At 43.7% G+C, this 144,179-nt stretch overlaps 3 protein-coding genes across 3 annotated transcripts; 1 reads left to right on the plus strand and 2 right to left on the minus strand.

The window, feature by feature from the left end:
* Positions 1-11,462: 11,462 nt before the first annotated feature.
* On the minus strand, positions 11,463-24,944 carry CDO1 (cysteine dioxygenase type 1). The gene is made up of 5 exons (XM_090038413.1): positions 24,630-24,944; positions 20,978-21,055; positions 18,432-18,589; positions 15,265-15,434; positions 11,463-12,236 (listed from the first exon to the last, which is right to left on the minus strand). The coding sequence occupies exons 1-5, from the start codon at positions 24,797-24,799 to the stop codon at positions 12,207-12,209; spliced, it is 606 nt and encodes a 201-aa protein (XP_089894539.1). The 5' UTR covers positions 24,800-24,944; the 3' UTR covers positions 11,463-12,206.
* Positions 24,945-50,842: 25,898 nt separating this feature from the next.
* Positions 50,843-58,049, minus strand: ATG12 (autophagy related 12). The gene is made up of 4 exons (XM_090038416.1): positions 57,788-58,049; positions 57,111-57,247; positions 53,846-53,908; positions 50,843-53,495 (listed from the first exon to the last, which is right to left on the minus strand). Exons 1-4 carry the CDS (start codon positions 58,041-58,043, stop codon positions 53,436-53,438), a joined length of 516 nt encoding a protein of 171 aa, XP_089894542.1. The 5' UTR covers positions 58,044-58,049; the 3' UTR covers positions 50,843-53,435.
* A 181-nt stretch (positions 58,050-58,230) lies between these two features.
* On the plus strand, positions 58,231-103,440 carry AP3S1 (adaptor related protein complex 3 subunit sigma 1). Its single transcript, XM_090038414.1, has 6 exons — positions 58,231-58,367; positions 61,283-61,374; positions 65,236-65,347; positions 80,076-80,147; positions 90,087-90,194; positions 102,837-103,440. The coding sequence occupies exons 1-6, from the start codon at positions 58,299-58,301 to the stop codon at positions 102,963-102,965; spliced, it is 582 nt and encodes a 193-aa protein (XP_089894540.1). The 5' UTR covers positions 58,231-58,298; the 3' UTR covers positions 102,966-103,440.
* The last annotated feature ends 40,739 nt before the right edge of the window (positions 103,441-144,179 follow it).

A 144,179-nucleotide genomic window follows, 5' to 3' on the forward strand; every position in this document is an offset into this window, starting at 1 on the left:
ATGTGCTATAATTACATTAACCAAGACTTGTGATTAATCAAGTCTGCTGGAGTGTGCTAATCAGTGCCATAGCAAGGAAGTTTAGCACCCAGGGCAAAGCCTGCAGTGGCAGTCCACCCTTGCCCTGTGCACAGATTTGGGGGCACACGCCCATCCCATGCGTGCCTGGGAGTGCATGCAGCATTGGGAGCCACCCTCCCCCCATACAAGCTACTCGTAGCTCCATCCTGTGCCCTACCCTGGCTGGGCAGCACCTGTTGGCACCCCTTTGCTTTGGCGCCCGGGGTGGTCTCCCTGCTTTCCCCCGCTTGCTATGGCACTGGTGCCAATTAGTGCACTTCAGCCAGCCTCCCTGTCTCATGTGTCAGCATCCCTGTACTGCAAAATTGCAGTGAGGCACTTTAATTGAAGCTTGTTGAATGAGCCTTAGTTAAAACACGCCTGGCCCCATTTTGAAGCTCAGGGATACTGATACTCTTGATGCTGCAGGTGCTTTAATTAAAGCAGCTCTGGTGCCACTCTAATTAAAGTGTTCCCACCTCCACAGCTCACGTAAAAACACTCTTGATCTGCAAAGCAACTTCTGTAAGCCACCCAAACAAGTGTACTGCCACTGCCTTGGCCGTCTAGTTCTGGTTCTTCTTTTATGAAGAAAGTGCATGCTACTTTTTTCCTATTACATGACTTAAAGGCACCAAGCCCCAAGCATTCACAGGGCTGTTTTGCAATTCAGTTAAGGGCAAAGCCATGCACTTGGCTGCAGTGAGAGAGAGTTGCAGAAACACATTCCCTCAGCATATTTTTTGGATAGAGCGCTGACTGCAAATTGGTTGTTTTGTGCCAGGGGAACATGTTTCCAGTACGGGAGAGGTGGGGAAAAAAAAGGAGAGGATTTAATTTTATGGCTTCTGCTGTCAAGTCTTCCTGGAGCAACCAGGATTTGCAAACCAAGCCAAGAACTTGGCATGCAAAGGCAGAATTAAAAAAATTATTTTTCAGGAGCTTAACCAGAAAAAAAACAAACACGGGCAGGACAGCAAGATGCAACTTGTTTTCATGGTAAAGGAAACTCTCCTTCCCACCCAGGGAACATAACATTCTCCTGGTAATTTCATGCTTCTTGCTAAAACTAAGAGAATGACAGCAAGAAAATAAACAAGCAATGATAAAAAAGCCCTTACAATTTCTAGGGCGCCATTTCTTAGGGTCAGAAGAATCATAATGCTGTAATACTCCCTGCATGTTGGAAAATTGTTCTATCTAGATTTGGGGGGAAATGTTTCCTTCTAGAGGTTGCATTGACTTAATTTCAAATTAGCACAAGGGCTAATCGGCCAGCCAGTTTTCAACTTCTTGTGAAGCTGGAAGGGACCCTGAAAATCCACTGATCATATTTGAGGAGTTGCGAGGAGACTGAGATAGGGAATAGCTGCTGATTATTTTGCTTTGGTTTGTATTTCTCATGCTGCCTAAGAGAAAGGATGTTTTTTTAGATACCCTTCTGCAAAGTATGGGCATCTTTTTTCTTCATCTGTCATGTGTCCCTGGGGAGATAAACTGTAATGTAAAACATTGTGCCTTGAAGAGTCAGGAAAGGGTCTTAAGGGCACAGACAGAAGTTACATTTTTTGAGCGATCTGACCCCTGAAAGCACTCTAAAGCTGTCATAACACATGTGCATGGCTGCAAAGTGCTTTTAAAGAGGCGATTGTAAGAATAATTAACCCTGATTAAATAAGGTGCTCAAAATGTAAGTGCCTTAGGTAAATGGTGTTCCCTCCAGGGTTAATTTTTCATATGGGGTCAGGGCTGGGCTGGTGCCTAGCCCCACTGCCATGAGAAAGGAAACAAAGCTCCCAGCTGCTGAATGGCCAGAGCTGTGGAAGGTGAGGGGGAAAGGGGGCAGGGAACAGGGCCCCCTCACCTTGTAATCCTCTCCCCAGCTGCCCTGGCTGGGGTACTGGGGGGAGATGGGTCAAAGTGCCTGAGGTGAAGCAACTCCATTCCCCCGCTCCCTCTCAGTTCTGGCTATTTAGCAGCCAGGGAGCAGCCAGCATGGGAGCACTGGACTTCTGAATGGCCTAGGGGGGTTGGAGAAGACCTCCTTCACCATGAGTTAGAGTGGGACGCTAACATCTGTCTGTGCCCTGAATATTTTGGGGAATCAGACTTACTCTGGCATGCCTAGACCATTGAATGACTGGTGCCTCCCAAGACTGGGAGGGTACAATTTGTGGGCGGCACTGTCGGTGGTGGGGTAGCAAGCAACAACTGTCCCCAAAAGCTGTTGATGGTGGTGGTGGTGGTGGTGAGTGGTGAGCAGCGATCACCGGTAGAAGCTGGTGGCAGCTAATGTCCTCCCCCCCATGCCCCTCCTATGAGTTGCCTATGCGTGAACGACCAGACAGTGTAATTCCACTTCTGGAAAGAGTACTAGGCAGAGTCTGTACCCAGGGAATATGCCAGAGATGCTGAAGCTAGAGTCAATGAACTGAGCTGACTCACAGACCAAGGAGAGTTGGAAAGTGCATGGGCTCAGCATGTACATCCAAACATGGCAACTTAAGTGTTAAACCAGAGGGGGAGCTTGGCCAGGGGTGTGATAAGAGGTTCTCCACCTTCACCCTGTGTCTTTCATGTGGACAGGTTAATTTAATGCAAGATTTATTGGGCTGGCTGGCTGACAGGGATTGCAGAGGTTGCACAAGCAAAAAGGAAGCAGTAGAATCTCATAACTCTCCCCTTCCCCTCTGCCCGCACTGATAGACCACCACCACCACATGCAGTCTGATAAAGACAAGCCAAATAATTAAAAAGAAAGAAAAGAATTCTTTAAAACAATGAATGTTCCAAACTGACTGAAAGCAAGTTACCCAATTTAACCTCAGAAGGCTACACCCTGCAGTACAAACAACTTTTTCCCAGGCATGGGAGGGGGCATGAAAAAAATAATTTAAGAATAAGCCAGTGAATAGATTGTAAATCTTGTATCCTTGGCATTCAAAAACAGGAACATTTTATTATTATTAAAAAAGTGTCTATTGCAGTCCTGTTCTTCCTCTATTTCTACATGAAGAGATGAGGGGGAGGGAGGAATTGAGCTCTGGCCCATGGAGGGCAGTTTCAATTTTATCCTGCACATGCTTCTATTTAGAAATTGAAAATGGGTAGCAGAAAAGCAAACAATTAGGACAGTGATTACAGCAGCATAGAGATTACTGAAACAACTGGTGGAAAGTTACAGTGTTGCCCTTTCTGCTCACATGAAGGCTGATAGCTATTGGACCAGCAGGCGTAAACATGCACAATGGGCTCCCCCCCCACACACACAATTTTATGTGATTAACTGTTTGAGCTTCAGAAAATACAAGTGTGAAGGTACAATGCCACTGAGAAGAAGCAAAAACAGGTGGTGGCAGCTTTTGGGTGGAAAGGGCTATCTTAGTACATTTATAGTGCTTTACAAACTGAGCAGCGTTAACTCACATCTTACAGGTAAAAATTGTGGCTCAAGAGCAGGGACAGGCAATTATTTTGGATGGAGGGCTGCTTACTGAGTTTTGGCAAGCCATCAGGGGCCGCAGGATAGCCAGCCAGGGGCAGATTATTATTAATTTTCAAAATTTTGTACAGGCCCTGCGGGCCGGATAGAATGGCCTGGTGGGCCGCATCCAGCCCCCGGGCCACATTTTGCCCACACCTGCTCAGGTGTAAGTCACTTGCTTAGGTCACACAAGTCAGTGGCAGAGTTCTAGTCTCCTAATTCTTAGGCCAGTTTCCTAGGCCATGGCCATTATAGCTTCACTTATGGCCAAAGAAGTTGCATCATCATAACTAAATTATCCTTAGCAACATAAATCTGTTTAAAACCTGCTTAAGCTGGTCTTACCTTCACCATCCATCGTAAAGCTGGCAAGTCAGTCAGCAACACAGAAGCCCTTGACTTCAGGAAAGCCAACTTTGACAAGCTCAGGAGGCTTGTCAGTCAGGCCTTAAGGGACTACGACCCCAGGGAGAGGGGAGTTCAGGAAGAGTGGTCGCTCCTCAAGGGAGCGATCCTCAATGCACAAGCTAAGTCTACTCCATCTCGGAGGAAAGGCAGCAAGAGGACACAGCAGCCCCCCTGGCTCTCCAGGGATCTAGCAGACCTCCTGAGGCTAAAAAGAAAAGCCTACAAAGGATGGAGGATGGGATTCATCTCTAAGGAGGATTATTTTGCACTGGTCCAGTCCTGTAGGGAGCAAACCAGGAAAGCCAAGGCTACATCTGAACTCCAACTAGCTTCGAGCATCAAGGACAATAAAAAGTCCTTTTTCAGGTATGTGGGGAGCCAGAGGAAAAGCAAGGGCAACGTTGGACTCCTGCTAAACCAGATGGGGCAACTGACGACTGACGCCCAGGAAAAAGCCAACCTATTAAATAGGTACTTTGCATCAGTCTTTCATCAGTCCCATGGGACACCCATGCCCACTATGGGACAGGGAGGTCCGGGTAAGGGAGATCCCCTGCCCTCCATCAATGCTGACCTCATGAAGGAACACCTAGTGAGGCTGGATACCTTCAAGTCAGCCGGCCCTGACAATCTACACCCCAGGGTATTCAAGGAGCTGGCTAGCATTATAGCTCAGCATCTGGCATGGATATTTGAAAACTCCTGGCACTCTGGTGTAGTGCCCAAAGACTGGAAGAAGGCCAATTTGGTGCCTATCTTCAAGAAAGGGAGGAAAGTGGAACCAGGTAACTATCAGCCCATCAGCCTGACTTCTATCCTGGGAAAGATCTTAGAAAAGTTTATTAAAGAGGCCATTCTTAATGGACTGGCCGACACCAACATCCTGAGGGACAGCCAGCATGGGTTTGTTGCGGGTAGGTCTTGCTTGACCAATCTCATTACCTCCTATGACAGGTGACCTATCACCTGGACAAGGGAGAAGAGATTGATGTCATATATCTTGACTTCAGAAAAACCTTCAATCTGGTATCCCATGATCACCTCTTGGCAAAACTGGCCAACTGTGGCCTTGGGTCCACCATCATCCGCTGGCTGGGATATTGGCTCCATGGTCAGACCCAGAGGGTTGTAATTGATGGCAGTCAATCATCATGGTGTCCTGTGACCAGTGGGGTCCCCCAAGGCTCTGTCCTTGGACCCATACTGTTCAACATCTTCATTAATGATGTGGACACTGGAGTCAGAAATGGACTGGCCAAGTTCGCCATTGACACCAAACTTTGGGGCAAAGCATCCACACAAGAAGACAGGAGGGCGATCCAGGCTGACCTGGACAGGCTCAGCAAATGAGTGGATGAGAACCTGATGGTGTTCAACACTGAAAAATGCAAGGTTCTCCACCTCGGCAGGAAAAACCTGCAGAATCCTTATAGGCTCAGCAGTGCTACGCTGGCTAGCACTACAGAAGAAAGAGATTTGGGGGTCATTATTGACCACAAGATGAACATGAGCCTGCAATGTGATGCTGTGGCTAGTAAAGTGACCAAAACGCTGGCTTGCATCCATAGATGCTTCTCAAGCAAATCCTGAGACGTCATTCTCCCCTTGTACTTGGCTTTGGTGAGGCCGCAGCTGGAGTACTGCATCCAGTTTTGGGCTCCACTATTCAAAAAGGATGTGGAGAAGCTTGAGAGTCCAGAGAAGTGCCACGTGCATGATCAGAGGTCAGGAAAACAGATCTTACGATGACAGGCTCTTTAGCCTGGAAAAGCGCAGGCTCAGGGGTGATCTGATGGCCACCTACAAGTTTATCGTGGTGACCACCAGTATCTGGGGGAACATTTGTTCACCAGAGCACCCCAAGGGATGAGGAGGTCGAATAGTCATAAACTACTACAAGACTGTTTCAGGCTGGACATAAGGAAGAATTTCTTTACTGTCCAATCCCCCAAGGTCTGGAATAGCCTGCCATCGGATGTGGTTCAGGCACCTACACTGAACACCTTCAAGAGTAAATTGGATGCTTATCTTGCTGGGATCCTATGACCCCAGCTGACTTCCTGCCCTTTGGGCGGGGGGCTGGACTCAATCTTCTGTGGTCCCTTCCAGCCCTAATGTCTATGAAATCTATGAAATTATTTGGATCAGTAATTTACCAAGTTAAGATAAAGCAATTGAAGACGCGCTTAAATTGGCTTAAGTGCAGTTGCACAGTAGGAGTGCTTTGGTTCAGTATCACTCTTCTCAGAACAGTTCAACTATTCCTGTATAGACAAGGTGTGAGGAAGAGAGGAAGATAACACAAGAAAGGGATGGGGTGGAGCAGAGCCACAGGCAACTGGTAAGGCGGGGGGCACATGGCCCCCTGACAGGGCCATCCCCACTGCTGACACTGCCAGTGGCTTCTGCAGATGTTCACCAGCTTTGTCCCCACCGCTGGCAGCTTCTGCGGATGCCCCCACAGACTCAAGAGGCACCAGTCACCCATGGAGAGAGCAGCCATAAATTGGCAAAGAAATTGATCTTTTTTAGAGCACAGATTGGATTTGCACAAGACTAGCCCTGCAGGGCAGAGAAAAGGGATTTTTGATTCTCAGCCACTTGGAAAAACACAAACAGATCGTGCCTGTACCTGCTGCTACAGCTTCTGAGCGGCATCAGGTTCCCTGGCTCCTATACCCCACCTCTCCTGAGAGGCAAGATAGCCCCTGGCTCCTCACTAATAATGAGCCCATTCCACAGACTTTTTAAGTGTTTACTGAGGAAGTAATTATACAGCACCTGTGGAGGCTACAAGATGATTACCAGCCCTTCACTACCAATACAAGAAAAGCAGCAGCTAATCTTCCACAAAACAGATTATGTATAAAACCAAGGCTCTTTAACAACTAGCATGTCCTTGTAGTGAAATTGCAATTATTTCCCCCCAAAAGAGGCAATTTGTTAGCCACGTGAAAACTTGTTTAAGCTTTTCCTTCATGTTTTCTTCTTTGCCTAGCTCAGATTCCAAGATTCTTAACCTCCACATTCTTAGAGCTCACTGATTAGGACATTTTTATTGCCTTTTCCTAATACAGGGTCTATGGGAAAACCCATGTAGGTTTAATAAAAGCAAACATTCCCCAAGAGTGCTTTTCCAAGTTAAGGGTGAGAATATGTTAGAAACACTCACTGCTTCTATTTTGAAAGACAGTATAACTCTGCATAAAGCCTGATCCACCAAAAGGATCTGAGACACCAAACACCTATTTCCAGGCCAGTGAGAACTAGTGATTTGTCCACAGGGCAGCACTGCTACATCATTAGCAGGCCAGTTAGGCTTAATCTGAAACTCATGCTGCCTCACATGCCAGAGGATTTAGTAAATTAACCAGTTGCTCAGCAACAGTTAATATACAAGTCCTATTTTATTATTGTTGCTTTCTGTATTTTAAGCTAATTCAAGTTTTTTGGAACAATAGAGAGTCTATCTAAGAGTGTGATGATAGAAGTTTATCACTCTGCACCTAGGTATTTTTAGACACTGATGCTCTGGACAGCTACTGTCTTCAAATGTGTGATGTGACCAACACCATAACAGTGTTTAATAAGTTGCATAAAATAAGCCACAATAGTAGCCCTAAAGAATTCTAGACTGGATTTATACCCATAGTTGGTCTGAAGGTTTCTGGTGTTAGCACCTCTGTTCACTGCCATTTCTTGTCTGATTTGTTGAACATGCCTCTCCAGTGCTGTCTGGTGACAGATGCACAAGCACTGCAGTACAGTCATATTCAGTGAATGACTGAATGAATGATTCAGTAAAGATTAAACAAAATCCTTGGGCCAAGACTGACAGATGCCTTCTGTCTCTGGAGTTGAGATTTCCTCTTTCTTACCCCTTTGCCACTCCAGAAGTCTCTTGGTACCATGTGCCAGCAAAGTCTGCAGATAGTTGGATTCCCATCATCTCCACCAAATGAAATACCTATACCAGCGCATCTCAGTGTAGTCTTTCAGCCGGCTGTTGTCACATTGCTTCCCTTCCTCAGTTGCTATTTTTTTAAGTTTTTGAACTCCTCAGTTACTGACCATCTATAGATGCCATATTTCTTGATTTTACAAGAAGAGCAAAAGAAGATGGAGTGAAAATGAACCCAAGTCATTTCTTCTGAAGAGCACTAGTGGGCTGCAACTATAGCAGTACCTCCAAGCTGGAAAACTCAGGACAAAGATTCAGGTTGCACAGGATTTTAATCATATATCAGATCAGGACAGACCATGGCACACTTGAATAAATTAGAGTCCACGGCATGCATCATTAGGCCACATTATATATTCATAGATTCATAGATGTTAGGGTTGGAAGGGACCTCAATAGATCATCGAGTCCTACCCCCTGCATAGACAGGTTCAGATGACCCCAGCCAGATGCCCATCCAACCTCCTCTTGAAGACCCCCAGGGTAGGGGAGAGCACCACCTCCCTTGGGAGCCCATTCCAGACCTTGGCCACTCTAACTATGAGGAAGTTCCTCCTAATGTCCAGTCTAAATCTGCTCTCTGCTAGCTTATAGCCATTATTTCTTGTGACCTCCATGGGCGCCTTGGTAAACAGAGCCTCACCTATTCCCTTCTGCACCCCCGTGATGAATGTATAGGTAAACACAAGGTCGCCTCTCAGCCTTCTCTTGTGGAGGCTGAAGAGGTCCAGGTGCCCTAGTCTCTCCTTGTAGGGCTTGGCCTGCAAGCCCTGAACCATATGAGTGACCCTTCTCTGGATCCTCTCCAGGTTATCCACATCCCTCTTGAAGTGCAGCGCCCAAAACTGGATGCAGTACTCCAACTGCAGTCTGACCAGCACCCGATAGAGGGGAAGTATCACCTCCTTGGTTCTGTTTGTCATGCATCTGCGGATGCACGATAAAGTGCAGTTAGCTTTTCTGATGACTTCGTCACACTGATGACTCATGTTCATCTTGGAGTCCACTAGGACTCCAAGATCTCTTTCCTCTTCCATGTTACCAAGCAGGTCATTTCCTAGGCAGTAGGTGTGCTGGACATTTTTCCTCCCTAGGTGCAGCACCTTGCATTTCTCCTTGTTAAATCACATCTATTGTTTTCTGCCCATTTGTCCAACCTGTCCAGGTCTGCCTGTAGTTGTTCCCTGCCTCCGGTGTGTCCACTTCTCCCCACAGTTTTGTACCATCTGCAGACTTGGACAGAGTACACTTCACTCCCTCATCCAAGTCACTGATGAAGACATTGAAGAGTATCGGTCCAAGGACCGAGCGCTGTGGGGCCCCACTACCCACTCCCTTACAGGTCGATACCGACCCATCCACCACCACTCTCTGGGTATGCCTATAGCCAATTTGCCACCCACCGGACTGTGTAATCATCCAAGTCACAGCCTCTTAACTTGTTTACCAGTATGGGGTGGGATACCATATCGAAGGCCTTCCTGAAGTCTAAGTAAACGATATCAACCCCTACTCCTGTGTTGAGGTGCTTTGTAACCTGGTCATAAAAAGAGACTAGATTAGTCAGGCATGATCTACCTGCTACTAACCTGTGCTGGTTTCCCCTCAGCATAATTTTTCCTGCTGGGCTCTCACATATATGAGCCTTAATAATCTTTTCAAAGACTTTGCCAAGGACGGAGGTGAGACTGACTGGCCTGTAGTTGCCTGGATCCTCCTCCGTCCCCTTCTTGAAAATAGGGACCACATTGGCCTTTTTCCAGTCCTCCAGGACCTGTCCCATGCGCCACAAGTGCTCAAATATTTTTGCCAGTGGCTGTGCAATGATATTGGCCAGTGCCTTCAGTACCCTCAGATGGAGCTCATCCGGGCCTGCCGACTTAAACACATCCAGTCCTTCCAAGTGACTCTGCAACATCTCAGGGTCAATGCTTGGTAGTCTGGTGCCCTGCTGTTGCCTCTCTACAATCCCATTGTGAGACTTGTCTTGCCACTCGTTTAGGAAGACAGGCAAAGAACTCATTGAGGAGTTCAGCCTTGTCCCCACTGTCTGTCACCATTTGCTTTTGCCTATTCAGTAGTGGTCCTATTCCACCCTGGGCCTTCCTTTTACTCCCTATGTATCTGAAATACAATTTTTAGTTATCTTTAACTTGGGATGCCATCCTCAGCTCCATGGTAGCTTTGGCCTTTCTAACTGCCTCCCTACAACTGTGAGCTGAGGAGGCATACTTCTCTTTAGTAATCTCTCCCTGTTTACTTGTATATGTAAAAGAGTTACCCTTTGCTTCCAGGTTCTGCTGCTCATTTCCCTTCCCACTTTGGACCAAACATGTTCATGTAACCCATAGATTCTCTCAAAGGAAAGTTTCCAAAGTAGACATTCTTCATAAACTTCTAATATCCTTCTATTTAAGTTTAGTAAGGGGCAACCTGATGCATCTTCCTTCCCACTCTCAGGAGAAGAATTATTGTAGTGTCAGATTGACCCATTGTAAAATTTTGCTGAGAGTTTCCGAAGTGCCCAAAGTAACTGACCGTCCAAGTCCCACTGACTTCCAAAAGTTGCCTAGCTCTTAAGAGCTTTCGAAAATTTCCTATAGTTTAATTTTAAATGGACCGTTTTTTCCAAAAATTTGAAAAATATCCCAACACTTAAGCAGTGTGTAAATATATTACAAGATATAATGTAAGTGGTTATTACTGAGGTCAAAAATTTCTGTAGTGCTATAGCTAAGGATGAGAGGATCTGCAACTCATTAGAAAGAAAGCACTATTCAGACTTTCTGTTGCTGCTTGGTGTAGGTAGCAGTCATGTAAGAAGAGTGTGAAATATTCAGCAGGTTCTATAGGCAGTCTCATTTTCTATTTTCAACCTGTGCATCTAACTTTCTTACATTTAGACAAATGGATGTGGTGCCTTATGGGAACTAAAAGAAAATTAACCTCATTAGTTCTTGGTAAATTTCTGTTTGAATTATAATTGAGATTCACAAATAAATCTGTTGATTATAGCCAGGGGCAATGCATGGTAGGTGCATGTGCACGCCCTACAAAAAGGCACCACCGACACTGTTGGTGGCACCTACAGGCAGTTGCCACTTGCCACCCTGCCACCGTCGTCTGTGGTTTGTCCGTGATTGCGACTACCAACACTGCCAGTGGCACCTGCGGGTGGTCACCAATCCGTGGTCAGCACTCGCCACCCTCCCCCCACACCGACAGCACCGGTGGCATCTGCAGGAGCTCTGCACTTCCGCCATCGCCAGCGCAGCCGGGCCTACCCAGCCGCCAGGGGCATGTGTCGTTCATCATTGTGGCTGCATCTTACAAATAAAACCTTGATTTCAGTGAAATCAATGACTAAATCCATATCACCTTAACTAAGGTTAGGATTTCATTGTACATTTCAAATGCCTTGGCCTTTTGAAATTACCTTGTAGAGCATGGTAAGATTTGAGATGTTTATGAGAGAAGATGGCAGTAATCAGTGAAACTTATCGCACCTATATTTTAGTTACCATGAAAGAGAGGCTACACATTTTGAAATTTGTGCTCAACTCCAATTTTATTCAGGCTACCTGGAAGGAATTCAGCAACTGTAAAGAGTTCTCTGAAAACTGGCAGTTGGCCATGTTAAACATAATTAGTCCTGTTAAAAACCCAGACCTTTGCCCAAATCAGTTCACTTTTCAAACTCCATTGTCCCTGAAGCATATAATTGCTCCTATTTAAAAAGAAATCCCACAAATGCGATTGTAAAAAAAAAAACAAAAAAAAACTGCACACAACTATCAAAATATTCTAGAGTGTTCGACCCTAAAAGGTTTAATAAAATAAAACCCTGCTTCTAACAGCACTGAGTACACTATCAATGGATACAAGTGTATAGTGACTGGAAGGTATAAGTTTACATCATTACTAATTACATTGAGAGCATACGTACAGGTAGGCCTATTAGGTACAGTCAAATGGCATTTCAAAACCCTATTACTGATATTCCAGTACAGTATCAAAAAAGTAGAATTTTAAGGAGGCTTGAATAAACTATTCAATTCTGACTTTTCAATAGTCTAAGAAAAGGCCTCTGACCTCTGAAGTAGTTTATAGCACTAGGCAACTTCATGTCCCATAATCATCATTCATCCAAGATAACTACACGTTGTCTAGAAGCTGCCCTATGTTCTATGTACATATTATTCAAATATAGCTGGCTATGGGCATCAGCTATACAATTCTTCTGTCCTTGACTGAACATTCAGCAGGTCTTGCACAAATGCTTCCTGGCACTTCTCAGTTGTTTTCTTGAGACACTGCTGTTGCCTAAAAGAAAGAGGAGAAATTCATTTTTTTAAAAACAGACTTCGCAGTAAACTCTTACTCTATCTCTGCTTAAGGCCCTTATGTTGTCCCCATTAAGATACAGCCCCTCAGTCTCTAATGTATTTCTCTTCACAAAATTCTTTGCATGGTAGGAAAGTATTTTCATTTTACAAGTAGAGAACAGAGAGACTAAGTCCTCATTGTTTAGATGTCTAACTCACACTGAAATCAAAGAAAATATGGACACAAGAGACTTCCTGTGCAACTCTGGGCAAATCCTTGGCAGGACAGGAAACTGGTCTCAAGTTCTCCAAAGTCCCAGGCCAGAGCCCTATGGCACCTCTCCTTTCATACATATTGAGCCGAGTTTGATTCTGTCAGCAAAACTAGTAGCTCAATTTGCTAACAGGGAAGGAGAGGAATCATTTAAATATATTGCATAGGAACTCCTAGAAGCAAAACCTTATGATATGTGACACATCTCAGAAGGATCTGATCAAATTAATTCTATTTTTCTTTGTGTGCAAGTTTTCCATAACATCATGCCAGACTGGTGCTCACATGGTGCCACCTATATCCATATAGCATACTTTAGCTAAGCACGTAAGAGACTTTTCTGAACCAAGTCACCAGTAAGTTAACAATAGACATGGTAATCCTGTTGTTCAATATTAGATAAGTAAAACCGGACACATGTACAATGCCTGCATAAGCAGTCAGTTAGTTAAAATAAATTTCTACCATGATCAGATGCCAGGTTCCTCAACTAAACCATAAATATATATTTAATGAAAAAGTATTTTTTAAATAAAAAAGGGGCACACCAAAAGTTTACTAGCACATATTAGCACAGATTTAGTTTCTCTTAAAATAAAATCCAAAAGAAAGTATATAGTTTTCATATTTAGTGTGCTATATAGACTTTCCTCCCTGTATTCTTTTAGGATGTGGTAAACAGCAGAAGGCAGCTTCAGTTCCAGTGAGCTTTCCAGAAACCATCACTGAAACCACTTTTTTTTTTTTTTTTAACCTTTTGGACATTTCAGATAGTTGAATGGTCAAAGCCACATCCAGCCTTCATCTGTTACCTAGCCGCAGTTATAGAAGTTTAGTGTAGAGCCCCCACCGATACAGATCTTGCCCATTCCTAAATCATGCTGAACTTCCCACCTAAGTAAAAGTGCCACCAGTTGTTCATGCAGCAAGAGGGGGTAAATATCCTAGATTAGTGTAACTATTTTCCAAGCAATTCACTTGTTATCTTACTTACACACACAGGCACCTATTCACATCAGGTAAAGCTATTTAAAACAAAAGAAAACTCAAGCATCAAAAGTCTTGAATTCTCATTTTCATACCACCACGGAGGTCACCATTATTTTCTTCACTAGACTTTAATTTTTCTGTAAGACACAAACTCAGATTTGAGGGACGTTTGGGAGGCCCCCACAATTTAACAAAGTTGCTACTGCTTTTATGTGAGAAAAGTACAGAAAAACAGTTTACATTGTGTCTGCTGCTCTAGATGAGTCTGCCTATTATTTAAGGCCTTAGCCTCACTGAGGGCTTGATTCTGCAAGGCATTAAGCAATCAATTCCCACAGGTTCTGATGGGAAGTGAGGAGTTTCTGCACTCCTAAACTGAGCCCATGGCTGACCCAAACGAGTGCCAAACAATGGCCAACTTTTCTAAGCCAGACATACTAGAGCACTCCAAAGGGAACTCTGTTAACTCCATTTGCAGTCCTGACACAAACTTTTCCAAGCAGAGTTAAACTTTGACTTAACACTGTGCTGATAAACTGGTACAATGCCTCAGGGTTTGTTTGCCACCCTGGTTTGTTACATTCCAGTCCCACTGTCCAAGTTATGTCTTAACGTGAACAATGGGCAGCTGGCTTACTGCTTCTCTGAGGAGAAAGCACTTCTGTTTTCAAAGATCCTGTTTCAAGAAGTCAGAGAACTTTACTGGATTTTGGTGCCAATAAATTATATGGAGGAAAACAACTTTCACTTGAAATGCAAAACTACTCAGCCAAAGTGCTGAGGCAGAGAAATTACTTTTAAAAGTTGGCTAAGAAGTAATCTAATTATGTGACATTTTCCATAAGAGAGATAGTTTTCTTCATCTGTTTACTGCCTGAAGATGCTTTACCAACACCAAGGTTCTGATTAATTGTTCCCTCTGCATGAAAGCAGTGTGTATCCCAATAAACTGCAGAGCAGCCTTGACCCTTTTTGTTATCAAAAAAAAGGCTTTACAGCACTTTGTAGGATTGGACCCATGTGAAGGGAGGGAAAAAGAAAAGATGGGTGAAAAGAGCCTGGTGCAGCCAAAATCCAGTCTCACCTCTAATGAAGTGCAGTCTCTCTGCATTAGTTTCCTTATCTGTAAACTAGAGATAATGCTTGCCTCTTCCCTAGGGATGCTGAATGAGATATTTGTATAATACTTTGAAGGAGAAAAGAAAGGGTGGAAATGTAACTACAGTAGGATTTTAAAAGTCAGCATATGGGGAATGGGGGACAAGCTTTTTGGCAGGCATGCCGCAAGTTAGCTCCACACCCTCCCTGAGTGCCACTCCAAGACCCCCTCCCCCATCTGATTGACTGCTCTGCTTTCTGATCCCTACCCTGTTCTCCCTGTCCAGTCTACTGCTCTGTTTTCTGATCCCTGCCCTATCTGTCACTGTGCTGCCTGTCCCCTTCTCAGTCTGCTGTGTGCCACACCGTGACTGCCCATGCCATTCGTAGCACATGTGCCACAGGTTGGCCAACACTGATATGGGAGATGTTGACTTTACATTGCCCAATACTGAGCTCCCTTTTAAAATGGTTCAACCTTAATCTAAAGATAACCAGATGCTCTATAAACAGGGACTGTTTGACTGCTGGAATTCCAGCTTGTGCTGAACTGCTCACCAGAGCCAAGGTTTGGTATACAATACTGGGCTCTTCTGCTTCCTCTGGGAACAGAGAAGGAGTTGAACACAAAGTTAAGGCAGGGTGTGAGTTTTGCTTTACTTACACAGGGAGTCCTTTCTCCAAACTGGCTATAGAATGTCATTTTGACTTTGTGCTTATGCCCAGTTCTCTGATCAAAGGTGTTGCAGCAGTCAAAGGGTGGGCTGTACAAATGCAAACTAACAGCAGATTCTGTGTGGCTTGTGTTTTCCACACGGTGCAGGCCAATGGAGTCTAGACAAGCAAAGACATGAAAGAAAGGGTTACATTAGCATGCGGATCTAATAAAAATCTTATCACTATTTGGAGAAGTGCCATTAGTACTGAAAGTGATGAATAAAATACACCTGCGCTTAAGGGCCAAATTTGTAACAGTGGAGGGAATTTGTTTTTTATTCTCTACAACAGATTACTAACTCTTGGGATTTCAGAGGGCTTTGCTTCCTTTGACTTTTCACATGACTCATTTGTTACCTACTACAGAACACAGGCCAACAGCAATCTATGATCGCTTAAGGAAGAACACACTGTCAGTAAGTTATTGGCTGCTGTCCCCAGATAAATTCAAGGTTATTTTCTTTCCTAGGAGACACTGGTACTTTGAAGAAGCTGAAAGGCTTGTTTTTCCAAAGAATCAAAAACAAGACATTTCAGAAGGGGAGAGGATTTTGTAGCAATAGTTTTCACCCTGATAACAAGGACATCAGTCACACTAAGACTGGGCTACTTGTATTTTGAGCGTAGACTCATGGGCAAGGAGACAGTTGTTTTCTTCTGCAGTCATCTATCTTCAAAATGCTGTTTCCAATATAGAATAGAACAGTCTCTTCATTTGTCTGGCCTTTTGATTAAAGTGACAAATTACCAGTGTGTGGCATGCATTCAAACTTAGTTCAAATAGCAAATATAATTGAACAGATAATAAAACAAGGCACCGTCTGTTGAGTGGCTATTAACGAGATAATGGGACCACATTCTGGGGCTAAGGGGGCAGAAAACTGAGGTGTTACAAGGTACACAATGTATGAAAATTAAACCTACAAAATTCCCCTCATTTTGATTCAATATGAAGGTAAAGGTTGTAAATAGTCCATGATTTTAAGTTAATGGTTCCCACAGCAAATGCATAGCAAGTACATGTGTGACAGTCAGGCTTTAATTGTGTCATGCAGTCAAGTCTCAGTTACTAGGGAAAACACGGGAGCTTTCCCAGCTTTGGTACCTTTCAAATACTGACTGTAGCATCAATGCAATTTATTATATTTACATAAGAAAAAAAATCCCTAAATTCACATTCATATCAAACAGACTTACTCATGTGGGTTTATAACACCATAATAGCAAAGTGAAGAAACAGCCAAGTCACTTCTCTGTGCCAGTACTGCTTAAATTATAGTATGCAAATATTCAAATAGAAACAAAGATGTGATGGCCTTGTTAAAGAGCAATATAATACATTATGAATTCATAATATTATGCTTTCTTTAACTTACAACTTTTAAAGCAACCCCCCTGCCAAAACAAACAAACAAAAAAATCAGAAAAAATGCAGGTGCATGTCAGAGAACTGTAAGTCATGTCTGAAGCAATTTGGTTGTTTAAAAAAAGAAAGATAAGCAGTTGGCATTCAAGATCATACACCCATAAAAAAGTGTGATTGTTTCTGACAAAAACTTCCTGTTGTCGAGAAAAAGGAACCTAAACAATTGACCAGATTGCTATTCCCATCATTCTCTTTTGTGGCCCAGGTCCTCAAAGGCATTTATGAAAATAACCCCCACCTGATTTCAAGGGAGTTAGGCATCTAAGGGTCAAGTCCACAAAAGGACTCAGGTATATCAAGACTGAGTCTTGGCAACACTTATGCATAATTGCCGTGTGTCCAGCTCCCGAGGGGAAATTTGCAAACCTGAGTTAGATGCTGAAATTCCTTTTTGTATATATGGCCCACACATCCACCTCTCTCATTTCATAAAACCACCAGACTAAGGACCAGGTGAGGGTGGGGAAACTCTCCACCGCTCCTGTCAGATCTGTGACACTTTTCAGCCAAGAATTCAAGATTCCTGGGGCCAGATAATGAACAAGAGGAACATGACTGTTGACCATGACTGGTAATTTGCCTGAAAAGGAGAAGTCTTGGGTTATCGTCTGTGCCCTAGAGATTACTCACTATTTTCCAGTGAAGATGCACAAAACAGAGGCCAGAACCCAGGACTCTTTGGCACAGGCTTTCCTCATTGGCCTACAGAGTCATGCTTCCCCTTAGTTTCTCTTTGGCTTTGTGAACTTTGAATCCTTTGCATTGCATCAACAGGAGAGAAGAACACCCCATTCTAGCCAAGGCCCTATTGTGGTGGTTTAGACACTCTCCAGGGAGGTGGGAAATGATGGTTGGAAACCCCCTAGGCTGAAGAGGGCACTGAACCTGGGTCATTATACAGTAAGCCTGGCACCCCCTCTTTTCGAATGGAAGTCACAGCTGCTATGTTCGGTGCCAAACTCAGTCCTGTCTATGTGCATGTTCTAAACATTTTTGGTTGCTCAAGGTACTTAGCTGGAGGGATGCCTTCTCTGTGATTTCCAGTCTCAGGTATAAGCTGGGTGCTAAGATACACAGTTCAGCCCAAGAGGATGGTGCCTCTTAGCATGTGCAGTTACAGAATTTTAGGGGTTGCAGGAACTTCACTGGGAAACATGCAAGTACACAGCAAGTACTTCAGCACTTAAATTCTGCCCAAGTTGCTCTTGGCTGGTAGACTTAGTAAGTGATTAAGCTTCCTACTGTAGAACAAAGCCAAAGACTATTCATAAATGCAACTAAGTATTTCTATATGAACTTAGTGTTCTCTTGCTTTCACTGATTGATTTACCTGTACTTTTATTTTATGTTGTGTGCTTACATGCATTTCCTAACACTTATTTGTGGCTGATTCCTAAAAAGTATTAAAGAATTGTTCAAGAGCTTAAAGGATCAGGCCTTTCCTCCAGTCTCCTTAAATGAATTGAAATGAATGAAGGGTCTTTTAGATTAAGTATTAACACAGGTATGAGGGGACTTTAAATAACTATTTCCCAAGCAGGATGTACAGACGCTGATATGTGAGAGAGTTAAATGTGATATAGCAACCTAGTTAGGCAGATTTCAAAAGGAATTAACTCTTTTGTTGAGTTAGAATCACTGATTTGTAGCAAGAGAACTGTAGTATGTAAAGCACTCAACTATCTTACCGTTGATGTAGGCACACTGATTTTCCCTCAGAACTCGTTCCGATTTCTTAGTCATCTCGCCAGTCCCTTTTTTCCCAGGCCATTCAAATAAAGTCTCCTTTAGATTCCCCTGAAGGATCTTCATAAAGCAGTGTGAATCAGTGTGATCATGGATACTGCTATATATACAGAGAATAATGGTGCTCAGTGTAATGTACATGTTTAATTTCACATGCTAGAAATACAGCAAATACCCTGTTAAACTGCAGATTATAACCGAATTTCCCAACTGGTGTGCCATGGCCCACTGGTGTGCTGTCAGGCATGTCCAGGTATGCTGCGGCATTTTGAGCTGAAGCCATGCCTCCTGCCTGGCTGGAGTCATGCCCCCCACCTGCTGCTGCTGTGGATGCAGACAGACAGGGAAAGTGGCTCCAGCCAGGCAGGGGGAAGGGCTCCAGCCCAAAATGCCATCCAGCTGGCTGCGCAGCACTCCTCCCAGTTGGTGTCTAGCTGGCTGTGCACCACGCACCCCCTCTGCCCCCCCAGTCCGGTGTGCTGTAGTGCTTTTTTATTAGGTAAGTATGCTGTGGGGTGAAAAACGTTGGGAAATGCTGGATTATAATATTATGGACAAGAGATCTTGGTTTTGCACACTTCTCACATTATCAAAACCCCCACAAATCTTAAAGAACGATTTACTGTGAATCAGCTAAGGCTAATATATTAGTTATTTCAATAATCTAGCAATTCACAGCAGGCCCAGAAGTACTTAGCAGATAACTATCAGTGAAAGCATACTTAAGAAGAGGTAAAGTCTAGGGAAGAAAGCCTGCCTATGGGGAAATAAGAGGGTGCTGAGGGTTCTAGCAGACATAGCTAGTTGCAGGCTAGCAGGAATCTAATGAATGTGCAGATCCATACCTCTCCCTAGGAGAAGGAGCTTCCTAGCTCTTCTCCATCTCCATGACCTCTTAGCTGGTGTCACAGGCATGAGGTACACAGATGAAAGGAAGTTTCACTGTTTCCCAGTGGTTCTAACAGCATCAGTAAAACTGACCAGACCAAGCTCTTAATTTCACTCACTTAGGAGAACCTGGGCATCAGCAGGGGTGCTGGGACTGTTTACCTCTTTACTCAGAAATACTTCTGGAATACCATATTTGTAGCCAAAAGGGTAATAAAGGTGATTTAATTAAAGAAATCAAAGCTTCCTTGCTGTAAAAACAAATGGCTTTAGGACCCAGGCTTCCCAAGAGAAAGCTTCCTACTCATCCCAACAAATGGATGGGTTTTGAACCCTGATATACAATGTTTAATGCAGAGGCATTCAGTACTTATATATAACAAGCGCTGTCCGGTAAGAACAGACATTGTACTGCTTTTGATTTGCAGGAAGCCCAGGGCAGGGCTTGTTTTTTGGCATAGGAAAACTCATGAATGCCACGTAGTCACTCCCTCAGCAATCTCCTCTACTAAATCCTGGTAACAATTTGATCCTACTTATTTAGACAGTGAAAACAAACTATGGTATCATTCCAGTCTCCAGCAAATGCTTCTCCAAGCCACAAACATAGTTTGATTTAAATTACAGTCTCTACCTAAGAAAACCCCTGTAACCATAGTTGGTGGGCTGCAGGTCTAGACAGTACTTTTACATCCATTTGGGGAAGTCTGCATGGCATCTTCCCAACTGGTATCTAGCAATATTAGTTCATTTGCACATTTACAACAAATGGATAATTTTCTCCTTATGTGCAGAACCAATGACCAGCAGCCAAACCCTTGCCCCCACAAAAACCTCCTTCCCCCTCAAGCCCCTCTCCCCCCACAGGCTCTTAAAGCCATTTTTTAAGCCAGCAGTGCTGGGAAAGAAGGAGAGAGGGACTGATCCTACTACCACAGGCTTGTACAGGTCATATCGCCATCAAGGTTTGCTCTACAAAAGGAGGAATAATGTGTGGAATAGATGGAGGAAGGTCCTGTGTCTCAGGGCTCTGGAGGGGCTTCAGTGACTAAGGTAAGGGCTATGACTGCAGATCCACTAGGCAATTTCCCCAGACTGGTCACAGCAGCTGCAAAAGCAGATATCACAAAATGGCTGTGAAAGCAGCAAACAGCACAGCTGGAAAAGGATTCCACCCCTCTCCAAACTCTAAGCCTCCTTATCCCTAGTCTATTTTCTTAATCTAGCCTAACAGACTAAATTACATGGAGCAATGAAAAACTACATGAGATTTATTCTGCAGTACAGACTTGATCCTCCAGGGCATATTCAGGCAGAATTCCCCTTAAAGACAAGAGGGGTTTACTACAGGATCCTGTACATTTAAAAAATAATAATCTAAAAGATAGAAACTTCAAAAATGCCCTAAAATCATAATATTCTCATTATCTTTTTGACACAGCAATCCATTATCACTATTAATGTTTGTGATGATCAGGATTTTGCCCTCTACCTGTTTTTTTATGATACAACAATGGCACAATCTTACAATGGACCGACTGAAAACTACTGTGCCTTTCTTTTTTTTCCTCTCTTTAAATTGAGATCTTTGGATACAAACCTGCCATGCCCTTCAGCCCAGCATAAGACCATCAAGTTGAACTTTCCATTTCCTTTATCTACAAGATTTCTTGTGTACCTGGAGTAGGGAAAAAAATTGTATATTTTTAAAATACACATAACATATAAAACCATACATTATGTATTTGCATACAAAATGTAAAGACTACAAGTATGGTACATCACAGTATATAGGGTCTGTTTCCCTTGGAAGAAAAGCTGTATTCAGAGAAAGTGAAACTAAATGTTAATTGGTTCTGCCCATGTATTTTTTCTGATTGGAAAAAATGAGACAAAATTCACATATTTTAGCGCCCACCCAGCTTTTGGTTTACATCCATCGGTGGGATTTGGATCTGAGATTGAAGAAAGGATAATATCAAAATAGTTGCTGAATGAAGTCACTCCAGCAGCAAGCTTATAATTAGAAACAGATTACTGCCATGAAGAAATGAAAATAAAGAGTGACATTCCTCTACAGCTCATTTTCAGAGATTCCTGGCTTTCCTTTCTGTTGAATAGAGCTCCTTTGCATGAGGACAAAAAATAATTAAATGTAGGGATTGCCATAAACGGTAAAGGTTACTATTTTGTGGAAAGTTCTGTTTGTACTTATAACATTTTTGTACTGATAAAATACCTACATAGTTATGTCTGTCAAACATTTGCTCCCAAAACAAAGTCCTGTATGGTGGAATATGCTAAAAATGTTTCCCATAATAAGATAAAATAAAAAGGCATAAAGAAGTTTAGCGTTTAAAAACATTAACTAATAGGTTATTCTAGGGTATTTGCCAGTCTCAGGACCTCTTGTACCCAGAGTTACACAGTTGACTGTTTCCTTGTGCTCTGGTGTTGATCTATACATATCAAATGGTTGACTATTGCCCTGCGTGTATTATCTTCCTTTCTAAGGCAAGGACTGTCTTTTTGTTCTGTGTTTGTACAGCACAATGGGATCCTGGGCTGCTGGAAGCTATGGCAGTACAAATAATAAAGCTCTTCACCCTCTTTGCAACTGAAGGCCCAATCCTGCAAGTGCACACAAGTATCTTTGGTCACACAGCTAATCTCACTGACACTACATAGCATCAATGCAAAGCAAATGCTTATGTCCTTGTGGAACTGTAACCAAGTAGTATGAGAGTCAAAGTGACACACCATTTTCTCAGTCACTGATAGATTGTGGGAGATTTTCACTGGCATACAGGAGGAGGAGTTTTTTTATTTATGTTAACTAGCTCTTTGTTTTACATATCTTCCCCATGAGATGGCTAGGTTTATTTTTCCAAGGAAAGACGGTGTAACAAATTATTTTAATTTGATCACATTTTCTTTTACCTTCATTGCACTAAAGTTAGTTCCTGTACTTTCTCTCATTGCACTTTTACCTTCTGTTGTATAGATACAACTTACCCTTGTATGATGTTGATATTGGACCAAATGTTTCATAATCTGTTATTTGTGTGCTGCATGAGTGACTGGTCAAGAGGGAGGTCATCATACAGATTTCTTATGTTACGAGTGTTGTAACAGAACACAAGACTGAACTGTAGAAATGAAGACTTTTGAACGAAAAAAAGTCAAAGTGAAAAAAAATAAAACTGATCCAAGATAATGTTTTCTTGATAAAGGGAAAAATAGAAAGGAACAAAATATAAAAGTGCTGAAACAAAATAGTCAGCTGTAATAATGGATTACAAGATACCAGAGGCAAGAAAGAAAAAAAGATAAATAAAGAGCAACTTAAATTCTTAACTAATATTATACTTCCTACCCTTAAGTAAGAGTATAACAAAAAAACACTACTCCAACAACATCTACAGAGACTAAGAGGAAAGAATTAAAGGAATTAAAAAAAAGAAAGGGCAGGATGCTACTTATCACAGCCAGGCAACAAGACACTACATCCAGTTACCAAGTAAACAAAAAATCAAGGGTCCAATAAAACCTTTGTGTTTTCCCTAATCTACGGTAGACACGGGTATATTTATGTACACATACCTCGTTGGTCACCAAATATATGAAAGTGCCTGTATCTGTGTGAATACAAGAACTTGTATTAAAGGGCTGAAACAACCTGAGAGTCAGTGTATTACTGGGTAGGGTGGCTTTGAGCTTAAAGCATGTGACTGACATTCAGAACATCTACATGGTAGTGTAAGAGTAATGTTGCCATGATGTGGGAATTTTGCAAGATGTAAAGATTTCTTAGGGTGATAACTACATAGTTGGTTCAATAAAAGGTAAGATAGTCAGATATTCTAAAATAAAATAAAATAAAATAGCTGTTTTTAGATTGCACGTTAGGTGCATTTCTAGATACAATTCCTGATTCCGACAGAACTAGCCTGTGTGAAATCGCATAGGGTGCCTCTATGCTGGGAACTTTCAGCCCACCTCTCCCAAGAATGCAGATCTGCCTCAGTCACACTCTCCCCTGTGGGCAGGCAGGGTGCAGTCAGCAGAGGAAGCGCTGCCTGGAGGTAGAACTCCTGCACCTTGCAACGGAGCTGCACTGATTCTGGGCTGAGTGCCAGGCCACATCTCTGTGCCTCAGTCCTTGGTCTCCAACACGTGGCTCTCCTCCCATGCAGCGATATCAGACACTGCTGAGAACCATGGCGAATCCGGTGCAACAGCATAGGTCAGAGGTGCCAAACTCATTTGGTCACAGGGGCTGGATGAGTGGTGTGGGACTGGTCCAAGGGTCAGCCCCACAGGCCACCCTGGACCACCGATACACACTCCAAACCCTGAATGCCAAATCTAGTGCTTGCTCTGGGACCCACAGCGTCCCAGACGGGCCGCAGCAGGGTGCTGAAAGCAGCTTGCGTCCTGGACTGGCCATATCACTATGGTACTGGACCTGGGTCAGGACTCCTAAACTGGCCGGGTGCACATGGCTCCATGTGGGCATGAGGTGGGTCCGACACGCACTGCGTGGGGCTCATCTTGAGACCCAGGGCCAGGGGTTGGGGGCTGTATCTTTGACAGCCCGGGGGGAGGTGCCTTCCCGTGCACTGGGGAACGGCAGGAGAGGAGCGGAGGGAGCAGGGACCTAGCCCTAGCCCGGGCACTGGGTTCCTCCACCTCCCTCCTGTAAGGAGCGTCATGTGCCCAGTTTATTGGGGCTACAAGGGTCCAGATAAAAATAATCGATGGACTTTTGGCCCGTGGGGGGGCGGGGGGGAAGGGGGAGGCAGCCGGTACCACTGCAGGCACGTGACACCCGCCTCGGGCTCTGCCGCAGCCCCCAAGCAAGCGACGGGAGGGCGGGCCCGGCTGTCACCCAAACTGGGCGCTAGGCTCGGATTGGGCGAGCGGACAGGGGTGTAGCTCGGGGAGCGCCCTGATTGGCTGCCGGAGCCCCTCCTTCTCTCTGCCTCTGCACAGCCGGCGGTGGGGCAGCCTGGAGCCCCCGAGGCGGGGGGGGAAGGGAAGGGAGGGGGGGAGCGGCGGAGCGCTGGAGCAGCAGCGCCCCCCGGGGAGGCACGGGGAAAGCTGCCGCCGCCGCCGCCCTGCAACAGCCCCCGGCTGCGCTTTGTCTGCAGGACACCGGCACCGGGCGGGTCAGCCCCACAGGCGATGGAGAGCGGGCGGAGCAGGGGCAGACAGTCGCACTCCGCCCGGGCGCGGACGGGCCCCCTCACCTGAACTGGTCGAACTGGGCGAAGCTGGCCCAGTCGGCGGGGTCGCTCTCGTAGGACTCCATCAGCGCCTGCACCTCCTCCACGTTCACCTCGTCGCCGGCGAAGAGGCGGTGCAGGATCTGGACCAGCTCGTCCAGGCTCCGCGCCTTCCACACCTGCGTCTGCTCCATCGCCGCCACCCGCCGCCGCCGCCGCCGCCGCTGCCGCCGCCGCCGCCGCCGCTGCTCCCCACGCGCCGCGCGCCGCCTGCTGCTCCCAGGCTGCGCTCGGCGGCCGCCGCCCCTATTTATGCTCGGGGAGCTCCGGCGGGAACGTACCAAGTGCCCGAGGAGGTGGGGACTGACACGCGGGGGAGTTGCCCGCAGCGGATCCAGTGGCTGGCCCGGCCCAAGAGCGGGAGCCCCCTCCCACCCTCTCCAGGCGGCGGCCCCCATCATCGGCTGACCTCTCCCTGGGCCACATCCCATTCCCACCCGGTCCTTCATAGCAGGGGAGCCGTTTAGGTGTGCGCTCACACTCTCTCTCTCTCGCTTAATATTAACACGCACACACTTTATTAATATTAACCCTCTCTTTGGTACGGTATTAATCATCTTCCTCGCTGTCCCTGCATAAAGCATCACTTCTGGATGTTGCACAGGGGTGACACAAGTGTCCCATTTTCTCTCCTCAAAGAAAGGGAGGCGGAGGTGCCACATCTTGGGGCGTGCCAGGCCCTTTGGGTTAATCGGGGATCTTTTATTAGGCCAACTCACATAGTTGGCAAACTTCTTAGCCAGCTTTCGGGTTTAGATGCCCTTCATCAGGCTGAGGAAGCATCTGCATAAAATAAGAAGTTTGCCAACTATGTGAGTTGGTCAAATAAAAAGATTTCCGATTTAAGCTGGTCTGCCTATGTCCTTAGACAAACACCGCTACGTCCTACACCCCTGTCACATACTGGCTCAAGGGCAGTCAGAGGGCTGGGGGAGAGAACGGAGAAAATGAAGGTTAGAAGGGACCTGAGGAGTCGTCTAATCCAACCTCCTGCTTGAAGCAGGACTGTCCTCAGCTGTATCCTCCCAGCTCAAGTTTTGTCTCTCCAAGTCTTAAAAACCTCTAAGGATGGAGCTTTCACCACCTCTCCGGGCAGCCTGTTACAGTGCTTTAATACCCTCCTCAAGAAAGTTTTTCCTGATAGCTAACCTCAGCGTCCCTTGCTGCACCTTGAGACCGTTGCTCCTTGTTCTGTCATCTGCCACCACTGAGTCCAGCTCCGTCCTCTTTGGAACCACCCTTCAGGTAGTTGAAGGCTGCCATTTCACAGTCCTCTTCTCCAGACTAAATAAGCCCAGTTCCCTCAGCCCCTCCTCAGAAGGCATGTGCCCCAGCCCTCTAACCCTTTTTGCTGCCCTCCGCTGCACTGTCTCCAATTTGTCCACATCCCTTCTATAGTGGGTGGCCCAAAACTGAACACAGTACTCCAGATGTTGCTGCTCCAGTGCCAAACAGAGGGGAATAATCATTTCCCTCAGTCTGCTGGCAACACTCCTACGAATGCATCCCAGTATGCCATTAGCCTTCTTTACAACAATGACACACTGTTGGCCCATATTCAGCTTATTGTCCACTGTAACCCCCAGGTGGCTGTTACTGACAGAAGGGGGCATCACCATCAGCATCGCCCTCCTGCTCTTGGATGGCCTCTCCGTGGGCACCTTCTTCCTCTGAGGCCGAATGAAGGGTGTACAAGCAAAACAGGAATGCAAATGAATGACATTGACAGATGCTTTAGGTACTTCAGAACAAAGAAGGTGAAGCTTCAAAAAACCTTCTGAGCAAAAATAAATTAAAGCTGCCCCCCGGGGTTAACTTGAAATAAAGCTTTAAAAAAAAAAAATCTCAGATTGGATTTTTTTCCTAGAAAATGTAAGTGGAATAAGGATATCTAATGCATGCAGAAATGTCCTGGACCAGACTACATTAACAGAGGTTACTTATGTTCTTGAATCTTTAAAACCACAAATACAGTCTGATTCAGTTCAGTGGAATGGCTTGTGTCCATTAGTACCATTAGTATCTATAAAGTGGCTGGCATTCTATAAATAGGATGCACGTTTGCCATGATTTTTGCCAGAATTTCACCTTTAGAAAAATAAAAGTACTGTATAGATCAGATCTTTAGGCGTGACAGATAGGACTGATGATTGTTGTATTGCTCATTAGCTGTTGCATGGGGTACTGGCGCTGCACTAATGTAGCCTCTCCACTGTGGAGTCAACAAAACATATCCTTTTTTGTGATGAGGAAGCATCTTTCCAGGGTGATGATCATTTCTCTAGTTTATCCAGGTCTTTCTGACTCCTAACCCTACTCTCCACAGGGTCTACAGCAGAGGTGGACAAAGTCCAGCCCATGGGCTGGATCCAGCCAGCTGTGGATTCCATTTCCCAGCAGCCCCTGCCCACAAGGCTGGGGCCAGTCTCTATGCAGACGCCAGATGTAGCTGCCTTCTGATAGCACAAGGCTGGGATTGCCATGGAGGTTGGCCCTAGCCCTGCTGGCAGGGCAGGGCAGGGCAGGGCAGGGCAGGGCAAGGCAGGGGGCTGCTCCGGAGCTGCTGGGATCAGGGCAGCTGCAGTCAGAGCAGCTTGGTCAGGGCCAGGACAGAGCTGCGATCTGCAACCTGCGCACCCCTGCCCTGGCCTCGACTATCTAGTTCTGACTATGCGTGAACACATATGTACAGCATTCATAAGGTAGAAACAATTCTACTACAAAGCAGGCAGAAAATAAACCTCAGCCTTGCTATCACAACACAGCTGCAGCCAGGGTCTCCATGGAGACCAGCCCCATCCATGTGGGTAGGGGCTTCTGGGAAATGGAGTCCAGCTGCTGGCCAGATTCTCCATTTTGCCCATCCCTGGTCTACAAATTCTACCCAACTTGGTACTGTCTGCAGATGTATTAAATGTTCACTCAATTTCAGCCTTCAAATAATTAATTAAGATATTAAACAACAGCAAACCCAGGCCAGACCCCTGGGAATTCCACTTGATACCTGCTCCCAGTAGACATCAAGCCATTGATGACTACCAGGGGCGATGCGTAGGGGGTGCATGTGGGTGCACATGCACCCCCTGAGTGTGGCGGTGCACCCCCTACAAAAAGGTGTGGGTGGTCCGTGATCCCCACTGGGTGGTTGCTGACCCTTGGCTGGTGCTCACCACCCCACTCCCCACTGCCCCCATGACATCTGTGGGAGCTCCCAGCTCGCCGCTGCTGTGCTTCCACTGCTCCCAGCACCGCCGTGCCCCTCCCCAGCCACCAGGGGGCACATGCCATTCATGATGACTACTCATTTAGCGCAATGATCAAGCTAGTTATGTATTTATCTTACAGTACTTTCTTCTAGTATGTATTTCCTTAGCTTGCTAATGAAGTGTCATTGGAGACATTGCTCATCATATCGTTGTTGAGGTGTCATTCATCATCCCAAGTTCTTTATCAAAAGCTTTGAAATGTCTCCCTAGCATTTCTTGAAGGCCTTGAGGTGGCTTCCTGTTCTGACCTGATCTTGTTCCAATTCATTCTTAGCCTAGCCAAGATCCACCAGACAATGGTGGGTAATTCTTTGAATCACATATAAGACTAAATTGACCAGGGCTTGATCCAGAGGGGACACGTTGATGTGGTTGCATTCCCTTTTCCACATTGTATATTGGCAACTCCCATTCCTTGCTACCCCAAACATCTGGATCCCTTGTAGAGTTTGGCCCACACCATGCAGCAGCAGGGACATTAAGTCCCTAAAGCAAGTAAGAACCTGCCTGACATCTGATTAATCATGTACCTGCGAGACTTGACCTTTTACACTTTTCTTCTGCAGTTTCCCCCCACCGCCTTATTTGCCCTTTGTCTTCCTAATTTCCAGCCATTTACTTTTTCACAGCCAGCTTCTTTTCTACCTTGAATTCCACCACTGTAGAGTCTCCCTTACTCAGCTTTGGCTTTTTTCCCTCTGTTCCCTCCCCACTTTCCTGCTTTACCTTTTCCCCCCTAATTTCTACTTATTTACATTCTCTCTGACATCCTGTCACACTTTTAGTTTCTCTCATTCCTTGGAGTCTCAGAACAGCAGAGACTTCCTGTGTCTGACTGTGCCCGAAAGCTTGCTAAGTAATTTTTCCAACTACTCAGTTGGTCTAATAAAAGATGTCACATCTACTCAAAGAACCTCACCTGCCTATGTCCTTAGACTAATGGCCCCAACCAAAAACCCAGCAACATGGATCAGCCTATAAAATTCATGGACTCCTAACTGAGTTGAACCATCACCTGAAATACTCCCTTTGGGGCACAGACAGTGGAAGGGGGATGGGGTGGCTAACGGGACTCAGGCCTCCCAAATGCCAAGACAGCTCAGCTGCAGACTGCTGCAGCAGAGGGGAGGGATGCGCTGGGATCACAGTCAGTGCAACACAGCATGCCAGTAAGTTTCTTTTGACTGCCTGGGCTTGGGGGGGAGGCAGATCGAGACCCCCACTGTGCAGGAGGGAGCAGAGTAAGGGCAGAGGCGAATCATTCACCTGCACTGTGGGGATTGCTCCATGACCCAACCGGACCTGGCCAGGGACTGGGGCCCACCTGGACCAGGTCATGGGGCAATGGGAGCCTGGTGGCCCATCCAGGGGCATGGGTGGGTGGCTCCCACCACTTCGCACACCGCGGGGGAGCCAGAGAAGGGGGCACGTTCTCCTCCCCCTGGCTCCCCTGCACTGCATCCCTACATGAACTGCTGGGCTCTGATTGCCCCACAACTAGCCCAGCTAGGGCTCCGTTTATGGTGAATGGGGTCCCAGCTGGGTTGTGGGACAGTCGGAGCCTGGCGGCTCCTCCAGAGCTGTGGCATGGGGTAGCCAAGGTAGGGAGGCCAGCCGTGGCCCCCAATCGTTGCACAGGGCAAGGGCAGGCTGCAGCTGTGCTCTGTCTGCTCCCTCTCTCTGCACTGTTCTGCAGCCTTTGAAAGTGGCATCGTGTGCCTCGCTGCCCGGTTTGCTCACCAGCGGGACGCACATGGTACTGAGCCTCTTTCAAAGGCTACAGCAAGGCACAGAGGTGGGGAGCAGGCAGAGCGCAGCTGTAGCCCGCCCTTACCCTGTGCAAAGATTGGCTCCCCAGTGCTGTGGTTCTGGAGGAGCCATCAGCTCTTCCCAGGGTGGGGTGGGTGCGGGTGTCCCAGGGGCTGGTGGTGCAGCGGAGGCTGACCCTGATCAAGGCCTGGGTCCTGCCCTCCCGGGCGGTGCAGGACTATAGCCGGGCTGAGGCTGGGGCCGGGGCTGGTGCACAGAGGCAGCCAGGGAGGGAGCAGGACTGGGAGGTGGTGGAAACCAGCACCAGACAATGACCTCTGGTGTGGAGGAAGGCGCAGCCACATGGGTGCTGCGGGCCTCAGCCCCTGCCCAGTCCCAGCCCCAGCTTCACTGTCTCCCCCTTCCGCTCCTCCCCTCGCAGACCTTGGGGAGGAGTGCATGCGTGCTCAGTCCCCCCCAATTCTTTTTTTCATTCACCTGTGCTTTGGGGGCACCTTTTCTCCAGTGCAAAGCTTCAAAAGCTTGGATGTTTTTTCCAAAGGTACCTGTGATAAGGTCTGATTATACATAGATGCAGGTGTTAGGTGAACAGAACTCCAGTATTTAGATCCATTCTTACAGGGACTCTTTCAATTAACTATGGAACCTGAGTGCCATCTCTTATCACCACTTCTGATAGCATAGTACAACTTAGCTTAGTGTCACTAAAGTTTTCATCATCCCCACATTACATATTCCAGACTTAGGTCCTTTTTTAGGCTCCACACTGATGGATGCCTTCTTGGTTGGATGGCTACAAGCTGTTACTAGTTCTTACACTGTCCATGAGACCACAGAAGCATGTCCTTTTTTTTGTTCAGGTTATCTGATAGGCCCAGCAATCTTTTTCTGTGTGAGCCACTTACCTAAAACCATCACACAGGAAGTTCCTCAGTTTATGTTGCTCAGTCTTATGACTTCAGTGATACAGATTCCAGATGACGCAAACTTCCAGGGAATCCTTCTTAGCATGGGAACCGCTATTTCCACAGCCTCTTTCAATGTATGAATTGACTTGACTTGGTCAATAAGTTCTTCCAAATGTGATCATGATGCAACCATGAAACAAGCTCTTCTCAAGGGACATTGCTTCTCACCTATTCAAACTGATAGTGCTTTGACAATACCTTTAAAACAACCACAAAGTGTGTTACTGAATCCTCCCTCTCCCAAGTTCATTAGTGGAATCTGTATCATTATGTAATTATTGATGAAGTATGGGGAAAATGTTCTGGATTATTTAGGCTGTGGCTCCTGGCACTGACACAAATGCAAATTTCATTCTCATCACAAAAAAGTTTATGACTCCACAGTGGAGAGGCTAGACTAGCTGAGGGACAGTACAGTACCCCATGCAACAACTAAAGAGCAATACAACAACCTGATCAGCCCCATCTAGCATGCCTAAAAATCTGATCTATACAGTACTTTTATTTTTTTAAAGATGAAATTCTGGCAAAAATCACAGCAAACATGCACCCTATTTATAGAATGCCAGCCACTTTATAGAAGGGTACTAAAGGACACAAACCATTCCAGTGCATCCGAAAGGGACCAGGGGTGACAACTGACCAGAGGATGGATATGAGGCTCTGGGGTGATGAAGTCACCAAAAGAGCAAATACAGCTCTGGCGTGCATCAGCAGATGTATCGCCAATAGATCCAGAGGGTGCTTGTCCCCATCTATTCGGCATTAGTGAAACCACAGCTGGAGTACTGTGTCCAGTTCTGGGCACCACACTTCTAGAAGGATGTGGACAAGCTTGAAAGGGTACAGAGAAGGGCCACCTGCATGATCAAGGGCCTGGGGGTTAGGTCTTGTAAGGAGAAACTTTGGGACCTAGGTTTATTCAGTCTGAATCAAAGAAGGCTAAGGGGTGACTTGATAGCTGCCTACAAATATGTCAAGTGAGAACACCAGAATCTCGGAGAGCAACTTTTGAGAAAAGTACCGCCTGAGAGGACAAGGACCAATGGGCACAGGCTAGATGAGGAAAAGTTTAGGCTGGGCATATGGAAAAACTACTTCTCCATTTGGGTAACCAAAATCTGGCACCCTGCGGCCATGCATTGCAGCCCTGGGCCCCAAGCCCCATGCACCCTGCAGCTGGGCAGCAGCCCCAGCCCCAGTCCTGCCCAACCCCATCCCTTGGGGGCCTTAATGCCCTCCTCCTGCCTCTTACCTGTGGAGTTGCTCTCCAGGCTGCCTGGCAGCCTGGCATTCATATGCGTATACATGCACATGGTGTTCTTTGTCTGACTGCCACACTCTCGCCCCCTCCCAGCCCCGTGCAGGCTGGAACTTTGCCAGCCTGTAAAGGATTTGTTGCAAAACTGCAAAATCTGAGGGGTTCTCTGTTAAAATGAGAAATCTGCGATTTCCTCTGGTAAAGTGGAAAATCCGCATTTTACTCTATTTTTCTGTGGGAAATGGAAAACCCAGATCCCTGCTAATCACCATCACTGTTAATGTTTGTGCTTTATTTTTCATTGGACTGTAACTCAATCCAGTTTCCAGCCAATAGTTATTTTGCTTTTTTGCACTAGGCTAAAGAGATCTTGAGTATCTACTATATTCTTTTTGGCTGTGGACAGACAGCACCTTTGAAATGTTTTAAAGAAGTAAGCAAACAGACATACACACCCAATAAAATATTCCCAAAGTGGTTGAAATGTAACAAAAACATACCTAGAGGATGCAGGTACTATTTTGCACCATTTTATTTTGGAATATTTTGTTACTTGTGCATTGTAGGTCTGTCTTCCAGGATGCACCCTGGCTGCTGCCTCTTTGTTGGCTCCCTGCAGCAGTTGGCTGCTGCTAGTGTCAGAGCTACCCACCCAGAGTATCAGAAGATGCACTGCCCACAGTGCCCAGATTGCCAGGAGTCATAGTGCCTGCAGTAGCAAGGATGTGAGGACCCTGGTGAGGCAGGAGCAGTGGCTAATGTGTGGGGAGTGCTCACCGACTCTGCTCTGTGCTCCCCTTGTCCCCTCTTGCTGGCAGTGGGGAGCCACAGGATCAAGCCAGTCCCTATTGTACTCTCCCAGTGGAGAGCACTGATGCTGCAGGCTATTTTGAAATGCTTTAGTTGTGGGGGCTGCATGTATGTGTGTGCCTGGAAAACTGCAGTTTAAAATATTCCAAATGTTACTTGTCTGCACTGTCTGTGAAAGTACTTACACCAGCTAGTCAAGTTGCCTTAAAATGGTCTTTGTTTAAAAACAAAATCTTGCAAAAGTCTCTTTGAAAAAAAAAAATCTCATTGAGACCAGCCCCAAGAAAGGGAACAGATATGCAAGGAACGTGGGAAAGCTTTGCTCCCCTGAGATAACATCAAACATAGGGATTAGGTGACCTTCTGCAAACATTAAAATAAAACTTGGAAATCAAAATCAGGTATGGTAGTGCAACAGCAGCAAGTATGCAAACAGAAGTTCATTCTGGCTGGCTATGCCATTACTTTTCATTAGTTCCAAACATACTCAGCACATCATCCACCTCCCCTCCCACACCTTGAGGTTCTACTCTCTTCCTCTTAAGCTAGATAAATACCTAATAATGCAAGCAAAACAAGGAACACGAGTAAAAACCTCTCAATACCACAATTTTTTGCTTCCACAAAAAATGAACATTTGTATGGTCTTCCTTACATTTTCAATGTAAAAGGAAGGATCATAATAATTGTAGTAATAGAAATAAACAATTCACACAGGTATAAAAGATCTTATATTGGAGAGTTTTTGTTGGCATCATAATAACTACAAGAGCAAAGCTTAAATGGATTGCGGTATGACTCCTAAACGATCCCTTCAGCCATAACCCCTTTTCATCTTAAAACTCAAAACCACCATCAAATCATTTTCATGTGAATTACAAGAAAAACTACAGAACTTGATCACCAACCCAGGGACTTTTTACATGCTCCTTAACTTAACAGGGAACTCTTCAGTGAACTAAAACACAAAAAAGAAGCTTACAAGTGGAAACTTGGACAAACAACTAGGGAAGAGTATCAGAGTCTCTCTTGAGCATGCAGGGATGAAATCAGGAAGGCCAAAGTACAACTGGAGTTGCAGCTAGCAAGGGATGTGAAGAGTAACAAGAAAGTTTGCTGACATACTTGTAGAAAGAAGAGTAAGATCATGGAAAAAAGCATGGGTCCCTTATGAAATGGGGGAGGCAGCCTAGTAATAGATGAGGAAAAGGTTGAAATAACTCAATGCCTTTTTCACCTCAAATCTTTACAGGCAAGATCAGCTCCCCCACTGCTGCTCTTGACAGCACAATTTGGGGAGGAGGTAAACAGTGGGTAGTGGCAAAGAACAGAGTAGAGACTATTTAGTAAAGCTGGAAATGTATAATTCCATGGGGCCAGACACGATGCACCCAGGGGTGCTGAGGAAGTTGGTCAATGTGACAACAGAAGCACTGACCATTACCTCTGAAACTTGTGGTGATTGAGAAAGCTCCTATATGACTGGAAAAGGGCAAATATAGTGCCCGTCTTTAAGAAGGGAAAGAAGGATCTGTGGGAACTACAGACCAGTCAGCCTCAACTCAGTCCCTTGAAAAATCATAAAGCAGATCTTCAAGGAACCCATTTCTAAGCACATGGAAGAGAAGGTGATCAGGAACAGTCAGCATGGATTCACTAAGGGCAAGTCATGCCTGACCAACTTGATTGCTTTCTATGATGAGATGACTAGCTCTATGGATGCAGGAAGAGCAGTGGATGTGGTGTACATTGACTTTAGCAAGGCTTCTGATATGGTCTCCCACACCATTCTTGCCAGTAAGCTGAGGAAGTATGGGTTGGATGAATGGACTGTAAGTTGGACAGAAAACTGGCTGGATCATGGGCTCAGATCAATGGCTTAATGTCTACTTGGCAGCCAGTATCAAGTGGAGTGCCCCAGGGGTCAGTTTTGTTCAATAGCTTATCAACAACCTGAAAGAAGGTATGGAGTGAACCCTCAGCAAGTTTGCACATGACACCGAGTGGAGGGAAGGGAAATAGTAGATAGACTAGAACTGCAGCTCCCAAACTATGGATCGCAACCCCAAATGGGGTCACAACATCAGTGGATGGGGTCACAATAAAAGTGCCCCCTGAGATTTCTGTGCTCACAGTGGGTTGCAGGGCTGCAGCCAGGCTGGACCAGCTCCAAGCAGGAGCTGTCTCTGTGGCCCAGTGGGTGGGGCCCACTGTAGGAGGGAGTGCCACACCACCATGGCTGCAAAGGTGAGGCATGGCAGGGTTGGTGGCATGGAGTTGTGCCCACACTGCTGCCAGGTGAGCAGGAGGTGCCTCAGCTTGGCAGCCAGGGTGGTGTAGTGCAGTGATCCCCCCTTTCCATGCCAGTTGCTGCAGGCAGCCTACATCATCCCCCCACCCCTCCATGGGCTCGGCTCCATCAGGGCTCCCTGTGGGGCTGGGGGCAGGCAGAGACAACCAGAGCAGGGTGCGGGGACCTGCCACTGGATGCAAGGAAGCCGGTGGCGGATTCAGTGGCGGTGGCAGGGGGGTGCCGTGCAGGTGTGAAGCACTGCTCTGCCCATGTCCACGGGGCCCCCCAAACAATGGGGACTGGGGCGGTTGCCCCGCTTCACCCCCTCTAGGGATGGCCCTGGGGGCAAGGGGCAATGGAGTAGAGTGGGGAGGGGGGCGTTGCTAGACTCTGCACTATGCTCTGGTTGCAGCAGCTGCCATGTCCTGCAGGTGGTAGTCAGGGCTCGGGTGCTACTGGGGGGAGCCAGGGGGCTGTGGGCCCTGGTTCTGGGGCACTGGCAGGGCCAGGGGGCTGTGGGTTGGGAGTGAGGGGCCATGCTGAGGAAATGGTGTCATAACTGGGGTCACACTGAAAAAAAAAGTTTGGGAAGCACTGGACTACAGAGTAGGGCTAGGATTCAGTGAGAACTTGACAAATTGGAGGATTGGATTAAAAGAAATATCAGGAGAAGTGCAGAGTCCTGCACTTAGGACAGAACAATCCGTGTACCTATACAGGCTGGGAACTAACATAGCTAATCAGCAGCTCTGCAGAAAAGGACCTGAGGGTTACAACAGACAAGCTGAATTGAACAAACAGCGTGCCCTTCTTGCCAAGAAGGTTAATGGCATACTGGGCTGCATTAGTATAAGATCGAGGGAAGTGATTCTTCCCCTCTATTCAGCAGTGGTGAGGCCACATCTGGAGTGCTGTGTTTAGTTTTGGGCACCCCACTACGGAAAGGGCGTGGACAAATTGGAGATCGTCTACTGGAGGGCAACAAAAATGGTGAGAGGCTGGGGCACATGATTTATGAGGAGAAGCTGATGGAACTGGACTTTCTTAGTCTAGAGAAGAGAAGACAGAGGCTATTTAATAGTAGCCTTCAACTACCTGAATGGTGGTTTGAAAAAGGATGGAGCTGGACTATTCTCAGTGGTGGCAGATGACAGAAGGAGCTGTTGCAAAAAATTGCGGTCTGTTTCTTGGAGGCCACTAAAATCACAGACACACACTCATTTAGCAGCACAAAAGGTGTATTTGCAAATAGGGTCAGAGCAGAGTCAAAGACTCAGATTACTCTGAATCCACCAAGGAATTTTTGCAGGCTGTATTTATCTTTTTCCTCCTGGGCATGTGTGCAGAAACAGGAACTCTTACAGCTCATTTCCGTTTCATACAAACGTATATGTGGTTACATCACTACATTCATCGCATGTACATTATAATTAACTACTTAAGTATGCATGGCGGAGAAGTAAATATGCATTAGCTAACTGCGCATGCTCAGAAAGTTCTTTAGGTCACCAAGAGTTTAAACCCCCCCCTTTCAAGGACACAGTCAGTTGAATTCCAGCTTCTGTAATCTGCATGAGAAAAGCTAGGGAGAGGCTGGGGGAGAGTCTGTGATTTAATATAAGAAGAGCTGTGGCAAGGCTGGGCAAAGAGAAAAGTCCTTGGCAGTGTTTTTTCTTATCAAGTGCGAGATGCAAACTGTGCATTTCTAACCATACTCCATTTCTAACAATATTCCCCGCTCAAGATGCTTTCTGCTCCCCATTTTCATTTAGGCAGATCAAGATAATTACGAGGAATTTTTCTGAGTATCATGACTTTTGCTACAGTCTGCGCGTTGAGGGGGACTGCTGCAACTTGCATCCCTTCAACTGTGGTGGTTATCAATCTTTTTGAAGCAGGTCTTTTCATCATACGGGGATGATTGTGGAGTGGATGGGTTACATTTCATCCACGTGGAGTTTGGGAGCTTAACAGCAGTAGAATTCCATTGACCTGCATACTTGCTGCAATTAAGGGCATAACAGGTAGTGCATGTTCGGACCCATTTCAATGTCCATGTACACTGGCTATGTCCCAAACTCCTCCCTGTACCATTATTGCTAATACAGTACTCTCCTAATGCCACTTGGGAAAGATCCCAGCTGTGGTTCTCATCCCATTCTTGACCAGTACTCTTAACATCTGCCTTATCACTTACCAACCATTTTGGGGCCAAAGGAAAAACCCTCCAAGGCCACTGTTCTCCGGCCTCTCGGAGTCCCCCACAGGCCCAGCAGTTGGTAAGATTGAAGGTATCTGCAATTCTTTCCATCATGTCAACATACAAATTTGTCCCTGGGGGAGCAATTGGGGAAAGCGGAGATATAGGCTGGCGGCTAGGGCTGCTCAATCCTGCTTCTCTTACTACATAGATAACAACAAGTCATATTAAGATTCCCACCATATTCTCCCTTTCTTGAGATCAAACACAGCCTAAACTTTTTCTTTTTACTTTCTTGTCTAATTTTCTGAACTTTGATTAAGCTGTCTCAGGCGCACTTGGAGATCACCAGTAGGTTCACAGCTCCACTTGCTGGCTTCTTGTTCCGAAGACGACTCAGCTTCCAGAGTGAGTTCGTCTTGGGAGTTGGTGTCCTCTGACGCTCGTGGATGTCGTTTCACATGGGTATGGTGTATCCAACGGTCATGGCCAGCAATCTTTACAGCGGTGTGGGTTGTTAGAAGTACCTGGAAAGGGCCACTCCACCTCTCAGTCAAAGGTTTCTTTTTCCACCACTGCACCAAGACCCAGTCTCCCAGGCAGAAGTCATGTACCGGTACGTCTAAAGGCAGACGCTGAAAGAAGGCTGCATACCTGTGAAGAGAAGACAAGACAGACTGCAAAGCAATAACGTACATATGAAGCTCGCTATTACCTAATTCAAAAGTTACATTTTCTCGCATCCCAGGGGGTAAGACTCGAGGGGGCTTGCCAAACATAATTTCATACGGGGTTAATTTAATGCCCCGTCGGGGAGTGTTTCGAATGCAAGTAAGAGCTAGCGGCAATGCTTGAGGCCACTTAAGGCGTTCTTCAATACAGATTTTGGTGAGTAGAGTCTTCAAGGTCCTATTCATGCGTTCCACTTGTCCTGAACTCTGTGGTCTCCATGGTGTGTGTAGTTTCCAAGTGATCTTGAGAGCTTATGCGACTTCTTGAACTACCTTTCCCACAAAGTGTTGTCCTTGATCCGACTCGATGGATTCAGGCAGAGAATACCGGGGAATGATCTCCTGCAACAAATACTTCATTACTGTAGCCGCAGTGGCAGTCCTGGTGGGCCATGCCTCGACCCAACCAGAGAGCTGGTCTACCATGACAAGTAAAAACCCATGATGTCCGGACCGTGGGAGCTTGGCAAAATCAATCTGCCATGCTTGTCCAGGGTACGCTGCCCAGGGTCTACCTCCCATTGGCACAGGGGGTTTCCTTCGAGGGTTTACTTTCTGGCATGTGATGCACCTGGTAGCACTACGCTGAGCTTCTACATATAGCCCTGGGGCTACTGCTTGGCGGATCACTAGATCACCCATGGCCAAGCCTCCCATATGGGTTCTTGCATGGAGCTGTTGCAGCACCTCCTGAAGCAATGGCCTGGGTATCATGACCTTTCCTCCCGGTACTATCCACCACCCCTGGGAGTTCTTTTTTGCACAAGCTTTCTGTGCAAACTTATCTTCTTCAGGGGAGTACTGCGGGACTAAATCCCGGACGTATGGCCATATGGCATGGGACAAGGCCTGCCTGGATACTTCCTCCGCTTCTCCACCAATAAATGTGGCTTCCTTTGCTGCCGCATCAGCCTTTGCATTTCCAAGCTTATGCTTTTCCTCAGCAGCCTTCCCATGGGCCCGCACATGAATGACTGCTACCTCTTTAGGCTGGTGGAGTGCCTCTAGTAGCTTGATAATCTGAGGGCCATTAGCAATTTTATTCCCAGAAGCCGTAATGAAACCCCTTTCTTTCCACAATAGTCCGTGCGCATGGACTGTAGAAAAAGCATAGTGAGAATCAGTGTATACATTAACCCGCTGGCCTGTCCCCAGCTGTAATGCTCGGGTGAGCGCAGTGAGTTCCGCGGCTTGTGCCGACCATGAGCTCGGCAATGACTCCCTCCATACTACCTTATCCAAGGTTACCACTGCACATCCTGTTCGTCTTTTTCCATCGATGACAGAGCTGGAGCCGTCTACAAAGTAGTCAGCATCTGGGTCTTCAATTGGGTCCTCAGCAAGATCAGGCCGCACCTGTGTGGTTTGATTCAGGACCTCAAGACAGCCATGCGTTGGTTTCCCTGGCTCCGGCAGCAAGGTTGCAGGGTTCAAGGCTGTAGTATGTTTGAAAGTAAGTCCTGCATTAAAAAGCAAAAATATTTCATACCGTGATTGTCTGGAGGGGTTGAGAAACTTTCCTCCCTCAGTCCCTAGAATCTGGGGAACTCCATGTGGGGTGTGTATTTCCATATCCGCACCCATGACTATCTTCTGGGCTTCTTCAACAATCACTGCTGTGGCTGCCACAGCCCGAAGACAGGCTGGCCACCCGAGTGCAACTGGATCTAGAACCTTTGAGTAATATCCCACAGGTCTCCAGGTTGGGCCTGATGGCTGTGTCAGCACCCCTGATGCGACCCCTCGATTCTCATGAACATACAGTCGATATGGCTTTTTACTATTTGGGATGGCCAGGGCAGGGGGCTGGATTAATGCTGCCTTAAGCAGATCAAAGGCATGCTGCATTTCTTTATTCCATTTCCATTTAGTGAGACTCTCCTTAGTCAGTGAGTCATACAGTGGTCTAGCCTTCCTACCATAATCTGGTATCCATAGTCGACAGAACCCAGTTAGCCCTAGGAATGCCCGCAGCTCCTTGGGTGACTTAGGTGGGGTTAGACCTTGGATTGCCTGTATGCATTCTGCACTCAGGGCTCTGACTCCTTTTGAGAGCTTATATCCCAAAAATGTAACTTGAGGCTGACATATTTGGGCTTTTTCTCTAGAGACTTTATATCCTTTTCCCCCTAGAGTGTTTAGCAGTGACCTGGTGGCTTTCTCGCAGAGTTGTAAGTTTGGGCTTGCAACTAGCAGGTCATCCACATACTGGAGGAGAGTCACTGCGGGGTGTGATCCCTTCCACTCCTCCAAGTCCTTCTGAAGGGCAAGTCCGAAAATATGGGGGGCTGCTATGAATCCTTGTGGGAGAACTGTCCACGTGAGTTGGGCTTTATGGAAAGTATCTGGATCCTCCCATTCAAAAGCAAACAATTTTTGACTCTTTCAGTGAAGGGGAATGGAGAAGAAAGCATCTTTCAAATCTAGCACTGAAAATATTTCAGCTTCCCCCGGTACTTGTGTCAAAATCGTGTGTGGGTTCGGGACTACAGGGTGGTCTGAAAGGACCTTCTTATTTACTGCTCACAGGTCTTGGACCAGTCTGTATGAGACTCCATCTGCCTTCGGCACTCCAAGAATGGGGGTATTATATGGTGAGGACCCTTCCACTAGCCATCTGCACCTCTTGTATTTCTCTATTAATGGCTTGAGTCCAGCTCTGGCCGCTCGGCTGAGTGGATACTGCTTTACCCGAATGGGCCCCTCCCCATCCTTGAGTATGATCCTTACCGGGGAGACCGACTTAGCTCGTGCAGGGGTTCTATCAGCCCATACCGAAGGGTCTACTCCAGTCATGTGATCTTCAGAACTTACTACAGGGCGTCGGTCCTCCAGGAGAGCCATCTGATAGTTCGAGCTCTGCTTGACAGGTAGCTGGACCACCATCTGGTCGTCTCTGAAAAATATCTCAGCTTGCAATTTTGTGAGTAGGTCCCGCCCAAGTAGGGCAACCGGGCAACTTGGAGAATATACAAAGGAGTGCTCAAGCAAATGGTCCCCCACTTTGGTGAGGAGTGGTTTACAAACAGGGAGTCAGGATTGCGTTCCCTCAATCCCTTCCACAAGTACATGCTGTTCACTAGTTCCTGCACAGGGGGGTTTTTCCGGAATCATTGAAAATGTAGCCCCAGTATCCACCAAGGCTTCGAAGTTTTTGCCACCAACCCTAGTGGTTATCATGGGATCTTCTCGGGCTCCAACCCGAAGGGTAGTGGTCTTAGATCCCCGTCCCCTTCATTCTGTGTCCTCACCCTTTTCCTCTGCCCACATGAGGTGACCTCTTGGTTCACCCTCTCTCTTCTCCTTCAACTTTGGGCATTCCCCCTCTTCCAGTGTCCTTTCTCCCTGCAGTAAGCACAAACGTCTGCTCCCACTCTTTCTCCTTTCCCTTTCTGCATCCCAGCCTTTCCAGGGTTACCTCCAGTTATAGCAGCTGCCAGCGCTGCCATCTGTCGCTGAGCCTTTTTATCCTCCTTGCGCTCCTGCATATGCTCACGATTCCCATATACCTTATATGCAATTTCCACCAGCTCTGAAATCGGTTTCCCAGCACCTCCCTCAGTTTTCTGTAACTTCTTACGAATATCAGCAGCGGATTGACCAATAAACATAAGATTTACCATGCGTTGATTATCTGGGGCTTCTGGATCTAGGTCCGAAAACCTACGGAACGCCTCATACAGCCTCCTGAGGAAAGCTGAGGGATCCTCTTCTCTTCCCTGTCTCACTTCATACAATTTAGACAGATTAGTAACCCGAGGCACTGCCTTCCCCATTGCTTCCACTATAATCCCCAGTTACCGTGCACTCAGCTCTCTTCCTTCTGCAGTATGATTATCCCATCTCGGTTCCTCAACAGGGCAGGTATCATGCAAGGTACGACCAGCAGCTTCCTCCGCTTCTACTGGCTGCTGCAATGCGCTCTGCTGTCCCCAACACTAATCTCCTCTCCTCCGGGGTCAGGAGGGTTTGGAGCATCATCTGGACATCAGCCCAAGTGGGTCGATGGGTTTGCCCAATAGATCGAAACAGGTCCCTCATCTTTTCAGGGTCTTCACGAAAAGAGGGGCTCTGATTCTTCCAGTTAAATAAATCTAAAGTACTAAATGGGGTGTAGACAAAAGTTGCCTTGCCCCCCTCTCCGATAACCTGTCGCATTGGGCAGTTCAGCACCGGCTGTGATTCTACAGTCTTGCGCAAATAATAGCCCTTATTCCCTGATTCAGATGGGGCACTTGGCTGAGGCTCACGCTCTGAATCATTAGGTATGCTTTGATACGCCAGTGGTGGTTTCCCTGAGCGGTGGTGCAGAGGGACTGGATCCCGAGGAGGTGTCTGATTCATCCTCGCTACCTGACAGGGTGACCGGAGACTGGGTCCAATACTCAGTCAATTCAGAATTCCCCCCCTCATTAGACTCAGGGAGTACAGGTGGTCCTCCTCGAGTCTTTCCTTTAACAACCATCACATGAGACTTTACTAAGCATTTCTTAATCCAAGGTGGCTGATTTTGAACCACCCACAACCAACAATCGATATAAGGAAATTGATTCCTATATCCATTCTGCATAACTATTTCATGGATAGCTATCACTTCTTTTACTACAAAGGATCCTTTTGGGGTCCAGTGGACCCGAAATGTTGGCCACTCGAGTTGACAAAACTTAATTAAATCACCCTTTTTCATCTTCACTCCATAATCTGCCTGCTTTGTAAATTTATTGAAATTCCATAAAATACATCCTAAAGGCGTATCTGGGCTCTCTACACGGGAGCGACCCATACCCATATGCTCACAAGAGTGCGCTCAATGCACACCAAATACCAAAAGGTCCTCACAACAGGCGGTTTACAACGAAAACCCGGCCAAAATTTCCCGGTAATCATACACGTCTTTTGTTTCTGGACCCAGACCAAATTGGGCAAGGGAATTTGTATACTCACTCAGATACCCCAGAGATCTCGATCAGAATGCCGGAATGTGTGTCTGGCGTCCTCAGAAACCAAAAATTTGCACAGGAGCCTTTAACTTCCCGGATATCCTGACTCACGTCTTAAGCCCCCTGGGCGAGCCCCAAAAGGTGGCTCGGTGCGCACTCCCCGTGGTGGCAGAGACGATCTTGTCACTGAATTCCGGGGTAGTCCAAGAATCTCCTGGCTGGCTCATGAGATTTCTTGCAAAAAATTGCGGTCCGTTTCTTGGAGGCCACTAAAATCACAGACACACACTCATTTAGCAGCACAAAAGGTGCATTTGCAAATAGGGTCAGAGCAGAGTCAAAGACTCAGATTACTCTGAATCCACCAAGGAATTTTTGCAGGCTGTATTTATCTTTTTCCTCCTGGGCATGTGTGCAGAAACAGGAACTCTTACAGCTCATTTCCGTTTCATACAAACGTATATGTGGTTACATCACTACATTCATCGCATGTACATTATAATTAACTACTTAAGTATGCATGGCGGAGAAGTAAATATGCATTAGCTAACTGCGCATGCTCAGAAAGTTCTTTAGGTCACCACGAGTTTAAACCCCCCCCCTTTCAAGGACACAGTCAGTTGAATTCCAGCTTCTGTAATCTGCATGAGAAAAGCTAGGGAGAGGCTGGGGGAGAGTCTGTGATTTAGTATAAGAAGAGCTGTGGCAAGGCTGGGCAAGGAGAAAAGTCCTTGGCAGTGTTTTTTCTTATCAAGTGCGAGATGCAAACTGTGCATTTCTAACAATACTCCATTTCTAACAGAGCAATGGTCTCAGATTGCAGCAAGGGAAGTTTAGGTTAGATATTAGGAAGAACTTTCTCACTAGGAAGGTAGTAACACACTGGAACAGGTTACTCAGAGAGGTTGCAGACTCTCCATCCTTGGAGGTTTTTAAGACCCAGCTAGACAAAGCTTTGGGGCTGGTCCTGCTTCAAGCAGGGGGTTGGACTTGACCTCCTGAGGTCCCTTCCAACCCTAATTTTCTTTGATGTCACCATCTAAAGCATGTCATGAGACATGTATGCTATGTAATACGCGTATCACATGGTGAAATGTCTGTAATATATGCTAAATCACCTACTTCACAGACAGACCACTGAATAACATACACCCTATGTTGAAAATTAATACAACACTTAACTCCACACACTTAGGTTAAGATCACTTGAGTGAAAAATTAGGCTGCTTATGTATGGGTTGTAAAGTTAAGGGTTTTTTTCTATATACGTTGTATGAGGACAACAGTTTTAAATTGTACATTCCCCTCTCTATGTGCAATATTTAAGTAAGTAAAATAAAACCTTGCCATACCTTTTCACTGCCTTTTTTTCTAACTGGAACTCTTCTGCATTTCACAATTGTGCTGTTTTAGGACTGGAGATCCCTTTGTGCATTTCTCTTTCCAAGAGCTCTGATGCCAAGGTGGGAATCAAGTGACTTTGGCCTTTATAACTCTACATATTGGTGTTTGCATTTGGAATACAGGAGTTGTAACTTGGGTCTACTCTTTGGATATGTTTTTGTGCTGAGGCCCACCATGCTTGCTGTTTGATGCATATAAGTAACATGAAATGTTGATAAGTCTTACCAAATTCAATGACTGTACATTAATGGATTACAAAAAGTTGTTCCTAGAGAGCACTGACCCTAGCCTTGTTTGTGGACCTAGAAAATTAACCTTGATCATCTGTCTCAGATATTACACAGATATTACCAGAGCTCTGTGCTGTTGAGTGGAAAGCAGCTCTGTAAATGATATTTCTTTGCTTTCTACATTTTACTGTCTTAAAAATATCTAAGACATCTGTCTGCAAACAGGCAGCCATCTGGTACTGAGCGAGGGAAGGCACAAACAACCACACAATGCTCTTTGATAGAAAATTTATTGCCCTCCCCTCCCCACCCCCAGGGATTACATAATGTGAAAACCACTCAGACTGAAAGTATTTTTGCTCCTGTATATGGAAAAATACAAAGGTGAAAGCTAACACCCAATCCATGCACGTTTTCTGCAAGGTTGTAGATGAAGAAGTCATCACAATCCAAGATTCTTGGATTGTATGCGTTTATTTTTTTTCTTTCTTGCATTATCCCCAAATATGAAGCTGCTACAGTTTAAGTTATATTCTCAGCAACATGTGTACCACCCTCATTTCAGAGTAACAAGCTTTAGCGAGGTTGCTGAGAACACATACTGAAGAAAATTACTTGAATAGTTGTCAACACAAGACAGGATTTGGTTTACAGGATGCTTACACTTGGAATAACAAGGCATGAAAAGCAGCTACCTTGATTCATAGCTTAGGCTGAGCTCATATAACTGCCAGGTAAGATGAGCTTTGCTTTATTGTAAGCTAAGCATATTTGAGGTGGTGTTACGGAGATGAAAAATACAGAACTCTTTCTCCACTCCTATTCTGGCAGCCATTCTTCAGAAGTAGAAAGCTGCTTTTAAAAAGGGTTGACAGTCTTTGTTCAAGTAGGCCATCAGCTGACATTAATACATTTATTAGTCACCACCGTGCTTCTAAATTTCCCCTATTAGCTGATTCTAAATTACCCTACTTGGCAAACTTTTAGGTTTGTTTAAGTATCTCAGCTTCATTTACTAATTTATATCTGAAAAGGCCTACACAATCAAATCCCTCAAGGACGTAGGCAGAAAAATGCCTACTTTCTGGATGCCAGTTGACTCAGGATAGAAATACCAGACTGGTTTCGGGGTTGACTTGCTGTACCTAATCTTGCAGAGATGGAGATAGGACTAGCTTCCCGGATTAAGGACAATAAGAAGTCCTTCTTCAAATACATAGGGGGTAAAAAGAGGGTCCCGGGTAATGTGGGGCCCCTGCAGGACACGATGGGCAACTTAGTCATCACGCCAGATGACAAAGCTAACATATTTAACGATTTCTTTGCCTCTGTCTTCCTAAGTAGGGACCAGTTCAGCCACCTCCCTGCTGGGCCCCCCTCGGGCCCCGGGAGAGACACGCCTGGGCCAGGGGTTAGCGAGGAGTTAGTTAGGGTACTTCTGGAGAGGCTGGACGTGTTCAAGTCCGCTGGTCCAGACGATCTTCACCCTAGGGTTCTACAGGAACTGGCCGAGGTCATTGCGGGACCCCTGGCGCGGCTCTATGAGCACTCGTGGTGCTCTGGCGAGGTGCCGGAGGACTGGAAGAGGGCCAATGTGGTCCCTATCTTCAAAAAGGGAAAAAAAGAGGACCCGGGAAATTACAGGCCAGTTAGTCTTACCTCAATCCCGGGTAAGCTCTTTGAAAAAATTATCCTGGCACACATCCAGGAGGGCCTTGCGGGGGAATGCATGCTCAGGGGCAACCAACATGGGTTCATCAGTGGCAGGTCTTGTCAGACCAACCTGGTGGCCTTTTACGATCAGGTCACCAAATCATTAGACGCAGGGGTTGCTGTGGATGTAGTCTTTCTGGACTTCCGGAAGGCTTTCGACACTGTCTCTCACCCTGTCCTCATCAAAAAGCTGGGAGACTGTAGTGTCGATGCCCACACGGTCAAATGGGTCGCCAACTGGTTGGAGGGCCGCACCCAGAGGGTGGTAGTGGATGGGTTCTTCTCGACCTGGAAGGACGTGGGCAGTGGGGTTCCGCAGGGCTCGGTCCTCGGGCCCGCACTGTTCAACATCTTCATCAGTGACTTGGATGAGGGGGTAGAAAGCACCCTGTTCAAGTTTGCTGATGACACTAAGATGTGGGGGGATGTGGGTGCACTAGAAGGGTGCAATAGGCTACAAGCTGACCTTGACAGGTTGCAACGGTGGGCGGATGAGAATAGGATGGGGTTTAACACTGATAAGTGCAAGGTGTTGCACATGGGGAGGAAGAACCGGCACCACACTTACAGGTTGGGGAACTCCCCTCTTGCCAGCACGGAGACGGAAAAGGATCTTGGAGTCGTCATTGACTCCACGATGAACATGGGCCGGCAGTGTGGGGAGGCAGTCAAGAAGGCCAACCGTACCCTGTCATGCATCCACAGATGCATCTCGAGCAGGTCCAAGGAGGTGATCCTCCCCCTCTATGCGGCACTGGTCAGGCCGCAGCTGGAGTACTGCGTCCAGTTCTGGGCGCCACACTTCAAGAGGGACGTGGACGATATGGAAAGAGTCCAGAGGAGGGCCACTCGTATGATCAGGGGTCAGCAGGGCAGGCCTGATGAGGAGAGGCTACGGGACCTGAACCTGTTTAGCCTCCACAAGAGAAGGTTAAGGGGGGACCTTGTGGCCTGCTACAAACTGGTCAGGGGGGATCAGCAGGTATTGGGGGAGTCCCTGTTCCCCCGTGCGCTGCCAGGAGTGACCAGGAATAACGGTCACAAGCTGGCGGAGGGTAAGTTTAGATTAGATATTAGGAGGCGCTACTTCACAGTCAGGGCGGCTAGGGCCTGGAACCGGCTTCCAGGGGAAGTGGTGCAGGCTCCTAGCCTGGGGATTTTTAAAAGGAAGTTAGATGAGCACCTTGCCGGGGTCATCTGACCCCGGTGCTCTTTCCTGCCAAGGCAGGGGGTCGGACTAGATGATCTACCTAGGTCCCTTCCGACTCTAGCTACTATGAAACTATGAAACTATGAATCTGTAGACAACTCAATCCTTTATTGCAGAGGTTCCCAAACTTTTTCTTATTGCATACTCCCTTCCAGATTTACCAGCTGCCCATGTACCCCTACCAGCATGTTTTATATTTAAACACCTTAAATGCCAATTATTATAATGAAAATTAAATCCCACACAACTGCTAAAAGATGCCTTGCATACCCCTAGGTGTATGCATACCAGTATGGGAACCCCCAGCTTTATTGGATCTAGTCCTACTTTCCACTTGAGGAACTTACATCTTTTATTGGACCTGTACTTTTGAGTCACTTCATTCCAAACTGCACTTCCCTATCAAGCGAAACAGTTTCTTCATTCCCAGATGCCTGACCAAGCATTTGACTGTATTAAGTCATGCGTTCAAGGTTCACTTCAGCATAGCTTATCAAGCAATCCAATTACACTGTAACACTGGGCTGTCATAGCACAAATTTGGAGTGGTAAGCAATCTGCACATTTTCATATTACCAATGGTATGAAATAGTATTAGACAAAGACAAGATGCCTGCAAGCACCAATACTGAACAATGCTTCTCTATTTACTTTCTTATATCAGAGAGCGAGTTTTTAATCTATTACAATGCATGCATTTTCTATTGTGTTTTTTCCATGGTGTTAATGCCGTCAGGTATTAAGTTAAATTCCTTACGGAAATCTATGTCTACTAGACAGTCATTGTCAAAAGTAATGACTGATGGAGTAACTACATTATGAGCCAAAGGTCTAATCTCAAAACAACTAATAAAGTTTATTTGATGTGACGCACTGTTCATAGAACTGTATTGATTAGCAGTAATTATGCTACCAGTTTTTACTTTATTACTGATTATATCCATATCAACCTTCCTACAATTTTGCTGCCAACTGATGTGAAGCAAACTGACCTATAGTAAATGTTTAACCTTTCTTTCCAATACTGGCACAACAGTTACCCACCAGCTCTGTAAAGATTTCCAAGATTTCTTAAAAATGTTAACGAGTGACAGCTCCTCAACTGATTCTTTTATTTCATGGTGCAGGTTATCTTTAACTCAAAACCTTAAAAGAGTTAAGGTTGTATTACTTTCCAAAATGATTTATCCAAGTTTTCAGAAATGTTTAGCAAGCTTACAGAAGTAATTTCCACATACAGCCAAGAAAAAATGTTATTCATATACATCAAGACAGCATGGTAATGTCATTATAACCATAAACTGCACTTACCTGGTTTCTTAGCATATACTCGCTGAGCTTGGATTCCAAGAGGCTGTATTGTCAGATGCAATTGCTAATTAGTGCAGCTTTACAATGGAATATATTTTAAAAGTATGCATCATCCCTGTTATTTGTGTTTCTTTTGCACTCACCCTATAACCTGAATGGATTTTACATTTTTATAATATTTTACTAATTTTCTTAAACAAGTCCCAATCTTACCACTGTTCCTTACAACTGGTCACAACTAGCTCAAGAATGTCAATGCACAACCTCCATTTCCTCTATTGTAATAACTAATACAATGTCCTATAAATTATATCCCACATACATAGTAGGATATTATTTCTGTCTAATCCATATTACAGTTCACATTTTGCTTATCAAAATGACCCCACTTCCCTGCATTTCTTCACTGCTTCATTCACTTTAAGCTCACCTACAAGTTGGGATGGGACATAATATTATAGCTTTGACTAAATCAAATGTGAAAATATTGGCTCTACCTAGTGTCACAGAAGGTTCTGCAGGACTATAGGTACTAACACTAGTAGGAGAGGAATGTCCAGATGAGAAGAGAACAATCCATTATTTTGACATACTCCAAGACAGTATATCCAAGGGGGTAGGGAGAGAGAGAGAGAAGGGAAGAGGTCCAAGTGACCAAGCAATTTTGCATCATATCTTGCAAAACTCCAAATCAGAATGGGGGCCAGGAAGTGGGGGAGAGAGGGGGGCACAGGTGGCTGGAAAGGAGTAACCCCCCCCCCCCATAATATCCATCCATCTGCCCCCAGACTTGCCCACGCTATCTGCCTGTTTATCTATCCCTCCCAAATTCACCCTCCGTCTGTCTGTCTGTCCATCTATCTCGTGCTCATTTCTACAGCTGTCCCTAGTGAAACTATGTTGGAAAGCAAGGGGCGATCCTGATGCTGACCCACACTGGGTGGGCTGGGGTCCTGGGCAGGGGAACCTTGGGTTCTTCCCCTTCCTGAGTCGTCTTGGGGATTGATCCCTACACCCAGGGGAGTAAAGGACCGTGACCTCTGGCCACCTGCTTGGGGGTGGTGGGGGGATGTAGTTATGCCTGCATTGCTGTGCACTTCTCCAGATTCCAAGAGAAGTGGTGCTGGCTCCTACCCTGGGGGGTTTTAAGAGGAGGTTGGATGAACATCTTGCTGGGGTCGTTTGACCCCAGTATTATTTCCTGCCATGGCAGGGGGTCAGACTAGATGATCTGCTCAGGTCCCTTCCGACCCTAGAAACTATGAAAACATAGGAAAAGGACATTTAGTGAAGAACACAATTAGGTTACCGCCCCATCCAAAAGAAGCAATGCAATTTTAGGTAGGTGTAAATGACTATTACTTCCAAATATGAGAGGGAAAGATTGTTTGGGGTATCTTTTATTGGGCCAATTAGACAATTTTCAAATGCAGCTCATTCTTCTTACAGCTACATCAGCTCCAAAACATTTAAGTTTTTTCTAAATTTGACTTTTCCTAGTAAGTTTTTGGGATGAAGGTTCCAAATAAAATCCCTAATCACAGCTTTAAGTATATCCAATACTAATACACAACTAGCCTTGTGCTGGGAATATGCTTGCAGTAAGGGAAGCAGTGTGCAACAGCTCACGTAAAGTGACAGATAAACCAAATTATGCAAGTATTCTTTTAATAAAAGATCCTGGTACAGCATATGTGAAGCATGGCATGAAAAAGGGATTGAAAAAATTATATTCCCTCTCAAAACCAGAAGCAACGAACAAAAAAAATTAATTAATGGGTTGGGAACTTAAAATGATTAAGATCTCTCCCTCTAGATCCTTGTAGTTATTGAGTTGAAAGCATGAAGTATGTAGTTTTGCTGAAAAAGTAAATGAAGGGGGAGGAAAAGAGCAATCCTCTTCAAAAACAACAAGAGGAAAAAAGTAAGGATAAACTGGAATGAAGTTAGCGTCAGTCACAAGACACTTAGCCTGGAGGAAAAAAGTACCTTTTATATATCCATTTGAATAAAGAGGCAGGCTAATATATATATGCTCATATGTTGGGTGTAAGGAGTTTTATTAGACTATAAAATAGTCTCTGAGGAGACTAAAAGAACCACAATTTCCTGCTTCCCTTACAATGAAACAAAAAACAAAGCAAAAAAGCCACAGAAAGGAATTGTATGTAGCAAGTTGTTCATTCACGTCTTTATTTCCTTGGGCAAACTTGCCACACAAGGACCCAACACAAACCCTCAAATCACTGAACAAACAATACATAAGCAATAAAGGGTTAACCAATACCCTGCAGTATTTTCCCAGACCTAAGAGAGCTCCCTGAATCAATGCTGCCACTTCTATCTTCACTATCAGAGGTTCCCAACCACCAGGCCGCAGTGGGTTGGCTGCTGGGTTGCGGTATGAAATCCCTGCTCAGACCCCCGTCTGTCTGCCCAAGCAAGCAACTTCTGGGGTCACAGCCAAGGTTCCAGGATTAAAGCCAGATAGTTGGGGAGCCCCAAAAGGGAGGTAGCCAGCTCTGTGTACCCCATCCTACTCCCACCAAGCCACAGCAAAAAAAAAAACAAATAAAAAAAGGTTGGGAAGCACTGCACACCACCTTCACTCTCTCCTAGCTCCCTTCTTTGGGAGCCTTTAATTTCCTTTGGGTCAGCCAATGACCCACATCAGCTGGCCCAGTTCTCTTAGGCAGGCCTGCAAACAAATTCTTACAGCCTGCAGCTGGGTTACAGCCTGGGATATGCAGCCTGCTACAGGAATAAATGACAGTGACTGAAAGTGAATGCTATTATCTAATAAGTTTCTTCCCTCACAAAATTACTCCTGTTTTTCTACTCCCTGTATCACTAAATGTTCAGATGCACCCAATAAGTGAGTTTAGTAAGACCATGTAAAAATTAAACACCACAATCTAATACCCTTTAATAAGGGACAATTTTCTCTTGCCAAACATATTACCATGTAGAAGTCATAACCTTGGGAGCAGCATAATCATAATGGAAAGAAACTTGGACAAATACAGCGACTTTAAATTAAAGCCAAATAGGTGGATATTTTTGTCCTTGAACTCCCCCTAGTGGCTATAAAAAGTCACAATGGCCTTGAATTAGCCCAAAAGGCCAAGGTTGGCTTTGAAAGTCTAATAGGTATTTATTTTTCTAGTTTTGCACCTCAAACTGGCATTTAAAATTTGTTTTTATAATTGTATGTATAGGAAACATCCCTTCCTAAATACTCAAATTATGACTTGCCATTTTTCTACAATGTTGGAAATAAAATCTACTTGTGATTACTGTAAGAAATCTAGTTCACAGTTTTTACAACCCTTCAGCACACATCTTCAAAATACTGTACTCCCACTAATTTACACAAAACATGAGTTAGTTGCAACATTGATCTTTCTGGCACAAAAAATATGATACGAGTTTATTAAAATATTCCAGTAGAATCAATAATGTACAATGCAGTCAGAAGATGTAGCTATAGTATTGGACAGTACATATTAGCATGCAGCCCATTTCCAATCCATATATTAACGGACTAGCAGGCAAAGTGTTTTTTTAAATCATTTCTTCATGTTAACAGTAAAGGAAGAGACTGAATGGATGAACTTGCTGCCTAGACAGAAAACAGCTGTTTTTCCAGTCTCCTTTCCCATATAGTGTAGAGGTCAATGTAGAGATTGGATGGAAACCAGGTAACCATTTTCTGTTAACTGTTATTCCATTGCTACTTTATGACTTGTTACAGAACACTTCTGTACCTATTTCTTTGGTTGGAATGGCAGCTATTCATCATTTATGTCCTTGGAAACTGAAAGACCAATGGATTTCTCTCTAGCCTGTTGATAATGATTGAAAATTGCCATGGAAATTTCTTAGAGCATGCTCTGAAGAGCAGGGACTTAGGAAAATACTAAAACAGTAAAGGAAAAAAGGGAAGCATGTGTTCACATACTGTTAAAGGATTAAAGACAGTCTGTATAACTTGGGTTTCTTGAATTCGTTCTGTCAAGTACTTAACCTGATCAAGATGACTGAAGGTACAAAGGGTACTAGTATAAACAGCATGGCTACACACCTTGCCTCATGCACAATTTATATATAACACTTGAGACAAGCTCTAGAAAATGCTTGCTTGAAGTGAGGGGCAAATGAGACATCACACACTCAAAATAAAGACTTCAAATAAATAAAGAATAAAATGCATGTAATAAAGGAGATGAACATTCTATGTTAGGATGAAAATGAGTCCCAGTGTACACAGAAATATACTTTCTCCAAAGGGAAACTGAATATTTAGTTCAGCATTTACAGTGATACAGTCCACAAGTAATGAAACAACGTCCTTTCAAATACGGTAAACAAGGAGCTCATCAGTGGGAAAAGTACTTCTACTCTAGCAATGACACGTGAAGAACCATTTGTATGCCATGGCTGACACAAGAAAGAAAAGTATATGACTGAGCAGGCTTGCTGGTGTTTCTTGCATGCAAGCCATTTCCATGAGTTTGCAGACAAATGCAGAGAATGAAGTAAATTCATAGGCAGTAATGTACAATCCTTTTCTTCAGTATGTCCATGGGCAGCAAGGCTTCTGAAGATGAGAGCCCTTTTCTTTTCTGAATGTCACCCCTAAACAACAGCAGCTGCTCACCAATCATCCCCATGCCTGAGACTTGCAGTAATGGAGTACAAGTTTGCCATCACTTCCAAAACACTGCAGGAAAGAAGGAGAGAGAGTGAAAACAGAAAACATGCGACAGGGGGTTAGTTTATCAAAACAGCACTTTATTCATAAATATACCATTATTATCAGACCAGTGTGTCACGAACCACTGTCACATAATAAATCCTTAATCTAAGAAACAACGTGTTACACACAAGATGTCAACACTATATCAGAATTTTTACAAATGCATTTGTGTGATAACGTGCTTGTGATGAACACATTCAAGAGGCCACCAACATGGACAGGCAGATGGTGGATTTAAAAAGGCAAATTAGTTTACCACCCAGTTTCTGCTAAACGGAAATTAAGAAAGGGACAACACTTAAAACTATAGTTACCTCATAGAGAGTCCCAACTTCCTGGTCTGGAGGAGGAGCAAAGGATTGATTCACATATATAAACTGCAAGGGAAGAAAACAGAACATAAAAATCTACCTGGCAAATTATCCTCCTGTCTAAATTCTATCCCATAGCTTTGACATGGATGGGATAAACATTTTACTCTGCTTCCCATGCAGCCCCGGTTCTGCATCCTGAAAGACTGCATCACAGCCCCTTTCCTTTTGGCAGGGAGGGACTGCATGGTACCCCACAGTTTTGTTCCCTGATCAGTCACTCTGCAACACAGAGTACAGCCATCAGTTCTGGGCCTTGCTCTTTTGCTTTCATCACCTGGCACTCCCACTTTGCTGCAGAACCTCCTGTACAGAGCAGTGTTCATGGAAGCATTTTTGTCTCTTTATTTTTCAAACACTATTCCTTGCGCTCCATAAAGTCCATTAGTAAACAGTGCCATTCATTAGTAAGAATAGAAAACTTCAAAATATGTGATATCAGAGTGTTCTTCCCTGGGATGCAAAACATCTAGATCACATTTTAGAGCAATTCTAGGAGTTTTACAATGGGAATCTGCTTCTAAGTCAATCTGAAGCTGGAAACCACATGAGAAGAATATGGGGCTATTATAAGATATTGAAGTGGTTTTGACAGTGAAGAGAAGGATGATCTGAATAGACTATTCCATGGAAGAAAAGTTCAGCTATTCTATTTTTTGAAATATAGTGTGTTGAAAAATTACAGGTTTTACTAAAAAATCCCACCAGGATTTTTTTTTTTTTTACATCTCATGCTTTTTCTTTTTTCCCCCCAAGTGAACAGAAGTCTTGAAGAGACTATTGGCAAAAGTGTGTACATACGTGTATGAGTGCGTGCATGAAGAAGTAGTAATATGTTATTGTTCGTGGAAGTATTTTTCCTCCATGCAATGCAAATAGGTTTTATATCCTGCTTTATTGTACATGCAGCTCAATCCCTGAAACAAACCCAAGTTCCTTGTAATTCATTTAACATAGAAAGAATTTCTAGTTAGAGAGAGTTATCCCAGAAAATATAGCAACTCAGTTGTTAGAAAACTCAGCCAGGATGTAGGGGAACTTAGGTTCTCAATTTGCCAGAGAAATGACTTGAACCCACATCTCTCACAGATCATACAACAGCACTAACCACTGGGTTACTGGCATTCTGAGGTAGCTCATGTCATTCCCTAAAAAGAAAGGTTCATATGATCTCTATTTCATGCCATAAAACAAACAAACAAAAACATTTGGCATCTTAAAAATAGGTGGGACAGAAGAACCACTTCTGACCTGGTTCTAATGCACAGATGTGCTCATATGACTTGAAAGAAACAAGGAAAGTGGGTTTCTTCTCATTATAACCAGAGAACAGCAATCAAGAAGGAAAGGAATAATTCTACATTTACAATTAGAAAATTCCAACCAGGCAAGGATACAACAAACAGGCTTAACTTGAGGTAACTGCATCTACTCACAGTTCATAAAGTTAAATATGTGCATAGGTCTTTACAAGAGCAGAGTCCCAAAGATTATAACCTCGAACACTCCACCGTATGCAATAAAACAAGGATAACATACAGGGATATTCACTACAAGCATTCATTATAACAGCAACGCAACAAATTCCCTTGCTGTCATCAGTATTTGGATTTGTAAGATTTCACGCACGACACCTTATCGCCAGTGAAACAAATGTTAGAAAAATCTCCCTATGTAAGCACTATTCACTCAGAGCCTTACTTTTCATTTTCCTTCTACAGACTGTGCACTTCCTAAGACCTTCACAAGAACAGATGACTAAGGGAAGATGAAAAGGCTATTATCATTGGATTACTACAATGATTTTTCTAGAAACATGTTTGCTTCCATTGCCTGTGAACTTTAAACTCATCATAGAAAGGCATCTTTGATTCTGAACTCCTCTTGCAAAGGTGTGATCAAATAAATGACTAATTACATGAGTAAGGGTTTCCAAGAGCAGATATACATATGAGAGAACCAAAGAAGGAAAGATTGGAGGATTGCACCACTAAAAGAAAGGAGTCAAGTATTTAACTGCATTGACTATATATCTATATTTTTGGATGTTTCAATTTTACTTGTGCTTGTTTTTAACTGTTTTTTTTAGCTCTCGCTTTTTCTTTTTTCCCCTAGCTACAATATCTATGCAAAAATTTTGCCACATTAAACAAAAAGTACCCCTGTTCATTGGCAGGTCTCACAGGATTATCCACTATATAGGATAATGCTCATTTAACTTCACCCTTTGCATCACTTTCTCTCTGTGTTTTTACATTTTGAATGTGATAAACATTCTGAGTCAATACAGAGCAATAACTGCACCAGTGCTTAGGCACTCGATCCTGTGTGACTTAATGCTTCCAGGAACTTCTCAAGTGTCTCATTTTTGAGGCTTCAGCCCACATTTAGCCCTATACAGACTGTGATGTGTGTATACAAGTTATCCTGTAGCCCTACAATCCTACCAGACTAACTGAAATGGAGAGGCACAGGGAGACACTGGGGATATGGTGGCAGCAGCCTGGAGTTGCATTCCTTTGGGGAATTACAGTCTGAGTTCTCAGTATGTTATGCCTGATTAGATTCTTAAAAGAACACTTGAATACTGTTTCTGTATTCAGTTTGCTTCTAAATTTCATGGCCTCGGTTCTAATAGCCTTGGAGCAGGCCAAGCTTTGAACTGGTCAGCAAGTGCAAACTTTGGTGGTTCGTTCACTCCTCTAGCAAGGCCAGCTGGGTCACATACACCACCAGCCCCACAGCTTGAGCAGCCAGGGGTGTGATGCTGAAGGTTTCCAAGCCAGCCTGACTAGCTACAGGGGAACTCCTAAAAGGGGCAGCCCTTTCTTATGGTTTAAGTGTAATGGTGCTGAATTTCTGGCCTGTGCAATCATGTCATCCAGCCTGAGGGAGTCTCCCCACCTGTCTCAAAATCTAGCAGTGAGGGAGCAACAGAGCTTTACTTTGCTCCCAGAGCCACAGGAACTAATGCTGCTGCTACTTCTCTGCCACCAGATTTCCAAACCCAGGAGGATCCCTGGGGCATGGAAACAGCTTATGCAACTGTGCTGGGTTTTGGTCCGCAGCTGGATCAGGCCATGGCCTGACCCTGCGAGAGGGATCTGCCTGTGGCCCAGCCTCAGGCAGCTCCTCCAGCCCCTGGGCTAAAGAGGATGAGCACCACCACTCCAGAGCCCTACAGGGGGAGGCACTGGGTGGTCCCTACCAGTTGCTCTGAGGCCATCAGCTTGAGGAACTTCTTGATGAAGTCAATGAGGCCCTGGATGGTGCGGGTCCGCTCCACTGTCCACTTCTTGGTCTTCATGATGGGGGTGTCACCCACAGCCTTCAGCAGGACGTCAACTGGGAGCAGACAGGGAGGTTACCGGGGTGGGCTCCTGCTGCCACCAGGCAGCCCCTGACAGAAACTGGTACGCTCCACCTTCTCAAGATTGGTGTAGCAGCTCTTTTCTTTACCCCGCAATTGGCCCATACACCAGCCTATCAGAGCTTTTAGCTCTCATGCCCTCCCGCTTCCCCAATACCCAATGGTAGGCTCTGCCCTCTCACCTAGGTCTGTTCTTTGCCACCCCTATTGGCCCACAGCCTATGAAGCCCTTAACTCTTGTGCCCACCTGGCCCTCTCCCCATACCCAATGATATGCTCTGCCCCCTCAAGATTGGTGGAGGTAGGTCCGTTTTCGGTTCCCCCCTCTGCCATTGACCCACAGAGTGGTTAGCTCTCGAACCCACCCCCTCCCCTACACCGAATGGTACGCTCCGCTCGCTCATGACTGGCACTGCTACGTCCACTCTTTGCCTCTGATTGGCCTACACGCCTGGACATCAGAGCGGTCAGCTCTCGCCCCACCCCCAAGGTCGTATAGCTGCCGCTTGCATTACTTTTCTTTTTGGCGTCGCCCGCCGGTTCCTCGGTGCCAGGGGAGCCTGCCGCGGGGGCGGGCGGCTCGACACCTCCCTCCGAAGACCCCGCTTCCGGGACATCCTCCCCGCCCTCGCCTTGGCCGCCATCCTGAGGAGAGAGAGGAGGAGGAGGCGATGGCAGCTCCTGCTCCTGCTCCTGCTCCTCCACTTCCTCCATGCTGCTCCCTGGACAAGAAGGGCGGAAGTGACGCCCACTGTATACCGGGCGCGCCATGTTAATTCCTGGCAAAGGGTAGCGGGAGGGCGGGTCCCGGTCTCGACGGACACGTTGCTATGGGGTTGCGCGCTTGCCGGATTTTGGCCCTCGCGCGACGTGGTCGCTCGCTCACGTGACTCGGCTCCAGTCGCTGGCCGGAGTAGGGAGCGGCTCCGAGCCGCGTAGGGGCAGGGCTGATCGCAGCCGCCCGACTCTACCCTACCCCACCCCACCCCACCCCCGCCCGGCCCCGCCGCCTGCCGCCGCCTCGCCATGATCAAGGCCATCCTCATCTTCAACAACCACGGCAAACCGCGCCTCTCCAAGTTCTACCAGCGCTATGTACGGGGCGCGGCGCGGGGGAGCGGGCTGGGCCTCGGGTGTCCCGGCCGCGCTCTGGGGTCTCCCCTCGAGCCCCGGGTCGGTGGGAGCGCGGGCCTGGAGCGGTGTTTCTCATCCTCTTTTGCACCGGGACCCACTTCTCAATAACAGTGGGCTGTCCCGGCCCCAGTGTGTGGGTAAGGGGGCCCCAAGCAGCTGTCGTGTCTCCCCCCCTCCCCACCCCCGGGCAAGCTGGAGCTCTGCTAGCCAGCAAGGGGAAAGGCAGCTTCCCACGTTTTTCTCCTTGAAAGGAGAATCCAGTTTAAAGTTTATTCGTGACTGTCATATATTCTTGCAACCCCCTTTTGGGTCATTGAGAAACGTGGCTGTAATGCACCCCCTTGCCTGAGGCAGGATCAGGCCTATCTGTTGCCAGAATCTGGAATGGGCATCCAAGGGAGGTGATGCTGTCCTATACCTTGGGGGTCTTTAAGAGGGGGCACCTGGCTGGGGTCATCAAACCCTAGCGCTCTCTCCTGCCCAGGGCAGGGGTTGGACTTGATCTACTGAGGTCCCTTCCAACCCTTGTATCTATGAAACCCTTCCGTACAAACAATCATCTAAGCTTATCCTCCACCCTGGCACCCCACAGACCTAATGCCTTAACATGCCACAGGTCAAGCGGTGCAACCAGTGCAGTCAGCGTCCTACTTCTACGAAATGTTGGCAATATATGCTCTCCAAACAGGTTTCTTCCCTTTTCTTTCTATCCCAGGGTTTCTTGTGTCTTTCTCTATGTGCTGTTGTTGTCAGTATATGCAGGAGCTGTAGCAGCCCTGGAAGAAGTAAAGATGTTGTTTCGTAGATAACTGGACTTACCTTTTTCTGAGTTGTGTATGTTTAGTTGACCAGACAACTGAGGAGTAGTAGAGTAGCTAGCAGTTGGCATACACTGTAGCTAGCCCATCCTGTTGAGTAGAGTTATTCTGCCAGGGAGAAGCGAGGTTGTGGGAATGTGTAAAAACTCCCCAGTTCCCCTAAACTTGTAGCAAATGTAGAGCATAAAACTTTATTTTGAGTCCTAGCGTAGTGATAATAGTTGCAAGTTACTGTTGCGTTGAATAATGTGTATGTGGTCACATGTTTGCTCATAGTTTATTTCTACACATCTACAACTTGCTCACCAAGCCATATGCATTATGATAAATCAGTCTTTTTTTTTTTTTTCCCCAAATACTTTGGAGACACCTTGCTAGCTTAGGAACAGAATGCGGACTCCTAGCACTTGGGATCTGCTGTGATGCTGGGCACCAACATATAGGGTACTAATGTTGAAATAGGGAGAGATGTATACGGTTTGCACTAGTGCAGCTTTATTTGTGAAATTGAGGTAACTTGCACTGGTGCAAATCCAGTTTTTGTGTCTACACTGGGGCTTTTCACTGTTTCAGCAGCACCAATATGAAATTAGCAGAGAAATGCCTAGTGCAGATAACAAATTCTCTTTGTGTGGAAAGGGAAAGTTTTACTAACTTGCAAAAAATGAAAATGTTATCCAGTTCTGAAAATAGTCCTTTACAGGCCTTGCAAACCAGACATTCTGTACTGTGCTACTTTACAAGAACTCCCCTTCTCTGAAGACCCGTGAAGTATACAATTATAATATCATTGTTCTTTTTTTTTTAATAAGATTGCACTATCTATGTGCTCTTGTCAGTTATCTGTTTGCAGAGTTGTATGTAAGTAAACCCCAAACTCTGATTCTGGAGACAAATTTGTGCTCTTTCCCAGCAGGAACTGTGTAATTCGGGAGGTGGTTTTTTTTAAAGTAAGGAGGTTTACATGTCATAGCTTCAGCCTGTAGGCACACAGTTGCAATTTGCACATGTGAAATGCTCCTGAACAAATTTTCAACAGTTTGTTTTATTTTTATTTGAAGAAGTATACATCCCTGGGTGACTGCTAGAAATTGATTTGAAATAATATGTTGTCTTAAATGGAGTTGGTATAAGCCAAGTTAATGTGCATTTCTAATACTAGTTCAAGAGCAGATAGACCTGAGTCTGTAAATTTTTTTTTAACTAAAATAATTTTAAGACACAGATTTGATTAATCTTTTGCAAGCGTCTTTGTGGCGGTCTTCTCTTGTGGCCAGGGAATCAAAAGACATTAAAATAAACATTGCAGAAGTTCAGGAAAACTTGTTTGAATCTTGTATTTGCTCAGGTACACTAATCTGTTTGAGTAATGCACTGATTTTAGTAATAGAGTGAGTCTCAGAACTGTGTATGTGTTCAGAGGATCCCAATAGATACTGATGCTCGCATACAGGGAAGGGGAGAAGGAATGATTAACTTGAATTGGGATGAAGTATTTAGTGAGCAGGAGGTCATGGTATTCAGGACCAAGAAGTGAGTTATCTGCCCAGTAAGAGTAGCAGAGAGAGGGTTTCTAGTTTGAGAGGAGACAAGGCTTTGGATATTACGGCATTTCTGGCTTGACAAGTAAGTGCATGTTAGTTGTTTCATTTTTCAAGCCTTGGGGCTAAAGCACTTGCTGTCAGTAATTGGAAACTGGTTTCCAATGCATGTCTATAGAAGTTCAGTCTATAATTTAGTTATTGCAGGGTCTTTGCACTTACAACAATCTTTAGAATAAGCTATTTTATCAATTTAAATTTCCAAAAATGTGTGAAACACTGGGGTAATATTAATGTGTTTTTTATGTTTGTTTTATTTAATTAAAAAAAATCCTCATGTAACTTAAAGGCAGACCATGGTGGCACTAAAATAGGTAAACATCAGTGTATAACTTCTCAGCTGACTGATCATAAGACATCACAACCAATTGACTGAAATGGAGTACAAAACTGTATGAGTTTGAACTTCAAGATGCTCTTAATTCACTTTAATAGTAAAATACATTTTCTTTTACAGAGCGAAGATATACAACAACAAATTATCAGAGAAACTTTCCATTTAGTATCCAAACGTGATGAAAATGTTTGTAATTTCTTAGAAGGAGGCTTGTAAGTATACATTTTAGAGTAAAAGTCTAATACTGTTTCAGTAGTAAGGACAGAGCTCTGGCAACCTTTTCTGATGACAAGCAGGAGTGACTCACCCCAGGTTGGAGGTGGGAGGTGCTAGGATGAGTGGTAGGGGGAGAGTGCTTGCAGCTAAAGCCCCACATTGCTGAATACCTCTGAAGCCCCACGTCTGCAGGCTGGATCAAATGGTTCCATAGGCTGACCCCTGGCTAAAGCATATCATTATAACCTTCAAGAGTATGATCTTGTATAGTAGGAATTTAAGTGTCTGTTTGGATATTTCTGGTGCACTCCTGTTGATAGCCTCTTGACAACATCTTTCCCTTTTTAAAGTGCTACAATTGAGATATATCTTTCACAGAGTATCTTTTCTAAGGTCTGCTTTAGAGAGAGAACTGCCTGAGGGATCATGATGGTATCAGTTCTACTGGATAGAAAGAGAAAAAAATAGATCCAGGTGGCACCTAACTACCTTCATCTAACACAGATAACACTTTTAGGGCAATCTGAGAGACCTTTTCATCCCCTCTGTGCCCCTGCAAGATCTAGCATTTCTACTAGGTTCCTGCATTGGGCTAAATGAGTGGTTCTCAACATTTTTAGATGCAAGACATCCCCTGGAAAATGTCCACTCCTTAGTTTTCATTTGTTTTTTCATTATGAAAAAAGACTAGAGCAATTCAGTTGCAAAGATCTCAGAAAGACGTCAGTGGGTCAGAATGTCTTTGGAGCCATGGATTCCTATTTGAAACCTCATACAAAAAACTAGAACTCGTGGTTCCAAAATAATACATTTTATTAGACCAACTGGAAAATGGCAAGAAAATTGTCCTTTTTTGCAAGCTTTCGGGATTAAAGTCCCTTCGTCAGGCTCTGGGAAAAGTATAGATGGTATAAGATGGTAAAAGGTCCCCATAGGTAGGAAATAAACTTCATTTTTGCACAGGGGGAGCTGAAGATGGAAGTCTGTCCCTCTGGGTCCATGAGAGTGTCTTTGTGAGCTGTGTTGAGTAGCTCTTGGATGTGTTGATCAGGTAGAATTCCTTCCCTGGAGGTGTCAGATGGCAGGCAGGGAGACAAAAAAACCAAACAAACCTGTGGGTTTATCTTGTATAAACATCTACTTGTGATTCACACTTACCAGTGCTAATATTGTGTGACATTCCCTGGCACTTACGAACCCTGGTTGAGAACTGCAGTCCTAAAGTTTGTATGCTGAGTTGGGTTGGTGGAGAGTCTCTCGCAGTAGGTTTCCCCAGGGTTTTTACCAGAGTCCAACTTTAGTGTCATGTTGGGCAAGTTTAAAAGAGCAAAAACAGTTGCTTTTTAAAATGAGTGGACTGACTTGGTTGTGAGCAGGACTTTGCTTCTAGTTTAGTGAGAATAAATTGCATTTAACAGTATTTGCTGTTTGGAGTTAATGCTTGACCCCCTCCCCCCCATCTCACCTTTTGTGTCCTGCCTAGGTGCAAAGCTTTTAGATATGCCCTTGGGCTGGTGCTTAAATAAAGCTTTTGTTTTATTTGTCATAAACAGTGGTTCTGAACCTTTTTGGACTTGAGGTATTCCTCCATGACTTTTGTGAATTGAATGGCACCCAGTTTCAAAAACATATTTATATATTACAGTGCTTACCTGCTTACACAGGGGCTTAGCAGTAAGGGTTGGGAGATCATCCAGGCAGGGACAAGCTTGAGCCTGGCTTATTTGCTTGGTTTATCTGCTTATTTCCTCTCAACTTGTTTATCTCCTCAAACCTCTTGGCACCCTTCAGAGGATCTGGCGGCACCTGAGGGTACTGTTACACTTGCTCTAAAACTATAACATGTTTTCCACCTGGTATCCCAGTCATCCCAGTATACAAAAGATATTTTATGAGTGTCGACATACTCACTGATTGAGTATTCTCATTTCAAAGGTGACCTTTACAAGATTTTATTTTACTCTAGACTTAGCCAAATGTTAAATTTAGCTTTTCCATCATAACTCCACCCTGTGTATTTTGAGTTCTTCCTGAACTGGATAACAGACTTCCAAAAATAAGACGTCTTTAATTAGTTAATTAGGCATTAAAACACTTCTGTGGAAAGAGGTCACAGTTTTTTAATAACTAATGTGATTTTGATCTTGGTCTAGACTAACATATGGCACTTAACATACATTAATAGCTCTGATTTATCTATGGTGAGACTCAAGATTTGATCAAAAGCCGTTTACGATAGGTGCAAAGTTATGGTTTGAAGTTGTGGTAGTTGGTACAATATCAACCATGACTGTCCCATTTTTATGCACACAAACATGCACTCAAGGCAGTGGGTCTAATGTTTTGACTAAAAGTTTTATTCTTCTTAACTATTCTGCTTTCACTCTCTTGACTCTTGGAAATGCCATTACAGTTGTTATCCAGGCACCATACAGTAGTCTTCTGAGATAAAAAGGAGATACATTAATAAGGTATAAAACAATTGAGACAAAAATCTTTTAGGTGTTCTTTATACATCATAGATGAGGAGGGGAAAAAGGTGGGAACAGGAAATCACAAGCCAAACTTTTTTCCTTTCTGCAGGTTCCCTTTCCATAAAAATCTTGGGGGCAGAGACTGTCTTCTTATATGTATGTGGAACATCTTGCATGTTCGGCCATTGTTGTAATATAAATAACCAAAAGCCTTAGTAAAGAGTGTTTTATTAACCTCACCAGCTCTGCAGCATCTTGGCTAATGGGTGAAATTAAGGACACAGTATGAGCCTTCACTTAAAAAGCATTTCTTTGCTTTTAAGACTTTACCTGCAAGTAATGTAATGCAAAAAGTTCTGCATGCAATTTTTGGGAGCAGGTCCATGATACTTTTCTGTTCATTAATATAAAATAAAAAAATTAAAGAAAGTTTTGTTTTGGTTGGTTTGGTTTTAAATAGACTTGTAGCCACCCCTCAAACCAGCAGTTTTTCTTTAGGTCCAGAATAGGCAGAATGATAATGTTTTTCAGTGTGGGGATTGATCAGCTTAATCCCTATAAAGCTATGTACCACAAAGTAATTTTCATTTTATATTTAAGCCACGTTTCTATAAAGGTTAGATTTTTACAGAGTAATGGAGGAAAGCTCCACACCTTGTGAAAAAGCTATTTCCTGGGAACAAGTTATAGAGGATGGGCAAAGACTATCACTGGTTCTTTTTAATATAGCTCATTTCCTTGAATTCATTAATTTATTGGTAAATGAGCAATATAAGGAATTATGTTTTGTCTGCAGTGCACTTTAGCTTCATATGACATCCAATATAATGTAATACAGCTATGTAATGTGTTCCAGTTTCTCAGAGTGTGAATTTGGTTTAAGTAAGTATCAATGTAATCCAAATGTTCCAACCTCAAATTTATGCCAGTGTCCTTAAAGTTTTAAATTGATTTCATTGGCTTCTGTGAAGGATTGTGAAAGGCGCTTAGGCAGTCTGCTTAGGACTCCATAATCTTTGCAGAGTGCCTGCTAGTCTGTCATGTAGTTACACTTTTTGGGGAACATTGGCCTTTTTGAACTATTTGTAATGACTCTCATGTGTTATGCGCATGCTTCGCTGTGATTAGTATTCTTATAGATTGTAATTACTGATTATGCAATAATTACAATTTAAAGTGTCTTCATTTATATTGTGTATGGGGGGGTGTTCAGCAGTAACACTGGATTTTGATTACATCATGAAACATGTTGGAAGTGCTTCTGCATTTAAGAGGTTGCCAATAATAATCTATTAATTTAAACTACATACTAAACTATTTTCACTTGCTGGTTTTGCTTAGCTTGTCTTGATGTATTGACCATACTTTGCTGTCTTCATTTAGATTAATCGGTGGATCTGACAACAAACTAATTTACCGACACTATGCCACATTGTACTTTGTCTTCTGCGTGGATTCTTCAGAAAGTGAACTTGGTATTTTAGACCTAATTCAAGTAAGTTTGGATCATAATCAAAATTCTGTATTTTTAAAAGGAACTTGGTGTATCAACACTTGGGTTGTTTTAAACTTGAAAATGAAGGTAACTTCCGTTATGGCTGAAAGTACCATACATGTTTCTTTTAAACTTTGTATGGTTTTCTGCCATTGTTAGAAAGAGGTCTTTCCCGAGTTAAATGTTTAGATAAGAAAATAGTTTGTTGGAGGACTACTGAACCTAAGTTATCTATTAGTTATATTTTGGTGCAGCTCTGTAGAAAATTGGAATCTGGTTGCATTCATTCAGTTCCTCTTGCTGTACTTCAAATGATCAGCAAAGTAAGTCTGGATTCATTAAGCACCAAAGATGATTCTCTTGCACATGTGTACATAATTGTAAAATTAGCCTACAAAACTGGTGCCGTGGCTCATAGAAGGATGAGTGCTTTGGATAACACTTTTTCAAAAGCATCCAAGTAACTTAAGAGCTTAAGATAAGATCTGCACTAAAAAAAGTGGCTGGTATAGGAAATCCATCTTGTGTTTTCGTGCTGAAGTGATTCTGTTGTAAAACTTATCATGATTCAGCGCATGAAATAGTCTGTATCAGCAAAAAACTCAAGTACATCTGCATTAGTGCTTTTTATGTTTAAATTTATTGCAAAACACAACAAACCCTAATGACATGATTATACTGGCAATATTTTCATGTGTAGACCTAGCCTAAATACCATTTGCAAGAATGACTTGGATACCTAAGATCATTGTGGAAATGGAACTTTGGCTTCGATGTTACTTATGCTTTTTGAAAATTATACTCAATAATTCCAACAAACAGGTTTGTAATAAAACTTAATTGTATTTTACTTGACTGAGACTTGCTTGCTTTTGAGTACTAAAATTAAAAAACGAACACTGAGCAAATACTGAATGTTAAAATGATAATATTGTGATGCTTCCAAAACATGCCTCTGAAGAAGCAACAGTTGCTTCGTTTTAGCCAGCAGTATGAGGAACAAAGACTTGTTAGTTCCCTCTAGATCTCTGATTGAACTGAATGGCTTCCTATAGTCATGTTAATTTCCCTGCTGCTTGTTAGTGTTCAGTACTGTTTTTGACGGTTAAAAATATTAGTTGCTTTTTCAAGTGGAGGGGAAATGTTTTGTTTTTTTTCTTACGCTGGTATTCTGGAGCACACTGTATCCTGCAATTAATCATTTTTTCATAACTGTTTGCTGTGCAGAGAAACCTTGTTTTGTACCATATCTTCTTACTCGAGGTGTTAAAATATTTACAAAGTGAGAAGAGCAGTTCTTTAATATTTAATGTAACTTTTTAGATATTTATAAATGCACCACCTCTACAAAGCATTTATCTTCATGTTCAGTTGGAGACTGTAGGGTCAAAAAATGATACTTGACTTATCTAGTCTGATGTGCATTGTGTAGGGACATCCATTCTTGTAATGCCAATTGATAGCTGATTCAGTTGTATACTGTGTAACGGTTGAGTAATCACTTGGGTATTTGCCTACCCAATTACACTGTCTAACTTTCAATTTCTTACCTTCAGGCACATTACTTAATGCCCACTGTCTTGTGCATATCTCTTAAGTATGTATGCAAACATCTTCAAAATGCCAAAGTTAGGCAGTTGTCCTTAATTCATTATTTAGGTTACTCATAGCAAAGGTTCTTTTGTAGGCATGGTTTACTCTTTATCTCCCAATCCCTATTTCACAACTTCTCTGGAGCTATAATTCTTGGCTATGTGGCTCTATAGATTGATACAAAACAGTAGGGTTGTGTGAAATGGCTGTGTCTCGATTTGGTTTCGGAGGACAGTGATTCGTTTCCGTGTTTCAGATCACTGTCCTGTTTCATTTCAGCTGAACTCCTCTAAACCTGTTTTGAATGGGCTGAAAGGAAGCTTCACCCAGCCCTACCCAGCCAGGTGGGGCTTGGGGCCCCAGCAGGGAGGAGGATGGGGCTGGGGGAGGGGGAGGGCCGCTGCCCTCCATGCAGTTGAGGAGACGCCAGTGTGGATCTCTGATCCCTGCTGGGTCATGGGGCAGGGAAGAAGCGCAGAGCGGTGAGCAACTTTGCTGGTCCCTACCGCACAACTCAGGTCCACAGGGAACAGAGATCTGCTCTGGGGGTTTCCTCGCCACTGCTGCCTGCCCTGCGCTGCCCTGGGTGATGTGGGGTGGGCAATGGCAGTGAGGAGCCCCTCAGTGGATCTCTGCTCCCTGCAGAGCCAGGTCACATGGCAGGGACCAGCACTACCCTGCCACACTACCTACCTCCGCAGGGAGGAGAGATCCACACCGGGGTTTCCTCCCCGCTGCTACCCGCCCCATGCAGCCCTGGATCTCTGCCCCATGTAGAGCCAAGTTGTATGACAGGGACCAGCACTGCCCTGCTGCATGACCTTACTCTGCAGGGAGCAGAGATCCACACTGGGGTCTCCTTACCACCACTGTTCACCCCGTGCAGCTCCGCATTACAGGAGCAGCATGGGGCAGGCAGTGGCCGTGAGGAGACCCCCAGCATGGATCTCTGCTTACTGCTGAGCTGAGTCGTGTGGCAGGCCAGCAGTGTACAGCTGCTTCCCTGCAAGCTCGGCTCCAAACTTTTCCAAAACATTTCCAAAATGCTTCAGCTGCCTCGCTTCATTTCGGAGGTGTTTCTGAGCCTTCTGTTTTGATTCAGATTTGATGTTTCAGGTGCTGAAATGGCCCGAAGCACCTCCAAAACAAAACAGCTGCAAAAATGTTGTACATCCATACAAAACAAACGCACTGGAAAGCTATGTCCTTTAGATACAATCACTGGCCACCTAGTTGCATCCCTCTTTGTTTCTGGTAGTGCTGCTGATTTCTTCAAACCACAGGATTTTGTTTATAAAGATTCTCTCTCACTTATGTGTTTTCAGCCTCCTCATTCCAGTCTCTAAATCACTTTCATCTGTGCTACAAGTTCTCAACTTGCTGCCCCTGCTGGGTGGTGGTGGTCTGTAGTTCAGGTCTGTAGGCAAGGTCAGTTTGTGGGCTGATCCAGCACAGGGTCATCACATGGAATTAGTCCATGGGTGCGATCTGGCACACTGGCATGGCTCCACATGCCAGATCTGGTTGCTCAGTGACCCAGCACACCAACCTTACCTCATGCTCCAGATCTGGCTGCACAGTGACACAGCATGCGGATCCAACTTCACGCTCTGGATTCGGCCACAGCCTGACCCTGCATACTGCTTGGCTGCATGCTGGATCCAACCTTGGAGTGACCTGGTGTCTGTGTCATTTGGCCTGCAGGGCTCCCCATGTGGCTCAAAATTTGGTGATTGGGTAGTGGCAGTGTAAATTGTTGCTGCCACTGCTCCCCTGCCACCAAATTTTCAGAGCTGTGGGGAGTCCCATAGATTGGAAGCTGAGCACCATTGATCTACACTGTGTGCATGGTGTTCACCTGATTTATATATTGTGAATAATTTGATTGTAGTTGAAAGTACACGTGGGTTCTAGGCATTGCTGTACTAGATCATACCGTGGTCTGTTTAACTGTGTCACCAATAGGGGCAGAACTATTTTTTTTTTTTTTTGTAAATTGTTATACCAGAGGAGTGCCATCCAAGGAGTTAGGTTATTGGATTCCGACTGCTTTGCAGAATCCAAACAAATACTGCCTACACATATGAATTTTTGTAAGGAGGCCTGTTTTTTACTGTGTATCAAGGATTATGCCATTTTTACTGCAACTGCTTACAGCTTGGTTTACTTTAAATTTCGGAGTCAACACATCTGAGTTTTAGCCAGCTGGGTTATGTTGGGGCTCACAAATCAACTGACTTGTTAAATATATTTGTATTTCTATAGTCAAATTCTGGCTTCATCTAAGCATGCTCAGTATTTTTTAAACCAGAAGTAGATTTCTTTTTACCAGTGCCTGTACCAGAATATTAACTTTCACATTCTGGGTTGAATTTTCTAGGTCAGCAGTTAAAGGAAATCTGTTTACTTTCAAATTTTATACATTTAATCTAGAATTAGTGAGACTAAATATGGAAATTTCCTGTATGTTTTAGAGTAACTTTTTTACAGAACTGCAGCATTTTAAAAATACATTTATGAAAGTTTTCTAGGTCCCCTTTAGCAGGTCATAGTATCCCATGGGTGCAGGTCTTTGATTACCGTTAGTGGATCTACTGTGCATGTTTGCCACAGATTCCTGTCCTCTTCTCAAAGGCATTTTATATTGCAGCAAGCTAGTGGAACGTCAGCTTAGCTCAGTGCCATGTGTGGTTTGGCATTCATTCCTAGATTGTGGAGTCAGAAGGGACCACAAAGGATCATCGTGTCTGACCCCCATCAATGCTGACCTTGTGAAGGAACACCTTGAGAAGCTGGATACCTTCAAGTCAGCTGGCCCTGACAACCTGCACCCCAGGGTACTCAAGGAGCTGGCGAGCGTCATAGCCCAGCCCCTGGCACGGATCTTTGAAAACTCCTGGCGCTCTGGTGTAGTGCCCGAAGACTGGAAGAAGGCCAATGTGGTGCCGATCTTCAAGAAAGGGAGGAGAGTGGATCTGGCTAACTACAGGCCCATTAGCCTGACTTCTATCTTGGGGAAGATCTTAGAAAAGTTTATTAAGGAGGCCATCCTTGAGGGACTGGCCCAGGCTAACATCCTAAGGGATAGCCAGCATGGGTTTGTTGCGGGTAGGTCTTGTTTGACCAATCTCATTTCCTTCTATGACCAGGTGACCTATCACCTGGACAAGGGAGAAGAGATTGATGTCATATATCTTGTCTTCAAAAAAGCTTTTGATCTGGTATCCCATGATCACCTTTTGGCCAAACTGCCCAGTTGTGGCCTGGGCTCCACCACTATCCGCTGGCTGGGAAATTGGCTTCGTGCTCGGACCCAGAGGGTTGTGATTGATGGCAGTCACTCATCATGGTACCCTGTAACCAGTGGGGTCCCTCAAGGCTCTGTCCTGGGACCCATACTGTTCAACATCTTCATTAACGATGTGGACATTGGAGTCAGGAGTGGACTGGCCAAGTTCGCCGATGACACCAAACTTTGGGGCAAAGCATCCACGCCAGAAGATAGGCGGGTGATCCAGGCTGACCTGGACAAGCTCAACAAATGGGCAGACGAGAACCTCATGGTGTTTAACACCGAAAAATGCAAGGTTCTCCACCTTGGGAGGAAAAACCTGCAGCACCCTTATAGGCTCGGCAGTGCTACGTTGGTTAGCACTACAGAAGAAAAAGACTTGGGGGTCATCATTGACCACAAGATGAACATGAGCCTCCAATGCGATGCTTCGGCTAGTAAAGCGACCAAAATGCTGGCGTGCCTCCATAGATGCTTCTCGAGCAAATCCCAGGACGTCATTCTCCCCTTGTACTCGGCCTTGGTGAGGCCGCAGCTGGAGTACTGCGTCCAGTTTTGGGCTCCACAATTCAAAAAGGATGTGGAGAAGCTTGAGAGAGTCCAGAGGAGAGCCACGCGCATGATCAGAGGTCAGGAAAACAGATCTTACGATGACCGGCTGAGAGACATGGGACTCTTTAGCCTGGAAAAGCGCAGGCTCAGGGGTGATGTGATGGCTACCTATAAGTTTATCAGGGGTGACCACCAGGATCTGGGGGAACGTCTGTTCACCAGAGCGCCCCAAGGGATGACTAGGTCGAACGGTCACAAACTCCTGCAAGACTGTTTCAGGCTGGACATAAGGAAGAATTTCTTTACTGTCCGAGCCCCCAAGGTCTGGAACAGTCTGCCAGCGGAGGTGGTTCAAGCACCTACACTGAACACCTTCAAGAGCAAATTGGATGCTTATCTTGCTGGGATCCTATGACCCCAGCTGACTTCCTGCCCTTTGGGCAGGGGGCTGGACTCGATGATCTCCCGAGGTCCCTTCCAGCCCTAATGTCTATGAAATCTATGAAAGCCTCCTCCTGAAGACCTCCAAGTTAGCTGATAGTACTACCTCTCTTGAAAGCCCATTCCAGCATTATGAATGTTTGTCCTCTTTTTATACAAATCATTATAAGGCTCTTTGTATTGCTGTAAGTGATTAACTGGAAAGAGGACAGATTTGCATGTAGTACTGTTATTATTAGGCATATAAAATCTGTGGCATTGCCTAATACCTGGAGCCATGTTAGTATGGAAAAGCAGCATCAAATTTCCACTAACATGCAACTGACTTAAGTTACTAAGTGCCTATTTTGGTTGGCACTTTTACCCCTTCTGCTTACAGCTTCTAAAACTTGCTACCCCCACCAAATCCCCCAAAGGAGTTCTGATATCTAAGCCAGAGATTCCCAAACTTTTTCTTATTGGTTACCCCCTTCCAGATTTACTTCCTACCCGTGTATCCCTATCAGCATACATTTTGTATTTTAACACCTAAAATGCCAATTATTATTATTGTTATAATGGGAATTAAATCTGCCATTACACAGTTTCTCTCACATAACCCCCAGAGTATCTTGCATACACGCAGAGGTACAAGTACCATAGTTTGGGAACCCCTGATCTAAGTGATTACAGCTACACATACGAGCAACATTTGTGCAGGGAGCGAACTGTTAAGCTTAGTAGATTAGCTTGAGAAATGGATTTCTCAGTTTCATAACTATAAGTCATTTTAATCACAAGTTACATCCCTTTTGACAGCAGTGAGTCATATGCAAGTTTTCACATTTTGAGGCATGTTAAATTTCAAGGTTCTGAAGCCTGAGCTTGGTCTTTAAGAGGCCTGTGGTCTAAAAAAACTTAGTGCTAATTAAAATAAGGAAGTAAGGTACATGTTTCAGCTGGGAAAGAAATAGCTTTCCACCCTACAAGGATTTTCAAGGACTTTCCATCCCACATCAGGTTAAAAAATCAAAATTTCAGCAAACAAAGTTTGCCAACTAAAAATCTGAATATACAAACAAACCCCATTTGATTTAAGTCAGTTAAACATTTCATCTTGTATTTCATTTTTGGTTTACCTTTTCATATCTCTTATTAATTTAAATTTTGAAATGAAAAATAGCAATATTCAATGATGACAAATTTGACAGTTTTCTTTAAACTGAAAACTTGTCCCAATTGACCCCTTTCTGACACAATTTGTCAAAAATTCTGATCAGTCCTAGTATAAGGTTAGCTCTTTTTTTGTTTAAATGACAACTGGATAGAAAAATGAGAGGGCAGAAATTCAAAGAACTTTCCTCCTGCTCTCTTCTTTCTTTCTTTTTATTTTCTTGAATCATTATTAGGATTTAACAGATGTTTGAACATTCACAAACTTGTACTTTGACCGGCAGAGGGAAGTGATTTCCACAATCTCACTTCTCCTTATGTATTGAAACTTGGGCTTTTGTCAACAGAGTCTGTTAGCTGCTGTTGTTATACTTATTGCAACAGTCCAGATGTCTGAACCAAAGTCCTCTTGTGCTGGCACTGTGCGAATAGAGAAAAATACAGACCTTAACCTGAGTACTTAGAATCAGAAGGCTGTTGGCAACAGTATTACAACTGATATCAGTAGTTTTAATAATGATTATGGTTCCTAAGGCAATCAACTCCAAGACCATATGGGAATTATAAATTAAAATAGATTGTACCCAGAAGTAGGGAAAAGCCCGTGCTTTGCATGAAGAACAAGTGTAATGTATTCATACTACCAGCTCACTTTAGAAACCATTAGAATTTGGCATGAGTCAGAATTTTTAAGTGACATTTAAAAGTAGCTCCTTATTATCACAACAGTCATTACATGAAATAACAATACTTCATGTCCAGCTTATGGGTATTAAAGACATGAATGACTTGCATATGCATTATCTAAGCTAGCCTTAACCTATCTATTGAATAATGACATTACTGCTCACACAGCAAGAAACATGCTTTAAGGGGCAGACCAAATTCATCCCTTGAGAGTTGCTAGGCTACCTATATAAGAGGCTGAGCTAAGAAAACTTGAGTGGTTCAGATGATGACAATCAAGATAGCATCTTTCTGGCTCGAAGTAGATAGTCTGTAATTTAAAAAAAACTCATTAGTCTCTGATAGCATCTCTTAGTTAAATGTCCTTTTTCATTTCATGTTGTTGTCTTCCCAATCTTCTGCTTGCATGTGGTACTCCTTTCTCCTGTTATTTGTCTGTTTTTGAGTGGAAGCTCTTTAGGGGAAGGACCAGATCTCACGTGTTGCTACCTTGCTGCCCACTATGTCCAACAAGTGTTGGTCAGGGATTCTGGTAAAAGCAGTAATAATCCGATGCCCTGATTTGGTTATAATTTATTTACTCTTCTATCTATTAGAGTTTCTTAACATTAACTAAGGGTAATAGGTAAATCAAAGTCATACGTCACTTTATTAATTGTACTACCTACTATAATTCCAGAAGTAAAGCACCAGGGGGCGCTAAGGATTGGCTTTGATTTCAGAATTAGTTTTGGGACATTCATTTTTGCATCCTCAGTCTGCAGATCTTGATCTGAAATTTTGTCTCAGGAATTCCTTTGAATTCTCAGACCCATGTCTTGCATTACTTTTGCAATATTGCTCAGTCTCTCTCTCTTGTATGGAAAGCAAGGATTTTTTTTTGCATTACCAGGGATGCTGGAAATATGAGGACAAGCTTTTGGGCACAAAAAAGTCCTTCTTTTTGCCTCTTGTAGCTATGGTGGTCTAGTAAATACACAGAAATGCTCAGTCCTTTTATGAAGTGTTCTGATGGCCTGAAATTTCCTGAATGTCAGTTTTGTGGTTCCTGTAATGTCTAGCAGTTACTCTCAGATGTAATAGCATTCACTATAACATATATGAGCTGTAGTGCTTCCCTACAAGAATAAGGAACCTCCAATTCTTACAACCTCCAAGTTCTGCCACAATGGGAGTAATTGCTGCACTATTTTGAGGTGTCTGTGCACTTCAGCACAGGTTTGACATAACGTACAATTGTTTGATTCTAAATTTTGTTTGGAACTATGTTGGCTGTCTTAGATGCTGATGCAGTGTTTTTAACACATTTTTAGCTTAATTTTGTATTAACATTCTGGATTGTAGTTTGTCTGCTAAAGTAATACTTTTAAAAGCAATAATATGTAAAAACTAAGAGCAGTTTGTTTACAGTGCAGTATTGGGCTTTGATTTTTACTAGTGTCACAAATAATCCCACCGTTGAGCAAGCTTCCTGTTCCCAACAGAGATGAAACATCAAGTATTTATCACTAGCAATCTTCACCCTGTAAATATTCCAAGTATTGGCTATGCAAAACTAGTAGCTTCCGTTGAATTAGCGTCTAGTGTACTGTAACGATTATGCTGTCCATGTGGTCTTTACTGTGTGTGATGATCACCCTTTAAAACTTTCCTGTATTGTCTTAACTAGCTGGATTCATGTTACCTTGATGTATACATTAATAAATCAAGTAAGTGTTTAAGACCAGCTATTGTAGTTATGAATCTAGAATTGTTATGCTGGCTGGAAAAAGAACCTCGTTACAGGAATCTGTAGTAGGAAAAGGCCCTAAAATACTTCTTATTCCCCTCTAGAGTTTTTTGTGTCTGTACATATATGCAGATTACCAGTGAAGAAACTTCTCTGTGCATTTTTAAATATTTTGGCTAAAGACAGTTTCAAGGAACTAAATGTGGTCTTAAATTAGGATTGTCCAACTGGTAACCTGTGAGGGATTAATTTGTAGCCCTTATGCTGGGGCGGGCAGTTATTTCAGGTGGAGGGCCGCTTACTGAGTTTTGGCAAGCTATCAAGGGTTGCATGACAGACAGCCAGGGGCAGATACAAAATTTAGAAAATAAATATTTAGGGGGCCCTGCGGGCTGGATAGAATGGCCTGGCCGGTCACATCTGGCCCACCCCTGCCTTATGCTCTCACCCAGTTGCAACGCTCCCTGTTCTGACAGTAGCAGGAATCTATGGATGAGCTTACTCCCTCCTTTGACTGCTGCTTCCTGCTTTTGCCTCAGGAGGGTGAGGCAGCGTGGTATAGCACAGGGAGCTGAGTGCAAGTCTGGGCTTCATACGGGAGATAATATCCAGACAGGGTAGTGATGGGGGATGGTTCCCACAAAGCACACTTTGCAGTGGGATGAGGATGCAGGCAACAGCAGGGGTGTAGCAGGAGGAAGAGGTGCCCATGCAGGCATGTGAAGCAGTGTGGTGGGGACCGTGTCTGCATAACCCAGTGCCTTATAGCTTGCCTGGTGTGGTCCCAGGAGCTTAGAAGTCGGACAGACCTGTCTTGAAGTCCAAATGAGCATACTTCTATGTACAAGTGTTTATGCTTTGGATCAGATGGCTTTGCCTTTTCAATTTCTAAACATAAATAGCTTGAATATCTTATCCTTTGTAACAGAAACTTTGGAGAGAGGATATTCTTCTTTGCTCTTTTTTTATATTTTTCTTCCCGCAACTAAATGTTGGACAAATCTATTCTTGTATGCATATTCCTCTCTAAAGTACCTGGAAGTTGAAAAGACTTTTCCTGGGCAATCTGTTTGCTTTACTGGGCTATATCATAAACTGTGCTGTTTGAGCAGTTTAATATATGAACTATTCACTTGTATATTTCTCTTTGTAGAAAACACTTTGTCTTAACTTTTACCCCCAAAATATTTAGATGTCAAAAAGGCTGTTAAATCTTCCCAAAAATATTTATTTAATAGTCTTTTCTTCTTGTTCTTGTGTTGCATCTATTTATAAAACCACCTAAGGTTTTGGCTTAAATTCTGTGACCATATTAAAGACTAATACTTGCACAAATCCACTAAAACTTGCCTGGATTTAATTTGATTCTGAAGTAGAAGTTTAATATTCAAGTTCTGCCCAAAAACTTTGTGAAAAACATTTTGAAAATTTCATTTGTGCACCCAACATGTACCTGATTGCACTTCAGCAGTAAAATGTCCGTTGACTTCAAAGTTAGCACTGTCAGGCTAAATGGCAATATGTATTAATGGAAATTAAAGACTGGTGTTTGTGATTTACTGAACATTGTGCAGTCCTTCCTCTTGTACCTCTATCCCAAACCAAAAAAGTACATCCATCTTGCATGGTAATTTACAGGCTTGTTAAAATAATAAAGACTAAATTGTAAAACATGGAAACTTTTGCTGTGTATGTAAATATACTATGGGAATAATTGATTGGGCTTTGGGGAAAAAAGGATAATGGTCACAGGTTTCTCCTCAGATATGTGGGTAAAAGCAGACTTAATAGCTTTCTACAATTAGAATCAAGCCCTAAATGTTTTTTTTTTTTTTTTTTTAAATTAATGTTCTCATGAACTCTTTCATGAACTGCATTTTCACGGGGCATCCTTGGAAACCTTGGCTTCAATTTATTGTTTAAAAAAAAAAAAAAAGTTTCCAATAGATTGGGTCGTGTGCAAGGAAAAATAACCACGTGCAAACAAGATTTATTGCCTGGTCTATAGAGTGTGAGTGTGTGTTTTGAAACTTTTCTTCTGATTTCATTAAAGCTCTAACTGTCTAACAAAAATGGTTATGTATTCTCCTAATGTATCATTATTTATGTTATAATGATATTCTTATCATTTATGTAATCTCATGTATTCCAGTAGCCAGTGTTAGTGCAGCCTTGTTTGATTTTTGTTACGGGCAGAGAACCATTTTTACCGTTCTGATTCTCCTGGTGGAGGGCAGTTAGGAATCTTGTTTCACCTAGAAGAGTAAGTTTTTGGAAGAACAAGATATGCAGAGAAAAAAGGGAATTGGAACCAGGGGTTTTAATTGTGTGCTGCTACAGTAGGGATCAGCTCTAGAATTATCTGAGATACCTGTCTAACTAACCCCTTGTTTATCAACAGGGATCCAGGTTTTCTGTTTGCCATGGAAAAATGCAGTAAAACCCAGATTTTTTCTTTCTAAGGAGAAAAACATGGGAAGTAGTGGGCTTCCCCATGCAGGCTGGTAGAGTTCCAGCCTGTAAGGGCTTTGGGGGAGTGGGAGAAGGGCGATCAGCAGGGTGCGCCATGTGCGTGTACACATGCACCTGGCTGCAAGGCAGCCTGGACAACAGGCTCCCCACAGGTAAGTGTGGCGTGGGGTGGGGTGGGGGAACCAAGGCCACGGTAGTGAGGGAGTTGGGCAGAGCTAGGGCTGTTGCCCAGCCCAAGCAGTGTGTGGGGTTGGGGTCTGGGGCCAGAATGTGCAGCCACAGGGCCCAGGAAGGGAACGGGATGGGCATGTGGTGAGGGGGCGGACTGGCTCCCCACCATTGTGCATACTTCCAGGGGAAGCATGAGGGGCACATGCCCCCACAAATTTCTGTGCCAAACAGGGGCATGCTGCCCACTGCAGGCTCAGGCTTCCTGGCCTGCTGCCCTCCCCCTGGGGCCTCTGCATCCCTGCAGGCAGGACCCAGTGTGACAGGCCAGAGTGGTGTAGGGAAGCTCACTGCCACAAGCCCTCGCTATCATGGTGAGGTGCCCCCTGCCTGCCCAGCAGCAGCTGGGGTGTAGTTGTGCCCCGCACTGTTGCCAGGTGGCCAGGGGGCACCTCGCCCTGGTGACACCAAGCTCCCAGTGGCAGTAATGAGCTTCTCTGCCCAGTCCTGCTCTACCCTGTTGCACCAGGTCCCACCCTCTGGTAGCCCCAGGGGAAGATCAGCAGGGCAGAGAGCCCTGAACCCACAGTGGCCAGCCTGCATCCTTCTCTCCCTTCCCCCTGCCCTCCATCAGGCTCTGCTTGAGCCATGCCAGCCACAGGAGAGGATGAGTCGGGCTCCACACTCTACTCTGCTGCAGCAGCTGCTGCCTCCCATGGGGCGGCAGCCAGGGTTTGGGCACTACTGTGGGGGGAAAGGGGCTGTCAACCCAGGTCCCTGCTCCATAGCCCTGGTAGCTGGGGGCCTCCTCCAAGCAGGACTGAGGGGGCCATGGGGCTGTGGGTGGGGAGTGTGGGGCCCAGGGGACTATGGGTTGGGAGTGAGGGGCAATGGTATGAGCAGGTCACTGGCATATCAGGGCTGCTCAGTGCCATAAAGCAGGGAGGGGGGCGGCAGCTGTACCTGGCCCTGCATCCTGGCGAACAAAAGTGGGAACTCTGATTTTCCATGGTAAAAACCCAAAATCAAATGCCAAAATGTATATGTATTTAGAATTTCTTATAGTGACTGAGGCATTGGTAGGCTTCCAAATTGTTTTAAAATTGTAACTATATCAATAAAATAGTGTTCAACTGATACGTGTGTGTGTATAATATAGATATATAAAACTGTGTATATAGTGGTGTTTCATTTGTAATCATGGAAAAACATGGATTTTGGGTGAGGTTTAAATCAGAGAATTTGCAATTTTTAAACAGAAAAAAACAGGATCTCTGTTTATCAGTACAAGTTCAGTTTTTCAGAGTAAGGACTGTCTTTACTCAGGACAGTGCCTGAAGCAAAAAGGCTCTGATCTTGACTAGGTACTCCTCACTCTTAACTGTAATGTAAATAATGTAATAATGACTTCCTTAAGAAATAATATTGGCTCTTTTGGGCAGTGAAAAAATGTATTTGGATGCAAATATTTGCAAAAGAGAACTGTCCTTGAATATTACTGTATTTACTGTTTAAAAATACCTGACTTTTGTTTGGAACATTGTTCTCATGCATAAATCTCTCAAAGATTTAAGTATGTGCTTAATATTACAAACTGAGTATTCTCATTAAAGCAATTAATTTTATGCACTGTGAATAATATTATTCTTGTGCATGGATTTTTTTGTTTTGAAGGATTGATGCCTATATCTGTACAGTAGTTGGCACAATGGTACCTTTATCTGCTTGGCTGTTCACAGGTTACTTGAATACAAATAATAGATTAACCAGTTATGTAATTCTAATGAAATTAGAAAAGTTTGAAATCACAACTGCAAAATTTGTAGTGTAGATTTAGTACTGGCGTTCTTAAAATGATTTTTCAGGGTTACTCTACATTAGAGCAGGGGTTGTCAACCAGGGGTACACATAGCCCAGGGGTGCACACAGGCAGACGAGGATGGAGCACTGCCACTCAGCATCCCATGCTGCTGTGTAGGCGCTGCCTGCCCGGGGGCGGGGGCAGGAGAAGCTCGCACGCAGCAGCTACCATCACTCTGCATCCAGCCGCTGGGGGTACACTGCTCCGTGTCCAGGGGCCAGGGTATACTGACCCAAAAAGATTGAAAACCCCTGTTATAGAGTGCATATTGTACAGTGTGTGTGTGTGTGTGTGTGTTGAGTGTCCAAACTCTCTCTCTGTGTAGTAATATTTTGGTCGTGTTGTCAAGTTTTATTAAAAGCTGTCTGATGCTATACATTCTTTCTCTGGGGCTTGCCACTATCCTAAGACATCAGCAATTAGTGGGCACATCTACATGTGCCCACTATCAACAGCTGTTACTGTGCCATCCCAGTGGTGCACAGTTATTTTTAACAGCTATGTCACTGTAGTGACACACTATAACAAGGTAGCTTATTGCTACCGCGATGCAGCATCAGTGTCATGGTTTGTGCCCACCGATGCTGCGTTGCTGTAGTGATGAACTGCATCATTGTAGTATGTCACTACAGCAACAGTGTCTTGTGTGGATGCACCCAGTATCAAGCACACATGCTGCAGACATTAGGATTTTTCATTTATGCAATTTTTGAAGCTTATACATAATGGAATGATGGAGTTTCACTTCAACCTTGACCTCTTTTCTTTTTTTTCCCTACAGGTATTCGTGGAAACACTAGACAAGTGTTTTGAAAATGTCTGTGAACTGGATTTAATTTTCCATGTAGATAAGGTACTGTGGTGAGCTACTACAATATTGATTGAACCAAGCATTCTACCTGACAAGAAACATTTGGTCTTGTATGTGGCAGAATGGATAACAAGCCTCCCCATGTTGTCAGTGAAATCTAGTCAGTTTCTATCAACAATTTGTTTTTAAAACTTAAAAGTGCTGGAACACCTGTTTCAAGGAAAATGTAATTCATTAATACATTTAGGACAGGAGCGTAAAAGATATGACTTGCAGAGCCCAGGCTTCCAGCCAGAAGTGCTGGCCATGGGTCTTGAGTTGACCCACGCATGGGCAGGCTCTGGAATATGCATTGTACACTCTGAGATGTGATCCACATGTAGTGCACCTCTCGAGCCCCCAGAATGGTCCAGGACAGCTGCAGCCAGTCCAGGACACATGCTACACAGCACCTGCTCTGGGCTGGAGCGCACCACACATAACAGCCACACCAGTTTCCACACTTCATGCAGCACCTGCTTCAGCCAGTCCAGAATCCATTCTGTAAGTGATTTCTGCAACACCACATGTGGTGGAGCCAGCATTCAGGGGCCTGGTAAGTTTGCCACCCCTGATATAGGAGATGCCATTGAGTATATAAGAGGCATTGAAAATACAGCCTGCAGACCAGATCAAGACCATGGAGCCGTGTCATCTGGCTCCGTGGTTGCTGGACTAACCCCATGTGCTGGCCCTGGCCCTGGCCCTGCATACTTTATGCAGTGCACAGGCAGGACCCAGTGTTGAACACCATACATATAGCACAGAGAACTGGTCAGAGGTGTGCACTACATGCTGTGCTGCACCAGACTGGCCCTGTGCACTGGCTCTGGGACCAATCCGGATTGCGAAAGGCTGAAGCCAGTGCATAGGGGTGGTCCAGCAAGGTGCTGCATGCAGTGTGTTCCCTGTGCAGTGTGCGACACATGCAACCAGTCCACCTTGGGACGAGCATGTGGTATGCGTTGCCCATGGCACCCCAGACTGCACTGTGCTGCCTGCAGCACCGTTTTGAGCCCACACACTATGGGCAATGCATGGCCCTTTTGCCAGCCCCACATATTGCGTGCACAGTCCATGCAGGCCAACACATGCTGCAAGTGGCATGCAGGCAGGACCTGGCACCACACAGCGGGTCAGTCCCATTCTGGCCTGCAAACTGGTCCAGCAACCCTCATCCAGACTGAACCCTCTCATATATATAATTGATAAATTATTAGAAGTGCAGTTGCTGTGTCCAAACAATAATTGTGTGCGCGCAGCAAGGAATCTGTCCTTATCCCCCTGCAACACAATAAGTTAGTGGCTGCTAGCATTGCTTATGTATTATTCTTTGGGACAGTGAGGAGCATATCTACCATTAAGCTCTACATTTGTGGCAGAACTCCCTAGCACTTCTTTCTGTGAGGGAGAAAAGGGGAACTCTTGTATTATGAAGGAGAAATTGGGCTTGTTCCTAAAAAATTAAATTTCTTGACTCCTATGTTAATCTGTATTGAAATTGCTTGCATTCAGCTGAGTGTTTTTATTATAACCTTGTTGGTTTCCCTTTGCCAGAACAGTTTCCATCAAGAAGACTTGCCCAATCTACTGGTTATATCCATAAGACTCCTTTAGTACATAAATTAGTATTGTCCAAACAGTAGGCCTAAAGTTAAACCTTACTCTTAAACTCAGACTACTGAATTGTCAAAGGCAGATGCCATGTTTCTTCCTTTAGCTTTGTAACCCTGAACAAAGGGCTAATTCTCACTGTGGCAAAGCTTTTCTCCAGATGGGGGGACTGTCAGCCCCTTTTGCTGTCAAATTCAATCTGATAAAAGACATAATTTATAGAAGATGCTTAGGCAACTACTTAACCTTCTTGGATTCCTAATTGTATGCATTTCTGCAGATACTGCAGTACTTCTCTCATTTTTTGGCACCTCTGGTGGATGCTTTGGGAGGATCATAACTTATTCCAAGAGTGTATTTTCTGACTGGAATAATGAAACCCAACACCAAACTATAAAGTTTTTTGAAGACCAGAAAGTATTTCTTCAACAGATTTTTCCTGAGAGAGCTCTTTCTGCATGCATTCCTTATCAATGGTTATTAATGCCACGCATACAACTGTGCTGGTAGACAGCGTGTGGAATGGGAGCAGGAAACAGTCTGGCTTTCTTAAAAAATACTTTACAACTAGCATCTTACAATAAAAAAGATTTCTGTTTTTAAAAAAAAAAAAAAAGATTTTAACAGCTTGATCACTCAGGGTATGATCAAATGCTATAGATCAGTGGTTTTAACCTTTTTTTTTTAGACTCGAGGCACTCCTCTCCAAGTTTTCAGAATTTAGTGGTATCCCATTTTGAAAGCTAATATAAATATAGTATGAATATTATAAATGCTTTATTAATTAATGTGTTAGTAATTAATTGCATTATTATATTGTAGTCACCTTTTCAGGCTGTTCCTTCCTAGCTCTGGCTGGCTTTACTTGCATTTGTTACCAGTGCACTACCTGGATTCTCTACACTTGGGTCCAGGCCACTGTTGGCGGCCAGGAACTGGTGGGCCAGTTTCTGCCCTTTTTTTGCCCACAGCAATCCCCCCGTACTCCAGCCCTAGGACCAGACAGAACCCGGGGACACCCTGGCTGTAGGGTTGAGGTGCCAGGCTGCACATACATGGCACATGCAAGGTGCTGAGGGAGTTGAAGGAGCAGGAAGGGGATGGATCGCATGAGTCCTGGGGGGGAAAAGAGAACTTTTTCCCTGTCCCCAGTCCATACTGGAAGGGGCAAGTGTAGACCCCACTGCTGCAGCTGCTCCTTTGGGGACTCGCATGCTGAGATCCGGAGCTTCCTGCCCCTGCAGCTCCTCCTGCCAGACCTGGGAGCATGCAAGGAGCTGGGGAATGAGCCAGGCTGAAAAGCACCACTCTGTATCCATGCGTCTGCTTGCCCACAGCACAGCATACTCCTCAGAGCAGCTGACACAGGGGCTGCTATAGGGCAGTAGGGGGCAGCCATGAGTGCCCCTTGTCCAAGAGACTGAAGTGTTCATTTGCAATTTCAAATGATTACATTCTAAGGATTTTTGGCTGCATTTTCATAATCCTTCAAATTGCCCAATCTGATCATTTGACTGCTTCAAAAGAACCTTATGTATCATTCTGAAACTTGCAATGAAACATTTAAAGCTAAGCACACTGAAAGGAAGTTTCCCTGTGAATAAGAAAGGTGTAGAAATTATTCTTGGTGTTTCTCAGTCAGTATTTCAAATACTTTCTCTGTGAGGTCATGTATATCAGAAAATCTGTACATTCTTATGTACTGTGCTACTAACAGTCATTGCATGCATGACCATGCATGTATGTGCATTTCCAGTGGTATACAATTGCTATTTAAGCTAAATTTAAGCAACACTAATGTAAATCTACACTGAAACAATTCCAGTGCAGACAGATATATACATATTAACCTGTGTAAAAACAAGTATACAGTCTTGTGGGGGTGTGCATTTTTTCTTTTTTATACCATAGTCTAAATTTCAACAGTACTGCCTTCTGTACTACTCTTTTCTCTGCAGCAATCTTGCAGCATTTCTGGTGCTTTACAGGTCATGTAATCAGAAACTGGTATCCAGTGAGCTGCACTTAGTGAACCTGTCAGATAGTCTCTATCCCTCTTCAGTGTATGTGTGTTAATTTGTTTTGTTGTTGTGGGACTGCAGCCTTACTTATACAGAGTGTTTATAAAGTCCTTGTGCAACTTTAAACTTTAATGACTTTGGAGGTACACATGATAGAAGCAAACTGTGAATGGTGATTGAAAGCAGAATTCATTAAGTTTTAACATAATACTCCATGTGTAGATGAAACAAGGGGGCGTGTGTGCACGACGCTTTAAAGTGGGGTAAATGCTTTTGCACTGCTTTCATGGTGTCTGTGTTTTCACATCTTGGTGGCATATTACACATTATTTCCAGCTGCTGCAGGAAGTTTGGTGGCATAATGCCCCTTAAATGACTTGGGGTGCAGTAAAATAAAACTCCTTTGAGGAGTTTTAGTTTGCTGCCCCTACAGCTGTGAAGCGAAGCACGAGGCTCCATGCAGCTCAGGGTCTCTGCAGGAAGCCCTGCAGGCAACCTAGCAGCCTGGGAAACAGGGTCCACCCAAGAAAAGTGGCAAGCCTGAACTTTTTTTTCTTTTACCATCCACCTGGAGCCTGCCTGCCTGTCTGAGCTGCACGGGGACCTGGTGCTTCCCTCTGCAGCTGTAGTGGCTCCCAGGACCACCTGAGCTGGGTGCCTGCAGGCGGGTGTCACCTGGGGGGGGGGTGCTGCCAACACAGGGGGAAGCACCAGCCCTCTCGTTCTTCCTCCCCGCACCCCAGGGACTGCTCTGCCCACCGGCAGCTTGCCCTTCTCTCCCTGCTGGAGTGGTAGGTAAGTCAGTGGAGTATGTGCACGACACGGGGTGGGGGTTTAATCAGCTCTAAATTGAAGTTATGTTTTATAAAACCCACTGCTTCAATTTAGGGTCCCTGTTTTGTCTATACATGCCCATACAGCTGAAATTTCTAGACTTCAACGTAAGCACCATCATTCGTGATACAGTGTTCAATCTGATTTTCCAACTCATTTTGGAAGTTATTTTCATTTTCAGTTATGGGGTCTGAAATAAAATGGAAAAAACTATGCTTACACTATGCTAAAACCTTAATGAATTATGCTTATCCAGTGGGTACCAGGAGTTACCTGGGTGTAAAGGTGACAAGAGCTTGGTTCTGCTCCTATCACCTCCTCCTCATGCAGAGGTTAAAGAAAGAGTGGTGCCTTGCATCCACTGCCCAAGTGTGCTTCGGTGGCCTGTACACAGAACACTTTTACCTTATGACGTATACCTTTACAAAGGTAAGATATAAATGATCTAACAGTATAACAGTATCAAACTATTAAAATTATTAAAACTGATAATGTGCATTCACCTAAGAAATAATCTTATTAATATTTGAAATATAAATTTATCTTAAATTCTCTAAGTCTTAAAAAGCCTCTAACAGTGGTCCTCAACCTTTTTAGGTATGAGACAACCCTTGGAAAATACTGTTATTTTTCACCCCCCCCTTTTTTTTTTGCCTACTGAAAAATAGAGCAGTTTATCTGTTGCAAAGACGTAAGACTACATCAGATCATGATGTTTTTAACACTGGATTCCTGTTTGAAAACTCTGCATTTATCTTTTGAATCCTATTTGCACACTTAAGTTCCATGGCACCCTGGCTCATAATTGCTTTGCTAACAGGTGGCCAGTCTTTTACAGAAAACAATTTATCTGGTTTTCAAAAATTAAGTTTGTAAACAGTGCTAACTTGCCCGTGTGCAGGTGTGCCAATTCAGCAAGAACTGTAGGTCAAGACTGAAGAGCAAAAATCCCAGAATGGACCTGGATTTGTTTATTATTCTATTACCTGGCTTAGTATTGGAAGCTTACTTAAGGCTAGAAAAATCCTCCTAATAGATTCTACTCTATTTGATATTAATACACCTGCTTTTATCCCTTCTTTAAACTATATCTTGCCCCAAACAAGATCTAACTAACATAAAATCACTAAATGCATTCTCTGTGACCTTTACGTGCCTTCTAAACTGTTCTTACCTGTGACATTTTCTTGCCTGTTCGTTTCCTTTGCTGCCTTACCCCACACTTTGGTTAAGTGAATAAAAGCAAATGGTATAGCATGTTGGTTTTCAACCTTTTTTCACTTGTAGATCCCACTAGAAAATTTGAATGTGAGTGCAGACCCCTTTGGAAATTCCAAATGGCAGTGCAGACCCCTCTGAATTGTATGTGTATGTATTCACATACTTTTAATTGATCATAGTTAGTTTTCATGGACTCATTAGACACAGCCTGCAGACCCCCAGGAGTCTATGGACCACAGGTTGAAAGCCACTGCTATAGCATATTGAGATTAAGCAGTTTATGACCTGCTACTGTCTGCAGTGTGTTGCACAGAAAAATATCAGAAAAGAAAGAGTGAATTCTGTTGCACTTTTTCATAAAAATGGTATAAAACTATTTTGGTTATTAAATATTTGTTGAAATAATTTCTTATAAGAAAACAGGTATAATTTTAGATTTCTCAGGCTACAGCTTGGAGGCCACTCCAGTTTTCTTTATTTGACAAGTATTTTGCATATTTTAAAAATTGTTGACCTTTGCATATCCTTCTGAGAACTCCCCTATTTGCCTGACATGAGGGATAAGGGAGGAAATAATTATAAGCATGTCTGCAAGTTGTTTTATTATCACGAGTCTTTGCAAAACAACTCTGTTATTTTGGATTAATGAAGCATATTTGTGGTTTACATACCTACTGTTGGGATAAAACGCATTCATCGCATACTGTATCCTCTGAGTCCCCGCAAATGCAGCATAGATTAGAGTTAGATGGTTGACCATCTTGGTCACAGCTTTTTAAAAAACACTGTACCGTCTTCAGGGTAAGTCACCCTCACTAGTAATGGATTTATTGCATCTTAGCCCAATGCGTCATCCCTCTTTGGGATTTTTTTAAAATCGACAGTTGAACTAATTTAATAAAGTTAAACTGCATAATGTAAGGGATAGCTCTTTTCTGCATATTAGCACCAATATACAAAAGTATCTAACTTAGGATTTATGAAATACCTTGTTTTCTAACATTATGGGTCAGCTTTCTCTCATCTTGCTTTTTTTTATGTACTTATTTTATCTAAGTTACAGAGTTACATAATGCAAGAAATTATTCCAGTGGTTCCAACTAAAAACATACAGCTTCTTTATTGAAACTGCTTTTTGAGGTTACCCTTTTTCATTTTTGTCTTCAGTCATTTTGAACCATTTAAATAGAATACATTTATGGCAAAAATCTATGTTTGTGTTTTCTGTTTGAATTTTTGGATGTAAGCCAGAACTGAAAAAAAAAAAATTGTCTTTTGCACTATCCTTATTGTTCCCTTTCCACAGAAGTTCTTGCTATATGACACATACATTCAGTTGATGTGTCTTTTCCAAGAGAAATACTCCATTCTGGTAAAGAATTTTTAATCATTCCTCTTGAGGTTCGATAATCTGACTCAAGACATTGTGTAACAGAACTATCTATGGGGGAGGAAATAACTGTTAGTCTTTCTGAATGTTTACCACGTTTCAGTTTAAATATCCTAAGAAGTTGTCAGAGGAGCCCTATTCTTTAGGATATCCCTTCAAAGCTGTAGCACCAAAGCAAGAATTTTGGTGGTTCTTTTTTGGATCACAGTGTAAGCTCCTCACACTTGGATATTTTTGCAGTGCCTTGACACAGTTGTTTGCTGCCTTTGATCTACTGGGAAGCAAGATGAAGAGCCAGAATCATGGAAGGAACATGCTTTGATGTGATGGGCTGTTTGCAAATCATGATTTTAACTCTACAAATGTGATCCAAAGTCTGTAGAATTATGATGGGGTTGCAATGTTGCATGTTTCTTAATATATAGAAAGTTGTTTTTTTCTTGAAACTGGGGCATAAGTCTTTATATAAACTTACAACAGTAATGGTAGCTCGAAGAGTTATCAATTCAGTAATAGCACGCGCATTCCACAATCTTAGGCTTAGAGCTTTCCACCGTCCCCACCTTGCCTCTGTCACTGATCATTCCATCTTTAAAATTGCTCTTTTTTTTAATCATCAAGATGCTTTTGTAGATGCTTTTATTTTAGAATTATCTCTTGCTTCCGTATCTTTAAGCATGGTTGATGTTTAAATATATATGCAAGTAAATGAACTTGCAGAAAAGCACAAAGAAAATCATTGCAGACTGCTTGGCTATATTTATTTATTTATTTATTTATTATTCAGTACCAAAAAATGCCTGCTCAAGGCTGTATGTGCGTGTGTATATACACACATACACATAAACTGCTGATATGTATAAACAGGGAGTTTATTCTTGTAAATGCTCACATTTTAGAAGTTTTATGTGTTGACAGTCTCTGGAAAGAAAGGCGTTCAAAGGAATGGAATCCTGGAAATCCTTTTACCTTTAGTAATGATCTGCAAAGAAGCAGACCTGATGATCTTGCTCACGTGTGATCAAGATACAGCCCACATGCCAGATCTGGCCCACAAGAGCTGAGCCATCCAACCTGCAGGGCTCCCTATGAGTCTAGAAATTTGGAAGCAAGGGAATGGTGGCAGCATTAATTAACACAGCTGGAGCTATGGCAATTAACACTGCTGCTGTTCATCCTGCCACCAAATTTTGGGACTCCTGGGGAGCCCTGTGAGCCAGATGAAGAGACTGGAGTGCACCTGCAGACCAGGGCTTTGTGCCAGAGCAGGCCCGTGGGGACAGATGAGCTGAACACAACTGATTTAACTGTACCAGTGCTGTAAACCAAGATTTTGACTCCAGGAAAGGCATTTTTGGGCATGGACAAACAGTTTCACTGCACTAAGTTAAAAGGGGGTCAGGACTAAGAGTTACTGTCTGCAGTAAGGGCCGTTTTCTTTTCCACCTATTGCACATTCTTGGCCTCTGGCATATGTGCGATTAAAGGCATAATGGAATCTAATGCATGCTCCCCACAATTGTGCTTCTTGCTGTGCCACTTGTGAATGGCAGGAGGCATGATTGTGAAACTGAATATCAGATTCCCATCACGCTGTATTGCTGGTGCAAGGGAAGCCTGGGATCCTGATCCTGAGCTCCCCCTGCCCCAGCATGTAGCAAGCTCCCATGAATGTGAGAGCCCTGATCAGCAGATCAGAGCTCCCAGTTGCGAGAGTGAAATGGAGCCCTTGAATCCAGCTGAACCCGAGGCTGGGAGCCCACATCTGCCACTACTCTCAGCTCCCAGAGGGGCTGTATCAGAGTCAAGGGCTGTATCAGTCAAGAGCTCTGATGTGCCTTCGCAGCTGGGAGTGGCAGCTAATTGTGGCTCCCAGCCTTGCAGGGCTCATTGGAGGAGCAGCCCTTGACTCCAGTGGGCCCCTGGGGCTGGGAGCAGCCATCAGCCTCTGGAGTCGTGGGCTTCTATGCATTCTGGAGGCTGGGAGCCCCAATCAGCCTGGCCAAGTTGGCATGATGGGAACATATGGCCAGGTAACTACTTAAGATGTGAGTAACTGTTATTGTGTCTCAAGTGTAATGTTCCAGAGGACTAAGAATATGGATGCGAATACATTTGGAGCCATTTTAAAAAAGGGGAGGAGAGACTTGCTCCACACCAGGCAGCAGCTGTTATATTCTAACAATTGCAGTTACAACTGGAACAACCAAATGTAGCACAGCTGCTCTGACTCCAGCAGCACTTCAGCTAGGGTTCAAGATGAAGCAGTTTTGCTATATTTCTATTGCTCACAGCTTATTAACACTATAGTTAGAACATAAGAGCTTCTTCATGCTCCCGGTCAGCACCTCAGCTTTTGAAATGGATCCATAAACAAAGTGCATTTAGGTCCCTAAGAAATCTATTCTCTGCTGTTCAGGTCCCTCAAAATGTATTACTGTATCTACTTTTGTAAAGCACTGTCATGTGATCCACAAGACTGAATTACAGAAAAGCAGTGAGGAGGAGGTTCCACCACTGTTTTTTGGAGATTTCAGCAAGGTAGAATTGGAATGCATTTAGGTGCCGAAGTCCACTTCTGCACCTAATAGATGCAATAGGATCTGGCCTTGACTCTGCTACCCCTGACTCATTATTACTGTTTGCTCATTTGTCCATACCCTCTTTTTTTTTTTTTTTTCTTCTTTTTGGACCCTGCACTTGTGGTTTTCAAAAAGCCCTCTGCATTTGCAGTTTACCGTAATCATGTGATGAAAAGAAGTATAAATTGTATAAAGGTTGTTTATTTGGCACCTAGGTAGTCACAGATTGTTATTTTGCTAATTTAAAGGAAATATTGTGTGATTTTTTTTTTTTTCTTAGGTCCATAACATTTTGGCTGAAATGGTCATGGGTGGAATGGTTTTGGAGACCAATATGAATGAAATTGTTACTCAGATTGATGCACAAAATAAACTGGAGAAGTCTGAGGTAAGAATGAGATTCTGTGGTGAACCTGAACTTGAAGCGCTATCTGCATGATAAGCGACCTTTGCTGTTTGTCCTTCAGTACCATCCTGTATTCAGCTGTTTGCTTATAAGGCTAGATATTGACAGTACACATGTAGTATGTGATGCATTTCATCTTCTTTGATAATTACATAGAATAGTAGCTACTTATTCCTTTTTTAGTCAAAAAAGCCACATTGCCATTGTTACATGTGACATTTGATAATATCTTTTATTGGACCAACTGACAGTTCTTGAATCTTCATTTACTTGAAGCTGCTGGCTTTTTTAGGATGAAACCCAATATTGGCTGCAAACTTTAAGGGACAACATTATATTATATAGATCTCTGTCTCCTAACAAAATGAACTTTGGCTACATGACAGAGTATTGAATCACAGTAATTTGTGACACAAAGGATAGACAAGCATGAAGAGAAGTGTAGTAATATGTGAATTTAATGTCTAGTCCCGTTGAAGTAAATGCAGTTTTGCCATTTTTTTTCCAGTACAAAGCTTTGGGCTTCATTTGAGCATCTGTAGGTGGGAAGACAACATTCTGCATATACAATGTCCAGATCAGTTCAAATGGGGAGATACAAACATGTAAATCCTCTATTAGCTGACAAGATGTGTGTAAATACATTCAACATCAAGCATTAGATTCTCCAGAATTAAATATCTAGGTGGCTTTGCTTTAGTATTGTTGAACTTAATTGGGAGAGAAAAGAATCTTAGAAGTAGTGTTATTGTGACACAGAATGGTAGGATGTTCATTTAAATAGTCTACCTTACAGAGAAGAATCAGTACTTGTTACCTAAGGCTTTATGGTTGATTTTTGTTTGTGAGAAGCAGTAATTGTAGTACTGATCACATTATCAATTTCTGCACACTCATTGCCTTCACTCCTTAAATTTCTGAACAACCTGTCAAAATTTGGAAGTGTTCCTTAAAGCTGAGGCAGGATGAGCAATTTAACACTTGCTGAAATACATTACCGTAATTTGTGTTTGCAAGGAGCCAAAATGTAATCTAAATCATAACCTCCCAGTTAACATTTAAACAAATAGTTACCACATTTGCCAAATTAAAGGAGAAATGAGCTTACCAGCTCCTTCTTTGATCATCTATGCATCTCCGTCTTTTTTGTAAGCTGGCATTGCCTTAGGCTGTGCGCTTTGTCCCACTTCGTAATCACTTCAAGTAAGTAAGAGTTGCACTGACAGGCACAAAAGTTAGAGATAATGCGATACTGAGTATGTCAGTATACATATAACATTTTGATAGTCCTGGATGACAAGTGAAATTCATGCCTTTATAATAAAATAAGTAAGACCTACTTGAGTAACTTGTGCATACATTTCTTTTCTATATTGGATACAGTGAAAGAGGAATGCAAAGTCCAGAAAGCTGCTTAGAACTCATATGTATAATAGTGTTTAAAGAACTCTTAAGTTCTGCCTAAAAACACTATTAAAGTAATAGTGTACAGATATATCAAGTCTGTTGCCATAACATGAAGTCCTTGACTTTTCACATGAAATCTATCAGTGCAGTGCAGTAAGACGCATTATTTACAGTTTCCCATGACCTCATCTATAGGTTAATTCCCCTTTTTCCTGAATATTGTCTATAATGTAAGAGTAGGTGGTAGAAAAGAACCGAAAGGTAACATTCATCTCTCACGGATTTTGTGTCCATATACCACACACCAATTTCACCTGTTATATACAGAAGTGAATTATAGAAACTAACGTACAGTACAGTGGGAGCCAAATGCTTCTCAGGGCTAGATTCCTCACCCCCTGTGAAGATGAGTTTGTGAAGTATCCAGGGAAGAGAGAAGTGTATGCAGAGTTGCAGCAAACAGCTGCATGGTACTGTTGCTGAGCTCCAACTGAGCAGGGAAGCAGTGCCCTTTGAAGTAAAAGCCACAGCAAACAGCAGAACTGCTCATTCTTAATTCAGCAACCCACTGTGAATTAAATAGGATGCCACCTGGGTTCAGATAATCTGGTCCTGCTGTAGTAATAAATTAATATACATGGTGACTGGGATGGAGTGTATGATGTCTTGATCTGCTCTTCATCAGCACAAATTTTGAGTGCAGTAACTGTTTTTCAGTTCTCAGTTACTCTAATATTAAGATACCTAAGAGTACTTTGAAAATATTTACTTAGTTTATTCATTAATCATTTGTTACATGTATATCTAATCTTCAGCTATTTCCAGATCACTGGTTCTTTTTCTTTGCCAAAATTAGCACAAGTCTTTCAACGTCATGTTCAGGAACATGAATTCTGAAGATATAAATCTTAAAACCAGCATCATCAACATGGTGGATGTCAGTGCTGTTTTCTTTCTTTTTTCTTTAATGCAGCATTTCAAGAAATCAGAACCAGCGGATCTTGTCAGTTTTTTGAAAAATTTTGATTGAAAACAGAATTAGAAATAAATTAAGAGAAACTGGAATGCCCTTTCTTATTAATCCGGCTTGTTTTTCATAGTCATAAGACTATTAAGGATTAGCTTTCAAACATTTTAAAGCTTTCTGATTTGCCATCTCAGTTAATCACTCAAAGCAGTTGGATCCAGAAAGTATCTGTCAGGAATGAGTTATTTTTCCTGTAGCTACTAAAATGGCAAGTGTTATTAAATATATTTGTCCTACATCTTCAGGAATGACCACATTTTTCATTTAAAATTTTATGTAAAATGTTGTGTATGCAGATCACGGGGCATACTTTCATATTCAGTAGAATAAATATAGGATGATTATATTAAGGCAATCAGTTGAACTATTGTATGTCAAACATGATTAGTTACGCTGCTTAGGTTTCTGAATTGGCCATCAATTGAAGTTTATCATGAAAAAGTTAAGAATATGTTTACTTCATTCACAGATGTCCAGTTGATTTGTTTTTTAATCAAATCAAAGGTTTGCTCATCCCTTTGACAGAGAGGCACTGCCTTGTAGTGCTGTACAGAGGTCCTAGGTTTGGTTTCTGGTTCCTCTCTTTGCTACCTAGACTGGTAGAGCCTGAAAACGCCATTCAGGAAATTAATAGTTTTCCCTGGGGAGATGTATCCCTTGTGCTGCAACATTTGGCCCTAGGTTTAAGGCCCAGCATTGATGGTCTCTGAATGGATTCCTCGTCAATCCCTCTGTACCAAAACAATTACTGTGATTTGGAATTGAGGGAGGGAAATTTGGGAGAGATGTTCTTGGGGATACTGTCAGAGACATGAAAGGTGCTCTAGGTAAAATGGGGCTACTTGTTTCTATTTGGAGTGTTCAGTTGGGTGTTAATTTAGTCTTTTAAATCAGACCTCATTTTTCCGAACCTCCTGATCTTTTCTAGCTCTTTCCATTCTTCTCTCTTACAGACCTTTATCTTTCAGTCTCCCAGACAGGACAGGTAGACACAGGTATTGCTGACTTTGAGAAAAAATGTACTTTTAACCAAAAGGGAAAGCAAAATGATGTCAAAGCCAATAAATTGTGTAGGCCAGACTCAAAAATGATGTGTTAATATACCCATATCAGTCCTTGTAGCCTACTTTTTGTGCCAGTTTCTTCTTGTAGTTCCCTCATTTTATTGACTGTAGTGTATTTTACTAGCTTGTCATTAACTTCCTATGTTTGTTTTATTTTTTTTCTTGCATTGTAGAGTTTAACTTTGGTTTTTATGTCACCATTCAACTAACAGAGAAATTATCCATGTGTTAGGAATAAAAATACATAAATAACCACCTGAATAGCCATTGAATACACAAATACCTAAACTAGTTTTAATACTAAGAGCTGAAAAACTTACCTATAACTGAATGTTCTGTCCATGAGGTTTTTAAGGTAGGTAATGTAAGTTCTTAGCAGAACAGCTGCAAAAGTTGGTGTGTAGAATTAAAAATAACTTTTAGGTGCATGTAGAGGAAGAGTGAAGTTTTAGAAAACCTTGCAGGTAAAACATTTTGTTCATGGTCCCAAATAATTAAGCTATATAGATATTAGTATTGTAAAAATGATCTATGTATTAAAATCTGACTCAGTTAAAATTTATTGTCCTGAATGTCCCTAAGAAGCAGAATTGGAAGAGCAGTTGGCATATACTGTACTTCAGATGCACACTTTCTTCTTCTTGTAAATTCTGATAACCAAGGCACTTATGGATCACTGGATCCTACCTCAGGAGACATTCTGACATGTTTAGAAAGTCTTTTGAGTCAACAGTCATTGGACCAAGATGGATACGTAAAAAGAAGGAGGAAAGGCATATTGATGTTTGAAATATGCTGAGTGCCCCTGTCACCTAGCTTTTAGAGCTGTTTGTAGCTCTGTAACCTGACTGCATGTTAAAAACTAATAATATTTCAACATTCAGCTCCACTTAAAATGTGTTTGGATTTTATATCTATAGATAGTCTTTCAACCAGCTGGAGTCTTAAGAATTTTTGTTAAAAATAACAATAACCGTTGTTCACTTTTACTAGAATCCTTTATTGGATAAGGAATGGAATGTATATGTAACATTTAAAAAAGTAATTATAACTGGTATAGCTGTCTCTTGATAGATTGGATTTAATAAAGCTGCATTTTAAAGAGTTCACCCTTAAAAGATTTGCGATGATTAGAATACATTTTACTTAATTTTGAAATGCCTTGCAAGTAACTAAAGTAGTAGTCCAAGTCAGTGACCATGCTCACCCCTGCTACCTCAACACATTGAAAACAATCTAGATTTCATTGTGTAAGAAAAGGTTATTTCATTTTTTTCAATGAACTTTTTTTTCTTTTTCCATAATGCTTTTATTTTCTGTTCTGCTTGCACATGTGTTTTTTTTATTTTTGGGTCTGGCAATTTAAAAGAAAAAAAACCAAATACAAATTCATTCCCATCCATTACTATCTTTGTGATTCAAGTGCTTGGAATTTCTAAGAGTATGTCTAAGTCTTCTATCTGTTTGGCCTCATTTTGATATACTTGCAGACTTCATTTTGTTTTTTCTCTAATTCTGTTCATTTATTTAACCTCATGAGCAGAAAACATGATCATTCCTTTATATTCTGTACTGCATCCTTTCACTCTATTCATAACCCTGCTGCTTTGAAATCATAGTTGTTCTGGAGAGAGGAATTGGTATAAAGCACCAGCAGCAGTGATGTTGCAAGTACATTGCAATACATTGGGAGGGAAAAGCAGCTTCTCTCTGAGTTTCTGTTTTCATGAATTCATTTATAAATAAACTATATGTTTCTGTTCCTCCTTTTAAATGTGATAGCTAGCTCCTTGTAGAGCTGTTGGGAGGACAGTCTAAATGTTTTTCTGTAGGTATAGAACAGAAGCTTCTATGAATATTGGCAAACTTGGGAAAGGATCTGCAGTATGTTTTTAACGATTTGATACTTTAATGACCACGATGCTCAAACTTTTCAGTCAGGGCACCCCTCCAGAACTCTCTTAAACGTGGTGACATCTCCAGTTGAGATCCACTGTGCTCAACTTTACCTCTGTGCTTCTCAGCTGGGTACTGCTGCCTCCAGCTAAAACTGCCTGCACATTGAGCGGATCCAGGGGGTTGCAGTGGTGTGGGCCACTCTGCAAGAGAAGCAGCCAGGGACTTTTTTTAGTCCCTGAAGCAAGTCACAGTTCCACCCATCCCCTTCCTCTCTGCTCAGCAGCACCTCCCCTTCCCTTCTCCCTTGCTCCCCTGCCCACTGCTACTACTATCTCCAGTTGCCCCAGGGTAGAAGGGGAAGTTTTCAGAGCTGCCCTTTCTCACTCCAGCCAGGCTCCTCATGGAGCAGGGCTCAGCTAGGCACAGTGGCAGCAGCAGCAGGCAGCTCCCTTCTCCCTGCCCGATCCCTCTGGTGTTCTGTGGCGGTCCAGGAGCAGGCAAGGGGGAAGGGGACCCACCTGCTGCCACTGCTTTGTCTAGCTGAGCTTGGCTCCATGTACAGCTCAGCTGCAGCAGGGCAAGATTGGTTCTTGAACCTGCCCTCTCCCAGCTCAGCTGGGGACAGCAGCATTGGTAAGCAGGGGAGGGGAGGGAATGTGTGCAGCTAAGAACAGAGGGAAAGTGGAGGGGAGGGGATTCAAGTCCCCTGCTGCTGCTCGTGCAGCACGTTTTGCCAGGGCTGACTTTGAGGGGTTGGACGGTTGGGAGCCACTACTGCAGTGCAGGTTGCTGCTGTCACACCCCCTGTTGCAGAATTCTGGATCCACCCATGGACCTGCATGCCTTCTGCACAGCCAGACTGGGCAGGCTTGTGGCATGAGCATGTGCTCCTCTTGTAGTAGGGCTTTCTGATTAGCTTAAAGCAGGCAGGAGAGCAAGCTTGATTCCTGCCCTTCCTGGTCCAGCCCTGCCCAGCATCTTCCAGAACTGTGCTGCACACTTCTGTTTCCAAGAGGAGTGTTTTGTTGGGGATAGCAGAGGTGGCCCAGAAAGAGCTGCAGTCTGAGGCAGCTCTCCTGTCTGCTTTAAGCTTATTGGAGAGAGAGCCCTAATAAGAGGAGCATGCAGTGCAGTCTTACCTGGCCACTGCCCCAGCAGCAGCTCTGAGCCAGTGGGAGGGGGGTGGGGGTCGTCTCTCAGCACCCTGGTTTAAAACCACTCCTTTATAAAAATGGGTGTTATCAACCTTTTTGGTTGATTTTTTGGGGGGGACATTTTCATGTACTATATTAATAGGATTATCAGGAAAGATGACTGTAAAAGGAAACATAAGCAACTTTTATCTTCTCTATTAGTAATGACCTAAGTAAAATAATGACATTTCAAAATTCTCATTTGAGAGCAAGTGAGAGAAGGAAAATTTACATTAGTGTTAATCAACAGAATTCCCTAGCTTTGTTTTTACAAAAGACATTCAGTTTACTTTTTTATTGTGGTTTTTACAATTCATGTAAAAGCCACAAGCCTTTAAGTATATTATCAAGTGTACAAACTGTTCTTGCAGTGGCTGAGAATAAACAGTTGAAACATCAAATATTTCAGGATCAAAGTACCTAGTTTCTTTAACAGTGAAACTGAGAATGCAAAGCAGCTGGGGGGTAATATGGTGTTTGGTTCATTGTGATACCAGCTGTATGCAAGTTTGTACAGTACTTCTAAAGCTTCATGAACATGCTTGAGAAATTTCATTTTCACTTGCTTAGGTCATTTGCTTGCTGTGAATATTCATCGTTCACTGCATGTTTAAGGCTTGCTACATATTTTTTAAAGTGGTACGATTTTTCTTGCACCCCACTGACATTTATACTGAAGTATGGGATAATGAAGGCAGTTGAAAGTTATACTGTACAATATTAAAGTAACTATTTTTCATCAGGTACCTGTAGAAAATCTGCTGTGAACAAATTGATTTTGAAATATTTCTTATGGTACCTATTCTTTGTCAAATGTAAATTTAGTTTACTCTTTGCAGCAGGATTGATAGATAAATAGCAGTTTACATAATAAGCATCAATAAAAGTCTGCTGATTTAAGTCAATATATATCAAGGTAATGCAAGCACTTAAAAGAAACACTTTCACTTTAGATTACTTATTTTTAAATTAATGTAGCAACTTTCAGACACTTTCTGATTTTATCTTAGAGGTACTTAATGACAATGTCTTGTGCTTTATAAAGTTGTGACATTGGTTGTGATAGCAGGGCATTCCCTTCTGTAAATGCACTGTTTATATCAAATCACAAAAAAGTTTAAAAAAGAGGAGAACCACAGAAGAAAAGGGTATGAGGTTGTATCTTCATTGGAGTGTCTAATGGATGTATCCTTCTCTTCCACTATGGAAACTCTCTGGCTTACTGGAAAGGGGCAATAATGGAATGCCTTGGCACTTCTGTCAAGGATCCTCTTAGATCGGGGTGGGCAAAATGCAGCTCACGGCCCAGATGCGGCCCGCCAGGCCATTCTCTCTGGCCCACAAGGCCCCTAAAAAATTTAGAAAATTTAATATTTATCTGCCCTGGGCTGCCTATCATGCTGCCCTCGGTGGCTTGGCACAACTCAGTAAGTGGCCCCACTGCCCAAAATAATTGCCCGCCCCGTCTTAGAGTATAAACCAAAACTGTCAGATGAAGTTGAACCAAGCGTGTGGTTATCTCTTGGCTGTTTGGTTGGGGGATTTTGAGGCAGAATATTCATATTTTAAATATTTTTTTAATTGTTTCCATTTTCTTGGGGTGGGAAGCAGGGAGTGAGTATGCCCTCTATAAAGAGCATAGCTACGGGTAGGTAAAGTTAGATATACTTATATTCAAGGTTTCATGTGTACATTTTAAGAAAAATAAATAACCTTCATTAAATTAGAGTATGTTCTGCCTGTACCCTAACCTTCATTAAATTTAGGATAAAGGATCTCCATCCTAGTCACCTAGAAGACTCTGCTATTTTAAATTACTAACCATGCCTATCTGGACCATGTCCATCACGTACAGTATTTCATTGGTTTCTCATTGGTTCAGTTTTGAACAGTATTGTTTTTATTGCTGCTTTAGCATTATTTGCTGCTTCTATATGGAAAACAGTTTACGTTGTCCCATTTTTGGAATTGCTTAAAGGATTTTTCCCTGTTACTGAATATTGCCTTTAAGAAAAAAGGAAGAGAGAAGCTAAGTTAAATGGAGGAAATTGACAGATTTTGGTAATACTGTCTCAGCAAGTATTTGAGCATTCAAAATTTTCAAAGGAAGCTTTAAAATTAGTGCCTTACATATTATGTGAATTATGTTTTTTTTTTAAAAAAAAAAAAGGAAAATGCTGCATCTGCTGCTGCTCTCTTATGACACAAAGTTGTGGAGTGTGCATATGTATTTTTTGTTTTGTGTTAGTAATATTAGATCATGACTTCTTCTCTGGGGAAGGGTGGGGACTAAGATAGCCATGAAGTCTGCCAGAAAAAAGGTGAGGCCGAGGCCCAAAACTTCTGCTGTTCTTTCTGGGTGATAGCTCTGCTGAGCCTCTCAGCCCTACAGTAGGTGACTTCAAGCCTCTTTTTGCACCAGTATTATCCTAGGCTACTTCACACTACCCAGAATAATTGAGACAACCTCAGAGGGTTGCTTAAGTGATTACCATTTGTGCTGATTGCCAGTGCACTGCATCACAGTCCATACTCTCCAGTGTTGCTGCAATACCCTTGACATGAGCTTTCCAGTTCTGTTGCATTTCCTACAATCAGCTTATCAGGGCTCCTTGAAAGGCAGGCTCAGGACTTCCTGCCTGTCTGTGTTGGGGGTAATCCTCCTGTGCCGGATTCTAGTAGACCTATGCGAAGTGGCTAGTGTTCACTTCGGATTCGGCCAAATCTGATTCAGAGATTCAGCTGCTGCTGAATCATCTGAATCTGCAAATCGCACGGGCCCCATCCCCTGCTCACTCTCACTAGCTGCCCGTCCTGGCCCCAGCTCCCGGCGCTTTGAAAAGAAAAAAAAAGCCCGGCACTCACCAGCTCCTGCCTGGTGGGGGGGGGGCAATCCCCACTACCACCCGCTACCCCACACCAGGTGGGGGCTCTGCCACGAGTGCCCTGACCCCCACCTGCTCTCCCAGCCCCTCCCTCCATGGCTGCCTGCCTGCCCCAGCTCCTAGCCCTTTAAAAAAACAAAAAAAAACCCTGTACTCATCAGCTCCTGCCCGGCAAGGGGGTGGCAGGTTGGTGATCCCCACTGCCCCCCCACTGCCCCACGCTGCATAGGGGGGCTTTTGTATGGGCCACCAAAAGCTCTGAGGCCACTGCAGCATCCAGTGAGACCAGGGTTTTTGTTTGGTTTTTTTTGTTTGGTTTTTTTTAAAGGTCCTGGAGCTAGGGCAGGCCAGGCAGCCATGGGGGTCTGGAAGATTGGGTGGGGGTCAGGGGACTTGTGGCAGAGCCCCACACATGGTGGGGGGCAACAGGGATCAACCCCCGCCTGGCAGCACCCGGTGAATTAGGGGCTTTTTTTAAACAACCAGGAGCTGGGGCTGGGCAGGGCAGCCGGGGGTGAGGGGGCTGGGAGAGCGGGCAGGGGTCGGGGGCCTCGTGGCAGAGTCTCCACATGGTGGGGGGCAGCAGGGATTGCCCCCCACTGGGCAGGAGCTGGTGAGTGTCGGGCTTTTTTTTCAAAGCGCCCCTTCTCCTTCCTCCAGCTCCCCCCTTGCTCCCTACTTACCAGTATGGAGTCCGGGTCCTGCTCCTTGCTGCAGCCAGCCAGGGACTGCCCAAATCGCCAAAGCTCTCTGAATTTTTTCTGGATTGACTTGGACCTTTTAATTGGTCCCCTGATTCAATTCGGAGATTTGGCCGCTGAATCAGGCCGAATCTAATCAGCACCCGAAACTTCGCACAGCCATAGATTCTAGGTCTTTCACGGCTCTCTTACCCTAATACCTGAAATAAAGGGGCTGGACCAGAACTGGCAGTTTAATCCTTCACAAGTTTTGGTTGTCCTGGCTCTTGTTTTGATAAGGCAGTGTTATCTTTTTGTTGCTAAATAATCTGTATAGGGTTGGACGAAAACCTGGTGTCAACTTCATTTTTCATAAAAGAGCAGCAAAGGGTAAACGCATTCTTCAATCCATTTTTAAATCTGGGTGCTGCATTGCAATATGATTTTTGTATACCAGTCCCAGTCAGACATGCTCCTGAGGCTAATTTTTGCATCCTGCAACTGTTTAAAAATTCCTTTTGAAATCATAAATATACATTATGCTTTGAATAATGCATAATTACAAAAGCATCTGATAATTGGAGGCTTCTCCAGCAGATCGTTATTCCTTTTTATCTTGCTGTGTTGTTTATTCAGAATGATAGTCTCTGTATATATACTTACTTATCCTGAATCCTTAACAAGATGGTACTTAACTTCCGTTTTTGCAGTTTTAAACTTTTGCCTGTTTTGAAGTGCTCTTACTAGATTTTTTTTCTTGCAGTTTGTTTATATTATTTCTATTATTTTAATCCCCCCCAAGTAAAAATATATCAGATTACTGCTGTGTAAAATCATTCAGTTTTGAAAAGTGCCTATGTAAGGATTAATTTAAAAAATAAGTGTTTTATATTAAACATAAACTTAAGCATTAAAATAAAAAGTTACTGCCTTTTCTCCACCTTTGTAATACTAAACTTTATCTTTTCAAGTAGCTTTGCTTTTAAAATCATTTTACAAACTCTTAATATCAGCAAGAACAGCCAGACATTTTGTATAACTGTTTCTTGTGTTGCAAACTTAACATAACGAGGCATACGTTATTCTAAATATATTTGGGGAATTTTGTTGCTAATTTGGGCCTTATGCACAAAGAAGTATTTTACTTAGGGGAAAATTACTGTTTAAGCTTTAGTTTTCTTCACATGAGAAAATACAATAGTAACTTACTTTTAATTAGTGTTTTAATATAATATATTTATTTCAACCTGGAACATCTAGATTTAGAAACTGTCAATGGATGATGATTCTATATATCCCTTTTAGGTGTCTTGAAAACTATTTTTGGCAGCACTTCTATTACAAATCCATGCATGCAGGCTTTTCAGCTGTTTTGTCCAAAAGGCAGTCATAATTAAAATCAGTTGCAAAATGTCCTTATAGATTTCCAGAAAGGCTAATGGCTTCAACTGATTAAATTCCAGAGCAGAAAAAAAAATGCAAAATAAACACAAGTAACGTTTGACTTGACACAGCCAGTAAAATTAAGGTATGTTTACGTTTTGATATGCTCACGAATTTCCAGCGTCTGTGATGGATGATTGGCCACGTCCAGGCTGCACATGTAGCAGCAGCAGCACCCTCAACCACACTGCTGTCTCGCATCTGTGCAACCACCCACATCCTTTACTAGTAAGGTGTAGTGTACCCATGTCCACGTGATGCTGGGAGCACATTGACACTGGGCGTGTCTACACGTTCGTTAATGTTTCCTAGTTACTGGACATTAAGTTTAGTACTTGGTTAACCAAGTACTAATTCAATGCACAGTAACTTGTGCTACTGTGTGGTAGTGCCAGCACATGGGTTTTGACGCTGACAGTGCAGTAGTCTAATAACACTGCGCAGTAGCATGGTTTTTGCCTGGCATGGTACTACGCAGTGTTATTAGGTTTCTGCACAGTAAGCATCTAGTGTAGACATGCCCACTGAGCAGTACCGTGCTGTGCTACTTCTGGTTAGGGGTGATGTAGCATTCTTGAAGTTAGAACAGTGTGATTAAAGTTCTGATACAAAGCATGGTAATTTGCAGTCTAGATATAGCCACTGAAGTTGTGTGCCATATAAGCAGCTCTCTTTGGGATCAGTAAAAAATCAGAGACAGCCTATTGACTTTAAGTAACTATATGCTATTTGTTTTACAATCTGCATATTATACGGTTTGGGATTTTTCCTCCCCTCATATTTCTCATCAAGCTGGCACAACATGTATCCATTTTATTAGAATGGTTTGAACCATTTCTACTTCCCAGTTCAGTACTCCAAAGAACTCATTTCATTCCAACTGAAACTGTCATCTGATCTTTCTAATCTTATAACCCTGAAAATAATTTTAACATAACTCTTCTCTGTGTGTGGTGGTGATTGTTGTGATGGGCTTCACCTGAGTTGTATTTTTTTTTTTTTTTTTTTTTTTACTTCTATATACAGGCTGGTTTAGCAGGAGCCCCAGCACGGGCTGTGTCAGCTGTAAAGAATATGAATCTTCCAGAGATCCCAAGAAATATTAATATTGGTGACATCAGTATAAAAGTGCCAAACCTGCCCTCTTTTAAATAATATGACTACTCCAGGTAAAATCAAGGAAAACATGTAATGAAGATTTACCATATAATTGTTTACCAAATAAAGGAAATGTCTAAATTTTGCTATTTCAATAAGTGAAGGTACTATATAGAAATTCTGTGTAAAATCAGTGTGTGAAGTTGAACGTTGCTTTTGTCTTGCTCAGTGAATTTAAAGGAAATGGGTTGTTTTTGTGTGATTTTTTTTTTTTTTTTTTTTTTTTTTAAATTACATTCCTATGCCCATGTAAGGCATATCACTGTGTCTTGGCTGCTGCAGTATTTTGGGAAAGTATTTAATGTAACCTATAATGTTGAGTTTTTTTGTATGTCCACTAAAGTCCGTATTTAGTGCTTTCCTTAATTACTTTTGCTGTCATGATTATTTAAGATCCAACCACATGTTGCATGAAGACCTTATACCTTTTTTTTTTCTTTAAATAAAATTTACAATGACCTGGACATCTAAACACCTGTTTGTTTGTGTGAAATCTATTTTTATCAATAACTTTATCTGATTTGTTGAGCAATACCAAATAATACTATCATAATCAGGGATCTGGGTTTTCTGTTTGCCATGGAAAAAATGTGGCAAAACCCAGATTTTTCTCCTTTTAAAGGAAAAAAAAACTCATGGATTTTTCTCCTTTAAAGGAGAAAAACCCAGGAAACCACAGGTTCCCCTTTCAGACTGGCAGTGTTTCAGTCTGCAATGGGCTGTTTGGGGCTGGGGGAGTGAGGGGCAGGGAATACCAGGTGTACGTGTGTGCACACATGCAGGGGGCAGCCAGGCAGTGTGGTGGAGAACAGCTTCCGCAGCTCCCTGTAGGTAAGTCTATTGGTGTGGGGGGCACAGGCTATATGGGGGGGGTGTTACGTGAAGGGCCCCCCAGATTTCTGCATCCATAGTGGGACACGGGGCTGCAGCCTGGCCAGATCAGCTCCAGGCAGGAGTTGCCTGCATGGCCCAGTGGGCAGAACCCAGTACAGGAATCATCACAAAGGTGCAACTCCCCCTGCCTGCCCAGCAGCAGCCGGAGGAAGACATCCACATTGCCGCCACACCTCACTTCAGTGTCCATGATGATGCAGCGCTCCCTTCTACACCAGGTCCTACCTGCTGGGCTGTGGAGGCAGTTCCTGCCTTTAGCTGGTCCAGCCAGGCTGCAGCCTCATGCCCTGCTCTGGGCGCAGAAATCTCGGGGGGGCATGAGCATCCACACACGTTGCCTTGGGGTCCCCCCACACCCTCCACATGTCCTCTATACTCCTCACTCGGCTGACATATTGCCTTTCCTGCATCCCCCATCCCCACACACCCACTCCTTCCTCGCAGGCTGGGGGTGGGGGGCCAGTAGGTTGGGAGTGATGAGCATCAGCAGGGCTGGGGGGGTGTTAGGGGACCTCAGACCATGGGCTTGAGGAGCACCAGCAGAGCCAGGGGGCTGTGGATCAGGAGTGAGGGGCACCAGCAGGGCCAGGGAGCAGCACTTCAGGAGTGAGGGCCACGAACAGGGCTCAGAGTGGGTGACTGTGGGTCAGGAGCCAAAGGCACCAGCAGGGATGGGGGAATGTGGGTCTGGAGCGAGAGGCACAGGCAGGTCTTGCGTGGGGTGGGAGCTGTGGGTTGGGAGTGAGGGGCAACAGCATATCAGGGCTGCTCAGAGCCACAAAGCAGTGTGGGAGAACAGCTGCTGCTCTACCCATGCCCTGGAGAGCGAAGGGTGCAGAAGGGGCTCTGACTTTGCTATGATTAAAAAAAACCCAAAATCAAATGCTAAAATGTATAGGTATATAGAATTTTATTATAATGATTGAAGAGCTGGTAGGCTTCCAAATTGCTTTAAAATTGTAAATATTAATAAAATATTGCGTTCAGCTGATACTATATTATGTAGTGATGTTTCGTTTTAATCGCAGAAAAACATGGCTTTGGGTTTTTTATCAGAGGATTTTGGATTTTTAAACAAAACCAAAATCCTTAGTAATATATTAGGATATTGTTGAATTTTTATTGCCATTGGGCAAAGAATCATACTCTTCTGGAACTATGGATTACACATAACTATTCAAGATTGTTGTGAAGAAAATTGCCTTTGTTAATCATGTGTAGGAATTTGTAAATTTCTATTACAAATGCATATTTTTTTTCATCAAGAATACACAAACACCTGGAAATTAGGTAGCGTTGTCAGTTAACATGGTCTTGAATGTGTGGTAAGAAGTGCATCCAAGGCAGAGAACACTGTCCTGAATTTGGAACATACCTCAGAATTTCCTCTTTTTAATATTTTATTTCTAGATAGAGAAACAGTGGGCTTAGTTTAAAAAATAAATATTTGTTATCACAACTGTGAAGTTTATTGTAGTATTTGTTTGTAATTAGTATAACAATGTAGTAATGTAAAATACTTCACAGGTATAAATATCCATTCTTCAAACTTGCCTACTCGGGTGTGTCGCTTGGAGTCCTCTATTTGTTGATAAGCGCTGTGATTATAGTTTAAGCATCTGTCATCTCTGAAACTTAATTCCATGCAAGTCATCCAGCTGTTAAAATCTTCCTCTGTATCTAAAACAGGTTTGAATGATTAAATGATTGTTATGATTAGTTATAGAGACCCCAGAAACATTACCTTGATTTTAAATGTAAATAGGGTCATGCTTTCAATGCCTAGAAGTGTGTGTAAGACTATTGTAATAAGAATCAGTAGCATCTCATTCAGAGGCATCTGAAGATACTTGTTTAAAGGTCCCATAAAAGTTTTCTTTCCCACTGAAGATAGATGCCTTATTCCTGTAGCACCGGAACTGAACACCATTTGTCTGTTGAGTAATATGTTGGCTTAGTTTGAGTTGCTTTGCAGTTTTTTCCTTTCAGCTGACATTTAAGACATCCCATAGGATAAGTTTGGAATTGGATAGCATTCTTTGGTCTGTAGTGAAGGCCACAGGTGCCTTTGTATAAAGTAAAACAACCTTGGATAGCATTTCCCAATGAGATATATTATTTTCAAAGTAGAATTGTAGCTGATGTGAGCCAATAGATGTTAGACCCTGACTCCATGTGGCACCCAACGACTAGGGAGACGACAGTCCAATTGTTCGTGGATCCTGGTACTCATTAGCCAGAGCAGGCAGGGAGCAAACACCAGCACACATTGCTCGCAACAGCTTTATTCAGTATGGAGATAGCTTCAGGCAAGCTCCCTCACAGACGCTCAGTCTATGAACATGGGGAGCAGCACTGAACAATAGTTTTTCCCCACACTTATACACTTGGGTTTATGCTCATTAATATTCATTCTACCCTTACTCCTGTGTTCCACCCATTTCTCCTCCCATCTCAAGCTCCTCCTCTGTTTATTTGATTAGCATGGAATTGGCTATGCATTTCATTCATTTACATGTCTTTTTGCTATGAGCGCATGTCTAAGGCGTTGACTTCTTTTCTTCAGTCAAGGACTTGGACTTTGACCAAAACCTAGAAGCTTCTGGAGGCTTCTTCACCAATCACCATTCGCCTTTTCGCATATGTTCATCTCGGATTCTGTTACCAATTATGTGCTGTTTTTCACATTCCAATCTTTTTCTGTCTCATTTTGTACCATCTTCCACATTCCTAAAACGTCACCTCATTCACAGCACACAGACTTGCACAGATTCACTTGCTGCTTTTCCTCAGAAAATGGTTGACACAGTTAAGATGGTTATTTAGCATAAGCAAATGGCTTAGCTATTATTCTGCCTCGTGGTCAGCAGCTCTGCTAGGTCACAGGTCATGCCTTTATTCAGCTGCAGATCCAGTGCTCCCCAAAAATCCACATAGTGTGACCCTACCGATAAATACTTTTGAAATGAAGATAGTTAAATGTGTTTTTGAATGGTGTTTAACCTAAATTGTTCTGTAGTTTAATAAATGTTAGTTGATTTGAGCAAGTTTTTGAAACACCATTTTTAATAAATATATATAATTTCCTTCTGGAGAGGACATTTTTTTCACTTCAGCACATCACCATTAACTATTTCATTTTCATGGGCCTTTCATTAAACTGCAATTTCAGAACAGGTTCAGGCCTAGGAGCGAGCTGTAGCAGGGGAAATGTAGGTTGGCTATCAGAAGGAACTTTCTGACTATGAGGGAGATCAAACACTGGAACAGACTGCCTAGAGAAATTGTGAAATCTACATCCTGGGAAGTTTTCAAGAGCAGGATGGACAGACACTTGACTGGGATGACTGAGTCAGGGATTATCCTGCCTTGAGCAGGGGACTGAACTACATGACCTTGTAAAATCCCTTCTAGCAGCACTTTCTTATCCAAAGAAATTAAACATCAGAAGGAAACAAAGCCACCTGCATCATGCAAAGTCAACTTCTTTATTCTGTTATGCACCTACAAGGACTGCCTCCAGGAATTGATGCGACAAGCCACTTCTCTGTATGCACATAATCAATGCTATTGTTGGTTTGGTTGGATTGCAATGGAAAATGACAGGAAGCATAAACAATTTGATAGACAAATTATAATAAATGGTGGAATCAGGAAGAAAAATGTTGCTCAAGAATATGATGGAGCACTAGCAACTGTGTCAATCTTAGAAGATAAATATAACATTGAAAGTAAAATCTAGGAGGAAACACTTGGACTACACAGGAAGTGTTTCTGCAGTGATTTCTTTTTGGTTTTTTTATTGGGTTCTTTTTGAAGTTGCAGACAAAGTAGTGTAGAAGCGGTTTCTGGATACATATTATGAACATCCTAGGATATGAACTGCTATTGTGCAGTGAGGTGCTGGCATTTGCAAATAAACTCAACTGTTACGAAACTGCCTGGCTGCATTGCTTTTTTTTGTTCACATTACAGTAGTATGTGTAGGACAGTGGTCTCCAACCTCTAAGTAAGAGATCACCTTTGTCTTTTAAAAGCAACCCAAGATCTACTATGCGTGCCCCCCCCCCATCCAGCAGATTGTCTGTAGGGAGGGAATGGCGGGGGTGCAGATCAGGGCAGAGAAAGAAAAAATTATTTGGGGGAAACTACCCCAGTAAGTAAGTCTGGGGGAGGGGGTGGGGGGAGGGGAAAGGGCCATGGGGGGCAGATCCCACTTCCTTTCTCACTGCTCAGGCTTCCTTCTGCCTCACCCCCAGTGGGAGGGAGGGTGGGAGTGGGGCAGAAGCAGGCCCTGCACAGGTGGTGTGCAGCACAGAGCTGTGAGCGGCTTCTCTGAGGGCTGCAGGGAGGATGGGGCATGCACCCTGGGAGGGTACAGTGGGCACGTGTCCCCAGATCTGCACACTGGCTGGGCCAGCTGCTGTTGCAAGCTGCGACTTGGGTGCGCTGGGCAGCACTGGGAGTGGGGCTGCTTGGAGGGCTGCAGGCGCCTGAAAATTCACCATAGCCCCCCTCCCAGCACCTCCACTGCCTGTCCTGACTAAAGCAGCGCAGCCCAGACCGCCACTGTGAAGAGTGCAGTGCTGCCTTCCAGCCCCAGCCTGCCCCCCTCCATGCATATCCTAGGAGGTGGGGGTGACAGCAGAGGAAGGAGATGGCCATGCTGCACTCTTCATAGCAGTGGTTTGGGCTGCACTGCAGTCAGGCTGGATGGCGGTGGTACTGTGAGGGGGGGCTAGAGCCAATTTTAACATGCTTGAAGCCCCCCACATAGCCCCACTCCCAGCACACCCCAGCCTGCAGTGACAGCCGGCATGCAGATTCAGGGGTATGCACCCCCCATGCCCTCCTGGGGTGCGTGCCCCCCCCACGGCCCTTGGACAAGCCACTTGCAGCTCCATCCTGTGGCCCAGCTGTGCAGGGCCTGCCCCTGCTCCAGCCCCACTTCCTTCCTCCCTCGCAGCTGCTGCAGCTGCCCCCCACTGCCTGGCATGTGTGGGGGGAGGGGGCATATGCCCCCCCATGGAGGCGCATGCTGTCGGAGGCTTAGCTTGTACCCTGAGCCCCACTGCATTCCACCCAGGAGCGGCCCAAAACTATGTGCATCCTGTCACTGGGCTGAGCCTCGTCCCCTGCCCGCCCAGTGGCAGGACCCACATGGTGTCAGGCCGCTTCTGGGTGGGCTGCAGCAGGGCTTGGGGTGCAAAGCCTAGCCTGCAACGGCAGCTACCTCTGCCATACACAGATGGGCAGGCATGTATCCTCCTCTGGGGTGTGCACAGTGGCAGAAGTCTGTCCGTCTGTTCCCCCCTCCCCCAGACAAGCTGTCTGGGCTTGATCCTCCCATCACCCACCCAGCCGGAGCTCCACTCAACTTACCCCTGCTCCTACCTCTGTGGCACTCTGTCCCTCACTGCAGGGGCCTCTATCTGTCTGTCCCCTGCCTCTTCACATCACAGAAGCAATGCTCAGGGGAGGTGAGGGGAAGCTAGCACTTTGGAGACCAGCTTAGAAAGGGTGCTGCAACAAAAGGCACTGCTTGAAGTATGGATCTTTGTCTCACCCTGAGGCAATTTTTTGGCTTACAATGCATTATATATGGATGGAAAGAGTGGTTTAGAGGAGATGCATAGTGTCATCCTGCAAGTTAATTTCAGTGCTGAGATTCTTTTTCAGTAGAAAAAGAAAGCACTGTTCTCTCCACACCTGGAGACTGAGATTTGCGTACTGAGGTAAGCTATCCTTTATGCCAGATTTTTTAGATATCACATCTTTATTTATTAATTGGATTTTCATGAGTTGAAATATAACATTCATAAGTAATTCAAAGTTCCCTGTTTGAAAACAGAATAGTAGGGGTAATAACATAAATTAAAAACAGAAATACTTGGAAATATACTCAGCTGTCATGTTTGCTGAGTTGCTTTTGGTGACTTCTGCAAACAATTCACTAACCTATGTAAATGCAAAGAGTGCCTGTGCATGTTTGGTATCACAAGAATATACTTATGGTATTTCAGATTTCTTTCTGCATCACTGCAGCTGATCTTGGCAGACACAGTGTTTTGTAGTAAGAATGTATGCTTCTCCACTGAGATTTCAAACAGCTGTAGAAATAACATCATAGTTTGGCTGAAGATAAATAGGGCCCTACTTAAATCTACAGGTTAAATAGGGGAAAGTCAAGTGTGGAATTAGGTATGTAGGTAGGGAAGTAATAAAGAAGGATCTAGACAAGTTAAAAATACTGTTGGGACATAACTGAGATCCAATTGCTAGTTTATAAAATTCTGGCTTATAGTTGGGATATAGTAATCAAAAGCAGATATTCCATTGGCAAGATAAACTCGGTAAATAGCAATATTTTAAAGTCATAAGGGTGACAATAAACATGATAAAATTGGATGATTCTGTTTGCAAGCACTGCTTTGTGTGTTGCTGTGGGCAGGGTAATTAGGGTGGAGCAGGGTAATTTCCAGTGTCACGAAAGAGCTAATATTGTCTTCTGGTTGAGGAGGCAATCTCCACCGAGTAGTGCTATTTTTGACAGAGCTGTTGTTGGGCATGGTAAGTTTGCAGGCTAGACCTGGCTGGAGGTGTAAGAAGAGTAGAAAAGAATCAAAACTCATGGAAGAGGTGATATCTTTTATTAGACCAACTTGATATTTGCAAACAAATTAGTTTATTTATTTGCAAGCTTTTGGGCACACACCCTTCATCAGACATAGGAGAGAGCAAAGATTGTAAATTCTCCAAGGCAGAAATGAAAATTCATATTTCACAGGAGAGCGGTAGTAGAATAAGAAGGGTAGAAAGAATCCTTTGCCCAATAGAAATAGAAATGGGTTGAGTTGGACAGAGAAGGAAGTTATGCTGCTGGCATGAATATTTGGTTAGGTTTCACTTTCCTCTTCTTGTCTGAACTCTTATTAGTTTGATGGTACGTAGAGACTAGTCTTCCCTAAGAGTAGTAATCGGTGGCACTACAAACATCTGTTGATGGTATAACTCCCAAGAGGGCTACATCCCAAATGGTTCACGTTCATGATTAAGCACCAAGTACCACCAGTGGGTTTGACTGGTGAAGCTCTGTGGTTGCTCTGGTAGGAAGAACAGCATTATATTTGGGCATTGTGGTTGTTCCTCCTGAGCACAGAAACAGGTTCATTTTTTAGCCTCATATAAGGCTCCTTTTTAATGACCTTCTGCTGAATCCAAAGAGCATATTTTGTTTTAAAAATACCTGCTAATCATTTACAAAATACAGTTTTCTTGGAATTTCTGTTACATGTGAAATTCTTTCTTGGTCCAGTTTGGATCAAAACCAGACTAAAAAGAAAACTGAAATGTCCCACAAGTCAAAAATCCTTCTTTTTCAGCCACCTGGAGTCCCAAAACTTAGTTTCTGTCTTGCCTCTACCATCTACTTACTATATAACCTTGGGCAAGTCAGTTCTTTACAAAATGTGGGCAATGACAACTATCACCTTGATGAAGCACTTTGGGATTGAGAGAAAAAATTTTGTCATGTGAATAAGTCAAATATTACCAGAGACAATTGTGGTGAAAGCAGGAATTTCCAAACAGCTAGACTGGTGTCTGCTCAGATACCCTATCCGTGTAAAGATACACATTATCACTTGAGACCTTTCATGCCTGTGGCTGGAAATAACTTTTGTAAATAAGGGAAAACTAGAAAATGGAGTTTATTCATAAAAGCCAAAACTAAACATGGAATCAAGCTATTTCTAGTATCAGAGCAGTTTTTTTGCTTCCATTTCAACATTTTGATGGGACGGTGTTTCATTTTGAGTTTTGTTTCATTTCAAAAACACTGTTCCATTTCATTTCATCAAAACTCTTTTGCTGATTCGATGCTGTTTTGATGTTTCGCCTATAGGCTGTTCTGTACCTAGTGCCGGAAAGATCAGTGCTGCTGCTGGTCCCAGATGGCAGCACCAGCTTCCTGTCGTCTGGCAGGCAGACTGGGGGGCCTGCATGCACCCCTGGGAGGGATGCAGGGGCTGTGCTGGACTACTCCTAGGGGTGCAGGCCTCCAATCTGCCTGCCAGATGACAGGAGGATGGTTGTGCCACCTGGGGCCAGTGGTAGGTGGGGCCCAGGGCTAATCTGCTTATGCGGGAACCCGCCCCCATCCTGAGATCATAGGGGCGGGTCCCCGCAAGAGCTGATTTGCCACAGGCCCTGTACCAGAGCCAACCCGAGGAGGGTTTGGTTCCCAGGGTAAATCAGCTCATGAGGGAACCCGCCTCCTCCCTGATCCTAGGGTGGTGTTGGGTCCCCACACCAGAGCCGACCGGAAAAGGGTGCAGGGCCCACGGCAAATCAACTCATACAGGGAACTGCCCCTATCCTGGGGCAGAGGCAGGTCCCCTCATGAGCCAATTTTCCCCTGGGCCCCATACCAGATCCGATCTGAGAGTGCAGGCGGGCCCCCGATCTGCCTGCCAGATGAGCAGCACTAATCTTCCTGGTGCTGGGTGCACCATCTCAGCCGGCAGCACCAACCTCATGTGATCCAGCAGGCCAACTGGGGGCCAACTGGGGGCAGAAGCAGTCCAGCAGAGCCCCTGCGCAGCCCCGGGAGCAGTCCAGCATAGCCCCTGCAGCCCTCCTGGGAGTGTGGGTGAGCCCCTGATCTGCCTGCCAGATCACAGGAGGCTGGTGCTACTGGCTGGGACCCGCGCTGATGCCAAGTAAGCCTGGCTTTGAAACTCAAAATGTTTCTGAAGTGTCAAAACATTTTGAGTGCCCTTGTTTCATTTCAAAGCTGTTTTGAAGGCTTTTGTTTCACTTTGATTTCGCTGTTTCGAGCTCAAAATGCATCGAAACAGCTTCAAAATGAAACACCAGGTTAAATTTTGCACAGTCCTATTATGTAATCACCTCTATACACATTACACAAATATCAATCATGACAAAAACATTTGTTGTAATATATATTTAGTAGGTTTGACTTTTAGTGTATGATTTGTTTTTTTTCTGGTTTCAAAATTTCAACACTTCCCTCCCATAAGGAGTATTTCAGGGGAGGTGCAAGGGGAGGAACTTCCTGTGGCAGGGGTTAGGGGCAGAACTTCAGGTTCCAAGATGGAGACCAGGGGGCAGAGCAAATGTGAAGGGGCAAGGCTACCCACGTGGCCCTTGACAGCTCACCAAAATTGGTTAAGTGGCTCTCCAGCTGAAATAATTGCCTAGCTCCATTCCTTTTGGAGCCACCCTTCTAGTAGTTGAAGGCTGCTATTAAATCCCTTTTGAGTCTTTTCTTCTCCAAACTGAATAAGCCCAGGTTCCTCAGCCTCTGCTCATAGCCCCCTAACCATTTTTGTTGCCCTCCATTGGACTCTCTCCAATTTATCCCCAATCTTTCTGTAGTGGGGGGCCCAAAACTAGACACTATACTCCAGGTGTAGCCTCACCAGTGCCAAATAAAGGGCTGGATCACTTCCCTCAATCTGCTGGCAACACTCCTACTAATTAGGGCTGTGTGAAACTGATTTGATTCAGAGAAGATTTGGCCCGATTCAGTGGCTGAATCTGCAAATATGAACTGAATCAAGGGACCAATAAAAAGGAAAAGATTCAGAGACCTTCAACGATTCAGGCAGTCCCTGTCCGCTGGAGCCAACTCGGAGCTGGTAAGTAGGGGCAGGGGAGGCGGGGCTGAAGGAGGGCGGGGGGGGGACCATGGGTGGATCCCTCCCTACTTCCCCAGCCACCTGATCCCCACCCACTCCCCCAGCTCCCAACCCATGGCTGCCCCACCTGCCCCAGCTCCCAGTGCTTTAACCCCCCCCACTCACTGGGTACTGCTGTGTGGGGGGCAATCCCTGCTGCCCCCCACTGCCCTATGCTGTGTGGGGGGTTCTGAATGAGCCCCCAACCCCCACCTGTCCCATCTCTGACCCTTTAAGAAAAAAAGAGAAACCCCAGGACTCACCAGGTCCTGCAGTAGCCTCAGGGCTTCAGGGAGGTTCGTGCAGAGCCCTCCACGTGGTTCGGGGCAGCAGGGATTGCCATCCCGCTGGTCAGGAACAGTAGGTCCTCAGGTTTTTCTCAGGTTTTTATTTCTTAAAGCGCCAGAGCTGGGGTGGGCGGGGCAGCCATGGGGGGGGCTGGGGGAGCAGGGGAGTTGGGGGGAGCCACCCATGCAACATGGGGCAGCTGGGATAGCCCTCCCCCACCCCTGCCCAGCAGCAGCAGGTGAGCTGGGGCTTTTTCCGAAGTGCCGGCAGCTGGGGCAGGCAGGGCCGTCATTGCCAGGGCTAAGAGAGTGGGCGGGGAATGGGGCCGATTTGGAGACTTGGCTGAGTCAACTGCAGATGAATCTCTGAATCAGATTCGGCTGAATTGATTTGGGACAGTGATTCAAATCACCAAATCGAATCACTGTCCCACAAATCGGCCGAATCTGAGTCCGAACCAAATACTAGCCACTTCACACAGGCCTACAACTAATGCAGCCCAGTACGGTGTTACCCTTCTCCATAACGAGGGCACACTGCTGGCTCATATTCAGCTTACTGTCCACTGTTACCTCCAAGTCCTTTTCTGCAGAGTTGCTGCTTAGGTAGCCAGTCCGCAGCATATACCAATGCATGGGATTTTTCCATCCTAAGTGCAGGACTTTGCACTTCTTATTGAACCTCATCAGATTTCTTTTGAACCAATCTTCCATTTTGTCAAGGTCTCTATGAATCCTAGCCCTAGACTCTAGTGTATCCGCTGCTCCCCCCAGCTTGATGTCATCTGTAAACTTGCTGAGGGTGCACTCTATCCTATCTTCATTGATGAAAATATTGAACAAAACAGGCCCCAGGACCAACCCCTGGGGCACTCCACTTGATACTGGCTGCCAACTAGACATCAAGCCATTGACTGCTACCCTCTGAGCCCGATGTTCCAGCCAGTTTCCTATCTACTTTACAGTCCATTCATCCAACCCATAGTGCCTTAGCTTGCTTGCAAGAATGTTGTGGGAGACCATATCAAAAGCTTTGCTAAAGTGAAGGTGTATTGCATCCACTGGTGTCCCCGCATTCACAGAGCCAGTCATTTCATAGAAGGCAATCAGGTTGGTCAAGCATGACTTGCCCTTAGTGAATCCATGCTGACTGTTCCTAATCACTAGGGCTGTGTGAAATGGTACTGTTCCATTTTGACTTTCATTTCAAGTTGAAACAGCTGTTCTGTTCTGCTTTGTTGAAACAATAAGGCTGTTTCAATGTTTCACCCATTGGCTTTAATGGGAAAGCTCAAAACAGCTTCTCTCATCTGGCAGTTAGTTTGGGGTCCAACCTCGGGAGGGCTGCCGGGGCTGTGCCAGTCCTCCTGGGGCTGAGGGTCCCCGTTCTGCCTGCCAGATGAGGGAGGGAAGCCAGTGCTGCTGCCTGGGACTGGGGAAGTGAACTGAGCCCAATTGCTCAGTTCCCCTCCCCAGTGCTAGATCGGGCTGGGGATGGGAAGCCAGACCAGCTGGGATCGCACTGGGGATGGGAACTTAGCCCAGCTGGGCTGAGTTTCCCTTCCCAGCACAATGGTCAGGTTGGGGAGGAGAAGTCAGCCCAGTTGGGCTGAGTTCCGAACCCCAGCCCGACGATCAGGCTCAGCGCATGGTTGAGTTCATTTCCCCAGAGCACGGTCATTCTGGGGTTGGGAATTCAGCCCAACTGTGTTGAGTTCCCTTCTCCAGCCTGATTGCTGTGCTGTTATCAGCTTCCCCCGTGGGAGGCGGGGAGAGCCAGAGCTGCGCTCCCCACCTGGCTGAGCCTGAAGCCACTGGGAGCGCAGCCCTGGTCCTCCCCTGTCTCCCACCTCCTGGCTACTGGCTGCTTTGAAACATTTTGAAACTTCCAAAATGCTTCGACTAGCCTCGTTTTGTTTTGAGGCTGTTTTAAAGCTATTTCATTTCAATTTCACTGTTATGAGCTCAATATGAGTCAAAACAGTGTCAGAACGAAACGGCCGGTGAAATTTCGCACAGCCCTGCTTATCACCTTCTTCTCCTCCAGGTGCTTAGAAATGGATTCCTTGAGGACCTGCACTGTGATTTTTCCAGGAACTGAGGCAAGGCTGTAGTTCTTTGGATGTTCCTTTTTCACTTTCTTAAGGATGGGTACTATATTTTCCCTTTTCTAATCATCTGGAATCTGTCCTGATTACATGAGTTTTCAAAGATGATGGCTCTGCAATTACATCAACCAAGAGCTTGCATTCCACTTGGTCTTGTTCCTACATTTACCACCATTTAATACCTGTGGCGTCATTCAAAAAACTAAAAATAATCAACATGGACTCTGTTAAATCTAAGTTTTATTAAACAATACAAACTAGCACAGGCCACTTTGCAAGATGATTCCACTTTGTCGATAACACTATGCGGTATGTCTACACTGTGGTCACCAGAGATAACCAGAGCATAATGTAAGCATAGCAAACTAGTTTTAAACTAGTAAACTCAGATCCCAGTAAGAGTCTAGCTAAAGCAACACAGAATAGACATGGAATCATTTAGCTTGTGGCACAGGTGAGTTTTGCTGTCAATGGTGAGCACACTGCTGCCACAACTGGACTGTTTTTGATATCTCAGTTAGCTAACTTAGGTTAAAAACAGACAACCAGTTTGATTTGCATCAGCATTTTGTTCCGCATCAAATCTAAATCTTACAGATAACCCAGGTGTATGATCCCATATTAAGTTCCTGTGAATTATTCCAGTTCACAATTTGCCATGGAACAGTTGCAGCTATTTCAACTTAATTGGCTTTTAAGCCTAGTGTGTAAATGACTGGGCTATGCCTGTTGCGATGCCAGTCATATCCCAGCACAATCAAGGCCATATTAAACTGGTTGTTGGTTTTTACCCTTAAAGTCCATGCTACACTCAAGTTTGACTGGAGCAAGTATAGGTGCTCTGCGTGTGTGTATGTGTGCATGCGTATGATGTATATACTTTCACCATGAGTTTGAAGGATGATTTCAGTGTTTTACTTAAATGATTTGAATAATCATAGGGTTTGAAATGCTGTAGACCAAACTGTATATCACAGCATGCAGCCATTTCAGCCAACGTGTGACACACAAAGGTCAGTCTAGAATAGATGCATCTAATTACAGAGTCTGTTGGTTCAATTACAAAGATAGAAAGGGGTTTGGTAGGGAAAGGTGGAAATTACAGTAAGTGAGAGAAAAGTATGGTGAAGCAGACGGTGGAGGGAAGTAGGAAGGGTAGAAAGTATGGGTATTTATAGATGTGCTTGGGGGTGGGCACACTTTAATTAGAGTGGCTCCAAGAACCACTCTAATTAAAGCGCTCAGGGTGTCATCTGTATCAGCATCCCCACACTGAAAAATCTTAGGGGGGCACTTTAACTAAAGCTTATCAAACGAGCTTTACTTAAAGCACCCCCGCCACCAGTTTTCAGTGCAGGGATGCTGATGCATATGCTGGACTCAGTTAATTGAGTCTGTTCTGATACATTGTAATTACATTGCATTGGAGCAGCCTCTGCACGCATACAGGTCCCCTACATAGTTTGGAGGGAGGAGGAAAAATGAGTGGGGCATCAAACTGTGACAGCCCTAAAATTCTTCACTCAGCTCCTCTCTGGTCTTACTCTTCAGTTGAAATGGACTACCTCAACCAACCTTTCCCTTGCCCTGCCTTCTGCTGACTTCAGACTAACATGGCTAGCTAATTCTCCTGGTTAGAGATGCTCCCTGGTCCTAACTTTCCTATAATCAATAATAAACAGCATCCAAGCCTGCCTTATCTTCTCTAGTGAACAGCACTCTAACCAGAGCTGCCAGATTTGCCCAGGGTATTTTCCTGATGCATGTTTTGATGCATGTTTTCTTCTTGGAGCTTGACTACCTTAGGCTTTTTATTTTTGAAAATGTCCTGTGAGTGGTAGCAAGGAAGGGAGCTATGATGTGAATGTGGTTCTTAAGGACTTGGCTGTTCATAGCACTTTTATCAACTTACTATTGAGTGAGTTGTGATAAACATAATGTATAGTGCTGGTATAAGTGACTGCAAGCTTGTGCAGGGAAATGCACCAAGTTTAGCATGGATGTGACAGTTTTCAAGGAAAAAATAACTAGCATAGACATGCAGTAGTGGCAAAATGCCTCTGCCTCCCAGCTAATCATTGCTCCAGTTATGGCTGAAGGCAAATATTACCTATCTCCTATACAAGTATGGGTAATGTCTGATTCGGTCTGCCACAGTACATTCTATCAGAGGTTTTGTGCCTTCCAAGTCCACAGGAGCGTGGAATGAAATTAAGAAACAAAAAAAAGTTGAATTACAAAAATTCAGCTTCCTCTGCCCATTAGCATGCAAAGAAGAATTTTTCGAGCTATTTGAGTTGGTCCAGTAAAAGATACCAGATTTACCCAAAGAACCTTGTCTGTCCAAAAAATTCAGCTAATCATTCTTCCAAGCTTCCTGCTTATTATTAAGATGGTTTGGAGAGATTCTCTGACAGTGATTTGTAACCTGTTATTCTGAACCAGGAACATTTTTCTGTTTGACTGAATTAGCAGCATGGATGCTATGAAGCAGCTGTGGTTGAGGCCGAGGGAACATATTTTCTCTTGAGAATGTATTCACATATTTATGTAAACAGACTTCCATGTGTGATCCTTATATAAACACAGTCTCTTTCCATGTGAGGGAAATAGCCTAGTAATTCTTCCCACTACTCAGTGCTTCAAAGGCTGAGCTTCTCTTCCTCGATAAAAAGTACTTTTCGCATCATATCCTACTGTGTGTTGTTACTCTCTCTGCTATCCCTTGTTTAAATGTGGTGGAAGGAGGGAAATGAAAACTATCTCAGAATAATTTCCCCAAGTGAATTGAGTGAATAGAGTAACTTTATTTTAGAATAAAGTAATATTTATTCGGCATCATAGTGTTTAGGGTATATCTGTGCAATGACTTTTTAATGTGATAGAATATAATTTCAAAATAATTAGCATGGGTAAATAGTAACATGGGTAACTGCCCAAGTACTGTATTTACTTGCATACCTATGCACCTTTTTCCCAAAATGTAACCCTCCAAAATTATGGTATGTGTCTTAAGTGGAGAAGCTGATTTATCTTTGCTGGAATAGAAGCATGGGGATGTACCATAATGGCTGCCAAAGTAGCTGCTGCTTTTCTCTGGGACAGCAAGCAGCAGGGGCAGAGTCCAGGGTTAACCCTTTCACAGCTGCTGTTGAATTGGCATCTGCTATTCAGCTAAAAGCTCCTGCCAATTCAGCAGTGGAAGGGGCAATACTGTGGCTTTTGCCTAAAGACTGAAAAGGCTTTTGCTGGAGGAATAGTAAACTGGCTGAGGGTAAGTGAACTATCACATGCAGTCAGCTTAGAGGCATGAGTATGGAAAAATCTTTTTTGTCTGTGTTTTGCTTCCAAAAATAAGGTGCACGTCTTCTTTGGATGTATGCATGTCATATGCGATAAAAAGTGGTATTTACCCAGCTTAGTGGGCAGGTTATATAGATCATACTGAGTTTTCTCCTACTGCAGCTAACTACTACTAGTAAACGAGCTTGTTAGTTTACAGGTTGTTAATTTAATGCACAGTGACCACTTCTACATGAGAAGCTGACTGCACAATAGCCCAAGACTAACTCAGGTTACTGCACAGTCATTTGGTATTTGTTTGTACAAGTACTCAGTGACTGCACAGCAATGACTATCAGTCAGCATCTCATGTACATGCAGCCAGTGACTACAGAGTAGACATCATTAGGAGTTCTCATTAACTCTCGATTTCCTGTTTGTTCTTCATTTTCCTATGAATGTAGGTTTGCCTGCCTAAATATGTGTATTAACAGGGCTGGAGTGTTGTAGCTGTGATGGTCTGGGAAATGTACAAGAGACATGGGTTTTTATGTGATATCTTTTATTGGTCCAACTGAGAGAGAGATGTTGGACAAGCTTCAAAAAATTGCCCCAAAACTTGTCCAACATCTCTGTCTGAACTATCTAACTGGTTCAATAAAAGATATCACACAAGAACCCTTGATTTTCCTAAATGTGTGTACTGGCAGAATTCATCCTTCTCCTTGACCTTGCATCCAATTTGTTTACTACAATTTCCTTTTTGTTATTGTCTTCCTAAGTTCCCTACAGAAATGTCAGCAGGATCAGAATTTTACAGCTTAGTCCAAGAAGGAGGAACATAATACTCTTATGCTGGGCCATGTATGCTATCTTCATTCATTTTTATTAAATTCAAAATTGTCTATCTTGTTTTCAAAGCCTTCCATTTGACTTAATGTCCCCATTGATCTCATCACTATGATAATTTCTTGCGGGCCCAAATGAAAGCTATAAAGAAAAGTATGTAAGCTATAAACTTTGTAGTGAGTACAATAAAAGTAGATAATGTTGCCTGCCTCCCTATGAACATGTATTTTGTTTTAATATAAAGTTTAAGAGACAGATTTGTCTCTCAGATTGTTCTAGAGTGATACTGTAGTGCATTTTGAGGAAAATTATGGTAGTTTCCCCTTTTGTGTACATTTGCTATTCCTTAGAATTGCAGCAGGCAAAAGTTAAGCAATAATGCTAAATAAAAGCATGTTTGAGTATATTATTACAAAGTATATTCAAAAGCCACGGCAATTAGAAAACAAGAGTTGAACTATTTATGCAATAAAATAGGATACATACTTTGATTTACATAGGAAAAATTATGCTTATTAACTAGAATAACCTGTAGTAGAATCAGGCAAAAAAGGAATCTTTCATCCCGTAGAAAATGTTGAGATTTTAAAGAGCAGTCTTTTTTTATCCTAAGGAAAAAAATACACTTCTTTTTTAGTTTATTTTCACTAGACAAAATTCTGAGGAAAAAATCGGGGCAGTCAAAATGTTTTAAATAACATATAATAAATATGTTTAAATAACAATGATGTGTAAATAAACTCCAAATGATCTAGTTCAACTTCATTTGTTTTTTAAATAATATAAAGCAAATTACTGAACGAAAATAATTTCACTGAAATGAAAAATTAAAATGTTTTGTTCCAGAATGTTGAAATGGAACATTTTGACATTTTGAATTGTTTTGCTAAAAATTAATCAAAAACTGGAAAATATATGTGACAGATTTCAGTTTTGTTGAAACATTTCCTAGTGGAAAAGTATTTCAATGCAACTGTTCCAACTAGCTGTAATCCTTAGTCCTAATCCCATATTTAAAGGAATAGTTTCATAGTTTGTAGGGTCGGAAGGGACCTGACCAGATCATCAAGTCCGACCCCCTGCCATGGCAGGAAAGAATACTGGGGTCAAACGACCCCAGCAAGGTGTTCATCTAGCCTCCTCTTAAACACCCCCAGGGTAGGAGCCTGCACCACTTCTCTTGGAAGTTGGTTCCAGATCCTAGCCGCCCTGACCGTGAAGTAGCGCCTCCTGATATCTAGTCTGAATTTACCCTCTGCCAGCTTGTGACCGTTATTTCTAGTCACTCCTGGTAGTGCTCGGGGGAACAGGGACTCCCCCAGTGCCTGCTGGTCCCCTCTGACTACTTTGTAACAGGCCACTAGATCCCCCCTCAGCCTTCTCTTGTGGAGGCTGAACAGATTCAGGTCCCGTAGCCTGTCCTCATAGGGTCTGCCCTGCTGCCCCCTGATCATGCGCGTGGCCCTCCTCTGGACCCTCTCCATGTTGTCCACATCTGTCTTGAAGTGCAGCGCCCAGAACTGAACACAGTACTCCAGCTGCGGCCTGACCAGTGCCGCATAGAGGGGGAGGATCACCTCCCTGGACCTGCTTGAGATGCATCTGTGGATGCATGACAAGGTGCAGTTGGCCTTCCTGACTACATCCCCACACTGCCAGCCCATGTTCATCTTGGAGTCAATGATGGCTCCAGGATGGTTTTCTGCCTCTGTACTGATGAGAAGGGAGTTCCCCAGCCTGTAGGTGTGCTGCTGGTTCTTCCTCCCGAGGTGCATCACCTTGCACTTGTCGGTGTTGAATCCCATCCTGTTCTCATCTGCCCACCCCTGTAACCCTTGTCTAGGTCCGATTGTAGCCTATTCCTCCCTTTTAACATGACACATCTTAGTGTCATCAGCAAATTTGAACAGGGTGCTATTTACCCCCTCGTCCAAGTCACTGATGAAGATGTTGAACAGTGCGGGCCTGAGGACCGAGCCCTGCGGAACCCCACTGCCCACATCCCCCCAGGTCAAAAATGACCCATCCACCACCACTCTCTGGATTTGGCCCTCCAGCCAGTTAGCGACCCATTTGACTGTGTAGGTGTCGACATCACAGTCCCCTAGTTTTTTAATGAGAATGAGGTGAGAGACAGTGTCGAAGGCCTTCCAAAAGTCCAGGAAGACTATGTCTACTGCTACCCCTGCATCTAAGGATTTGGTGACCTGGTTATAGAAAGCCACCAGGTTGGTCTGACAGGACCTGCCTCTAATGAACCCGTGTTGGTTGCCCCTAAGCATAATCTCCCCTGCTGGCCCCTTGTGGACATGTGCCAGAATAATTCTCTCAAAAAGCTTGCCCAGGATCGAGGTAAGACTAACTGGCCTATAGTTTCCTGGGTCCTCCTTCCTCCCCTTTTTGAAGATAGGAACCACACTGGCCCTCTTCCAGTCCTCTGGCACCACACCAGAGCACCATGACTGCTCATAAAGCTGTGTCAGGGGTCCCGCAATGACCTCAGCTAATTCCCTCAGTACTTTGGGGTGGAGATCATCTAGACCAGCTGATTTGAATACATCCAGTCCCTACAGAAGTTCCCCGACTAGTTCCTCACTAACCCTTGGCCTAGGTGCGCCTCCCCTGTGGTTTAAGGGGGGGCCCAGAGGCGGGTTGGCTGTTCCAGTCCCTGCTCAGGAAAATGGAGGCAAAGAAGTCATTAAATAGGTTAGCTTTGTTGTCTGATGTGACGGCCAAATTTCCTAGCATGTCTTGCAGGGGGCCCCATGTTACCCGGAACCTTCTTTTTGCCCCTATGTATTTAAAAAAGGACTTCTTGTTGTCCTAGATCCAGGAAGCTAGTCCCAGTTCCATCTCCGCCTTGGCCTTCCTGACTGCCCCCTGCATCCCCGAGCAACCACAGTATAATCCTCCCTGGTGATGGCCCCTCCCTTCCATTGGGTGTGTGCCTCCCTTTTAACTAGGAGACATTCCCGGATGCTTTTGGTGAGTCATGGGGGCTTTTGCACCCTCCTGCCCCCTTTGATCCATGTTGGGATTACTTCCCTTTGGGCTTGGAGGATCGTCTCCTTAAGGAGCAACCACTGTTCTTGGACACCTGGCTCCCGTCCCCTCCGGGACCTCAGTGCCTCCCCGACTATTCTCCTTAGCTCATTGAAGTCCGCCCTCCTGAAATCTAGGGCTGCTGCCTTGCTGTAGGCCTTTGCCACCTTGTGCTGGATGGTGAATTCCAGGAGGCGATGATCACTGTCACCCAGGTGGTCGAGCACCCGCAGCCCCCTCACCAGGTCGTTGCCGGCGACCAGCACCAGGTCCAACAAGGCGCCTCCCCTGGTGGGGCTGTGCACCTCCTGGGTTAGATGGAGGTTCTGCATTTGGGCTAGGAACCTATGTGAGTGGTCAGACCTGGCTGACTGCTCTTCCCAGCAGATGTCTGGAAAGTTCAGATCACCCATGATGACCACATCTTTTCTCCTAGCTACCTCCGTGAGCTGACTTAAGAATTCCTGGTCTAGCTCTTTCCCTTGGTTGGGTGGTCTGTAGTAGACCCCCACTTCTTTCCCCTCGACTGCCTTGTATGCTAACCCAGAGCACTTCAGAGTGCCCCTCCTTTGACTTTTTGCTTAGTGACGAGGATGTATATTCCTTCTTAATGTAGAGCGCCATGCCCCCACCTTTCCTCCCTGTCCTATCCCTCCTGTACAGCTTATAGCCCTTGATATTTACCACCCTGTCATGAGTTGGGTCCCACCCCGTTTCAGTGAGCCCCACTATGTCTGGGTTGGTGTCAGCTAGCAGGAGGGTAAGTTCATCTTGCTTGTTCCCCATACTACAAGCGTTTGTGCAGAGGCATTTCAGGCCTTCTGAGGATGTGTGCACTGGCCCCCTACTTTCAGCATTACTCTGGCCCCTGTTGCTTACCTGTGTATATGTTCTGCTTGTCAGTCTAGGCTGGGCTGTACTTGTGGGTGTTGCTTCGTTTGGCAGTCCAAGGCTTCCTTCGCCCTCGTCTTCCCCTTCCCCCAGTGAGCCTGGTTTAAAGCCTGCTGGAGGCAATCTGCCAACCTAGAAGAAAACACATGCTTACCGTTAGGGGAAAGGTGGAGCCCATCCCATCCGAGCATGTCTCTTGTCATGATGTGTGGGTCATTGTTGAGGAAGCCAAAGCCTGCCTCAAGACACCATTCCCGAAGCCACCAGTTGGTCTGTGCGATGCACGTCCCAAACAGGCTTGTTACCTAGATTTTTTTGGAAAATTGGAAAAATGGGAAAACTCTCCTTTTTTGGCATGTTGGGGAGAGTTTTCCAATTTTCACCTGTTCCAAAACTTTTACCAGAAAGGAGAGGATCAGAGACATCAGATTGAACCCAAGTAATTAAACTCCTTGCTTGCCCCTTTCTTTATCATCTTTTTAGGTTAGCTTTCAATTACAGTTTAGCCAGTGAGTCTGAGCTATAATACATACCCCTCTCGTATGGAAATCTGCACTGAACTTACTGGAAACATTATAAAGATGCCTGGAAGGCACCTCCTACACAGAGCTGCTTTCTTTTCTTTTCTTTTCTTTTCTTTTCTTTTTTTTGGAGAGTGGGGGGTAGAGGAAATGTTTTTTCCCCCCTCCCTTCTTGAAAATGCAGATTCATCAAAATCAACATACTCTGTAGGAGGGTTTTACTTTTTATGAATGGCATGTAAAAGAAATGAAAACAAAACATTTTGGGATCTGTTTTAAACATATCAGAATGGAATTTTTAATTTTGCATCATGAAAATACTTTTCTTTTTAAAGCTTTGATTTTAAAGCTTTGTTTTAGATTAAAATGTATGGAATAAAAGGAAAGAAAAAAGGAACTAAAAGCAAAATATATAATAAAGAGCTTGAGATCAGAATTTGTATTACTGAAACAGAATATCTAATAGCTATGGGATAATTTTGTTTTGAGGGAAATTCTGTTGGCTTGTTCCAATTTGAAACAAAAAAACCCTCTGAAATGTTAGGACTTCTCATGCACTGGAAATTCTGGTTCCTTACTGTCTGTAATCAAGTGAAAAAACACCATTGATTAACATGTTTGCATTTTAAAGAGGGTGAAATGGATCTTGCACCATAGAAAGTTTTGGATTTTAACTTTTTTGTACCTTTTGAAACTCCCAATGGGGTTTGTGCAGCTGGGTTTGAGTAATCTGAGAATCTGTTCATTTTCTGGAATTTTGTTTCAAGTTTGTTATAGTTAACAAAACTAAAAAATGACAAGACTTAGCATAGCTTTCGTAATTCCTATTGCACAACAATCTCATAGTTTTATTGCCAGTCTTGTGCTACCCCTGGTCATTGTAAAAATATTAAAGGTTTCCCTGAATTCTATGCACACAGTTTCATAGTTGTTATTGAATTTCTTCAATTTGAGTACAATTATCTGGATTCTCAACAGAACGGCAACCTGCTTGAATTTGCCTTTCTCCTTGTTTTCTTTTTTTTTCTCATTTCCAAAGAATTTATCTCCTTATCTGCCTTAACCTGAATGATGCTAACCTGAATAGATGCAGTTATTGGCTAGAGGCATATTCGAAGATGCAAGCTAGGAGCTACTAGCTGTTTGCTTAGAACAAAACCAGAAATAGGGATTTACTAGGATTTTCTGGTAGGAAAGAGGGAAGAAGCTGGGGTCTTATTAGGAGCTGGGAGAGGAATGGGTCAAGAGAAGGATCTTTATCTAAACCCAATGGGCTCTCAGCCTTGGTTATAGCCAAGAAAAATCACATTGCCTAGTATAACACTCAGTACTGTAGTTTACCAAAGGGGATTAAACTATGGGAATGACCTACCATCTACTGGTAACTAATGGACTAAATCTCAGCCATAATAATTACAACACATTTACTACTCTGCAATCTTTTTGTTGAATGTGTTGGATTCTCTATAACTTAAAAACAGAACCCAAAGACACATGGAAAGTTGAGTAAAACGCTTCTTCTGCGATTTTTTTTCAGCAGTTACCTCAGAATTGCAAAAGCCACGTTCCTTCTATTTAAAGTCCCAGTATTGTATTGATGCGATGTTGTCTAGTAATTAGAAAGAAAAAGGCTTACGGACCTGAGGTACATACAAATAGCCTGTTAATTAGCACTCTACTATGACTTATTGCCATAATCAGAGACATAGTTTATTTATCTGTAGCTCAGTCTGTGTGATGTCATGCCCTGTTCATAAAACTGAAGAAAAAGGCCTTCTGTTCAAATGGAAATAGGCAACAGAGTAGAAATTGTAAGGGTTTGAGTTTTTATAAGCAGTATAATTGTTTTGTATGAATTTCTGAATTCCCTCCTGTACACTTTGTTCTGTTAAATGCAACCATTCATGATCCAAAACAGAATACTCTGCCTAGCCCAGGAATGACTCATTAACAGAGCAAGTTGGAAATTCTTTAACAAAAAAGATGTTTTGCTGCTTTGAAAAAAGGCAGTTTGTTGACACTGAAAAACGTAAAGGGAATGAACCAATTTTGGTGAAAATTTTGTTGTGGTGGTGGTAGCTAGATGGGATTTCCAGTTAAAGCCAAAGAGAAAGAGACACCCACTAAGGCTAGGGACAGACATTACATATAAACCCGTTTAAATGATCAGAAACTGGTTTAAACCTGTAACAGGACAGACATTCAGTGCACGTGAACTCGTTTGAAAATGGCTGAAACCGGTTTGATATAAACCTGGTTGAATGTAGTATCAGAATTAACCGATTTGGGCCAAACCAGTTTATGCAATGTCTGTCCCAGATGCCTTGCTGGTTTAAGTTAAATCAGATTCCCCCAGCATCCCAGCATGCTCTCTGGGCTGGGCTGGGCGCTCTGCTCCGCAGCAGAGCTGCCTTCCCCCTGCTCTCTGGCTCCAGCTCAGCACAGACTTGCAGGAACAGCAGGGTCTGATGGCTTTCCCGTGCCCCACTCCTCCCCCCTCTTACTGTTTAAGCAGGGATCCCTTCCTCCTGTCTCCCGCAACATGGACTGTAGCCAACATGTGGTATGCTAGCTAATGCTATGTAAGGCAGATAGGACAGTGTCCACATAGGGCTTTTGGGTGCTAATCAACAGCCCAGCTGTTAATGTCCCTACATTACTTCCTTTGGAAAAAGCTGTTTGAGAAGAGCTTGAACTAATAACCAAGGCTTTGTTTTCTGATGGGGTGCTAAATGCTGATAACAGAGATGATAAATGCTCTGTTATCAAGGTTGGAGAGGAGAACCCCTCCCTAATCAGAATATCCTGCCTGGCCGTGGCCACACACCCCTTATCTTGGCCCTGAGGAAGGGAAGAGAGGGCTGCTGTAGTGCAGCTTTTAGTTTGAGACTCTGCAGGCACATGCTTGCATTTCTGGAATGAAAAGGGAATGTCTATCCACCTTCAAGTTGATACAAACTTTACAGGTTACATTAACCTGCAAAGATTGAATCAATTCAGGCACAGGCTTTTTGAATGTCTGTCTCTAGCCTAAATGTCCAGATCATTCACCTGGGATGCAAGTGACTGCTCCAAATGAGACAGAGAAGGGACCCTTCTTTCTCACATCCCATCTGAGTGCCCTAACTACTGCACTATTAAGTCATTCTTTTGTACTGTGTTTTCAATCTGTCCCATTGGGTCTGGTTTACTTTGTATTAAAAAATGAAATATTCATTTAATTCCTTTCAGGGAAGGAAAGTGAAAGACTCAGTTATTTAAAAGCCCAGAAATTGAGTTCTTACATAAAATACAAGAGAATAAGGTTTGAGTTCCTGATTCAATGAGTGTCTAATTAGTGATACAAAATGGAATGGTCCCATCAGGAGAGCTTAAGAATGACCCACCCTACAATAGCCTATGGTACTTACCTGGCTTGTGGGAGACAAGTCTAAGTGCCTGCTCCATACGATTCACTCAAGTACTCGGAATCCCATGCTGTTGGCTCTGAGGCTCAGTGGTTTTTTTGTTTGTTTTTCAAAGTCTTGGTTTTGTCTCAGTAAAGAACAATTTTCCTATCAAGAAAAAATGTTTCATTCGGCTCTACTCATTATTTCCACGAATTGTTAATGTTTCTAAGTACTACCACTATGATTTTGCTCATAAAAAATCTGAAAGTTGAGGAATACTTAATAAAAATTACACAAGGTCTTTATTTACTGTACTGTATCTTCATAAATGTAAGACAGCTGCAAGAGGGAAGGCAACATGTCTGTCATTAGAATTTCATTGATTGCTGACCCACTATGAGAAGCTTGGCAGTATTGTTTTCATCAACAGTATGATTAGGTTTTCTAATAAATGTTTTTCTTCCATTATGAGTTAGAAAATTAAATATTGACATTTTAAGTTGAAAACATTTTCATTCTATCTAGATAAATTTAGTTATGTTTGGATGTAGATGGACTGTTTATTTTATAGGTATATGACTATGAAACGTGATATGTGATACTTTAAAAATGCTTGTTTTCCTGAATTAGGACTGCAGTGCCCTGAAACAGTGTTAGCTAAACATCCAAACAAAAAAGTGTTCTCCATTTTCTTTGCGGCTTCTACCACAAGACATCTGATCTTAACTTGTGTGTTCTTGGCTTTATTTAGTGTGTGTGATTTATAACATCCTTGACATTCATGGATGTTAAAATCATAGCAGCAGAAATTACTGTTTCAGCCTCCCGTTATAGTGTGGCTGGAGATGGATTTTCTATGATAAATTTCTTAATTTTGAGTGATATCAATCTCTAGGTGCACATGACTTGATATTTGCTATTATTGATACATCTTGTTTGAATAATGCTTCTAGTTAATAATTGGAACACACATAACAAAATATCCAATCAGCATATTATTTCCAAGAGTGGCTGGGAAGCCCCTGCAGCCCTCACTTCGTGGGCCATCACCCCTTCATTCACCTGCCATGCCTTGATGTTGATTACGTTTATGAGGGATGCTGCCCCAGGGCTTTCTAAATTGTTCTTCCCAAATGACCACCAGGTACATGTGGTCTCTGCCTTATGGGCTAATTGCATGGCTCTGTTCCTTCCCTACACTATGCCCCATGCTTTGCAGATGGCATCGTCACTGATGTTCTCTTTCATTTAAGCCCCATTCTGGGGCTCCTGGATCCTTGGTGGTCCCACACTCTCAGCCTCTTGCTAGGCTCTGGACTCCTCCCTGGATCCCTAGGAACCTCCTCCTCCCCTTAGTTCCTCCCCAACATCCAGACTACTTTAGGTGTTATCTCCAAGCTGGCCTTCTGGAGTTGCACCAATCCTGCTGAGATGGTGCTCTTGCAGTAAGCTCCCAGATGTTACTGCCAGCTTCTATCAGGGCCTGGATTTCTACATTTAAATTAATTTCATTTACAACTGTGTTAATCACAATTTATAAAAACAATATTAAATGTTGTTTAATAATAACAACTATTAAATCAATGACGATGTCCACTGTGGTTCATAGAAGGGAATCCTGTCTGTCATACTATATCGCTGACAAGCATGGAAAGGCAGGTAATGACTTGAAATTAGTTATATGCTTCTTTTTTCTTTTTCTTTTTCTTTTTTTTTTTTTGCTAAAATATATATTATGGGAACATTAACACACTTATCCCACATTTTCCCACAGTGGAGTGTACTCAGATGGACCTCAACACATGTTTAGACCTATGCCTATTTAATTTTAAGTTTGGGACCTAAGGTTGCAGAGTGAAATAGTCAAAAGCCAAGGCTGAATACATTACTTTCCAAACAGTCTTTTCCCTCCTTAATCTGATTTGTATCTTTGTTACATGTTATGTTTTGGTTTATGAATTTAACCAAAGTAACAACATGTATTTTTGTACATGATCATACTAAAGAACCTGAGCTTTAGATGCAGGAAAGAGCAGGCTACGTTAGGTTGGCAGGATGCTTGCTTCTCTTTCACTTCATGTTCAGCTTGCAACATGCAAAGTTGTGAACTGCCAAGCCTTAATGATACTGTTCCAAACGTACTGAAGTCAAGGAGAGTTTTTTCAGTGAGATTTGGGTCAGTCTCACACCCTTTTGGACATGTTACCTGATCTCACCTAGCCTCTAAACTACTCAGTAACTCTCAGTTCTTTGTTTCCCAAAGCTAGTGAATTTTAAACAATGAGCTCCTTACAATTAAAAAATGGAGGTGTCTTTTATAAACCTTGCACTCTCTTCCATTTTTTTCTGCTAAAAAAGGATAACTCTCATGCTCAGGACCAGCCCTGTTATGCTAGGCTTAGGGATTCAGTTGTATGCTGATTTTCATAGCCATGCTGTTCTTGGATTGCAGAAAGCAGCACAGAGATGGCCTGAAGTCAATGCAGCAGGTGCGCAGGGGAAGAAATACAAAATAAAGCAGCCCAAATATATACAGTATCATGCAGTGAGGGTTATATGATATGTATGCCACAAATTAGCCCCGAATACTGTTCCAAAGTACTCCCCGAGTACTGCCCCAATCCCCTTTCCCTACCCAGTCTGCTCTTTTCTGCTTCCTGCCCTGTCTATGGCTGTGGTAGATACCTTACCTGGTCTGCCACGTGCCACACAGAGGCTGCCTGTGCCACTTGTGGCACATATGCTGTGGGTTGACCACCCCATATGTATTACACAGCAGATCTAGTAATTAGCTGTTAACATATGCCATGCCATTGTTAACCAATTGAGGATAGGTTATAATAATACTCCTACAGCATCATGTGGTAGCTCTCCACTGCTCATCCTGCATATCTGTTGTTGGTATTGATATTGTTTTGGCTTTTCATTTACATTATAATAACCATAGGGACAGAGACTGGGAGCTAGATCCTTAGTGTAACTTCATGGACTCATCCAGTGCTCTTTCTCTGTATTCTGTATGGTGCAGAACACATTGTTAACTCTTGAGCTATTAATATTTAAAAACTTAATCTTCAGAAGTATTGAGCCTTAAATACTCCATTTGAAATAAATGGGAGCTCCTGGTACTCAGTGCCTCAGGCTTGAAAAACCTCTGAAACAGAGTACTGATATTAGTTGAAGCACTTTCCCTGAAACCCCTGCATGAAGCTTCCCAAACTCCTTGACAGAGGTGACAGAATCTGAATATTAGATCTTATTTTGAGTCCATAGTCACAGTTAGACTTTATTTAGCAGCTTGGTTGATTGTATGACCAACTTTGTTCAAGTCCCTTTAAAGCAAATGCAGCTTAGATGAGCGTTGGCTTGAAGCCTGTTACAGAATCTGACAAGATTTTTATGTGCATTTTTTTTATATTAAATAGTACAATTATATTGTAAGCCTCTGTGACTCAGTTTCATGACTAAAGTTCTTGGCATGGAAAAGGTTAAGCAAAACTGCTTTAAAGAGTGGCAAAAACTAACAAAGAGGGAATTCTGGGGTCTAAACAAATCAAACTGTCTCTTCTAGATGGCCTCAACAACAAACTCAGCATCATTTTCAAACCACAGACATGTACAAATGGTAACATTTCTAAGTGGTTTCACATGTGGCTATATCCTTCACTGAAAGGGATGCCTGGTCATAGTTTGAAAGGTATTTAGGAATCCATCTGCCATTGTGAAAATGTCCATTAGCCCATTTTACTGGATAGCATAAATCCATGTAGCTTTTTCTCTTCCTTATTGCAAAGCAGACTGCAAAATTGCCAGTAGCAAATGTCATGGGAAGTGCCTATGACCTGCTCCTTTTGTTGTTTAGTGTGTTTTATTAGTGGTTTTTTCTCATTTGTTTTAATGTAATGCAGGGCCAGTATACTTTATTGTTTTGAAGGCAACTCATTTATTTCTTCCTGCTGCAAATACCCAACAGGGCAAGCTCCTCTTTAGAGCAAGAGTGTAGCAAATCCCAGATAATATTAGGGGTATAAGGGGCAAGAAAAGCCCCCAAATGGATAACTCATAGAAGAAAAAAAGATCTGACCAGAATAGGCAGAAAGTTTGTCTACACAGTGGCTGTGGTGTTTGCCACAGAATCATAGGAACGTAGAGCTGGATGGGACCACACAAGATCATCTAGTTCAGACCCCGGCTCAAGGCACGATTAGCCCTGACTAAATCATCCCAGTCAAGTGCCTGTCGGACCTGCTTCTGAAAGTTTCCAAGGATGGAAATTCCACAACTTTTCTAGATAGCCTGATTCCAATACTTGACCATCCAGATAGTCAGAAAGTTGTCTTGTGAAGTGCCAGTATAAAATTGAAGCTATTCCCATATGCAATAGAAACAAAACCACTGTCTGGCACAGTGATTCTCAACAAGGGTGACACACAGTGCCACTCAGCATTAGTACTGTTAGGTGGGCAAACACTTGCAAATGATTCACCTCAATATTTCAAATAGGAATCCATTGTGTCAAAAGCGTTCTGCCTTGTTGTGGTCTTTTGAAGCTCTTTACAACCAAAGAATTACTCTATTACTTTTCCATAAGCAAGAAGTGAAGGTGAAGAGCTGGCATTTTCTGAGGTCTTGAGTATATTTTTGGTGCACATGGAAATGGTTGAGAACTGCAGGTCTAGAATTTGTAGGATGAATGTGCCTGCATGAGGGGGCGGGGAAACACCTCTATGCACCAACCTTGCTGATTTTTTGGCTTTGACGTCCTATGAAAAAACCCTCTGAACTGCAATGGAAAGGACAGGAAGGTGTGTCTGCTCTGCAGCCTCTAGAGTGACGTAGACCCAGATGAGATTTAAATAACAGCAGACGTTACTGTTTTAGGTACTAGCTCCAGGATGGGGTTCATGGCTGTGAGTCCAGTATGCAGAAGGATGCCTTGATGAAGTTAGGTACCTGACTGTGTGACTCCTCTCCATGGCATTTCGTTCTTTTGCTAGCTTAGGTGGTTTTCTGCTCGATGTCCTGGATTTTGTGAATGCCACTCTTAGGCCTCGCTATTATAATAAATTTGTGAGGCCCTATTCAATAGGCATGCCTACTGGATCAGATATTGTGAGTGAGACAGCTGGAGAAAAGTCTAGCAAGTGGAGACCCTCAGGAACTTACTTAGGGACAGAAATTACACACAAACCAGTATAAGTGATCAGAAACTGGTTCAACACAACAGAAGTTTAGTGCACATAAAATGCTTTCCAAAGGGCCAAGCCCAGTTTAAGATAAACCTGGATGGATGTGGTATCAGACTTAACTGAATTAGGTTAAATTGTTTTATTGAACTTTTGTCCCAGAATCCTCTCCAGATTGAAGTTAACTCACAAGCCCCCAGTATCCCAGGGTGCTTTGCACCTCCCCTGCAAACTACCCCCCAGGGTGGACAGGCTAGCCTTGGCCCAAGCTGTCTGCTCCAGCCAAGCACCCCCTGGCTTCTGGCCTGGCCACTGCAGGCATATGGATGCATTTCCAGAATCAAAAGTAAATGTCTGTTCACTTGCTTGTTGGTTCAGTTTATGCAGTTTAAATTAGCCTGTGATGATTGAATCAATTCAGCCTCGGTCTTTTTGACTGTCTCTACTTAGTCATAAAGGAGATGCCTAGCTCCTCGGTAGTTTCAGGATAGAAGTAGTTTTGGGCATGCCCTGAAACAGAGGGAACTTCACTGGTGGAAACTTAAACAGCCTTATGGTTTGGTGGTGTCTGAACAGCTGGTTTGAGGATCTAGTTTTGTACCAAGGCACCTAAAGTGACAGCAAGACATCTGAAGTTTTGTGCGGATCTGGACTAATTTTTAATGGACCATGGGTTGGCCCTTGTGGACATGTAGTGAGGCTAGGGGTTACAGCATAGGACTGGGAGTAGGGATTCTATTCCCTGTTCTTTCACTGTCTTGATCCATTTCTATATAACGTTTGCAATATGTTTTAAGAGCTTTGGATGAAAGGCAGTGTATAAATACAAAATATACTTTGCAGAAAATAATGTGTAGGTTGGACAGCAGCACAGGTTGTCTTGCAGAATAATAACTGTGTTTCACAATGTGTTTTTTTCAACAATAGAGGGATTTAAAAAAATAAGTAGTTATGCAGCGTGTTATTTATTTATGATATCTCAGCAAGTCTTGAAAATATATACACATCATAAAGAAACAAAACAAACAAAAACCCCCAGCATACAACCCTCTTTGACAATCAATTTGATAACCATAACATTTAAGAATAATATGTAAAAATGATCAACACTGTAAGTTTCACTTCTGTCTCCTCTCTACAGAGATCCCCTTATGAGTACAACAGGCCATTGAAATAGGATGTTGAACTTCTGATTCAAATCCCTAAATAACAGCTGTAATTTTTTGTGGCTTCTTATAGGCAAGGTCATGGGAAAGTATCAAAAGGCATGGGCCAGATTATGACCCCCTCTACTTGGGTAAATCTATAGGTCTAGTGAGATAAATGTAATTTCTTCATATAACAGAGAACTTTGATCCTGGAAAGTGCGGTATGCCCTTAACTCACACAGACTCTGAGCTTTTTAAGATTTATTTTGCAAAATCTTGCATAGAATTTGGCCCATTTCTTCCAACATCAGAGATGCAGAGCAGACATGCCTTCCTGTCCTTTCCTTTGCAGTTCAGAGGGTAATTTGTATAGATTAAAATAAACTCTATCTGCTCTTTTTCTTCCTCAAATGCATGCAGGAAACTTAGACAAGGATTAGTATATCAAATACTACATGAGACCCCATAATGTGCAAGTAGCTTATTCTACTTCACATTAGCATGTCAGAGCAAAAACTGTGCTAATGTGCTAATGCACAGACACTTAGTCTACTGTGCATTAAACATCACAAAAAAGTTAGTCTTTGCTAGCATAAGCTAATGCACCTTTATGTAGTACCTCATATTAGAGGTACTAAGCTTAATGCACAGTAGCAAAGGTGCATTAATGGACATGTAGACATGCCCAGTATATTTTTAATTGTATCCTTTTGGATCTAAAATACTTTAAATCTACACAAAGAGAATGCTGACAGCTGCACAATATCTTGGATTTCCCTTTAATTAGAGGCAGGTTAATGACTGAAGGGGGGACAGTTGATCTGTTTTTTGAGATTTAAGTGTTGCCTTATTGTCAGCTATTTTACAAATAAAGCCCTTAAGCTGATCTTTTGTACTTCCACTGAGTGTTTTGTAAACATAGTCTTCACTTCCCTCCTACGCAGCTGGACAGGTGCATTGTATCCTCAACTGCACATGTAAAGTTAATGTGATCACCAACTGGCATGCAGACAGATTTTGGCATTTGAATAAACATGTTTGTAACCCTAGCAGACTTCTATGGTGCAGTGGTTCTGGGAACAAGGGAAAAAGTTTAAACTTGCTGTGAATGAAATCTAAACTGGGAAGAGCCATTTTGTCTAAATATCTGTCCAATTCAGAGGATGCTGTTGGAATATTCAAATTCCATGACCTGTTTGACATATAATAAATGAATAAACAATAGAGAGAAAACTAGGTAAGTAGGAATATCTGACTAGTTTTGTTCTGGCTGCTTTTTAAAACCTCATTTAAAGCACTTAATATCATTTGATAGGTGTGATATATGAATAAAGGTCAGTGATATTCAATCAGCAACTTCCAGGCCCCAAGAGGCTTTTCAGTTTACCATCTGTGGCCCTTCCAGATTGGAGCTGGGATGATCTGGCGCAGTACAGATGATCACGGCCCAATGAAGATACCTGTTTCTAGCCTAAGAGTCCAGCCATCCCATTCTAATTATAAACAGAGTTAGGACATACTTTGCATTCAGTCTTCACCCTTGTTCCATAATGCAGAAGTGAAGGTGAGTAGTAAAATCCAATTTTGGTTACTAAAGCAATGTGGACTTGTTTAAGATGTGGGTTTTGTTTCTGCATAATTAAGATAAAGAGAGCTAAGCAATAGGCCTGATTCTGATCTAAATTGCAACAGTTTTACTGTGATGTAAGTTGTCTTAGTTCAATGGAGTTAATTCTGATTTACACAATATAAATGAGATGAGAATGAGATTAGAATAGGCCCCAGCAGGAGGTGGAAAGATAATTCCTGAGGTAGGAATTACCCTGGATGAACACTACAGCCTCCACCTAGCTTACTATTCCTAATAGGTATGATTTCTTTTATATGCCTTTATATTGGTAAAAGCCCTCCTTACCAGGAAAAGAATGCTTATGTGGATGTAGCTTATTGGAATCGGTATGTCTTTTTTTGGCGCTGTAAATTGTACCTACACTAGAAGCAAAGCCACCAGACTAACAGAATTTCCTTTCTGTGGAAAATTCCAACATTTTGAAAAAGTTTTCACGCTTATTAGGAATAAAAAGTTAAAATTAAATTAAAAAAACATTTTGAATCAGTTACTGCATTTATTTTGATAGAGTTTTAAATATTTTATTTTGGTTTAACGTTGTTATACTTTACTAGCCAATTGCCCATCAAGAATGACAGGGTAGGTGGGTGGGCAGGGAACAGAGCAGTGCCACCCAATGCCTCATGCAGCTACCGCTGTACCTCTGGCCCCATGACCCCCCCCCACATCCAGATCCGTACAACCCCCCCTCACCCACCTGCTCCAGCCCCTCAGTCTCCACCCTCATGGGGCAAGGGAGCGGAGCCCCACATCCAGCCCCACCCCCTGCTCCCACTTTTCATTGGCCCCATTACCCCCCACCCCTGCTGCATCAGGTCCAGGCCCAATTCCCCCACTTCCATTCCCCTCTGCTTCCAAGGAGCGGGGGGGGGGGGGGAAAGGGGAGCGGGGTAAGGCCAGTGCTGCTGGCCTCACCCCCCAACTCCAGCCCTGCTGAGGGATGGTGCCATCATGACAGCGGGGACTGAGGAGCCAGAGCAGGGGGCGAGGCCAGCAGCTGCTGGGCTCACCCCCTTGCTGCAGCCCTGGTCCTTGGAGGCAGAGGGAGATGGCAAGGATAGCACCACCATGACAGTGGGGACTGAGGGCAACGGGGTGGGGGGTGAGGCCAGCTGTGAGAACAGTACAACATAATAAGTGGTAGTTTGATTCTAAAATAGTATAGTATAGCATAGTATTTGATCCTTCGGTAACTGATATTTTAATTAGGGATTGGTATGTTAATTGGTAACTGGAAATTGGTATTCTGACTGATAACTGTTAATTGTTGATATGGGTAATTGGTATTCTAATGGTGAAATGTTAATTTCTTGGTAATTGGTTTGATTTAAACAAATAATAGAAATAACATTAAATAATGCAAAATGAAATGCCATGATAGAAAATGAAATACATTTAAAATGAAAATTATTTTGAAATAAAGAGTTGATATTCCATCACAATTAATTTGAAATGCTTCATTTCAAATAATTTATTTTGACCCAATATAAACATTTCATTTTGATCTTTTTTTTTTGCAAAATGAGTAATCAACATGTTCCTATGGAACATTTTGTTTTCAGCTAATAAATAATGTATAATGAATAGATTGTTCTATTGGACAAATTCTCCTTGTTAGGTTAAACCATTTCCTATAGTTATATGGACAAGCCTTTTCTAGACCTGACCTGAGTGAAAAGAATTATTTGACCATAGAACCATAGAAAATTAGGGTTAGAAGGGATCTTGGGAGGTCATCTAGTCCAACCCCCTGCTCAAAGCAGGACCAGCCCCAACTAGATCATCTCAGTCAAAGCTTTGTCTAGCCAGGTTTTGAAAACCTTCAAAGATAGTGACTCCACCACCTCTCTGAGTAGCTTGTTCCAGTGTTTTACTACCTCCCCAGTGAGAAAATTCTTCCTAATATCTAACCTAAACTTCCCTTGCTACAACTTGATATCTTTGCTCCTTGTTCTATCATCTGCCACCACTGACAACAATCTAGCTCCATCCTCTTTTAAACCCCACTTCAGGTAGCTGAAGGTTGGTACTACATCCCTTCTCAGTCTCCTCTTCTCTAGACTAAATAAGCCCAGTTTCCTCAGTCTCACCTCAGAAGTCATGTCGCTCAGCCCCCTCACCATTTTTGTCACCCTCCACTGGACTTTCTCCAATTTCTCCACACATTTTCTGTAGTGGGGGCCAAAACTGAACACAGCACTCCAGATGTGACCTCACCAGTGCTGAACAGAGGGGAAGAATCACTTCCCTTGACGAGTAGCAACACGTCTACCGATGCAGCTCAGTATGCCGTTAGCCTTCTTGGCAACAAGGGCACACTGCTGGCTCATATTTACCTTATTGTCCACTGTTAACCCCAAGTCCTTTTCTACAGAGCTGCTGCCCAGCCACTCAGTCTCCAGCTGTATTGGTGGATGGGATTGTTCTGTCCTAAGTGCAGGACTTTGCACTTGTTCTTGAGATTCCTTTTGGCCCAATCCTCCAATTTGTCTAGGTCACTCTGCATCCTAGCCTTACCCTCCAGCGTATCTACTGCTCCCTCCAGCTTGGTGTCATCTGCAAACTTGCAGAGGGTGTACTCTGTGCCATCTTCCATGTTGTTGATGAAGACATTGAACAAAACCGGCCCCAGGACTGACACCTGGGGCACTCCACTTGATACTGGCTGCCAACTAGAGATCAAGCCATTGATTAATACCATCTGAGCCCAATGCTCCAGTCAGTTTTCTATCCACCTTACAGTCCATTCATCCAGCCCATACTTGCTTAGCTTGCCTGCAAGAATGTTGTTGGAGACAGTATCAAAAGCCTTGCTAATAACAAGGTACACCACATCCTCCTGTCTCGCCACATGCACAGAGCCAGTCACCTCATCAGGAAGGCAATCAGGTTGGTCAGGCATGACTTGCCCTTAGTGAATCCATGCTGACTGTTCCTGATCACCTTTTTCCTCCTCCAAGTGCTTAGAAATAGATTCCTTGAGGATATGCTTTTTCCAGGGACTGAGGTGAGGCTGACTGGTCTGTAGTTCCCTGAATCTTCCTCTTTCCCTTTCTTAAATATGGGCACCTTGTTTGCCCTTCTCCAATCATCTGAGACCTCTCCTGATTGCCATCAGTTTTCAGTGGCTCCACAGTCACGTCAGCCAACTCCCTCAGCACCCTCAGGTGCATCCCATCCAGCCCCATGGACTTGTACAAGTTCAGTTTTTCTAAGTAGTCCCTAACCTTTTGTTTCACTACTGAGGGCTTCTCACCTCCTCTGTAAAACTGTGCTGCCCAGTGCAATAGTCTGGGAGCTGATCTTGCCTGTGGGGACTGAGCCAAGAAAGGCATGGAGCACTTTAGCCTTTTCTGCATCCTCTGTCACAAGGTTGCCTCCCCCATTCAGTAAGGGACCCACACTTTCCATGATCCTCCTCTTGCTACCGGTATAATTGTAGATATCCTTTTGTTACCCTTCACATCCCTTGCTAGCTACAACTCCAATTGCGCTTTGGCCTTCCACAACTTAATTCCTGCATTCCAGAGCAATGTTTTTATATTCTTCCCTAGTTATTTGTCCAAGTTTCCACTTCTTATAAGCTTCCTTTTTGTGAGTTAGCTTACTGAAGTGTCCTCTGCTAAGCCAAGTTGGTTTTTTGCCATATTTGCTAGTCTTTCTGAGTATTGGGACGGTTTGGTTCACCTTTAGTATGAAATATGAATTACTTGGATTTCAGGAAATTAGTATAGCTGGAAAAGTAGGTGGCAAGAGAGTAAAAGAGAAAAAGAGCCCTGTTCTCAGAATATTAATCAGAGCAACTGATATCATTTTGCTGTTAACATCTGGGGCTCCACTTGCATAGCCAGCCTTGGGAATCCTTTCTTCAGAGAACATATGGAATCCTAGAGCTGCAACTTTACAACATCATAAAAGTAGTTGATGAATTTGGCCCTTTCTATATAATAAAGGCATATTTTCTCTATGTATGAATTTCTTGATGTTGCAGATAGTAGTTGTTGCTTATATTATAACAACAAGAAAATATTTATGACAACAGCTTCATCATTTTCAATTTTCTTTTGCCAGATAGTATCTATTTTCTGGCAGCTCCTAATATTAAGAATAAAGTATTATATCTGTACTAAGTTCTTTCTTAGTTTTCATGCAATAACCCTTCTACACTTGGCAAAATAATATGATAAAGATAAATGTTCAGATTGTAATGCATTTCCCAGGTTCTTCTAGTTGGAGATTTCTTGTTGCAGCACTCTGATTATTTGAACAATGTCAAAAAACCATTGTTATTTTAACTTAAAAATTCCAGGCAGTATAGGAGTCTGTTATCAGTAGGGACCTACTGAAGTAGCAATTTCAAGATTTTTGCAAAAACTGCCACCTTGGGCAGGCCCTGCACAAAAGCATGGGCTCTGTGAAAAAGCACGCAGTCCACACCTTTGGTAGGCTCCTTGAAAAAAACTCAAACTCACTAAAAATAAAATGCTGGTTCCCTCTGGGGAGCCAGCAGTCCTTCTGGCCATGCAGCCCACTGGGGAGGAAAGGAGGAAGAGGGGCTGCCGGCACAGCAAGATGGCGGCCATCCCTGCTCCTCGCCACAATCAGCAATGAGGGGTGGGGCTGCATGATGGACAGCCTTCACAGCCAATCAGTAGCAAAGGGTGGGCCTACTGGGGCCCCATAGCCAATCAGAGGCATGGGTGGGACCTGCCACGCTCCACCTATGTAAATGGCTGCCTAGCCTGTGGTCTGCCCATAAAATTGATTGGCTGTTGCCAATCTAGTTGTTGGTCCTCTTATTTCATTTTTATTTAACTATCAGAAACAACAAAACCCTTTGACTTTACTAAGACTATTAATATACAAATTTGAAGGCTTTCTAAAGGCCTGTAATGTGTGTGCATGTGCGCTCTTCCTTTCAGTAATCAGTGTTACATATAGGAAAATGTGGCTATTGCTTTGCATGAGTATAAGGTTCTCTGATACAGGATCAGCTAACTGCAATTTTTGGGGGGAAACCTTTTTGGCAGGCATATCACAAATGAGCCTTGCACCCTCTGCGTGCCACTCCAATCCCTTTCCTCTGCCTGCTCTGCTTCGTGCCCTGTGCTCCCTGCCCTATCTACAACTGTGCTTCCTGCCCCCTCCCAGATCTGCAATGCCATCTGGAATGTATTTCCATTTGGCAATACATGTGTGTGATGTTCCTTGCGTAAAAATACTTATGAGCCTTCCCTTCATCCCAGAGAGATCCTGTTTCCATTATCTCTCTGTCACCCTTCCGTCCCTCCTGTCACCATCTTTCCTCACCATGTTTCCCTAAAGCTCAGATTTTATTTACCTTATGGAAGCTGCCTCATTTGGTACTCTAACCTGACAGGTCTTCCCCAAAGAAACAGGGATGTTAACAGGCTCTGCTGGCAGGTAGGGTCCCCTGACTTCAGGGGGTGAAGTGGTTTGTGGGGTTCACGCTTATAGTGGGTTTGGTGGTTGATTGGGAATTGGGTCCTAAGTTAGGCAGGTCTCATCAGAGTGCTAGCAGTCTCCCTGGGATGAGGGTGGGAGGAAATATGAATTTCAGGTTGCCTCCCAGTTCTTGCTTTTTTAAATTCCACCTTGGGTTGGGCATATGAGCACAAACAGAGAGAGGAGATAGCTGTTGCAGATGCCAGAAGTGCCCTAGACGCAACTTCATGTTGGCTCTGTGTCCTCTGCTCCTTCCTGTGTGCTGCTGGAGCAGCGGCTGCAGGAAGAAAGGGTGCATGTGCCAGGATTGCTGGATAAGTCTCTTGTACACCATTTGTGACATTGGTGAGGAATACAACCTGGGTGCTTCTTAACAGCAGTGCACATGGTAATAACAGGAACAGCTTGTATCATGGCTACTACCTGATTGAGCAGGAGCTGGTACAGTTCTAATCTCAGTGAGGGCAGATTTAAAGTTAACAAGAAGTGCCAATTTTAGTTTTATGGGCTGGATCTTCAGAACAATTTCCTGAATCAGTCCATAATTTATCACACACTATGTTTATACAATTGACATAATCAATCATTTGTGTGAAAAAGGATGACTGAAGAGCTTGTGTAACTAATGCTACTATTGGCAGAAATTTAACTTTTGGATATTTCCCCTTATTATGTATCTATCTATTTTCCCTTATGTATCTGCTCCCCCACCCCCACATGCTATGGAGCCCCCATCCTGAGGCACACTGCACCCCAGCCAGCTGTTCTGCAGTGTGCCTCAGCTCAGTGGCTCTGCAGTGCGTGGAGGAGTGTAGCAAGGCCCACAACAAAGGGCATGTGTAGGGGCACGTGCTACTATTTGTGTCGCTGCAAGCACACACCCCTGCCTGTCTATATGCGATCCCAGGGGCTGATTCTAGTTCCCCAACCTGGTAATTGCCTCAGGCTGTTGTCCCACTCATCCTGCCCTGGTTACACTACTGACAGCCAGTAAAGTTAATTCAAAAGACATATGAATCCACACATTTTTCTCCCCAAAAGTAGTTTGCCATGAGACAGATGCAACTTGCTTTCAAAATGGAATGCTCAATTCCCCAAAAAGTCTATAGAATAATTAGATCATAAGATAATTAAAAGAAATAATGGTGTTGTATGCTACAAGGCATTTTAATTCTTAATTGAATTGAGGCTGAGGTTATTATTTTGTAACATGTCTGTTTAGTGGCATCCCAGGACCAAACCCTACTCCCACAGGAAAATCCATTCCATAGCCAGATTTTGAAGAAAAGCGATGAATCATCTGGTATTATCTGGAGTGACCACAAGAAAAGGAAAACAGCTTTCCCCCCTCTGAAACTGTACCACTACACACTGGAGCACAGAGCTATTTCTCAAAATATACTTCCTTTCTTGTTAATATATATTCTGATTTCCCTGCCTCCTAGCCCCCTCTCTTACTGCATAGCTGCTAGATCTGCTAATCTACATACAGAGATTTGGGTAGGAGGGAAGGGCTCTTATGGTCTTTAGCTGACATCATTCTTGCCTGGCTTTTCACAAATAAATAACAGATAACATGTGTAGCATGTGCCCAATCCTTCTTGTGCTGAACACAGTTAACCCCAAACCCCTCTTTTTAGCTTCTAATATGGCACTCTCAACTCTTCTTCAATAACTTATGATGATCGAAAAAAATTCAAGGTTCCTCTTGTGACTGCCTATTATTCCACAGATATAAACTATAGTTAGTCATTATGAAGCTGATAAAACTCATGTCCTTCCTAGTTTTAACTTTTCTGTTGCAAATTTATAGTACTACTATACTTGGGGAGCTAATCCATCAGAAAAAAAAACCAGTTGCATGAACTGAATAAAAACTTTACCTATCTTTTCAGGCATAAGTCCAATGGTCATCTATCATTTCTCTCACCTCTGTTATCAACATTAAAGGGGCAGCCCCTGTTCATTTCTCTAAGTTAAAATGGCCTGATTTTATGGTCGCTGCTATTTGTTTAGGGGAATAGACAGTGGTCCCATTTCCCTGCCCAAATCTAGTCACAGCAGAAAAGGCAGAAAGATTTTAGTAGATCCTGCTATTGCCACTTGACTGACTCTTGAACTGAAGTGGAGACAGTTGCCCCAGAGTGCACTACAATATTAAGTCATTAGCATTCTTGTGTGATACTCATGCATATAACTATAGTTTGAAAAGAAAAACTGGCAGATCCACAAAAGTGGTTGTAATTATTATGAAGTCTGTTCAGAGGCTCATCTGTTATTCTTGTTAATTTATGGGCTTTTCTGTACTAAAGTGAAGTTCTATGAACTTTTCTCTACAGTCCAACTCTTCCCGCTCCCCATATGTTAGATTTAGACACGAACTTTAACCTCTTCCAATTCTCTTACTCTTAAGAATCCACATTCCCATCAATGGTTCCTAAAAAAGCTGATTAATCTGCATCAACAGCATTGAGGAGGAGCTACGCCTTTTTAGGGCACCTATACATGTGACAAAGCTCTGCTCCAATGCGTGCTAATTAGCACACATTGGAGTAGCCTTGATTAATAAGTCTGCTGGAGTGCGTTAATTAGCAGAGCATGCTAATTAGCACGCTGTGTGGGAGTGAAAGAAGAGCCCAACTTGGCAGGGGCTGCAGCAGAGTGAGAGACCATTTTGCCTCCAGGCTATGGCACTGTGCGCCCAGATACAGCCATAAGCCAACACTCTTCTAGCCAGTGTTTCCTCTGGATTGGAGGAGGGAACCCAGCATTGGTTCTTTTGAGCTGGCACACCAAGAGGGGGAAAGAGGAAGACAG

The sequence above is a fragment of the Crocodylus siamensis genome, chromosome 3, assembly GCF_052110815.1.
Source record: "Crocodylus siamensis isolate JL-2025a chromosome 3, ASM5211081v1, whole genome shotgun sequence".
In the NCBI taxonomy this organism is placed as follows: Eukaryota; Metazoa; Chordata; order Crocodylia; family Crocodylidae; genus Crocodylus; species Crocodylus siamensis.

Excerpts from the sequence above, each read along its gene's own strand:
- CDO1 (XM_090038413.1), bottom strand. The coding sequence starts at position 24,799 with ATGGAGCAGACGCAGGTGTGGAAGGCGCGGAGCCTGGACGAGCTGGTC. Across the intron at positions 15,435-18,431 it reads TCAGTGTGCCTACATCAACG|ACTCCATTGGCCTGCACCGT; the intron begins GTAAGATAGTTG and ends TTGCTTGTCTAG. Across the intron at positions 12,237-15,264 it reads TTGGAGAAAGGACTCCCTGT|GCAACAGCAGTGTCTCAAGA; the intron begins GTAAGTAAAGCA and ends TCTTTCTTTTAG.
- ATG12 (XM_090038416.1), bottom strand. The coding sequence starts at position 58,043 with ATGGCGCGCCCGGTATACAGTGGGCGTCACTTCCGCCCTTCTTGTCCA. Across the intron at positions 57,248-57,787 it reads GGGCGACGCCAAAAAGAAAA|TTGACGTCCTGCTGAAGGCT; the intron begins GTAATGCAAGCG and ends GTCTGCTCCCAG. Across the intron at positions 53,909-57,110 it reads TGATGGCCTCAGAGCAACTG|TTTATATATGTGAATCAATC; the intron begins GTAGGGACCACC and ends CTTCCCTTGCAG.
- AP3S1 (XM_090038414.1), top strand. The coding sequence starts at position 58,299 with ATGATCAAGGCCATCCTCATCTTCAACAACCACGGCAAACCGCGCCTC. Across the intron at positions 58,368-61,282 it reads CCAAGTTCTACCAGCGCTAT|AGCGAAGATATACAACAACA; the intron begins GTACGGGGCGCG and ends TTTCTTTTACAG. Across the intron at positions 80,148-90,086 it reads TAATTTTCCATGTAGATAAG|GTCCATAACATTTTGGCTGA; the intron begins GTACTGTGGTGA and ends TTTTTTTCTTAG.